At 44.0% G+C, this 132,079-nt stretch overlaps 3 protein-coding genes across 12 annotated transcripts; 1 reads left to right on the plus strand and 2 right to left on the minus strand.

Annotated features, from left to right (window-relative positions):
* Positions 1-523: 523 nt before the first annotated feature.
* ANKRD13A (ankyrin repeat domain 13A) lies at positions 524-39,702 on the minus strand. Its single transcript, XM_068563037.1, has 15 exons — positions 39,320-39,702; positions 21,692-21,824; positions 20,763-20,887; positions 18,559-18,604; positions 16,877-17,020; positions 16,021-16,210; positions 12,173-12,239; positions 10,732-10,813; positions 8,680-8,741; positions 7,799-7,929; positions 6,966-7,123; positions 6,148-6,261; positions 4,959-5,119; positions 3,338-3,405; positions 524-2,495 (listed from the first exon to the last, which is right to left on the minus strand). Exons 1-15 carry the CDS (start codon positions 39,413-39,415, stop codon positions 2,300-2,302), a joined length of 1,773 nt encoding a protein of 590 aa, XP_068419138.1. The 5' UTR covers positions 39,416-39,702; the 3' UTR covers positions 524-2,299.
* A 3,732-nt stretch (positions 39,703-43,434) lies between these two features.
* On the plus strand, positions 43,435-92,003 carry GIT2 (GIT ArfGAP 2). 9 transcript variants are annotated; one of them, XM_068563039.1, is made up of 20 exons: positions 43,435-43,618; positions 47,799-47,932; positions 49,374-49,486; positions 50,118-50,223; positions 51,737-51,823; positions 51,940-52,070; positions 54,079-54,173; positions 62,647-62,692; positions 63,813-63,864; positions 67,163-67,235; positions 67,487-67,584; positions 68,748-68,859; positions 71,863-72,005; positions 74,034-74,183; positions 77,887-78,135; positions 79,767-79,856; positions 83,806-83,888; positions 84,496-84,684; positions 87,930-87,993; positions 88,529-92,003. In XM_068563039.1, exons 1-20 carry the CDS (start codon positions 43,567-43,569, stop codon positions 88,739-88,741), a joined length of 2,280 nt encoding a protein of 759 aa, XP_068419140.1. In that variant the 5' UTR covers positions 43,435-43,566; the 3' UTR covers positions 88,742-92,003. The 9 variants fall into 9 exon arrangements, with proteins under 9 accessions (XP_068419140.1, XP_068419142.1, XP_068419141.1 ...); XM_068563041.1 differs by having other exon boundaries at positions 74,034-74,138; XM_068563040.1 differs by having other exon boundaries at positions 63,816-63,864.
* A 6,967-nt stretch (positions 92,004-98,970) lies between these two features.
* TCHP (trichoplein keratin filament binding) lies at positions 98,971-114,601 on the minus strand. Of its 2 annotated transcripts, XM_068563049.1 has the most exons (14): positions 114,471-114,601; positions 112,959-113,152; positions 111,958-112,168; positions 111,291-111,347; positions 109,848-109,916; positions 108,990-109,163; positions 108,041-108,153; positions 107,790-107,856; positions 106,518-106,690; positions 105,586-105,667; positions 104,018-104,203; positions 103,292-103,435; positions 102,181-102,244; positions 98,971-99,410 (listed from the first exon to the last, which is right to left on the minus strand). In XM_068563049.1, the coding sequence occupies exons 2-13, from the start codon at positions 113,150-113,152 to the stop codon at positions 102,212-102,214; spliced, it is 1,503 nt and encodes a 500-aa protein (XP_068419150.1). In that variant the 5' UTR covers positions 114,471-114,601; the 3' UTR covers positions 98,971-99,410; positions 102,181-102,211. The 2 variants fall into 2 exon arrangements, with proteins under 2 accessions (XP_068419150.1, XP_068419149.1); XM_068563048.1 differs by lacking the exon at positions 98,971-99,410 and having other exon boundaries at positions 100,887-102,244.
* Between the last annotated feature and the right edge of the window lie 17,478 nt (positions 114,602-132,079).

The following is a 132,079-nucleotide window of genomic DNA, read 5'->3' on the forward strand; positions in this document are numbered from 1 at the left end:
CCCGCCCACCCCCCCCCCCCCACCCCCCAAAAGCAAAGCAGATCCTTCACAACTTCTGGAAATACCAAGGCCTCATTTCCGGAACCCAAACATTTTTTACTGGTCACTGCCTTTTTTGTTTTAATACCAACATATTTAGGTGTACGGCAAGTCCAGGAGGCTGAATCATCACCTGAGCTTCCAAGAACAGCCTCACAAAGTACTTCGGCTTCAAAGGAGAGAGCAGATTTACTGAGATTAGATCTAATGTTGGCTTGGCTTCCAGCACTCCACAAGAGACAGTCCCTCTCCAGGGCTGCAGAGGTGCTCAGAGCGGCCGGATGCTGGCTGTGGAGTTTCCATTTGAAAGGAGTAGCGTGCGAGCGTGTGGACTGTGTGACTTGGGCAGGACGCCGAGAGGAGTGTGCCACCTTTGTCACGCACGAGCGAGGACTGGGAGGAATTCTAATGTTCCAGTAACATGCATAACAGGAAGGGACTAGAAAAATGTGAAGAGAAAAAAAGACTCAAAGGCTGTCTAGAATATTGTACGAGCACCCTCTAAGGAAGCAGTCTTTATTTGTATTTTAAGAGTGAACACATATCGAAAACTGCTGTGACGGTGACACAAAGTTCAGTCCCTTGTTAACTGACCTCCTGGGGAGAAAGTCAAAGACATGGGGAAGCAGAACAATGGAATGCAAACAGAGAGATTACCGTGGCCTAACTGCAGCCATTCCCAAGACGTATCTTCGCTCAAGGTAAATGCCAAGTAAACAAAATGCCAACTGTGTATCTGAAACAAACATGATGCTGCATATACTGGCCTCGTGTGCAGAGAAGGAATTTTGGTCAGACCGTGAAAAGAAAGGCAGATGGTCATATGGAATCAAAAGCACAATTCTTTGGGAACGTTTCACTGGCAACGCTAACTGTATATACAGCTGTTAAATGGAACAGTAGTTCCTGTTTCCCTTCCCGTCCCCAAAGCAGCGCAACAGACAGGAAATGGACGCAGGACAGAGGAGGAGGATGTTGTTACTAGGTGACTTCAGTGCAGCCTGTGGGGATGAATCCATGGGCTGGGCTGGAGTGAGGGTGCCCTCGGCCGCATTCCCCAGGTTCTCTAGGTTGTGCGGTGGTTATTTACAGAAGGGTTAGACAAAATAGTTAACTACTGAGGGTATCCAAAAAAGGCCTGAGAAAATCTGGTTAAAATGTATAACCTTGTATTGCTACTGATAGGAGTAGTCGTTTTTATATCTTTTAAAAATAATAAAAAGATTCTGTTAAAAAATATATTCATCCAGAAAGATGTTGATTTGAACTCTAAAAAGTAACATAGAATCATTTTCCCTTTTGAATACAGAGCCACTGAGTTCCGTTTGTAGCTCCCTTTCTAGTTTCAAGCCCACCCCTTCCTCTCAGGTGCGCCCAGGGCACGTAGTGAGGTCTTCCTAGGCCTCTGCGTGGAGACCCTTCACCAGAGAAGGCCTGGAACACACCCCTGGTTTGGTGATCCTTTGGTCAGCCTGCCCACTTCAGTAACAAGCCTCGGGCTCTCCTAGCTGCTCCTTCAGGGCCAGGATTAGCTGCCTTGGATTTAGCCTGGAGGATCCTGCTCTCAAAGGAACTGCCTTTACAAATTCAAATCAGATCCCTCAAAGTGGAGTGAGGTGGTTTGAAACCATTAGTAATTTTTAAGGCTAAGGCAACATCTGTTGTCATCTGTGTATCTTAATTTGATGCAAATAGTTAACCCTAATATAAAATGGATCCTGTACTTATCTCCTCTTTAGCTGGGTGTGGAAGGAATGGAATAAGGAGGGGATGGAATAGAACAGTGACAGTGCCCTAGAAACCCCGTAGAAAGGTAAAAATAGAAGAGCAGAACGGCACAAATGATCCATTTCTTTGGTGAACTGTACAGAAGTGTCTCCCAAGTTCTCTTACACCACACTCTGCAAAGGCTGCTTCTCTCGTATATAAAACACCCTGACTCCGCAAGAACTTGTTTTGTTATCACTCCTTGATAAAAATTCATCTACAAACCTGCGGGGTGGGGTTGGGGATTGGGTTTTTATCTAAAGCTGGTAGTAAAAATGTGACCTGCAAGCCAGTACAGCTATGGAAAGTGACGACGCTCTCCTCCCCTCAAGCCTGGAGATGGGGCCGCTGGCCCCCAGCCCCTTCACCGGGGAGCCCTGGCCCCGCACCTCTGTGGAAAGCAGGGGACGGCTGCCGTCCGCCGCTGCATCGTGTGAGGCGCAGCCCCTGGGCCCGCGTGCAGACAGAGCCTCCGGGCGGGAGGCAGGAAGGCCTACTTCTCGGTGAGCGACAGCTGTAAGACCTGCTGCAGCTCCGCCTCCTCCTCCCGCAGCCGCAGCTCGTGCTCCTCCAGCTCTTTGGCGGAGAGCTCCATGGCCAGCTGCAGGTCGCTGTCAAAACTGCTGGTCTCACGGGAGGCGCCGGGGCACAGGCCTTCAGAGCCGGTGGGGAGGCTCTCCTGGACAGCCCTGCGTGAGAACGACACGGGGCAGAGAAACAGTGTTTTAACATCGTCATCGTGGCAGCAGCAGCCATATTTCTTAACCGCGGACCCAGTGTGCGCCGAGCCCGGCGCTTCCTATACCCTCTTGTACACGATGCCATCAATCCCACGTAACTCTGGGGGTGTAGGTGCTGGGTGCAGGTACATACCTGCCCGAGATCACCCAGCCACTAAGTGATGGGGCTAGGAATTGAACCTGGATCTATTTTAAAGCAAAACCCAACTTCTTCAACAGGTTTTCATATGTGCCCAGGCTATAGGAAAATGCTTTGTAAAATGAATCTTTCCAGCTTAACCCCTTTTAAAACGGATAATCTGGGAATTCCCTGGCAGTCCAGTGGTTAGGACTCCAAGCTTTCATTGCTGAGGGCGCAGGTTCGATCCTTGGTCTGGGAAGTAAGATCCCACAAGCCACGTGGTCCAGCCAAAAAATAAACATCATCATCATCTAATCATCTCTGTAGCCCTTCCCCAAAGTGGCACCATCCTTAACACTGTATAAACTTCCCACTGACGGCACCTAGACCCTCTGTGATCATACGTTCTTCGCAGAAGATCAGACCGATCAGAAAACATTTACCGAGTGCCTTTCTGCCCACGGCAATGGTTAGTGAACTGGTCACCAATTCTATCACCAGTTCCTGGAAGCTCAGCCCCCAAGAGTTCAGAGCTCCTTTTATGAGGAATTGCCCCAAGAGGAAGCAGGAGAGCTGACACTGTATCAAGTCTCTCTTGCCAGGCCCGCTGCCGCATGTCCTAAGCGCCTGTGCCAACCTCGGGTCAATCATCAAGAGTCACATCAGTCACCTCTCGTCCTGGGCGTCACAGGTATGTGCCTGGCCAGTCCCTCCACTAGAAGCTGGTCCTGAAAGCTCCTAGGAAAGACATGTGACAGACACGAATACCCCTTAGAAGAAATAAACTGTTGTACTGATAACAAAAGGAAAGCAGCAAGAACAAGATTAAAAATATTTACAAGTCCGTTATCCACAAAGCTGTGTGAAAAATTAATAGACTGGGGTTATCTCTAAAATGACACCCAAATGTCAGATAGTATATGGTCCACTACCCTGCTTGATTTGATATCAAGTATGAGAAGGTGGTAGCTGTCAATCTATTAAAAACAACTCAACCTCAGGCAAAGTCTCAATGAACAAAGCAGATAATTCTTCTAGAGCAAGATTGGAATACATAACTCATTATTTGTCGTCTTTGATTTTGGCTACTCCTCTTCTCAAAATGTATGGCTGACAAGGTTTATGTAGCTATTGGGGGAAAAAATAAGCTCACTTATAACAGGGAAAGGAAACACATACTGGATTGACAGTGATGGCTAGGAAAGGGAAGCCTCTCAAGGGGAACATGCCAGCACTGGGGTCTGGCCCTTGGCCCAGCAGCCTCAGAAAACAGAATGGCTCTAAGAATGGGTCCATGGGAGGCGGGGCTCATGTTACCCAAGCTGAGACTCCAGAAAAAACCAGGATGCCAAGAACCTCAGCTGGGGGGACACTGGAGTGTGGGTACCATTCTCAAAGCTTAGCGGCCCCATGACGGCAGGCGCTGGGGCTGCTTCGTCAAAGCACCTGGTACAGAGTCTGGCACAAAGCAGGCACTGTGCAAACATCTGCCAAATGAACAATGGAAGGACAGAAGAAACCAATGAACAAACAAATGGACAACAGGAGCCCAGGACCACACCAAAGGGCAGTGGAGGGAGAAGCAGATCCCCCTCTAGTAGAGCAGGAAGCCACAGAGGGAGGGGACGGAGGAGTTATTGTCCTCAAGCCCTGGACGGTCCCAGGAAGGTGAGGCCTTGAGGAAGAACCACATAGGAAGACAAGAGGCAACTGTTCTCAGGCTGGTCTGTTCTATCCTTAGTACTCAAGAGTTTGGGATTATGCCCCTTACCACAGAATGAAACATCTGAGTAAAAAACAATTTTAACAATGAATCAACCATCCTTTTCATCACACACTTACTGAGCAACCACAACGCAAAGACCGGTCTTCATTGGGGAGGAAGTTGGGATTAAAATCCACATACCTTTGTATGAGACTACTGACACATAGATAACATTCTAGGGAAAAATACGATGGCGTAAACTAGCAAGAATTTACTGTTTCACCACTGGGAAGTTATACAGCACGCTCCGAAAGATACAAGATTATTAGCTACATCGGTGAGTATAAGGAAAAGACAAGTCTGTCAGGCTCTATCCTGTGAATGATGCTGACTGGGGCTATGCAGATGGTCTCATATAATAAGCTTTTATAAAAGACCAGGTGCATAAAATATAAAATAACCCATGTAAATACCATGAATATGCCAAAGTTGTCATTTAGAGTAAGTCTGTCAGGTTAGCCAAAGACTGAGGCCAAACTGGACGGTAAAAGTTTCCAAGCCCCGCCATTTATTCTGATAAATGCACCTGGCTTCTTCTGGACTCCAGTAAGCTCTGCTGGATGGCAAACTGCATTATCTCGTAATCTTCATCCTGCAAATACACGTTTCTGCCGTTGTCTTGAACGTGGTAAGATTCAGGAATTTCAAACACAGATTGATCAACCTCAAAGTTTGTGAGAGTGGAAGCTGAAACACAAAAGGTGACAGTACAGTGCCTGAGTTAGTAAAATAAATTTCCACTTCAACTTTTTATAAAAATTTTTTTAAATTAAAAAAAATGAACAAATTAAAATCAAGGTTGGCTACTATGTAAGAGAGATTTCAAGGAAGAATAATCTTGACAGAGAAAAGTACCAGAATACTGTTTTTTTCTTTTTGCCTTCACTTTTTTTTTTAGTAATAAAATGCATAGTCACACAAAAAATATACAGAAGACTGTAAAATGAAAAGTGAAGATCTCTCTCCCTACACCCTGTCTCTCCTATTTCCAAATTCCAGAGGTAACCAGTGTTTACCTGTGGGTCCTTTGAGGAATGTGATGTGTATGTGTATATATCACACAATCACACCAATGTGTTTTTTTTTCCTTTTTTATTATGAAATATAGTAAATATATGAAAGAAGATATAAGATATCTGTAAACTTAAAATAAAAATGATAATAATAAAACAAAGGCCTGTATATCCCTCAACTGGCCTAAGACACAGAACACTATTTTACCACAATTAAAAAAAAAAATTCAATTACGTTTCGATATACTAGCAATGAGTAACTGGAAGATAAAATTAAGAAATAAGTCCATTTACAGTAGCATCCAAAATCTGAATTGGATTGATGGCAAAGGAGCCTGAGGAAATTTTGGGGGGTGATGGAAATGTTCTGTATCTTGCCTGTGGTAGGGGTTACGTGGGTGTATACATTTGCCAAAAGGCATTGAACCGTCACATTTAAAATGGGAGTATTTTATTACATACACGTTACACCTCAATAAAGTTGTTTTTTAAGAATAGGCTGTCTTTTTAATTCAAGTGGGGTCATACATATTCTGCAAATTGTTTTTTTCACTTAATCGAAACTAAATCTAAAATTTTATTTCATTCAAGACAGAGATCTACTCATAAGATACTCTAATTTCAAACTGAATAATTACTATAATGACTAAATGTATGAGGTTTTTTTTAATCACATAATCCAACTTTTTTTTTTTTTTTTACCTGAATCAGACGGGGTCCCTTCCACATTTTGAGATACAGCTTCTTCAGCAGTGCTACAGCCATTAACATTTCCAAATGTAATCCGTGCATTTAAGACATGAAACAAGGGAATTTCTAATAAAATAAAAGCTTTTATAAATAAACTTTACTGAGAAGAATAACAGCCACCATTTACTGAGCGCTGACTATGCTGGTACCATGCCAAGTACTTTTTATAAGTATGATTTCATTTAATCATCATAACAACCCTTCCCAATATACAGATGGGAAAACTGAGATTCAGAGAGGTTAAGCGACTTCTCCTAGATCACAGTAAGTGATCGAGCCAGGATTCAAGTGGATACAGGATACAGGAGCCAGGATACAACTATCCAAAATGTAAATTCCTCACAAGTAATATGTATTATATGTGGTATCATGCACACTAATTCAAGCCCAGAAACATATTAACGTATCAAAGGATCTTAGTGTCAATTGTCTTCCTCAAATAATAAGTTTAATTTGAAGTTTCACTTAAGTAAGGTTTCATATTAAAACAATGAATGTGTCACATTTTTATGCCTTTTTCATCTGTCAGCACCATCTGTAAATAGAACTGATGGCTGGGGGGATCTCCTAATTTTAATATGCAAAATGAACTAAGAATCATGACACTTCTTTAAACCAAATTAAACTAGAGGATAACTCTGCCCTCCTCCGTTAAGTCTACTGTCTGCTTCTTTTGCTTCAGGTGCTCCAATTCCCTGAAGCACGCTCTGTCTCCCGCAAAAATGGGCAGAACCTATGGGCACTCCTGTCTGTGGTTTATTGAACGGTACCTATTTTGACAGGAAATCCAGGTGGGAATTCCAGTTTGATGAAGTCTCTCAGTCGGGCAAAATGAGCGCTAGTTCGGGCCATCAGGTCAATGATGGGGATGACCTGCTCCACGAGAGAGAGAGGAAACTCCTCACACATCCACAGCATTGCTTTAAACCTGCCGGATTGGATGAGAAAAGACTGAGGCCATCTCCCTCAGACAGGGAGACTGCGTTACTTCTATGCAGTAGGCTAGACAACGCCAGCTTCCTTACGCCCCACGCCCCAGCCTTCCCAGTCATCTTACCTCCTCTAAGTCTGAGCTGGGAAGGGATTAGAGCCACAAAGAGCTCGCATCACCCTGAAATCGGGCAAGCAGGGGAAATGACTTGCGCTACAAGCCTTTATCGATAGCAAGCAGGAAGAATTGGTAGCTGGTGGAAACCATTTCATTTGATCAGCTGAAGCTTGTTGGCAGTTAAAAAAAATAAATAAGGAATTCTTACATCCAATCTATATTCTATTTGGAGAAGGTCGAATAATAAGATGGGCAATCTACTGTTACCTTTCATCAGATAAAGTAATTTTTGTTTTTTGGTGTTTTGTTTTGTTTTTTTTTTTTTGCAGCATGTAGGACCTTAGTTCCCAGACCAGGGATCAAACCTGTGCCCCCTGCAGTGGAAGGGTCTTAACCACTGGACCGCCAGGGAAGTTCCAGTAATTTGAAATTATTTTTAAAGGAAGGACCGAATTATTTTTAGAGGAAGGACAGAACATGACACTGGAAAACAGCACGACTTATGAAACAAATGAGAATCCGTTAAGTTGACAACGGCTGCTGAGTCTCTCTTACTTTTGTGTTCTAATCGTCAGCTCTTTTGGCCTTCCGATGTCTCTGTCCTTCAGATCAAACTCTTCGTTGAAGTACTCGTCAGGCGTGATGGCTGTGGGGTTGTTGGCGGTGGCACACTCTGTGGTGAGGTCCTGCCGAGCCAGAACTCAGGGGAGTCAGAAATGCCAAATGATGCTGACAAGTGGAGGCCTAGGGCACCCAGCCTCTGAGGTGGACACGTTAACCAGCTACAGAGCAGGAAGTTCTAGTCATTAGCTTTTTTTTATTAAGTTAACTGCACAGAACAAGAAAATTGACAAACAGATTGCCAAACTACATGACCAAGTCTAATGGATTTCTCCATTTCAAATCATTTCTCCACTCTCCTTTTATCTCCTGATTATAGAAAGGAAAAAGAGAGACAGACAGAAATATCTGAAAGCACATGGGATCTGGAAGATTTGGAGTTCAAGTTCCAGCTCTGTCCTTCTCTAGCCTGTGACGTTGGAAAGGTAATTTCATTTTTCTGACCCGCAGTGACCTCCACGGCGACAATTTCATATGGTTATTGTGAGGACTGAGAAAGAAAATGTTTGTTCAGGTGCTCTATTAAAATATAAAGTCCTGAATCCTTTTTTCAGTTCCATTTTTATAGTGAGGGCCTAGTTTAAAACAGGAGAGAAAGCACCTGATTTCTATAATCACTACCTGCCTCTAAAATCTTTATTTTCAAAGACTCACTCATCTTATTCTCTTCCAAAAGAATATCTCAGATTTCAGCTGGGGAGTACTCTTTAGCCTTTTCAAATCGAGTGGTCTGCTCAGGATTCAGTAAATGCCCCCACAAGCAGAGAAAAGTCATCTCCTGTTAAACCGTGCTGGAAGCTCACGCTTCGACTTACCCCTTGAGCACCAAATTGGTGTTCCACAGTCCCCAGCAAAGACTCCAGTGGGTTCCTGTCCGCTACAGAGGAGGGAAAAGTTGAATGTCGAATATTATACCTTAATTATGATTATAGAAAAAGATTCTCATCCTACCTTCATGTTTCTCCATCACGCATTAGGAAATCCATCTATGGACAGGCCAATAAAATCATCCCCAATAGCCATCAGCTAACTTATCCTTTTTTTGTTTTGGTTTTGTAAAAATATATTTATTTAATTTATTTATTTATTTATGGCTGCGTTGAGTCTTTGTTGCTGCATGCGGGCTTTCTCTAGTTGTGGTGAGCGGGGGCTCCTCTTCATTGCAGTGCGCAGGCTTCTCATTGTGGTGGCTTCTCTTGTTGTGGAGCACGGGCTCTAGGTACACGAGCTTTAGTAGTTGTGGCACGCTGGCTCAGTAGTTGTGGCTCGCAGGCTTTAGAGCACAGGCTCAGTAGTTGTGGCGCACGGGATTAGTTCCTCCACGGCATGTGGGATCTTCCTGGACCAGGGATCGAACCCGTGTCCCCTGCATTGGCAGGCAGATTCTTAACCACTGCGCCACCAGGGAAGCCCCTAACTTACTCTTTCTAGCACACTTTTTATTAGGATCTCTAAGCTAGATGAACAATAGTTATAAGAATTCAAGGGCTTCCCTGGTGGCGCAGTGGTTGAGAATCTGCCTGCCAATGCAGGGGACACGGGTTCGAGCTCTGGTCTGGGAAGATCCCACATGCCGCAGAGCGACTAGGCCCGTGAGCCACAATTGCTGAGCCTGCGCATCTAGAGCCTGTGCTCCGCAACAAGAGAGGCCGCGATAGTGAGAGGCCCGCACACCGCGATGAAGAGTGGCCCCCACTTGCCGCAACTAGAGAAAGCCCTTGCACAGAAACAGACCCAACACAGCCAAAATAAATAAATAAATACATAAATAAAATTAAAAAAAAAAAAAAAGAATTCAATCAGCATAGTAGAAAAAGTTTGGATTTAGGAATGAGCCAGATCTGGATTCTAACTGCACCTTGGCTGGTCGGGGGCCTCAGCTTCCTCACCTGTCAAACTGGACTAATGGGAACGGTAGTGGAGGTGTGAGTTAACAATGGCCACATGCTCACCGCACACTGCAAGCCCCAGTCTCAAGGTTTATGTGTAATAACTCATCTAATCCTCCCAATGACTCTAAAGGCAGGTCTGGTAGCACTCATTTCACTGCTGAGGAGACCAAGGCACAGCAGGTAGGTAACTTCACAAGGCCCTGAACCGGCCTCGCGCCAGCTGGGATATGGCAGCCATGTATTGGCCATGTTTTGGCTCAGAGCCCAAGTTCTGTCCAAATCTCTCATCGTGATAGTTTGGACTAAATCACTCATTCCAGTGATAAATATTCTCCAATATCCTTATCTACAGATTTTTTCAACCGAATCCAACAATTGTTCTGCATAACACATAAACAAGCCCTGTGAATGGCTTTAATTACAACTGGAGCCAACCACAGGGGAGGACCTCCAAGAACGAGTCAGACTAAGGAAAATTTTATAAATAGGAAATTTGGATTGGCATGACCTGATCACATTAACCCCCAAATTTAACAGAGGCAACAAAGACTTCCTCTAGGCTAAAAAAAAAAAAAAAAAAAAAAGGGGAGAAGGGGGACTTCCCTGGTGGCGCAGTGGTTAAGAATCTGCCTGCCAATGCAGGGGACACGGGTTCGAGCCCTGGTCCGGGAAGATCTCACATGCCGCGGAGCAACTAAGCCCGTGCACAACTACTGAGCCTGCACTCTAGAGCCCGCGAGCCACAGCCACTGAGCCCACGTGCCACAACTACTGAAGCCCGCGCGCCTAGAGCCCGTGCTCCGCAACAAGAGAAGCCACCGCAATGAGAAGCCCGCGCGCAGCAATGAATAGTAGCCCCCGCTCGCCGCAACTAGAGAAAGCCTGCGCAAAGCAACAAAGACCCAACGCAGCCAAATAAATAAGTAAAATTAAAAATTTTATTTTTAAAAAAAAAGGGAGAAGGGAAGAGATTACCTTTATATCTCTTTTTTTCTTCCTCAGTCAGATGTTCTGTCCGTATTTTGGTTATCACACTCACATTGTTCACTGTATAAACCTTGAGAGATGTGTGCAAAAGGAAACAGTGACACGGGGAATCAAAACTCAACAAATAAGCATAGCAAGAGCAAGAATGCTGAAGCCAAAACAAAACAAAACCCAGCAAAATAAAAATGAGAAATGGTTAACATTCATTAGAACCCTTCAGAGAAAATGCACAGCTACCAACTTAGAAATGCATCAGCAGTTACTTTGCATCTCTGACATTTTAAATTACCCCTGAGTAGTTAACGGTGACAGGCTGCACCTTCCAACTTGCCCTTCTTGTTGCTAAACACTCTCAAAGAAGGTCCTGCAATTTAGGCCTCCCAGCTGGATTTCTACTAAGGGGCCCAAACCTGCATCGTGTACTTGGACTGATTTGTGGTAATCTTATACTCAGACCGACTTAGACAGCCATCTGCTGGACAGAAGGAAAAAGGAAGGAACACAAGGTTCTCTACACTGGTAAGATTTAGAGAAAACCAGCAAGCCACTATTTGAAAGGTATTCCGTATATTGACCTCAAATTATTTTAACTGCCAGGGTCAATGCCGTTTTCAAGGTTGATTGAAGAATACTGGGGTCTGGAAAATCACACATCACAGTTCACAGAGAATTAACTGTATATGCCAAAACGTGGATTCCCAACGTTTAAAGATTCAGGAAACACACCCAGCACTGGAAGGGCTATTTCTAAGTGCATCTCACTGAGCGTGACGTAAGCTTTCTTTGCTCACTCAGAGGTCACCAGAGGACCCTGCAGCTGCTGGCAGCACCGTTGTGAGCCATCAATCCCCGCTGCACTGCAGGGCTAATGAGAGGCCAGGAAACAGCTTTCCCGCTGACACAGTGCCAGATGACTCGAGCAACTCTCGTCTCCACTATGACAACTATCTTCTAAATTCACTGACATCATGTAAGCGGGCTGGAAGCCTACTGGTTACAATTAGGCTGACTAAAAATATTGGGAGACTCATGAAAGCTACTTTCCAATATATATTGTTTAAACCCACTCAGGTGATAAAAAAAGATGAACAAGCATGTTAAATCTAGTCCTTTCTTTTTCTATTCTTTCTTTCTTTTTTTTTTTTTAAAGAATTAAAGGAATTGTCACTCCCACCAGGACAACTGGTACCTGGACTCATTTCTCTACAACATAGTTTCTCTTTGCCATAACGAGAGACCTCCTTGGGACATGCTATTCCATTTTCTGAAAGTCAAATAAGATACAAATCCAAGGAAGAGACACACTAGACAGAACTTATTCCCCAGAGCACCTCCACGGCACAGATGCATGACAAAATCTGAACAGAATCCTCATTTGCATAGAAGCTAAATAGCTATATTAAATCTTATTTTAAGAGTTTCCTTTTACCTTTGCTTCGTAACCATTAACAACTTCTGCTTTATCTGTCCTCCAGCCCCAGAATCCGGATTTAGTTCTGATAAAAAGTGAACACCACAAATTTCCACATGTACAATATGCCATTCAGATTTATCCCTGCAGCCTTTATAGGTTTTTTCCCCCAGCTTAAGTTAGTGAAGGACACTTGGAAATTAGGGTCCTACTGTCCACAAAAGGATGTTATTAATGACAGATGGCTCAAGCATCCCCCACCCCCTCCCACAGTTATTAATCAATTTGCCTCATCCCCGGCAAGAGAAAGCCTCCATTCTTGGCTTCTTTACGAAAGCTGCCGGCAGAGGCAACAAAGGTGGTGACATTTATTGGACAGCTGTCCCCAAGAAGTGAGTGCAGATGACCAGCGTCCAAGGGCTCGCCACTAAGGTGGTATCTCGGCCAGAGCATTCATCTGGGTCATCCCAGCCGTGGGCACCGATAGAGTCAGTGGCTGTATCCCCATAAGCAGCAGTATCTCAATCGAGGAATTCTTAGAACAGTGAGGCACAGACCATCATGCTCCTGGGAGAACATGGGTGGGGCAGGAACTCATCACTGTGGAGAGCTGCTTGCAGAAACCATTAGTGCCTGCGAAAAGGCTTGGGAGTCGCGCGCGTTATCAGGTTTGGTGCAGCGGGGGAAAAGAATATCAAAAGCAGTTTTTCAGCCCAGCCGTTGAGTCCAGCTCTGTGGAACTGCTTGTAAAGCAGCCCAGCACTTCAGCAGCAGCTGTAGCATTGGTAAAGTGCCCAAACACCCAGTTACTCAACTCAATATACTCCTGGAAAAAAAATGCATTTAGGAGCCAAATGCGGCCAAGAGGCTCTGATTCTTTTTCAAAGCAGCTCACCCTGGGAAATGTTCCCACTCCCAGGGGAGCCCTGCCCAGACTGCCCCTTTGTCTAGGACATCACATCCCAGCTCCACTGTGACTGCTGCACTCGGGCCGGTGTCAGGCAACTGCCTGCCTCCTGCTCCGACCCCGGGGTGAAGCAGGACACCGCGCAGGAAGCTCCAGAACGGTGGCCGGGAGGTGGTTATCTACGTGTTGTGTTTCCAAACAGTTTGCTTTTCTTCTAATGAGATTTGGTAAATGCAATTAGTCCAGACAGGGTATGCGGAGTTTTATGTGTGTATTACAGTCCATCAGAGAAAGGAGGGACCAGAGCTTTAACTTTCCTATTCGTTACCCACAGTTAGCACAATGTGACCGATGGAGGGAAAGAGAGGACTCCTAAAGGGATGATACCACATGCTAGCTAACTCCAATTTACATTCCAGAAACAAACTTAGGGACCGCACCTGCCTCATTAACGAACCTGAGTTCCCTTTTAGTCAGCGATCAATGAAAATCAAGATATTCCTTTGGGTGGACAGTTCAATCCTCAGTTCCTGTCCTTCACTAAGAACTTGGTATCTTGGCACGGGAAATCATCGCTTTCTGGCACTCGGACTGAAGGATGACTAGGTCTGCTCCACTTCATCCTTCGTGGATGCTGAGAAATCAGAGCCGCACTTTCTCCCTGGGAACTGCCACGCTCCTCACTCACCCACATCTGCTCTACCTGCAATCCTGGCTGCTCCATTTCCTTCCCCACATCCACTCTCTGACAGCTTAGTTATTAAACTCAACATCTACATCCTATTTTAAAACCAAGATTCTAATAAATCCTTGGCTCCTTGATTAACTGTACATGCAGAGGCATCTGATAATGATAGGAGAAAACCCAGCTTCCTCTTTGGCATTTTCACCTCTGCCCGTCTCCACTGAGACCACCGTGCCAAAGGCCACTTAGCACACGCTGGGACTCGGAGGCTGCCACACAATGTGGAGAAAGGCTCTGAGGGTGGCAGGGAATGCTCTGTTTAAGGTGGGCAGAGCAGAACCTTTCAGAGGAGAGACAAATCCAAACTGCAACCAGAGGGTATATATCCACAGGCCCAAAATTCACTCAGGCAAAAGTATTACTTTGCAAGCATCAAGCTCAGAGTAAGATTAGGAGAAAGAACGGGATAAAGAAGACTATCATAATATAACAGGCCCACATCTTCCAAATTTAATCAGCTGAACACTAGCTCACACCTCGGGTAAGAACCAGGCAAGCACACTTTTTCTAGCAGCAAACCTCACCCTCAAGAGGGGCCCAAGCCCTTGCTTGAACCACGAGAAGCTCACTGAGCACCTATTTCATTCCAAGCACCAAAAACAGCAGGTGCCTTCTAGAAATTCTCTCTCAGCAACTCTCTGATGCTCGCAAAATGAGGGTTAGCCTGAACCATCTGAAAACCCCGGGACCACAGGAATACAAAATGCAACTCAGTACAAATGGAAGGGGGGCTGTCTACCCTCCGCTGGGTAACAGCCAGTAACCATCACATTCTCTGTAAATTACACTTCAGAGCGAACAATGACGCTACAATGACGCTCTGCTGCTGAACTAGGGGGAACAGTGGCTCCTCTCATGACATCTGAGATTTCATCTCAAGATTCACTCCTTTTTTCTTTTCAGCTGAGGAAAACAGGAACCTGAAGATGAAGCCGCTTGCTCGAAGCTACAGTTAGCAGCCCTGCCGATGGCGCCAGCTTCCTCCAGCCCTCGGCTCCCCTGTCTTCCAGCTTTACGAGCAGAGCCCTAAGCTGGCGTGCCCTCCCGGCCTGCAGAGGCGAATGCTGAAGCCTGGAGATGTCTTCCCAAGACCCTTTCAGGTAAAGCCACGGTCAGTCCCTAAACCTTGCTGTCCCTGGAAGACAGCGGCTGTCACCTGGTGAGGCCGGTGCAAGGAGGCTGGCGACAGGGGACTGACCCTGCCTCAGGGGGTGTCACTCCCAAAGCAGCAGCATACCTGGCATTTTCTCTTCTGCTACCAACAAATACCCTAATTCCACAGCTTGATCTAAATTAGGGGAAAGGGGCACTTAAACCTTATGTTTGATTAAACCGAAGACTCTCAGTTTTATTAATAAATTTTATACTGGAAACAAAGAAGAAAAGGAAACGAGAGAACAGTCAGTATATTCATTAAGAGAAAAGAAAGCCTAAATCCAGAAGAATAGTGTCCATGTCAGCTCAGGCTATGCTGCTTTGGTTTACAGAGAGCTGGATGTGACATCCTAGGCAAACACTCAGGGCTCTTACAGACTCCCTCAGTTCAGTGTGTTCTATGCTGGAAGCACTCAGGCCAACAGCTATGACAGCCTTCCCCCCCTTACAAAGGCCCTCCCTGCCTCGGCTCCGCCCACAGGCAGAGGCCCAGAGATGGTGTTCTCACCTGGGTTAACCGAGGCACAGACCTCCCCAGAGGTTTCTCCAGATAAAGTCTGGAATAAAACTGAAACCCCTCCAGACTCTTGCTCTAAACTATTAGGCCTCATGGGGAAGCAGGAGGCGGATGAGGGGGAGGACCACATTTAGTTGTATGCTAAGTGTGTATTTGACTGACTAATATCAGTATAACCACACTCAATACTGGACCGATTCTACCTCGGCAACTCCAAGCTCCATGATTTGGGACTAGGGAGTCTTGTGGATTGCCAAACACAGAAATAAAATGCAAGCAAACTCCATTAGAAAAGGGCCCATAAAAGAATATGAAGACATTTCTCCAAGACTTAACCAATGTGCCATAAAAATGATACATGGTGGAGGATGCCAGCTGTGGTTTGTTTGGTTAGAGCAGAGATCAACTTTAAAACACACTAGCGTTTCTTACACCATATTAGAAAAATCCCAACCCACCCATACTTTCCAGTTAATATATACATGGCACTAAAGATGGCAGTAAAGGGATTAGACATGAAAATGCAGAACCTAAATCCATACCTTTCAAAAGCAATGTTTTTAGTATCAAGGCTGGTGTTAATGACTGGGCTTGTGAGCCGCCTCTCAACCTCCCTGCCTTTTGGCTTCATCAGGTCCAGAGTGAGGCGCTCCATTTCCTGGGAAAGGTCAAAGTGTTCAGTGGTGACCACTTTGTCATCGTGGTTGACTTCCATCAACTCTGCCGAGTTGTCTGCTCATGGAAACAAGGGCGTAACTAAGCACAGTGCAAGGAAGATGCAAAACCAAAGAAGCTTTGTATGTTAAACTGCATCATCTTTCACACACACCCCATCCCCCCCCACCCCCTGGTGCTATCTGATAAAACCTAAAGACTATTGATTATCGATTACCTACTTGCCCAGGAATGATCTGGCCAACTTTCTGTAACTCAGAGGAGGCTCTGGGCCATCTTCCCCAAAGATGCAGACTTTTTAAATAATTTGTATTTTTTGTTAGCAACGCATTTCATCTGTGTACTTCTTTAAGTATATGATTACTTAATTAATATAAATTATTTATGCACAACACTGGGTTAGCCACACCATTTCTCACCCTCCATTAGGGGACCATGCCTGATTATGGAGGCAATATAAAGAGATACAAGACAGAGTCTTGCACTCAGAGGTTTAGGAACGTCATATGTCAAGAGGGTAACAGTGTTGGGTGGTAAATGATATGTGCAAGAGAACTATCCAGATAAGAAATAAGATATAGGAATTGAGAGCTGAATAACTAATAAGAATACCAGCAACAACAACAAAACATGCCCCAGAGACAGGCACGGAAAAGGCACATAAACGTGAGTACATTTTGATGGTTAAAAAAGAGCAGTGATTACTAAAACAGAACCACTCACCTTCTCCCTTAAAGATGAAACTCCGCCTCCCTCTTATCCAGCTCAAGTTCTCAAATCCCAGCAATGTGATATCCACACGCAGTTTGGCACCACTTTTCCAAATGCGACAGACATCATTCGGGCATATTCTGGAAACCAAGGGCACTGGAGAAGAGAAGTGTACTACTGAGAAAAGCCCGAGGGCCAAGCAGAACAGCCAGGCCCCAGAAATCAGGGTTCTGACTTCAATGAAAGGACAGGAGTGGCAAGATGGCGTCGGTCATACAGAACTGGGCTTGGCTCCCACACTTACAATATAAGGAGTCATTCTTAAAAAATAAAAATGGACTTTCTGTTCTACAGCTGTTTATAAAACTGCAGATCTCTGTCTTGTCCAGAGAAAACGCTAAATCAATTTCCCAAGAGTATCCTCAATCCCGAATGAACCCCTCTCATTGACTACCATCAGGGCTAGAGTGCATCCATCTGGCTGTCCTCATCCACATATGCTACTCTCGCCATCTGGCTGAGGCCCCCCTATACTGTCAGGCCCACCATTCAAGATATCAAATGTCTAAAATATGCTGCTTTTTAAACAAAAACTGAGATCAGAGTGGTTATTTGCATTAAAAAGAACTCAGTTTCATAGAAGAACCTGAAGTTCTGTTCTTTCATATACTTTTTACTTCATTTAAATGTTTTATTACAAATATGACTTCTTGCCTGAAAGGGAAGTCTGGAAGTGAAAATAGCTGAAAATCTGGGAGTTAGAAACTGTCATTAACTGATCTACAAGAAACAGAAGTAGAACATCTAGGAAAATTACTGTCAGTCAATTTGCCTTACATAAGATTTTGGAGAAATACATCCATTTTGTTAAAAACAAGCTATTCCAATATTCATCTCATCTTCTTCCTTAGAAAAACAAGTTTAGGACTTCCCTGGTGGCGCAGTGGTTAAGAATCCGCCTGCCAATGCAGAGGACACGGGTTCGAGCCCTGGTCCGGGAAGATCCCACGTGCCGCGGAGCAACTAAGCCTGTGCACCACAACTACTGAGCCTGTGCTCTAGAGCCCACGAGCCACCGAAGCCCGCGTGCCACTACTAGAGCCCACGAGCCACTACTGAAGCCCGCGTGCCTAGAGCCCGTGCTCCACAACAAGAGAAGCCACTGCAATGAGAAGCCTGTGCACTTCAACGAAGAGTAGCCCCTGTTCACCGCAACTAGAGAAAGCCCGTGCACAGCAACGAAGACCCAACGCAGCCAAAAATAAATAAATAATTAATTTTTCAAAAAAAGAAGAGAAAAACAAGTTTAAAAGGATCGCGTTGAACTCCACAAGGAAATGAGTAACTGATTTATGATAAATCTCACTAAGATTTTAGCCATTTAAAGTGAGATATTAAAAAACGAATAATTGGATAAATATCAGCGATAACTGATAAAAGGAAGAGACAAAATTGTCTATATATTCTACTGATGAATGCTTGGGAGAAAAAGTCTTATGCACGCAGGAAAAGATTGGAAGGAACACACCTAAAGCATTAACAACAGTTGTGCTTATGTGGGACTGTGGGTGACTGTCTTCCCTTATTCTCATCCATTCATTTTCTAGATTAAAAAAAAAATACATATAACTTTTATAAAAAGTTATATAAGCCTATATTCAAGCTAAATAAATTTCAAGCCCACAGCCACTCACCCCAGCTGGTGAATTCCCACTTCATCTGCACGTAGAAATCCGGAGCCTGAAGGACAAAGGTTTAAAATAAATTACCCCTTACAGCGGAAACTAACACAACATTGTAAATCAACTATACTCCAATTAAAATTAATTTTTAAAAAATAAAATAAAATAAATTACCCTTGGTACCATTAACTAAACACAAACACAGTAAGGTTTATTAGGGTTGTTTAAAAGGGAGAGGGAGAAAGAACAGAGAAGATAAGAAGAAACATAAATCGCAAACCCATCAAACTAAATCCTTATTTTATGTTCAGGCTGTTATTTTACCTCAATATAAAATATGTCTAGACAGTTAATAAAGTTAACTGCAAGTGACAAGGTTGGAGGGAGATAAAGTCAACGTTGATTTAGGGGCTCAACCGTGTTCCTAACAGTAATGGCCCATGAGCCAGGAGGATGGGCTCAAGCACCACCACACGATATGGGCCACAGGCTGGTCTAAGCAGAGAAAAGGGAGCATGGACCCCATCTGTTCTACGGGGAACTTGACTGTGAAAGGCTTTGTGTGCTGGGAAGTGCTTGGTGTTTATCGGACCACTCTGAAACCAAGAGGCTGCGAGACATCACTGCCCCCAGAAAGTTGAGTTTTCCCTCCGGTTAACAGAAGACTTTTGCCCCGCTTTCCTCTTAAAGTTTTAGGATTTGGCTTTTTGAGGTTTCACACCACCGCAGCAGGCCTGTTTAGGATGATTTTCTGACCTACCATGATTTCCTACAGAAGGTTCTTGGAGAGCTACTTAAGAAATCCAACAGTTAGCATGAAGGAAGAAAAATGCTAGAAATTCCAGGTGTTTTTCTGCTCAAGAAAAAACAGATTCCAATGATGGGTGAAGACACTCCGAGGGGCAATGGATAAGAAATGTGGACACGTAACAAGGAGATGCTGTTGAAAGACAAGCCGTCATGCACGGCCTCTGGTGCCACCAAGCACCATGTTATTTGTGGGCTGTCTATAACCTCCAGCAGAGAATACAACTCAGTGCAGTTCACTGCTATGGATCAATACAGGTAAAAAAAAGAAAGTCTTTTACACTGAATTTTTTAAGTGTGGGTGACTCCATGTTAAAGAAGTCACTTTCTGCTTTGTCAAATGGACAAATGATGTTTTTAGTTCCCCCTACAGTGAGTTAGATAAGAAAACAAATCTATGTGATCTTTGTGCACTCAAACACACATCTATTTTAAAAACAATGGATACAACAATTTCATACTTCATGGACGGTTTTTTTGTAGTATGTGTAAAATGAATGTCTTAGGCAGGATTTAGCTTGTGTCACAGAAATTTGTTTTAAGAAGAGTGCTCAGATAACAAGCAGTGATTGTCTCACTGCAAAGTTATTCCTTTTCTCAACAGAATTGTTAATTTTTCTCAAGAAATGTAGAAAGCCGATTTATCTAGCAAATATCTTTGGAAATACTTGGGGAGCTCACTTCTGTGTTTAAACTGAGAATAAACAACATGAAAATAGAACCGCTGGTACTTTCTTGTCTCCTGCTGCCTCAGGAATATTGCACATGGTTGACCAATAAGACGGTTATTGCAAGTGACAAAGGTTATCTGAACAATGGTAACCATCATCCAAAACAATCCAAGAGCCTAGAAGTAAAGTCTTTTAAGAAAATTCTCTAAGTGTCACAGAGCCCATACATCATTCACAAGAGAGAGAAACTGCCCCAAAGCCAATAACTATAAATAAATTAAGGGAGTGGATTAGAAGTCACATAATACGAATGGCTAGAAGTGACAGGGGTGTCAAGGAGAGCTGCACACAGACTTCTGAGCCTCAACAGGCCCTGAAAATCCCCATATAGTCACGACGTTCATTACAATTTCCCCAAGATGACCTGAGCTCGGGATGCTACTTGTAAGAAAACAGGCAGCTAGACAAATTAATTGCTTGATGTCCATTTGTCTTTAGTTCTAATTTTTAAATAACACTTAAAAGAGTAAGTCTTAATGACCCGGAAACGTAATTTGTGAAAGACTTCATACATTTAACAAGTTGGAAAAGCAAGGAATAATGCTATTTGGTATTCAATACATCTTATTCACGACTCATAAAACTCTTTAGGAAGGCACACAAGGATGTCAAACTGTGTCTGCGGCTGCTGTGTCAGCATTTAACTCCAATGATGGCACTGTCAATTTTTATGGCTACCTCGAGAATTTTCTGGAGCAGCTCGGGAACTCCCTCGAGGGCCATGGATGTGTTGTGGAAGTCCCGATGCTGAAGCACTGTGTACACCATCTCGGGATCACCGGTGCTCACAGCCTCGTGCAAAACTGGAAGGTAAAAAAGTGAAATTGGATCCCCCTGTATTCTCACACTTTCTGACAAATTCCAAAGCCACTATGAAAAGTATCTATCTGGATCAAAGGCCAATATTCTCTTCAAAGTGGGACACAGGCTGCAGCACCCCCTGATCTTTATGACCATGACTACTTACCTCTAGCCCTTACCTGACTGAGAAGAGAAGAGAACATAGCACTCTTAGCCTCTTGAGCAAACCCTGCCATCGTTCCCTTTCCCCCCTTTCTTACCACTGGCTCTGAAATACTGACAGTGTCTTCAGAGCTGGCTTTCATTGTGTGATCACATATCTGTGGAGATGGGCAGGTAGGGTTTGTGTTGTGTATATCCTTGCTCGGTCAACTCAAAATTACTCTGACCAGTAGTACAAGAGTGTGCAAAACAAGTGAAGTGCCAGGATTTCACTGGAAAATACTACTACTTTCAGCTATAATTTCTTTTTGATTTTGTCTATCCTGATGGATTCGCTGGAGTTACCACCACATTCCTCAGGGGAAATCCGGCCTTCACACTCATGTCTGATTCACGTAGAGCCGCTCTCCGGATGAGTCGTCACCCTCTACCCAGGGCTCTTGGCCCAGGACACAGTTCGGACCACTGTGCTGCAGACGAGCCAGCAGCATCCGAGGCTCTCAACTACTCGCCCAGCCCCAAGTTCCAAGAGAGAAACAGTCTTAAGATAAAGAAGACTTGGGACAATGAGGATTGAAACTGGCCTTTATTCAGAAAGAGAAAATGAAATGAAAGGCTTTAAATTACTTTACAAGTATACTTGCCTGTCCATCCCTCACGATTTTCTTTTGTAACGTCTGCTTTATGTCGGAGCAAGACTCTAGCAGATTCCAAATGTCCCAAAGAAACAGCAAGATGCAATAAGGTTCGACCTCGCGGATCCAGAGCCTCCACATTCTGTAAAGTAAACACTGGCATTTATATAATTGGATATATTACATAAAAACGTGGAAAGGAGTTTGAGAGATAATATTCAGTATAAAAATTAAAAATAGGAGGGTCTGGGAGAACCCTGTTGACATAGCATCACACAGAAGGGATTTGGCATGTTCACAGTGGTGGCAGAAGAATCTCTCTGACACATCTGGGCCAAAAAGCAACCTCAGGCTACTGAGACAGGACTCCCCATTCTCCTGCAAAGGTAAGCCCAGGAGGCTTGAGGCAGTACCCTCAATGTGCAATGGATGGTAAATGTCATTTAATCCTAAGACAGCTCAGAATTAAATATGAGAAAGATGAAATACACCAAATCCACAGTATTCATTTTTGTGTTAACTTTAGTAGTATTCTGTGTAATATGGCATTTTCAATGTTTGTAAGATTTAGATAATGTATTAGAGAATCTGACAAATTAGCCTGTGATTCTAATGTAAGATATACCATTGAATAATTGATTTTGGACTCATATTAGAGATTTTTACCAGTGTGCAAATAATATTGAAAGAGAGGAGGATTGGTTCAAGATAGCGGAGTAGAAGGACATGTGCTCACTCCCTCTTGCGAGAGCACCGGAATCACAACTAACTGCTGAACAATCATCGACAGGAAGACACTGGAACTCACAAAAAAAGATGCCCCACATCCAAAGACAAAGGAGAAGCCACAATGAGACGGTAGGAGGGGCACAATCACAATAAAATCAAATCCCATAACTGCTGGGTGGGTGACTCACAAACTGGAGAACACTTATACCACAGAAGTCCGCCCACTGGAGTGAAGGTTCTGAGCCCCATGTCAGGCTTCCCAACCTGGGGGTCCGGCAACGGGAGGAGGAATTCCTAGAGAATCAGACTTTGAAGGCTAGTGGGATTTGACTGCAGGACTTCAACAGGACTGGGGGAAACAGAGACTCCACTCTTGGAGGGCACACACAAAGTAGTGTGCGCATCAGGACCCAGGGGAAGGAGCAGTGACCCCAGGGGAGACTGAATCAGACCTACCTGCTAGTGTTGGAGGGTCTCCTGCAGAGGCGGGACAGAGGTGGCTGTGGCTCACCATGGGGACAAGGACACTGGCAGCAGAAGTTCTGGGAAGTACTCCTTGGCGTGAGCCCTCCCAGAGTCCACCATTAGCCCCAGCAAAGAGCCGGGTAGGCTCCAGTGCTGTAGGCTCCAGTGCTGTAGGCTCCAGTGCTGGGTTGCCTCAGGCCAAACAACCAACAGGGAGGGAACTCAGCCCCACCCATCAGCAAACAAGCAGATTAAAGTTTTACTGAACTCTGCCCACCAGAGCAACACCCACCTCCACCCACCACCAGTCCCTCTGATCAAGAAGCTTGCACAAGCCTCTTAGATAGCCTTATCCACCAGAGGGCAGACAGCAGAAGCAAGAAGAACTACAATTCTGCAGCCTGTGGAAGGAAAACCACATTCACAGAAAGATAGACAAAATGAAAAGGCAGAGGACTTTGTACCAGATGAAGGAACAAGATAAAACCCCAGAAAAACAACTAAATGAAGTGGAGATAGGCAACCTTCCAGAGAAATAATTCAGAATAATGATAGTGAAGATGATCCAGGACCTCAGAAAAAGAATGGAGGCAAAGATCGAGAAGATGCAAGAAATGTTTAACAAAGACCTAGAAGAGTTAAAGAACAAACACTAAAGAACAAACAAACAGAGATGAACAATCCAATAACTGAAATGAAAAATACACTAGAAGGAATCAATAGCAGAATAAATGAGGCAGAAGAACGGATAAGTGACCTGGAAGACAGAATGGTGGAATTCACTGCCACAGAACAGAATAAAGAAAAAAGATTGAAAAGAAGAGAAGACAGCCTAAGAGACCTCTGGGACAACATTAAACGCAACAACATTCACATTATAGGGGTCCCAGAAGGAAAAGTGAGAGAGAAAGGACCAGAGAAAATATTTGAAAAGATTATAGTCGAAAACTTCCCTAACATGGGAGAGGAAATAGCCACCCAAGTCCAGGAAGCGCAGAGAGTCCCATACAGGATAAACCCAAGGAGAAACACACTGAGACACATAGTAATCAAATTGACAAAAATTAAAGGCAAAGAAAATTATTGAAAGCAACAAGGGAAAAATGACAAATAACATACAAGGGAACTCCCATAAGGTTAACAGCTGATTTCTCAGCAAAAACGCTACAAGCCAGAAGGGAGTGGCATGATATATTTAAAGTGATGAAAGGGAAGAAACTACAACCAAGATTACTCTACCCGGCAAGGATCTCATTCAGATTCGACAGAGAAATCAAAAGCCTTACAGACAAGCAAAAGCTAAGAGAATTCAGCACCACCAAACCAGCTCTACAACAAATGCTAAAGGAACTTCTCTAAGTGGGAAACACAAGAAAGGCAAAGGACCTACAAAAACAAACCCATAACAATTAAGAAAATGGTAATAGGAATATACATATTGATAATTACCTTAAACGTGAATGGATTAAATGCTCCAACCAAAAGACACAGGCTTACTGAATGGATACAAAAACAAGACCCATATATATGCTGTCTACAAGAGACCCACTTCAGACCTAGGGACACATACAGACTGAAAGTGAGGGGATGGAAAAACATATTCCATGCAAATGGAAATTAAAAGAAAGCTGGAGTAGCAATACTCGTATCAGATAAAATAGACTTTAAAATAAAGAATGTTACAAGAGACAAGGAAGGACACTACATAATGATCAGGGATCAATCCAAGAAGAAGATATAACAATTATAAATATATATGCACCCAACACAGGAGCACCTCAATACATGAGGCAAATGCTAACAGCTATAAAAGAGGAAACTGACAGTAACACAGTAATAGTGGGGAACTTTAACACCTCACTTACACCAATGGACAGATCATACAGACAGAAAATTAATAAAGAAACACAAGCTTTAAATGACACAACAGACCAGATAAATTTAATTGATATTTCTAGGACATTCCACCCAAAAACAACAGATTACACTTTCTTCTCAAGTGCACACAGAACATTCTCCAGGACAGATCACATCTTGGGTCACAAATCAAGCCTCAGTAAATTTAAGAAAATCGAAATCATATCAAGCATCTTTTCCGACCACAATGCTATGAGATTAAAATCCATTACAGGGAAAAAAATGTAAAAAACACAAACACATGGAGGCACAATCCGTTACTAAATAACCCAGAGATCACTGAAGAAATCAAAGAGGAAATAAAAAAATACCTAGAGACAAATTACAATGAAAACACGATGATCCAAAACCTGTGGGATGCAACAAAAGCAGTTCTAAGAGGGAAGTTTATACCAATACAAGCCTACCTGAAGAAACAAGAAAAATCTCAAATAAACAATCTAAACTTACACCTAAAGGAACTAGAGAAAGAAGAACAAACAAAACCCAAAGTTAGCAGAAGGAATGAAATCATAAAGATCACAGCAGAAATAAATGAAATACAAACAAAGAAAACAATAGCAAATATCAATAAAACTAAAAGCTGGTTCTTTGAGAAGGTAAACAAAACTGATAAACCTTTAGCCAGACTCATCAAGAAAAAGAGGGAGAGAACTCATATCAATAAAATAAGAAGTGAAAAAGGAGAAGTTACAACAGACACTGCAGAAATACAAAGCATCATAAGGGACTACTACAAGCAACACTATGCCAATAAGATGGACAACCTGGAAGAAATGGACAAATTCTTAGAAAGGTATAACCTTCCAAGACTGAACCAGGAAGAAACGGAAAATATGAACAGACCAATCACAAGTAATGAAATTGAAACTGTGATTAAAAATCTTCCAACAAACAAAAGTCCAGGACCAGATGGCTTCACAGGTGAATTCTATCAAACATTTAGAGAAGAGCTAACACCCATCCTTCTCAAACTCTTCCAAAAAATTGCAGAGGAAGGAACACTCCCAAGCTCATTCTATGAGGCCACCATCAGCCTGATACCAAAACCAAAGATACTACAAAAAAAGAAAATTACAGACCAATATCACTGATGAATATAGATGCAAAAATCCTCAACAAAATACTAGCAAACAGAATCCAACAACACATTAAAAGGATCATACACCACGATCAAGTGGGATTTATCCCAGGGATGCAAGGGTTCTTCAATATATGCAAATCAATCAATGTGATACACCATATTAACAAATTGAAGAAGAAAAACCGTATGATCATCTCAATAGATGCAGAAAAAGCTTTTGACAAAACTCAACACCGATTTATGATAAAAACTCTCCAGAAAGTGGGCATAGAGGGAAACTACCTCAACATAATAACAACAAACCCACAGCAAACATCATTCTCAATGGTGAAAAACTGAAAACATTTCCTCTAAGATCAGGAACAAGACAAGGATGTCCATTCTCACCACTATTATTCAACATAGTTTGGGAAGTCCTAGCCACGGCAATCAGAGAAGAAAAGGAAATAAAAGGAATACAAATTGGAAAAGAAGAAGTAAAACTGTCACTCTTTGCAGATGACATGATACTATACATAGAGAATCCTAAAGATGCCACCAGAAAACTACTAGGCTAATCAATGAAATTGGTAAAGTTGCAGGATACAAAATTAATGCACAGAAATCTCTTTCATTCCTATATACTAACAATGAAAGATCAGAAAGAGAAATTAAGGAAACAATCCCATTCACCATTGCAACAAAAAGAATAAAATACTTAGGAATAAACCTACCTAAGGAGGTAAAAGACCTGTACTCAGGGCTTCCCTGGTGGCACAGTGGTTAAGAATCCACCTGCCAATGCAGGGGACACGGGTTTGAACCCTGGTCCGGGAAGATCCCACATGCTGTGGAGCAACTAAGCCCGTGCGCCACAACTACTGAGCCCGCGTGTCACAACTACTGAAGCCCGCACGCCTAGAGCCCATGCTCCGCAACGAGAAGCCGCCACAATGAGAAGCCTGCACACCACAACGAAGAGTAGCCCCTGCTCGACGCAACTAAAGAAAGCCCACATGCAGCAATGAAGACCCAACGCAGCCATAAATAAATAAATAAATAAGAAAACCTTTACTCAGAAAACTATAAAACACTGATGAAAGAAATCAAAGATGACACAAACAGATGGAGAGATATACCATGTTCTTGGATTGCAAGAATCAATATTGTGAAAATGACTATACTACCCAAAGCAATCTACAGATTCAATGCAATCCTTATCAAATTACCAATGGCATTTTCTACAGAACTAGAACAAAAAATCTTAAAATTTGTATGAAGACACAAAAGACCCCAAACAGCCAAAGCAGTCTTGATGGAAAAAAATGGAGCTGGAGGAATCAGACTCCCTGACCTCAGACTATACTACAAAGCTACAATAATCAAGACAATATGGTACTGGCACAAAAACAGAAATATAGATCAATGGAACAGGATAGAAAGCCCAGAGATAAACCCACGCACCTATGGTCAACTAATCTACGACAAAGGAGACAAGGATATACAATGGAGAAAAGACAGTCTCTTCAGTAAGTGGTGCTGGGAAAACTGGACAGCTACACGTAAAAGAATGAAATTAGAACACTCCCTAACACCATACACAAAAATAAACTCAAAATGGATTAGAGACCTAAATGTAAGACCGGACACTATAAAACTCTTAGAGGAAAACATAGGAAGAACACTCTTTGACATAAATCACAGCAGGATCTTTTTTGATCCACCTCCTAGAGTAATGGAAATAAAAACAAAAATAAACAAATGGGACCTAATGAAATTTAAAAGCTTTTGCAAAGCAAAGGAAACTACAAACAAGACAAAAAGACAACTCTCAGAATGGGAGAAAATATTTGCCAATGAATCAACGGACAAAGGATTAATCTCCAAAATATATAAACAGCTCATGCAGCTCAATATTAAAAAAACAAACAACCCAATCAAAAAATGGGCAGGGGAAGCTTCCTTGGTGGTGCAGTGGTTAAGAATCCGCCTGCCAATGCAGGTGACACAGGTTCGAGCCCTGGTCCAGGAAGATCCCACATGCCACGGAGCAACTAAGCCCATGCGCCACAACTACTGAGCCTGTGCTCCAAAGCCCGTGAGCCACGACTCCTGAAACCCGGGCACCCGGAGCCCGTGCTCTGCAACAAGAGAAGCCACTGTAATGAGAAGCCTGCGCACCACAACGAAGAGTAGCCCCCGTTCACCGCAACTAGAGAAAGTGCGCACGGCAACAAAGACCCAACACAGCCAAAAATAAATAAATAAAATAAATAATAATAAAATTAGAAAAAAAAATGGGCAGAAGACCTAAACAGACATTTCTCCAAAGAAGACATACAGATGGCCTAGAAGCACATGAAAAGCTGCTCAACATCACTAATGATTAGAGAAATGCAAATCAAAACTACAATGAGGTATCACCTCACACCAGTTAGAATGGGCTTCATCAGAACATCTATAAACAACAAATGCTGGAGAGGGTGTGGAGAAAAGGGAACCCTCTTGCATTGTTGGTGGAAATGTAAATTGATACAGCCACTATGGAGAACAGTATGGAGGTTCCTTAAAAAACTAAAAATAGAATTACCATATGACCCAGCAATCCCACTACAGGGCATATACCCAGAGAAAACCATAATTCAAAAAGACACATGCACCCCAATGTTCACTGAAGCACTATTTACAATAACCAGGTCATGGCAGCAACCTAAATGCCCATCGACAAAGGAATGGATAAAGAAGTTGTGGTACATATATACAATGGAATATTACTCAGCCATAAAAAGGAACAAAATTGGGTCATTTGTAGAGACGTGGATGGATCTAGAGACTGTCATAGAGAGTGAAGTAAGTCAGAAAGAGAAAAAATATCATATATTAACGCATATATGTGGAACCTAGAAGAATGGTACAGATGAACCGGTTTGCAGGGCAGAAATAGTGACACAGATGTAGAGAACAAACGTATGGACACCAAGGAGGGAAAATGGCAGGGGGATGGTGGTGGTGGTGGGATGAATTGGGAGATTGGGATTGACATATATACACTAATATGTATAAAATAGATAACTAATAAGAACCTGCTATATGAAAATATAAAAAAATTCAAAAAAACATTAAAAATAGTTTTAATGCACATCATGACAGCACTATATGGGAAAATGAACGCTTGCAAGTGGGCAAGACTGAAACATGACTCTGGGAGCTATACATAAAGATGACAGTTACTCAGTTCCTTTTTCTATAAAGTTAAGTGCCTCATAAACACTGGCTATAGGCCTCAGATCATTGAACACAACCTTAAGCACAAATGGCACTCAACACAACAGCACTTAAAATTAAGGCTAAATAAGGCTAAGGGCTTTCATGGAAATGCAACCGCCCTATGATGCGGAACATGGGGGATTTCTCCAGCACATCTCAGCATTCAAGTCAAGAACAGGAAGTGCAGGACTTTAATCAAAACCGAAAGTACAGAAGATAATTTGAGTTAGAATAAAATTACATTCTCTAGCTGGATTCCCACCAAAACACCACTCTCATTATTGTGTGTTGAGTTCCAAGTGTCCTGAAGCAGCAGCACCCACGGGTCCCACAGACAACCAGCATGATCCACCAGGCATGTGTGTGGACATATTTGCAGATAAATGTCCATTTGGCTTTGACTCTTCATTCCTATTTTGGCCCTCCTCCCGGCACCTGTGCTGGGTCTCCAGAGCTCAGTCTGAACAACTGGGTGCTGCCTTCCAAAGACGGCTCTGGATGTTCTTCCAAGGACACAAGAAACGGCCTTGGGGCTTTTGGAATATAAAAACTTTTACGTGCCATGATACTGCTTAGAAAATGTGCTTTATGTTGATTTGAGATGCTAGTTGTTGTGCAGCCTCCAGAGATATCCAGAACAAGCCACTATCGGCCACAGGAAAGGAAGGTAAGCGGGACTGTGGGTAAGCAGCTACTACCCAACAGCTACTGAGCTTCCCTGTTTTGCTAATTGTATTATGGCTATTGTGGAGTGAAGACAGGAACTGCTACGGAGGGAAAATAGAAGTGGTCGAAGACATTCTACTAAGTGAACACACGTCCTCCTGGACCAACCCCAGGCCTCAGCGTTCTCTCAGGTGCTGAAATGCCAACAAGTCTCCTGGAACGGGGCCCACACCACCTCCTGGGATTCCCTGACTTTTCCCAAGGGGACAGCCTGTCTATCTCACCAAAGCGTCCAAAGGGCAGGATCCGAGTCTCATATTTCTTAGCTTCTGCCACCGTAGACTCTGATTTGCATTAAATCATTGTTCTTTAAAAAAAGTAATATGGCTTTAAACTATTAACTAAGCTGAAGTTTATTAGGAAAGAATTAGCAAATTCATTATTTTCTTTCATGTCTCTTACAGATACTGTTTTCTTACTCAGCAAGTTCAATGTACTACATGAAAGGTGCTAGGGTTAGCATACTGCCCAACACAGGAGATGCTCAACAATATCTACCACACAAAAGGGGAAACTCTACTTACTTTAATTCATACCCCAGAACAAAACTAACATCTCGGACTAAGCTCCTGGGCAACCATTAAGATACGATGTATAAAGTCAAAGCCAAATATATTTTGTTGACTTTTTTCTGTTTTGGACCACAGGGAAAACTGTATGTTGGAGCCACATAGCTGCACACTTTGCCTAACTGTTCAGAGCCTCCTGTGCCTCTCCTCATTTGAAAGGAGAGAAGGAAGGAAGAATAATATAATATATTATGGTGACAGTGTGATTTAAAACAATGGATGAATAACAATTAGAGTGGAAATTAGTGGAAAAAAAGGATAGAAAATCAATAGAGAAAAATCAACAAAACCAAAAGTTGGCTCTTGGAAAATATCAACAAAATTGACAAAATTTCAGCTAGACTGACCAAGGAAAAAAAAAGAGAGAAGACTAAAGTTACCAAAATCAGGAATGAAAAAGGGGATATTACTAACAACACTACAGAAATAAGAAGTATTATAAATGAATGCTATGAACAACCGTATGCCAACAAATTAGAATTTAGATGAAACGCACATACTCCTAGACAGCCACAAACTAGCAAAACTGACTTAGGAAAAACAGAAAACCTGAAAAAAATTTATAACAAGGAAAGAGGTTGAATCAGTAATTTTAAAACTTCCCAGGAAAAAAACCTCAGGCCTAGATGGCTTCACTGGTGAATTCTACCAAACGTTCAATGAATGAATACCAATTCTTCACAAACCCAAAAAAACAGAAGAGGAAGGAAAACTTCCCAATTCATTTTATAAGCCCAGTATTATCCTGATGATGAACACGTCACAAAAAAAGAAAACCAGAGACCAGTATCTCTTATGAATATAGGTACAAAAATCCTCAACAATATTCTAGCAAAGTAAATTCAGCAACATATAAAAAGCGCTATTGTACACCATGACCAAGTGAGTTTATCCCACAAATGCCAAGGGTGGCTTAACATCTGACAATCAATTCATGTAACACAGCATATCAATAGAATAAAATAAAATAAAAAACACATGACCATCTCGATAAATGCATGCTGTGGTCTGAAGATGAAGTGTCCACCCAAACTTTGTATGTTGAAATCCTAACCTCTAAAGATGATGGTATTAGGAAGTGGGGCCTTTGGGAAGTGCTTAGATCATGAGAGTGAAGCCCTCATGAATGGAATTAGTGCCTTTATAAAAGAGGCTCCAGAGAGCTTGCTAACCCCCTTCTACCATGTTAGGACACAGTGAGAAGGCACCTGCTATGAACCAGGAGCAGAGCCCTCAGCAGCCACCACACCAAACCTGCTGGCACCATGATCTTGGACTTCAAGGCTCCAGAACTATAAGAAATAAATTTCTATTGTTTATAAACTATCCACTCTATCATATTTGTTACTGCAGCTCAAATGGACTAAAACAATGCAGAAAAAGCATTTCACAAAATCCCACACCCCTTCATGATAAAAAAAAAACACTCAACAAACTAGGAATGGAAGGGAACTTCCTCAAACAGCATCTGCCTGTGAAAACCCCATAGCTAACATCATATTTAATGGTGAAAGACTGGATGCTTTCCTCCTAAGATAGGAACAAGACAAGAATGTTCTCTTTCATCACTTCCATTCAGCATTGTACTAGAGGTTCTAACCAAGGCAATAAGGCAAGAAAAATAAATAAAAGGCATCCAGATTGGAAAGGAAGACATAAAACTATCTCTACTCACATACAACATGATCTCATATATAGAAAATCCTAAGAAATCTACTTAAAAACTATTAGAACTAATGAGTTCTGCAAGGCTGCAGGATACGAGAGCAATACAGAAAAATCAATTGTATATCTATACACTTGTAACAACTCAAAAATGAAACTTTAAAAATTCCTTTTACGGGGCTTCCCTGGTGGCACAGTGGTTAAGAATCCACCTGCCAATGCAGGAGACACGGGTTCGAGCCCTCGTCTGGGAAGATCCCACATGCCGCAGAGCAACTAACACTGTGGGCCACAACTACTGAGCCCGTGCGCTTAGAGCCCATGCTCTGCAACAGGAGAAGCCACCGCAATGAGAAGCCCGTGCACCGCAACGAAGAGTAGCCCCCGCTCGCTGCAACTAGAGAAAGCCTGCATGCAGCAACAAAGACCCAATGCAGCCAAAAATGAATGAATGAATGAATTAGTTTTTTAAAAATTCCTTTTACAACAGCATTGAAAAGAATAAAACATTTGGGAATAAGCAACAAAAGAAGTATAAACCTCATACTCTGAAAACCATAAAGCATTGTTGAAAGAAATTAAGATCTAAATAAATGGAAAAGCATCCCATGTTCATGGTTCAGAAGACTTAATATTTTAACATGTCAAAACTCCCTAAACTGAGCTACAGAGTCAATGCAATCTCTATCAAAATTCCAGCTGACTTTCTGCCGAAACGAACAAGTTTATACTAAGATTCATAGGAAATGCAAGGAACCCGGAATAGCCAAAACCATCTTGAAACAAAGAGTAAAATTTGAGGATTCACACTTCCCAATTTCAAAACTTACTACACAAAGCTACAGCAATCAAGACAGTGTGGTACTGGCAAAAGGACAGACATATAAATCAATGGAATACAATCTAGAGTCCAGAAATAAACTTATACATCTATGGTCAATTGATTTTCAACAAGGGCACCAAAATAACTCAATGAGGAAAGAATAATCTTTTCAACAAATGGTGCTTGAACAACTAGATAGATATCCACATGCAAAAAAATGAAGTACTGTATATACCATATGCAAAAATTAGCTCAAAGTTGATCAAAAACCTAAATGTAAGAGCTAAAACACTAAACCTCTTAGGAGAAAACATAGGATTATATCTTTGTGAACTTGCGTTAAGCAAAACCTTTTCAGATACAACACCAAAAGCATAAGAGACAAAAGAAAATAAAGATAAATTACACTCCATCTAAACTGAAAACTGCTGTACTTCAAATGACATAAAGAAAGTAAAAAGACAACCTAAAGAATGGAAGAAAATATTTGCAAGTCATATGCTTAATAAGGGGCTAGTATCCAGAATATATGAAGAACTCTAACTACTCAAGAATAAAAAGACAAATAATCCAGTTTTAAAATGGGCAAAGGACTTAAATAGACATTTCTTCAAAGAAGATATGCCAATGCCCAATAAGCACATGAAAGATGCTCAACATAACTAATCATTAGGGCAATGCAACACAAGACCACAAAGTGATAATACCTCACCCCCATTAGGATGGCTACAATCAAAAAGACAGACAATAACAAGTGTTGACAAGGATGTGGAGAAACTAGAACCCTCATACACTGATGGTGGGAATGTAAAATGGTGCAGTCAATTTGAAAAAGAGTTGGCAGTTCCTCCAAAAGTTAAACATAGAATTACTATAAGACCCAGCAATTCCACTTGCAGGTGTTTACCCAAGAAAAATAAAAATATACAACCACACAAAAACTTGCACACAGATATGCACAGCAGCATTATTCATAATGGCCCAAAGGTGGGAAAAAACAAATGTCCATCAACTGGCAAATGAATAAACAAAATGTACTCTATACATACAATGGAATATTACTCAGCCATTAAAAGGAATGAAGTACTAATACCTCCACAACATGGATGAACCTTGAAAATATCATGTTAGGTTAAAGAAGCCAAACACAAAAGGCCACATATTGTATGACTGCATTTACATGAAATTGTCCAGAATAAGCAAATCTGTACAGATAGCAAGCAGCTTAATGGTTGCCTGGGGCTGAAGGGGTTGGGGGGAAATAGGGAATGACAGCTAATGGGTGTGGGGTTTCTTTCTGGGGTGATGAAAATGTTCTGGAATGTGATAGTGGTGACAGTCACACAACTCTGAATATACTAAAAAACAGTGAATAATATACTTTAATGAGTGAATTGCATAAGTGAATTATATCTCAATAAAGATGTTTGAAAATCAACATATGTATGTGTTTTATGTAGGACATAAAACGAATCTACCGTCTATATGCTGTTTGACGAGTTGCTTAATTTCTCTTGAGCTTCAGTTTGCTCCCTTGTAAAACGGGATTAAAAAAAAAACCAAAAAACCCACCTACCTTACAAAGTTCTTACAAGGGCAAAGGCACAAGCCTAACCCCCATAGAAAGCACTTGGAAGAGCCAGCACTTATTATCATACACCTACATTACATAGTTTCATATAAGCCGTCACTTTCTCCCTAAAAGGGATTTGTTCAAATTTCCTTACAGTTAATAGTGGAGCTTAGGGTCTTCAACTAATGACGTTAGTTTAGTGAGCAAGAGCTTTCAGAATTTAACTGGAATTCACTGTCGAAGCTGACTATGTAAGTTTTTCCTTTAAGTTTCTTCAGTCATGAGCCGTACCAAATTAAAAATCCCCACCCTCTTAACTATCATCATGCCCCAAAAGAAGAAAAGGAATGAGATTTCTACACGTCTCCTTGTGTGATAATGTAAGCCCACCGACTTTTCTTGTCCAAGCCCTCTTTGCCAGTCCACTGTCCTCCAGCCGCAGTCAAGGCGCAGCTGAGTGCGGGCTGCAGAGCCAGACAACCGGGCCCGCTTCCGGACCCCTCACTAGCCTTGGGTGGATTACTCAACCCCTCTGAGCCTTGGTCCCTAGCGCACAGCCAGAGCTTCAGAAACTCTCACAGGGGCCTCCTGGGGAGGCCTCGGGCAAGAGGCTGCTAAGCAGCCCTCCATTCGCTTGAGAGAGTCAACCACCCTCATTCCTGTGCACCCTCAGACCGCCCTGGTCCTCTGCGGCTGTGGCCTGAGCTGGTTCTCCCACTCCGAGTCGGGGGTCGGGGGGAGGTAGCCATACAGGCCTGGTTCCTAACGTGAGCCTGAGCCCCTGAGGGCTGAGGAGGAGCAGCTGAGAGGAGGCTCCAGGCTCTTCCCCTTGGATGCAAGGCTCTGGTTCACAGCGGGCCTCTAGACGACAGGCACTGGCTTGAACGTGTGCCCGGTGGCCTCACCCAGCCTTGCCCCGGGCTGGGATGAGAACCCCAGGGTGGTTCCCTGTCAGGCTCCGGGCACTGCTGCTGCCTAGAACATCCTCTTCCTCTTGACCAGATTTTGTGCTTTGACTGCTGGCACCCTAACCGGGGGCTGGCCCTGGAGTCAGGCATCATCTGCCACCCTCCACCCAACTCGATCCCAGGGCTTTCTCTCCCCTGCTAAGGTGCACTGACTGACCTTTGCATTTGTCCCCTTAAATTTTCATTCATTCTCCCAGCATCAGCAGGAAGGCCAAAAGATGTTGAACAGACCTCTCTGGCTAAGTGACAAATGACATCACCATAACACAGATCATTTCAACTGCACCAACCAACTTCAAGGCCCCGCTGAATATTAAAGGCAGTAGAGCTGATGGGTTAAGAGGCACTTAATAAAGTGCCTCTGCTGAGTAAACGCTGAAAGCGTGAAACAATCTCATCACTGGCAAAGTTACACAAGCAGTGAACTCCAGCTATTAGCAAGACGGTGGCACTGGGGCTGACTCACTCACACTCAGAAACACGTGCTTATCCTCTTCATCTGGATAAACTTGATTCTTTCTGGGTCACTGTTCCTAGAACAAAATAAAATTCTTACAGCTACCAGTGCGCCTGCTTCACGTCTCACTCGTGGGATGGAAGGAATGAAGGAACGGACAGCAGAAAGTTACTGGCAAACAAAGCCTCAAGTGAAACAGCTGGTTTTATTGCTGGGGTGATAAGAATTTTTTTGTTTTTAATTATGCAACCAATACGTGTTCTTTGTAGAAAAATCGGAACATACATAAAAGAAGCTACATTCCCAGGATGATTATAATAACAGCAGCAGCAAGTATGGTAAATGTACTGCTCCCATTTACTAAGTGCCTTTGCTTTCTGATCTGTTCTCTGCTTCATTCTCCAGAATCCTGAAATGGAGGCACTTTCACTGAAAGAAGTAAAGGGGAAGGGTTAAGAATACAGGATTAAAGCAGACTGTGACTTTCTGGGTTGACATCCTGGTTCGACTACTGGGTCAGCAGGTGACTGAACCTCTCCACCTCTGTTTCCTCATCTGTGAAATGGGAATCACAATAGCACTCACCCCAGGGGACTGATGTGAGAATTAAATCTAAAACTTCACATAAAACATTTCAGCACGGTGCCTGGCAAAATAGCAAAATACCGCGTTTTGACAGGTGATGAACCAATTCGGCAAGGGTAAATTAAGCACCCAAGCTCACAACCTAACCTGCGATAGCACTGGCCATTAACCTAACTGCCTCCAAGGCACAGGTGTAGGCAGCTGTTTCGTAATTAACAGAGGCTCTCGATAAATATGAAAGGAGCAAAATATTCCCTGCCTTGTACTTTAATGACATCAATTATCAACTTCTTGACCCTGAAGCAGTTACATAATTTGTAGGACCCAGAGAAAAATCAAAATGCAAGGCCCCTTATTCAAAAAAAAAAAAAAAAATTAAGAATTTCAAGACATAACTGCAGAGCATTAAACCAAGCATGAGGGACTTCCCTGCCTGGTGGTCCACTGGTTAAGACTCCACGCTGCCACTGCAGGGGGCACGGGTTCGATCCCCGGTCGGAGAACTAAGATCCCGCATGCCACACAGCGCAGCCAAAACAAAACAAAACAAAACACCAAGCACCAGCCACTTCTGAGCACAAGGCCCTGTGCAACCGCCAGGTCGCACACCCTTGAAGCCAGCCCCATGTCCACCCCTTCAATGGCCAAGTTTCAGGATCAAAATTGGATTGCATGGTCATGACAGTCAAGCTTCCACGGTCAAGATGTTCTTCCTGAATACACTTCAACTATCCCTTCCCCAGAGAAAACAGGATCCTGTGGAATGACCTACAGTGATAACCAATAACAAAGTCAAAACCAAATAATTAGCACAGATGAATATTCTTTCCTGACCTCCTTGCCAGTCAAAGGCATTAAAGATCAATTTACTCCAGGACAACCTGCTGCAAAGTTATAATTCTCTAATCGCAAATGTCCTTAATGTTTTTCAAGGTAAGAGGCACAGCGAACTTTCGATGAACATGTCTATCACAGCTTGCAGGAAAAAGAAATAATGCAACCATGCCACATTGTAGATTATAAACCAAGACTTGGTCTTATCGAACAAGTTTTTCTATAAAGAAAGACTGCGCTTCATTTAAACTCTTTTCCTCACTCCAATGAACAGAAAGCCTGCTGCTTTCAGAAATCAGTATTGAACGTGTGTGTGGTTTAAGGACAATGATGAACCTCTCTATCAAATAGGATTTTAGTTTTGTGACTTTCCTTGTACTTTATCTCAATATTTCGTAAGAAGTTGGGTGGCCCCGATACCGAGGAAGTGCAGAAGCAAAACGTAGCAGACCTAAAAACAGGACTGTCTGGTCATTTCTAAAGTGTCCAAGGTGAGACTGAAAGCTGAGAGCAAAATCATGGAGGATTCTCTCTGAGCCACGTTTAGTAAGAGAAAGGGAATTAAATCATCAGGTATACTGCAATGTCTAATGGTGAATCATTTACTCTGGGGGCATGATCTAATTAAGAGCAATGACTCTTACAACGAAAGTTTATTCTGTCGGGATAGAGAATTTAAATGAAAAAAGAGCAACTTTTGACTTCCAGTGGGTGCTCAACAGACTTAAAAGGGAGACGTCAAGGTACAAGAACACACTTAGCAGTAACCGTTCATCAAATGGGGGGATGCTGACCTTGCTCAATTTTTGCCAACCATAAGAAAACCAATGCCCCTTTTCCTCTAAAATTTCTTGACAATTACAGCATCAAATTGGAGCCATTCAAAAACCAGAACTTTAGCACACTGGATAAAATGAAGTCAACCAGAACAATTATACCAAATAATTACAAATCCCCTTCCTAACTGCTAAGTCTGTTAGTTTGTAACTTGAGGATACCAATACCTCCCAGAATTGCTGGGATGCCTTTAAGGCAGGGTTTCTCAAGCAAAATGCTACTGACATTTTGGGACAGATAAATCTTAGGTGGGGAGGGGGGTGTCTTACGCATTTGTGCATTATAGGATATTGAGCAGCTTCCCTGGCCTCTACCCATTAGATTCCAGTAACACCCACTCCCCACTTGTAACTACCAAAAAAAAGTCTCCATTAATTACTAGATGTGTGGGATGAGGGATGAAATCACTCCCAACTGAGAACCACTGCTTATAAAGATGGGAATAAATAAAAGGTAAGGAATCAAAGCACTTTAGAACAGAAAGTGATTTTAAGGATGCTGTGCACCAGTGATTCTCAAACTTGACCTATTGATAATAGTCAAGTACAAGATTTGCCCACATGGGTATCAACACCCTCATTCTACAAATAAGTGGACGTGGGCCAGAGAAGGAAAATGCCTTGCCCAAGGTCACAGGGCAGGTTAGAACCTGGACTCCAAACCCAACCAAGCCCTTCCTTACAAAAAGGATGGGTGGGGTGACAGGTGTGTGTCGCTCATACATTTTGGGGAGAGTCAGGCCTAATTGGTTAAGACGGTGCACGCTGGAGCCAGCTGGCCAGAGTTAAAAATCCTGATTTGGTATTTACTAGGTGAGGGACCTTGTGTAAGGCACATAACCTCTGAGAGCCTCAGTTTCCTACTCTGTCAAATTTAACGATAGTACCTACCTCCTAGGGTTGTTGGAAAGGCTAAGAGAGATAATATATATAAAACCTCGACACAGGGCCTGGAACACATTAAACACTCAATACATGTTCTGTTGTTATTATTATTATTATTATTATTATTATTATTATTATTATTGTCCCACGACTGCAGAGTGGAAGGGGTCTGCGGGGCCCCGAGGGCAGAGGGCTGGAGATGGGCTCAGGGAGGCGATGCGACCCCCGACTCCCCCCTCCTCTCGCCGGGGGCGGACCCCCGCCTCGCCCCTCACCTGGCCCTGCAGCTCCTTCTCCAGCTGCCGGTAGTCGTTGTTCCAGACCAGGACGTGCAAAGGGAAGTGGCCGCTAGCGTCGCGGGCAGAGGACATGGCGAGGAGGCCGCAGCCGGGCCCTCACAGCCCGGTTGCCAAGCCTCAGCACCGGCAGGGTCTCCGGCGCCCGCCCGCCCGCCCGCCCGGCGGCCGGCGAGCGAGAGAACCAGGGGAGCGAGCGAGGGGCGCGGTACGAGGCAAGGGGGACTAGCTGGCCAGGTGAGGGGCACGCGCAGGAGGTCGGCGATCGCGGGCCGGGTCGGGGACGGGGTCGGACGCGCCCACCCCGCCCCGCCGCGCTCCCGCCCGCGGTGACAGCTCCCGAACCGACTTCTGCGAACAGAACTGCCCCAAACAGGGAAGTGCGGGGAGCGAACCACCGCGCGCCGTGGCGGGGGGGAGGAGAGGACAACCACCTGGTCCGGGGTCCGCCCAACCCCACACACCTGCAAGTCCACATCGGGAAACACAGTAATGCCCAAAACAGAGCTAAAACTCTCTTCTTTAGCCCAGAATCTCTACATGGAAAACTCGGTCTACCCTTCATCACCCCCTTTTCCCCTGCTCCAGCTTTCTCATATGGTTCGGTCCACAACTGGGCCTCTTCCACCGGCTCTGTGGTCACGGGGTGACAACAGGCGCCTGGACCAAACCATTCTAGTTACTGACTCCCTAGCCTTTTTGGACCTGGGCAGATGCTTCCACGATTGGTCAGGAGCCATTTTGGAAGTGGGCAACACCAAACAATTTTCAGGGGGGAATTATAAACTCTGGAGAAGTGGCATTAAATAGTTGCACAGTAAGAGGATAGTTCTATCTTAGGATTTCTCAACTTCAGCACATTTTGAAGCACATAATTTTTTTTTTTTTTGCTATTCTGGTAGCTCTGATTCTTTTTAATTTAATTTATTTATTTTTTACTTTTATTTATTTTTATTTTTTATACAATTTTAAAAAGTTGCTCTCCGGGGCTTCTCTGGTGGCACAGTCGTTAAGAATCCGCCTGCCAATGCAGGGCACACCGGTTCGATCCCTGGTCTGGGAAGATCCCACATGCCACGGAGCAACTAAGCCCGTGTGCTGCAACTACTGAGCCTGTGCTCTAGAGCCCGTGAGCCACAACTACTGAGCCCACGTGCCACAACTACTGAAGCCCGCACGCCTAGAGCCCGTGCTCCGCAATGAGAAGCCACCACAATGAGAAGCCCATGCACTGCAACGAAGAGTAGCCCCCACTCGCTGCAACTAGAGAAAGCCCGCACGCAGCAGCGAAGACCCAACACGGCCAAAAATAAATAAATAAATTTTTTAAAAAAAAGTTGCTTTCCATTTACATTTTTTACTGAATACTGGCTATATTCCCAGTGTTGTACAATACATCCTTGAGTCTAACACCCAATAGTTTGTGCCTCCTCCCCTACCCTTATATTACCCCTCTCCCCCTCTCCCCAGTGGTAACCAGTAGTTTGCTCTCTATATCTGTGAATCTGCTTCTTTTTTGTTATATTTACAACTTTGTTGTATTTTTTAGATTCCACGTATAAGTGATATCATACAGTATTTATCTTTCTCTGACTTATTTCACTTAGCATAATGACCTCCAAGTCCATCCATGTTGCTGCAAATGGCAAAATTTCATTTTTTTAATGGCTGAGTAGTATTCCATTGTTGAATACTACATAAAGGGAACATACCTCAACATAATAAAGGCCATATATGACAAACCCACAGCTAACATCATACTTAATGGTGAAAAGCTGAAAGCATTCCCTCTGAAATCAGGAACAAGACAAGGATGTCCACTCTCACCACTTTTATTCAACATAGTTTTGGAAGTCCTAGCCACAGCAATCAGAGAAGAAAAAGAAATAAAAGGAACCCAAATTGGAAAGGAAGATGTGAACCACATAATTCTTTCTGTGGGACTTGTCCTGTGCCTTGTAGGATGTTGAGCAGCATCCCTGGCCATTCTATCCACTGGATGCCAGTAACACTACCCCCAAAATGTCTCCAGACATTGCCAAATGTCCCCTGGAGGATGAAAATCCACCCCCCACCCCTCACTGAGAAGCACTGTTCTACCTGAACTCCAAACTGGGTTATGATTCAAAGTTACCTAAGGTGGTGGTTTATTCCACATATGAATGTCATCTATTTTTGAAGCTAACCATTTGAATTTGGGGTTATGGCCAAAAGGACTAACAGATAATACTTAGACTTGACCACAGTCAGCCACTATTAAGTTCATTCTTTGGGTTTCAACCTAAGACACTATAACTCCTTGATTCAATGAAGAACCAAGTCAACTTACAGCTACTCACCAGCCTGAGCTTTCTGCACAGCTGTCTACAACTAGACCACATAACTGGGCAAAGTTATTTAATGCATCCTGAAAGCATACCCTCTGCCTTCCCTGCTCGTGCACATCCAGCTTTTCAGATGCCTGAAACAACAGCTGTTCAAGAATCCTGGCCTAATCCATTCTCCACATGTGTTGAGTCCAGAAGATTTGTTAGTCTGCAAACCAAAACAGGATGCAGGAGCATCAGGATGGAACCCAGAGGCTCTAACTGTGGAATGTGTGGGAATTATGTGGTTATGCCCATACCACACATTTATAAAAATGGAGAGATGAACCAAAGACCAGTGCTTCTGAGACCTCTTCCAGGACTTCTATCTTTTCAGAAGCCTTGTGCAATTTAATTTTCTTTCTCTTCATCATCCTATGTTTACTGAACATTTCTCTTAATTCATTAGTCGGAAAACTCCATGATGACTGCTCACCAGAGTACCTAAAGTTAAAACAGTACCTGGCCCACAATAGGCATGGAATATTTGCTGAAGGGAGATCATGGTTCTGTTTACATATAATACATACAATATTCATTAGCATTAGGGTCACATCTCTGCTCTTCTTCACACTGCTTAAACTCATATCATTGTGTTTATCTCACACCATCCTGTGAGTTAGATTATCTATTCTTATCCTCAAGACAAAAAAAAAAAATAGTTGTGATTAGAAAATAATAGTGATATCAAATTCTAGGGCTTCCCTGGTGGCGCAGTGGTTAAGAATCCGCCTGCCAATGCAGGGGACACGGGTTTGAGCCCTGGTCTGGGAAGATCCCACATGCCGCGGAGCAACTAAGCCCGTGCGCCAACACTGCTGAGCCTGAGCTCTGGAGCCCGCTAGCCACAACTACTGAGTCTGCAAGCCACAACTACTGAAGCCCGTATGCCTAGAGCCCATGCTACACAATAAGAGAAGCCACCGCAATGAGAGGCCCGCGCACCGCAAGGAAGAGTAGCCCCCGCTCACCGCAACTGGACAAAGCCCGTGCGCAGCAACAAAGACCCAAGTCAGCCAAAAAAAAAAAAAAAGTTCCAATTATAATAGGAGCTACTATTATTGAGGGCTTATTATGGGGCAGGCACACCACACTCTTCTGTAAATTATCCCATTTGTCCTTAGCCAGACAGTAAATATTTAGCTTTGCACGTCATATATGTTTTGTTGAATATTCTTCATCCTATCCCTCCTCTCCTTTTTCTTCTTTACAACCCTTTAAAAATGTAAAAATCATTTTTAAGTAACAGGCTATACAAAAGCAAATCATGGGCTACGGGTAGATACACATTATCTCCATTTTGCAGATGAGATTAAAACTGCAGCATAAGGAAACATCTAACATATTCCTGTTTTACTTATTGTAGATCTAGTGCAGTTGAATGTAAGCTCCATAAAGACAGGAAATTTCGTCTTCTTGGCTCACTGCTCCTTCTCCAGTGCCTGGAGCAGTGTGTGGAACATAGTAGATGCTGAATAAATATTTGCTGAATAAAGGAATGCATAAATAAGTGAACTTGGCCAAAGTTATGCTAAATGACTTGACTACTGATTGCCTCAGGAAGGTCTCTTCCAGAGAGGGAGACACCAAATCAAGGAAATTTGGAAGTAGGACACAAGACACCTGCCCTCACTCAAGATGGCGACAAGGCAGCGTGCCCTTTCCGGTCACATGACCTGCCCGTCGCCGAAGGGCGCCTCCCCGCGCGTGCGTGCTGCGCCGCGGCTGAGAGGCGCTGAGGGGAGAGGCGCCGCAGCGAGCACCGCCGTGGGGACCCGTTAGAGCGGAAGCGCCGCCGCCGCCGCTGCCGCCTTCGCTGTCCCGGGCCACCAGGTTCCCGGCAGGTGGGAGGCGGGAGCCATGTCGAAGCGGCTCCGGAGCAGCGAGGTGTGCGCTGACTGCAGCGGGCCGGGTGAGTCGCACCAGCCGGGCCCGCTCCCTTCAGCTCTCCTGGCCGGGACCCCTGTCCCGGGGCCGCCCCCTCGGGCCGGGCGGGTCCCGGCTGTCGAGCTCTGCACCCTATGCCTGGGGTCGGGACGAGGAGGAACCTCGGCGGCCTTGGGGCGGGACCGTCCCGGGCCTGTCAGAGCCGGAGCGGGCAGGGGGTCGCCGCCCTCCCGTCCCTTCCTTCCCTCTCGTCCCCTCTGTTCCAGGCCGGGCGGGGAAACGGCGGGGTCGGGGCCGCTTTCCCAACAGGAAGGGGCTTGGGCAATCCGCAGGAAGGCCAGTTACAGAAGTGAAATGCGAGCGTCCTCCCGGCTGCGGCCCCCAGAGGCTGCAGGTGTCAGCCCCCTCCCCACAGCTACCCAGACTCCCGCCCCAAGGAGGGGGCCCTGGGGCCCTGCCCGGAGTGGGCGACACTCGCCGCTTCCCTCCACTGGGACTCGCCAGAGGACCCCCATGGATGAGTTCCCCGCTCCTGACATCCCTACTCCCACTCCACCGCGGGGAATCTCCAGGATGTCGGGGTCTTGCAAATGATCCCAGCACTTAGGAGGCAATGCTGGTTTCAAGTTCTGAGATCTGAACGAGCTGAGTTCAAACTAGATTTTGCCTCTGGGTGACCTTGGGCTAGTGACTTCATTTGGCCGAGTCTTGATTTCCTCATTTTTCCGATGAGGATAATTGGGAGTACAGTGCTCAGAGGTAGGGAGACTCAATGAGGATCATCTCATTTAAGGCGGTTTTTTTTCCTTTTTTTCTTTTTTGTACTGTGTACAGAACCTTTACAGTCCCTTAAAGCTATAGTTGAATTTCTAAATCATACATTAATCACAGCTTACAAAGCAAACACCAAATCACGGGCAAGTATACCCATTTGTGCATTCAGGCAGTAGAGGCATATGGGAGCATTGAAAGGCCAAAACCATTCCTCCCATGCATAGTTTTCAGATTTAGAGTTCAGATCCATCTTAGCGGTTGGAACTGGGTTGACAGGTCTCTATGCTGTTTTCAGTGTTTGGATTTATCTGCTTTGAATTTGAAGTAATTCAAAAGGTAAGATGGCTTCTTTGGCGCAATAGTGTCCAATAAACGATCTTAACGAAAGGAGCACCAGTGTTTTTGCAACTGTTCAGAACTTCATCTTGTCCTATGGAAGTGGAGACTGATTTTAAATAGCATTATGATAACTCAAACCTTATGTGGTTATTTCACGGCCTGTATACTGTAAGTGGGGTTACCAGTTTCCTTTGAAGATAGGGAGACGGGTGGAGGAGTTTAAAAAGAAGTGTTTCAGAAACCAAGTTAGTGTGTTATACGAACTCCATTGTATTCTCTAAAAATGTTATTTGTTCCACTTCCTTATTTTCTTGCCTGTTTTCAGTTGAACTTTCTGTGATGTTTGATTCACATGAATTTAGATTCAAACTTCCTGTTGAAATGCATTTTCTTTGCTTCTCAGTGGATGGTATGGGGCAAAGGAAAACTGCATCTCCATTGCCACACTAAATACTCAACTAAATAATAAATACTGTCTTGCACTTCTCCGGCGTTTTGTGCATTTCAGAACATTTTCTCTTCCATTGTATCTTTTTAGTTGTTGTCTCATATGCCTAATCTACAGAGACTTGAGTCACTTCCTTCCTGTTGTGAATATAATTAGGCTACCTTGCAATGTTCTGAACTTGAGCAGCTGGGAATTTGTGCTGCCTTTTCTGCAAAGCCCTAGTAAAAGAGTTACCTTTAGGGTTGGGGATCCCTTTGAGATTCTTTTTTTTTTTTTTTTTTTTAAATTTATTTATTTATTTTTGGCTGTGTTGGGTCTTCGTTGCTGTGCGCAGGCTTTCTCTAGTTGCAGTGAGCGGGGGCTACTCTTCATTGCGGTGCTCGGGCTTCTCGTTGCGGTGGCTTCTCGTTGCGGTGGCTTCTCTTGTGCGGAGCACGGGCCCTAGGGGCGCGGGCTTCAGTAGTTGCGGCACGTGGGCTCAGTAGTTGTGGTTCGCGGGCTCTTGAGTGCAGGCTCAGTAGTTGTGGTGCACAGGCTTAGTTGCTCCGTGGCATGTGGGATCTTCCCAGACCAGAGATCGAACCTGTGTCCCCTGCATTGGCAGGTGGATTCTTAACCACTGTGCCACCAGGGAAGTGACCCTTTTGAGATTCTGATGAATGCTCAGGCCTTTTTCCCAGAAAATGCACACATGCTTAACTCTTTCACACAGAATTTATGTTAAGATTTCTCAGAGGGGTTATAGACATTTCTGAAGCCCATTGGTTGTGTTCCTAGAACCCAGGTTAAGAAGCCCTGGAATAAAACGTTCAGATAAACTGGAAGGGCTTCACCCACCCTCAGTCATACAAACTCGATTTGGATTTTACTGTGTTGTTAACATTCTGATATTCTCTCCATGGGATTCTGATTCATGATGTTAAGGTGATTAATATAGAGCCTTGCTTAGTGTGTGTTAAATCCTTGTTGTCTTGTTCCTGTTTAATTTCCTCCAAGAAGATTGTGAATCCTCTGAATGATACGTGAAAAGCAAAGGTAATCTTCAAAACGAATAGTCTTTTTGTATGTGTGTCATTAGTCGTAGTACCATACTGCAAAAAGCAAAGTTGTTATGTATCTTTGCAGGGATCCTTCATCTTGGTGTTTCCAATCTTTGTTTTTTAGAATGGCTTAGTAGTACTGACATAGTTGTACTTCATTGAATAATTTTCTGTTTTATTTCATGGCAAACATTTGACTAACTATGATCAAATCTTAGTATTCAATAAATAGTTTACCTTTTTTTTTTTTAAAGTGAATCTAGTTCATATCCTACTCTGAGTTCAACTACCTGAAAACTCCACTGAGGTTTTTCACTGTAGTAAGACAGGGTTCATGTGAAACATTCAGTGTTTCATGTATTAGGAATCAAAAACTTTCTCTAGTGGCCATGATTTCAGTGGACTCTTGAAAATATTTGAATGGTACTTAACAAAATAATTTGGAAATATTACTATATGCAAGGAACTTCACTTACTCTTTATATCCTCACCACCCTGAGATGTGTTGTTCTTCCCATTTGATCCATGATGAGGACCCTCAGAGAAATAACTTGCCTGAGATCATTGTGCAAGAAGTGGCAGAGTTGGGGTTCAAACCCTGGACTGCTTGTCTCCAGAGCCAACCCTCTTAACCACTACAGTCTTTGACTCCCAGTTTGTCTTTGATTGAAATCCCATAACTTTTCATTATATGGTTGGAAGGGGTTTGAATAAACTGTTAGAAATGGTAAAGATGGTGTACATGCATTTTAGAGATTTTTGTGGACATTGAAGAATTTTTAAATATACCCCTTAAGCCAGGCAGCTTGAGCGGCACCTATTGTCACCCCATCATGAGTCTGATGAAATGTAGAAGGTCTGACTTTATTTTGAGTTTCTAAATATTCAGTTTACTTTCACAGTGTGAGTTATTCTTACTGCTTACCAAGTGTGAATTATTCCTTGTTTCAAAGGATGTCTAATGAACCTCTGTGGGACTTCACAGGAAAAAAATTATTGTGCACACACCAAAAATATTACTCACTTGTATTTTACATCTTTGCTTCTGTGAAACCGCTGTTTTTACAGCTCTGTCCTTTCAGATCAGTGGCGAGATCGGACTCAACAGTTTATTTAAAATACCTAATGGATATGGTAGCACATTTCCTAGTGCAGGAGGTCAGGTTTCCCAGTCTGTGTTCAGAACCATAGCAGCTGAGCAGTTGTATAGTTGTGTCACTTGCAGCTTTCTGCTAAGCCCAGTGGCATGTAGATGTGTAGCAGTTGTAGGGTGGCTGTCTTTTCACCATTCACTTCACATAATGCTGTGTGGATTGTTCATTGACACAGTTATGTTATCTTGCTACTTGTGGAGTTGGATTCGAAATGATTCAGGTGAATCCTCTCAATTTGCTTCTCTTACGTTGATTGAAGGAGCACACATCTGAGATGGTAGATCTCATTAGGGCATCAGACAAACTCGCCAGCTTGATATGTTGACTAGCATACTAAAACAACAGAAATGTCTTGTTTTTCTGAAAAACCAAACCTCAGTCATCTTTTGCCATCTTGGCGGAATAGCAACCACCTGGTATCCTTGCCACTGATTTCATTCTTCTTTCCAGATCCTTCCTGGGCATCAGTAAATAGGGGAACTTTTATATGTGACGAGTGCTGCAGTGTCCATCGGAGTCTAGGGCGCCATATCTCTCAAGTAAGGCATCTTAAACACACACCATGGCCTCCAACATTGCTTCAGGTAAAGAATAAGAATTCTGCTCATGGTTTGTAATTTAAGTTTTTAGGGTTCACTGTTTTAGCACTAAAATTATACTTCTTAAATCTTACAAAAATGTTTGACTCATAATTGAGCAGAGGTGCCATGCTTATTGATGCTATATATAATTATTGAATTCATCATTTAAGATTTTTTTCCCTCCTAATGTAAATCTTGTCCTAAAGTCTGAACTATAGGTAGACAGTCATTAGAATTTCTTGCTAATATTTCACTGCTGACTTTCTAGAATGTCACCAGAAATTGTTTTTAAACCGTCTGTCTTTTCCACATACCGTGATGAATGTTTCTGAAAGTGACTGCCTTAGAAACTTTTCATTAAGTTGTCCACTTTGATAGAAGCATGGACTGGGATTCCTCAGAAATTTCTGAAACATCTGATTTAAGTTCTCTTAAAGTTCTTGTAACCTGTTAGAGACAATTAAGTTCTGTTTTGATTGAATGCCTAACACCCTACTAAGTGTTCAGGGGGCCCTTTGTTTTATTTGGGGGTCCATTGTCATGTCACCGGTACTTCTATTTTGGGGTACACATTCTTCGAGTTCTGTTGGAACTCAGACTTACACATGTGTTTCGCCTTCATTTGTTTTGAGTACATATTTTACTAAATCTGTGCCAGCTGCACAACATGTCCTTAAAACTTGCCTATGTGTACCAAAGGATCAGAACAAGTGAGTGTGGATCTCTGATGTGACAATATCTTCACTAACGTAAGAAACAGATGGGGCCATGTCAGGAGTCATGCTTTGAAATGAAATTGGGAGACATGGTTTATTAATAACTTTTGCTGAGAAGTTTCTAACAGTTCATTCTCAATGTGAAAATGGATGTTTACTGCTGTCAGATTATACAGAGTACTCATTATATTATAGGATCTGAATAAAGTTCAGAGATGAGTAGTTTAAAATGCCAGATTTGACCCTAAAACAACAATTCCCGGAGTATGGCACGTGAATCACCAGTGGTACTCAAGGTAGATGTAGGTAATACTCAAATATTTATTTAAATGGTTGCCTAAAACTGTAACTAGCACATCAAATTATAATTGCTAGTGAAAGTTTTAGAAAGTAAGTGGAGTTAAAGAAAAATATTAAGAATCTTGAAAATAGTATTTGGATGCTCAGGCTTGGGAAATACTGTCCTAAAGTGTCAAAGTACTCTTTCTTCATCATCTATAAGAAAATGTAATCAAACCCATTTAAGTACTTAGCTATCCTGCTGGTCAAACCTGAATCCTGTGTACAGGTTCATCTTTCTCATTCTAAAACAGAAGATAGTGACGTGTGTGATTTCCCAGTCATGCTAGTGTTTGTAATAGGGCTTTGTTTTCCCAGTTCAGTCACTGGTTCCCACTGGATGTTTGCAGAAAGAAATTTAAATATGATTTTATACTGCTTGGTTTTAGATGGTTGAAACCTTGTATAATAATGGTGCTAATTCTATATGGGAGCATTCTTTGCTGGACCCTGCCTCTCTTATCAGTGGAAGACGCAAAGCTAATCCACAGGATAAAGTACAGTGAGTGAAATGTTTATAAATACTCTTATTTCTTCGTAACCCCTGGGGCCCGCTGAAAGGAGTGCAGCTGTTTTTGACCAGCCCCTACAGGGGCAGCACGGGAGGGTGTCACCCAGTTTTGCATTGACCTCTTTGCTATTAGGAATGCAGAACAAAGCCAGGCATGGGACCAGCTCTTTTGCATGGTTACCCAGCACAATTCAGTGGTTTCTCCGGTTTAAGACTAAGGCTTGGTGGCTTTTGATGTAATCAGATTTGAGCTTTGGCACTCAAACAGTAGGCAGTCAGACCAGAAATCTCGGTTCTGGCCTCCAGTCTGCCTGATGCCTCACTTATAAGATGGGATGAAGAGCTGCTTCCTCGCAAGGTTGCTAGGTCAATTAAGAAAATTACACAGAGCAGAAAGATGCTATAAAAAGCAGGTATTCTGCAGTCCTGGCCATTATAATGACTAATGTATGTTTTCAGACTTCAGGCCTGACAACACACTGCTGAAACTTACTTCAGTATTGTTCATTCTATTCTTGAGTGGGGGATGTGGGTCACTTCCTCTTCTTTTTACAGTCTGAAGAATGGGGAATGTCGTATCTGAACTGCAAGTGAACTGTTTTCTTTTTTGTTTTCGAACCAGCCCTAATAAAGCAGAATTCATCAGAGCAAAGTATCAGATGTTAGCATTTGTCCACCGCTTGCCCTGCCGGGATGACGATAGTGTGACTGCCAAAGATCTTAGTAAGGTGGGTCACACCTTTTAAAATCCCTAAAATTGCTGGATGAAGCAGCATATCGTCTCATTTGAAAAAAACTTAGAAGAAAAGAAAAACAAAAACTCCTTTCTGTACACTAAATAATTAGTAACAGCTTTTTTTGCAGTTGGTTTCTTCTTTCATCTTACTTCAAATGGCAACCATTCACGTTAGTGGAGGTATAAGGAGCAGAGGAACAAATAAGTATCCAGAAAACTATTTGCGTTTTTCAGATATGGTTCTAAAATTGTATTTCTGTAAGTTTTTGTTTGTTTAGCTTTGAAATAGGAGCCATCTCAGAGTTTGTTTCTAGGAGGGACTAGAAGGTTTGTGGGGCTTCTGCGGGCTTCTAGGTTGCCTGCTGAGTGGGATCTTCAGGAAGCAGGGTGTGACTCAAAGCTGTAGTACACGGGATGGTTTATTAAACTTGCAAAATGAGTAGGTGGTTTTCTTTATGTGGGCCTTTACATGTTTTTGAGAGATGCCATGAAAATACATATCCTTCTTTTCAAAGCACTGCTTTTGGCAAATGCTCACACAGATCATAGGCACTCATAATTCAGAATTTTAAACTTTACATGGAAATGTATATGATTGTTACTTCCATTTATTAATAAGACTTGGTATGTGTTTTTTACCACAATTTTAAAAAATAAAATTAATTAAAAAATAAGACTTGGATACAGATGTTAGTGTAGATTTCTCCATTGCTATGATAAGAGTTATTGCATTTTGGACAATTCTAGGTTAGACTTGAAGGAAGGCAGCTCATCTTCTGAATGTATAAGGGCATTTCTGTAGTGGTACAGAATTTGGTATAGCACAGGCCTATTTCCTACCCTGAAAGACTTCATTAAATCATTGTATACAAGCCCAAGAATACTGTTGTGGAGAGGGTGTGATATAAGGCAGAATCCTGTGATTTACACGGTATAGGATATGAAGCTCTAAAACCCTAGGTTCAATAATAACAACAAATAAAACATCAACAATAATAATAGCAGCTATATTCTTTGAGCATTTCCTGTGTACCAGGCTCCATGCTTTGTTATATCATTGAGTCCTTATAGTAACCTTGTGAATAGGTGACATTATTATCACCATTTTAGAGATAAGGAAACTGAGGTTCAGATTGCTTAAAGAACTTCCTCAAGGTCACACAGCTTGAGGGGTGTATGGTTTGAAATTCAGACTTCAGAGCCATGCTCAACCACCTCTTCACACTCCCTCTCACTCAAGGTCTGGTTGTGCCACTTAGATGATGCATTTGGGCAGGTCAGCCTTCCCAGCCCTAGTTTCCTGTCAGGAAAATGGGCCTGACCCTGCCTTAGAGCCCAGGGATGGTTGTGACCAGCAAGGGAGAGACTGCTTCATCCACCTTACTGAGCTAAATAAAGATGATGTAGTACTACTATAATGTGTATTAAAATAGTCTGCCAGCTGCTCTGCTACGTCATTCTTTACATTTTTAACAAATATTCTTTCTTGTGTGTGTATTTTTCAGCAACTCCATTCAAGCGTGAGAACAGGGAATCTTGAAACCTGTTTGAGGCTATTATCTTTAGGAGCACAAGCCAACTTTTTTCACCCTGTAAGAAAGCATGAATTGATTCAGATATTAAATTGAAACTAAATGGGTTGCATTCATGTAGCCTTTAGTTTATTTAATTTGCTTCTTTTTGTATACTTTTTATTAATGATTCTTAGGAGAAAGGAAACACCCCACTCCATGTTGCCTCCAAAGCAGGGCAGATTTTACAGGCGGAATTATTGGCAGTATATGGAGCAGACCCAGGCACACAAGATGCGAGTGGGAAAACTCCTGTTGATTATGCAAGGTAAGAGACTAGATTCTTGTCACGTCTCTCTGTTTGGGATTATTTCTGTTGTGTATGATTCATTGTTAAGTGGCTAAATTGTGTATGCTTAACATTTAACCCCTTCAGAGGTTTGCATGCTATTATTTTGCAGATGAAGGTGTTTCAAACGCATATGATCTTAGAGCCAGCTAAAGTCAGGGAGGGTAGAACCGTTAACCGTTGTGCTTAGCTTCCAGTCTTTCATTTCTTTTTATCCTTTAAACGCAGTGGTATTTGAGCCATAGTTGGAGTACAAATCAAGTATGAAGAATTGCAGAACCCACTCCTCAGTTTTTTAATAGTTTTAGTCATTGCTTGAACTTAGAAACAAATCTATATGGATAGATATGTGGTTAAACAAGTACAGTAAAATGTTAATTGCAGGATTTAGGTAGTGGACATCTGGGTGCTTGCTATAAAATTCTTTAACTTTTTCTTTGTTTCAAAATTTTGGCTGTGAAGTGCTGGAAAATAAATAAATACATCCATAGATTAGTCTTGAATATCATTTAAATGATAGAAGATGGATCATCTTTCCTTCTTTTTCCAAATTAACTTTATTAACTGCAAAGAATTATACTCTGAGGAGGATAAAATGACAAATGACAACTTGAAAATGGCAAGTGAAATGACAGAACTCTGCCCTCCTAGAATTTACTCTCTCAGGGAGGAGAGGGTTCCTAAATGCAGGTAAGAGTTAAATGAGGCACAATAATGTAGAACTCATTACCAAAATGGATACATATATAGGATTTCCTCACTGTGGCCCAGATCATTAAGAAATGTCTTTAGTTGGTCTTTGAAGAGTGGATTGGATTTGGGCGTGTGAAGAGGAGCTAAGGTGTTCCAGGTGAGAAGAAGGGCGTGGGTCAAGTTCAGGAGGGAGGGATGGACGGGGCATGTTCGGCACAGCAGGAGACCTAATTGGATAGAGCAGAGTGTGTCTGGGAATAAGAGCTAAGGTACTGAGGAATACAGTATTTCATCAGGTCTAACACTCCACTGTTTATGTGGGTCATCATTATTTCATATACCATTAAAAAGGAAAAGACTCAACCAATTAAATGATGATGTACTATCAACTGTAGGATACTTCCTGATTTCACAGATGTTAAAAAAGGAGAAAAAAAGATGCGCATCACAGAAATCAAAGATGTGTGGGTAGGTTGGAGAATATTTTTGTAGTGCCTTGTATGTGGGAAGAGAAACTGGCAGAAACTAGACTTCATCTTTTAAGGGGAACAGAGCCCTCAATAAATGATACTTATCACTTACCTTGGAATTTCCTCATGTACCTTGCACATAATAGTCTCTCAGGGTAATGATTTATTTATATGCCTTGTTACTAAAAGGATTTCAGGCAGCTTAAATATTTGTTTCAAAGGCAAAATTAATATTTTCTGTGATGGAAATTAAAGACAAGGAGGTGTGAGCTATGCATTAGGTTGGTCTGTCTCTCCCTGAATCAAAGACCTTGAAGTAGTTACTGAACTCTAATCCAGAGGTCAGGCTGGCTGCATGAGAAGCATCTAGGGGAAGGACCTTTTTCAAAATATTAATGTCCACACTGCTCCCGTTTTTATTGATTCAGAATTTCCAAGGGTGGGTCCTGGACATCTGTATATTTTTTTAAGCATGCTAGTTAATTTTTGAGAACCTCTACCCTTGACCATTTATTAATTTTATTTTCTACCTCATTAGATGAAGTTATTCTTTGTCCCTCTCATAAGTCCTTGAATTCCTTATTAAGTACTCTGTCTTATAAATTAATAAAGGAAAGGCAATAGTTGAGATTGTGAAAACAGTTTTTATAAAGGTGGGAATCGAAGTAGACCTTGACAGTTTACCTCACACAAAAAGGTTGATTATTCTAAAAAGTCACGTTTGATAAATCACTCAGGTATCTCAGGGGACGTCTCTGTACTTTTCTATTCTAGCTCCAGTGGCCAGCGAGCAATATAAATGGTACTTTGTTTTCTCTTGGTAGGCAAGGAGGGCACCATGAGCTGGCAGAACGCCTCGTAGAAATACAGTATGAGCTGACTGACAGACTAGCCTTCTATCTGTGTGGCAGGAAACCAGGTGAGTTGAAAGGACAGCAGCCTCTCCACACCTCCAGCCAGTCAGTCTCTGGAAAAACAAAGTGGGACACTATTATTTACGATCTCTGCTTTAACGTATCCTTGAGAAAATTGCAAATAAGGATTTCTATTTGCAATGATAGCTACAGCATTTTTTGTTATATGTGCAATATGTAACATCGGTCAAATCTTGAATTTTAGTTTTTAAAATTTTAGCTCTACAGTAGTGACTGTTTCAGGAATCAAAGAGCATAACTGAACCCAAACTGAACGTGCACCACGGTTCTTGTGATTAATGGGAGTAGGAATGGAAGAGCAAAGGATTAACTTTTGTAGTTATTTGCAGAATTCTGCTATCTAAGGAATGGGAAAAAGTAAAAAAGTGAACTTTACCATTAACCAGCTTTGCTCATGAGATAGAACTGGGGTCAGCAAACCATGGTCCATGGGCCAGATAAGCCTATCACCTGTTTTTTTTTAAATAAAGTTTTATTGCAAGATAGCCATGCCCATTCATTTACATATTATCTACAGCTGCTTTCACACTACAGCAGCAGAGTTGAGTAGGTTGAGTAGTTGCAACAGAGCCCATACGGCCACAAAGCCCAAAATATTTACAGTCTGGCCCTTTGCAGAAAAAGTTTGCCAACCCTTGATATAGAATATCCACATACATGTATACAGTGGTTCTCCACCCTGGTTGTACAACAGAGTTAAGAGCCCTTGGTGTGGTTCCAGTTCGCAGTGAGATGGAATAAGCACACCCCCACCCCGTCTCTCCTGCTGAACACAATTATAAACTCTGGACCAAGTGCATGGAGTAGCTATCTGAGGACTGTAGCAGGTGGATTAGGGAACTCAGAGTACCATCAAGCTGGTGGTGAGTGTCCCCTTTATTTTGCTTCTGATATGGCATCCAGGACAGCCTAAAACCTGGAACTGCATAGCAGGTGCAAAGAAGCCTTCTCTGTGTGGTCTGAGGAGCAGGAAATGGGATTCCTACGGGACAGAGAATAGGGGAATTCCCCTGGGTATTTTTTCTCTTCCTTTTTTCCCCACCCTAGTCCCTAGGCAATCCTACGGCTTCAGTAGTGGCAACAGCAGTGACAGCACAGGTGCCTAAATCTCTGACCAAGAGCCTGAAGGGAATCCTGATTGCTTCTGTTTTTCTCTTTATTCTCTCACCACTTGGCCCCAGAGACAGAACCTCACCTGGTCAGGTGCCTGCTAGAACAAAATATTAACATTCTCCATAGAGTTTAAGGAAGATTCAGAGTCTCCACAACGTAATATGCAAAATGTCAGGGATACCACCCATAATTACTCCACATATGAAGAACCAGGAAAATCCCAAAGACTTGCATGGGAAAAGGTAGTTAACAGATGCCAACCCTAGATGACTCAGATGTTGGAATTATCAGATAAAAGATTTTAAAACAGACAGTAACGTCATGCTCTGAGAAGTAAGTGTGAACATTCTCGAAACAAATCTAATATAGAAAGTCTCCGCAGAGAAGTAGAAGATATAGAAAAAAACAGAACAGAAATGTTAGAATTAAAAAATCCAATAACTAAAATTTTAAAACTCACTGGTTGGGCTTAATAGCAGATGGAGATGGCAAAGAAAAGAGTGCATTGAAAATAGATCACTAGAAATAATCCAGTTTGAGCAACAGAGAGAAAAAAGAGTGGGAGGAAAAGAAACTGAGCAGAGCCTTAGGGACCTATGGGACAAAATCAAAACATTTGTATCATCACACTCCCAGAAAGAGATCATAAAGAATGTGACGCAGAAAAAAATACTTGAAGAAATATTGGCTAAAAACTCTAAATTTGGCAAAAGACGTAAGCTTACAATTCAAGAGTCTCAGAGAACTCCAAACAGGATAAACTCAAAAGAAATCATCACTCAGGCACATCAAAATCAAACTGCTAAAAAACCGAAGAAAGAAAATGTCTTGAAAGCAGCCGAGGAAAAAAATGACATACCATACAAAGGAACAATTATTTGTATGATTGTGGATTTCTCATCAGAAACCATGGAGATGAAAAGGAAGTAGAACAATTTTTTTTTTTTTTTTGGCCGCACCACGGGGCATGCGGAACTTCCCCGACCAGGGATCAAACCTGCACCCCCTGCAGTGGAAGCAGGTGTCTTAAGCACTGGACCACCAGGGAAGCCCCAGCAGAACAATATTTTTTAAGTGCTGAAAGAAAAGAACTGTCAACCTAGAGCTCCATTTCCAGTGAAAATAACCTTCAAGAATGAAGGAAAAATAAAGACTTTTATTTTATAAATTTATTTTATTTATATTTTTTATTTTTGGCTGCATTGGGTCTTTGTTGCTGCACGCGGGCTTTTCTGTAGTTGCGGCGAGCAGGGGCTACTCTTTGTTGTGGTGTGCGGACTTCTCGTTGCAGTGGCTCCTCTTGTTGCAGAGCACAGGCTCTGGGTGCACGGGCTTCAGTAGTTGTGGCACGCGGGCTCAGTTGTTGTGGCTTGTGGGCTCTAGAGCATAGGCTCAGTAGTTGTGGCACACGGGCTTAGTTGTTCCACGGCATGTGGGATCTTCCCAGACCAGAGCGCGAACCTGTGTCCCCTGCATTGGCAGGCAGATTCTTAACCACTGTGCCACCAGGAAAGTCCCGAAAAAATAAAGTCATTTTAAGATGAAAGAAAATACGAGAATTAGTTGCTCTAACAGAAATACTAAAGAAAGTTCTTTGGGTGGAAGGGAATTGATACCAGAGGGAATCTTGGAACTTCAGAAATGAAAGAACAACAACAGAAATGATAAGTATCTGGATAAATACAATAGGCTGTGTTTTCTTCTTAAGTTTTCTAAAATATGTATGACAGTTTAAAGCAAAAGTTATAGTATTGTATGGTGGGGTTTTCAGCATATGTCAGTGTAATGCATTTGACAATTATAAAAGGGAGCGGGTAAAAGAAATATGGAGGTAAATATTTGCGTTCTTCTTAAAATGGTAAAATACTGTTTCTAAGTAGATTGTAAAAAGTTATGTATATTTTAATCCCTAGCACTGAAAAAAGACTATACAGTGATATATGGTCAGAAACTCTAGAGATAAATTAAAATGGAATGTTAAAAATTACCCAAATAATCAAAAGGTGTTTTGATTCAAAATATTCAAAAAAAGAGAGGAAAGGGGAGAGAGAGGAACAAAAAACTGAGGTCCAAATAGAAACTAAATAATAAATCATAGACTTAAATCCAAATGTAACAATAATTACATTAAATGTTAATGATCTAAACACACCAATTAAAAGCAGAGATTGTCAGAATGGATTAAAAAAAAAACAAAACAAGCCCTAACTGTATGCTGTGTCCAAGAAACCCACTTTAAATATAATGGTATAGGTAAGTTAAAAAGCAAAAAGGGGTAAAAAGATATACCATGCCAACACTAAGTAAAAGAAAGCTAGAGTGGCTATATTAATATCAAACAAAGTAGACTTCAGAGCAAAGAAAATTAGCAGGGATAGAGAGGGACACAACATGATAAAAGGGTCAACTCACTAAAAAAACATAACAATTCTAAATGGGTACACACCCAGCAATAGAGCTGCAAAATATAGGAAGCAAACTTTGATAGAACTGAAAGGAGAAAAGGTCAAATCCACAATTATTGTTGGAGACTCAACAGTCTTCATTTAGTTAGTAGATAGAACTAGAGGTAGAAAATCAGCAAGGATATTGAACTGAAACCATCAACCAACTGCATCTGGTTGACATTTATAGCATCCTCTACCTAACAACATCAGAACGTATGTTCCTTTCAAGTACGCAGTCAGACATTCCAAGATAGACCATATTCTGGGTCATAAAACAAACCTTAGCAAATCTAAAAGAATTAAAATCCTACAGAGTATATTCTCTGACCATAATGGAATTAAGCTAGAAATAAATAATCAAAATATAACTGGAAAATACCCAAATGCTTGGAAATTAAACAGCATACTTCTAAATAATCCATGGGTCTAAGAAGAAGTCTTAAGGGAAATTAGAAAATATTTTCAGATGAACAAAAATGAAAATACAGCAAATCAAAATGTGTGGGATGCAGCTAAAGCAAGGCTTACAGGAAATTTTATAGCATTATTAAATTATTATGTTAGAAAAGAAGAAAGGTCTCAAATCCTAATCTAAGCTTCCCAACCCTCAAGAAACTAGAAAAAGATGAGCAAAATAAACCCAAAGCAAGCAGAAGTTAAGAAATAATAAAGAGTAGAAATCAATGAAATTGAGAAAGGAAAACAGTAGAGAGAAATCAATGAAACCAAAAGCTTATTCTTTGTAGAGATTAATGAAATTGGTAAATGTCTAGACATACTGACAAAGAAAAAAGGAAAGAATACACATAGGAAGATATCACTAAAAACCCCACAGACATTAAAGGGTAATGCAAAATATTGTAAATAAATGTACATATAAATTGGACAACTTAGATAAAATGAACCAATTCTTTGAAAGCCACAAACTACCAACACCTATCCAAGAAGAAAGAGATAATGTAAATATATAATCCTACATTTTAAAGAACTTGAATTTGTACTTAAAAACATTCCATTAAAGAAAACCCTAGCCCAGATGATGGCATTGGTAAATACTGTGAACCAGCTGAAGTGGTATTGCCATACAGCAATACAGTCAGTGTGGCTTATGACTCACATGGCTTGCTAGCTTTGCAGTTATAATTCTTAACAGATATTTTTAAGCGTTTGGAATTCACATTTCAAGTTTTGCACATAAAATGAGACTATCCTACCAAACATTCAAAGAAGAAATAACATCCGTTTTATGTGATATTTTTTAGAAAATAGGTACGGGGAACTTGAGGACATGGGGAGGGGGAAGGGTAAGCTGGGACGAAGTGAGAGAGAGAGAGGCATGGACATATATACACTACCAAATGTAAAATAGATAGCTACTGGGAAGCAGCCACATAGCACAGGGAGATCAGCTTGGTGCTCTGTGACCACCTAGAGGGGTGAGATAGGGAGGGTGGGAGGGAGACGCAAGAGGGAGATATGGGGATATATGTATATGTATAACTGATTCACTTTGTTATAAAGCAGAAACTAACACACTATTGTAAAGCAATTATACTCCAATAAAGATGTTAAAAAAAAGAAAACAGTTAAAAAAAAGGGGGGGGGGCGGAAATGCTTCTCAAGTCATTTTATGAGGCCAGCATTACCCCGATACCAAACCCAGCAAAGATGGCACAAAAAAATAGCCCTCACTAACAGGGACACCAAAATTCTCAACAAAGTATAAGCAGATTGAATCCAACAATATGTAAAAAGGAGAACGTAACATACCAAGGGGGGTTTCCAGATATATGACTGATACTTGAAAATATTTGAAAATCCGTTAATGTGATTCATCACATTAACAGACTAAAAAAAAGAAAACTATAATCTTACCTGTTGATGCAGAAAAAGCATTTAATAAAATTCAGCATCCCTTCACGATTAAAGAAAAAGAAAAACCTTAGCAAACTAGGAATAGAAGGGACTTCCTTAATCTGATAAAGAGTATCTATTGAAAAGCCACAGCTAACATCATCCATAATGATGAGAGATTGAATGCTTTTGCCTGAAAATCAGAAACAAGGCTAGGATGTCCACTGTCACCACTTCTATTCAACATTGCACTGGCAATCCTAACCAGTGCCATAAGGCAAGAAAAACAAACAAAAGGCACACTGATTAAAAAGGAAGAAATACAACTGCCTGTATTCATAATGAAATGATTTCCATATAGAAAATCCCAAGGAATCTATAATAAAGTTTCTAGAACTAATGAATGAGTTTAGCAAGGTTGCAGAATGCAAGATGAACAACCAAAAATCAATCATATTTCTGTAGACTAACAGTGGACAATTAGAACCTGAAACTAGAAAAATAATAACACTTATAATAGCTCCAAAGTAAATACTTAGGTATAAATCTAACAAAATATATGTGCACTCTATATGCTAAAAATTACAAAATGGTGATGAAGGAAATCAAGGAAAGCCTGAAAAAGGGTTTCTACTATGTTTATGGATTGAAATACTCAATACAGTTAACATGTCAATTCTCCACAAATTAATTTGTAAATTTAATGCAATTAAAGGATTTGCTTATTGACATGGACATCCTGGTTCTAAATTTTACATGGAAAAACAAAGGAACTAGAATAGCCAAGACAGTTTTGCAAAAGAACAGTAGTAACATGGGAGGAATCACACCACCCAATTTTAAGACTTGCTGTAAAGCTCTTCCGTACTCAAGACAGTGGTTATGGTGAAGAGGTGGACATACAGATCATTGAAACTGTATAGAGAATCCAGAAATAGACCCACACAAATACATTCAATTGACTTTTGACAAAAATTGCAAAGGCAATTCAGTGGAGGAAGGACAGTACAATATATGGTGTTGGAACAACTGAATATCCATGTGCAGAAAAATGAACTTCAACCTAAACCTCACACCTTGTATAAAAACTAACTGAGGGCTTCCCTGTTGGCACAGTGGTTGAGAGTCTGCCTGCCAATGCAGGGGACACGGGTTCGAGCCCTGGTCTGGGAGGATCCCACATGCCGCGCAGCAACTGGGCCCGTGAGCCACGATTACTGAGCCTGCGCATCTGGAGCTTGTGCTTCGCAACAAGAGAGGCCGCGATGGTGAGAGGCCCGCGCACCGCGATGAAGAGTGGCCCCCGCTTGCCACAACTAGAGAAAGCCCTGGCACAGAAACGAAGACCCAACGCAGCCATAAATAAATAAATAAATTTTAAAAAAAAACAAAACAAAAACTAAAACTAACTGAGGGGACTTCCTTGATGGTCCAGTGGTAAAGAATCCGCCTTCCAATGCAGGGGACGTGGGTTCAATCCCTGGTCAGGGAACTAGGTGCCTACATGCCACGGGCAGCTAAGCCCGCATGCCACAACTACTGAGCTCGCACGCCTCAACTAGAGAGCTCGCGTGCCTCAAACTACAGAGCCCACACGCTCTGGAACTCGCACGCCAGAACTACAGAGCCCACGTGCCCTGGAGCCTGTGCGCCACAACTGGAGAAGAGAAAACCCGCATGCCACAACTAGAGAGAAGCCCGCGTGCTGCAACAAAAGATCCCGCATGCCTTAACAAAGATCCTGCGTGCCGCAACTAAGACTCGATGCAGCCAATAAATAAATAAATCAATAAATAAATCAATAAATAAAATATTTTTTAAAAAACTAACTGAAAATGGATCATAGATCTAAATGTAAAACTTAAAACTTCTAGAAGAAAATATAGGAGAAAATCTTGGTGATCTTGGATTATATAAAGTACTTAAATGTAACACCAAAAGCACAATCCGTAGAAGAAAATATTGATAAGCTGGCCTTTGTCAAAATTTTAAGCTTTTGCTCTGCAAAAACTATAGTTAAGAAAATGAAAAGACAAGCCACAGACTGGGAGAAAATATTTGGAAATCACATATCCAACAAAGGACTTGGATCCAGAATATTTATACTTAAATACTTCAAACTTTACAGTAAGAAAAGAAACAACCCAATAAAATCTGGGCAAATATAATATACAAATGGCAGGCACATGAAGAGAGAAGTTCTTTAGCCATTAGGGAAATACAAATTAAAACCCAGTGAGATACCACTAAGTACCTATTAGAATGACTGAAATAAAACAAAACTCAAAAAACCAACACAAGTGCTGGGGAAGGTGTGGAACAATGGTAACTCTCATACGTTGCAGTTAGAAAACAAAATGATAGAGCTACCCTGGAAAAAAGTCTAGCAGTTTCTTACCAAGTTAAACATGCATTTACCTATAACCCAGAAGTCCTAGGTATTTACGCAAGAGAAGTAAAGACTTACGTTTATACAAAAACCTGTATGTGAATGCTCATAGTGGCTTTACTCACTGGCACATGATCAGTGCCCTCCACAAGCTTGATTAGGACTCAGTCAGCATTGTAGGAGACAGAGCCCGTGCCTGGACCTGCCCAGACCACCTGGGCCAGCCCTGACTGTTTTATGCTAATTGATTAATTTGAAGGTAAGCCACTGAAGCTCAAGGAAGCCCCACCATCCCACATGGGAGAGCAGATGGAAGCCTGCTCCAAGCTACCTCAGCTCCCTAAATGTCCTTTCCATGGCTGAAGATCATTGGTTATACTGGGGACAAACAGCGTAAGGATTAGGGTGAGCATAGGCTTTCTGCTTAATGACGTTGGGCCCTTTGTACCAGAAGAAAATGAGGAAATGATCCTTGCTACTGGCCAGATTTTGGGAAGTTGTAGTCAATCTGGCAACTTCTGTTTCTCCCACATAGTTCGTAATTATGGGAAGATACTAATTGCAAAACATAAATTGAGAAAATAATGATGGTATTCCTTTACAGATCTTATCAATATTTATATGAACAAAACTTTGACTTGGTTTCTGTTTCAGATCACAAAAATGGACAGCACTTTATAATACCTCAAATGGCAGACAGGTAAGGCCATTGAAATAACAATCAATATTATCTGTCACTAGTATTTCCTTGGTTGTATAGTGTTTAAGTGTATTATATTTTGTGTTTAACAAAGCCCATACATTTTTCTCTTTTATGGCTATGCAATTTGGAAATAAGATGGCTGTAAGTAAACCACCATATAAAACTTAAGTTTGAAAAAGCACAAGTAAGAAATTTGCTAATAAAATTGGAGTTAGAGATACTGTCACAGTTTTAGCTAGTTGTGACAGTATATTGTGTCTCTGGATATATCACAGAATATTTCTGTGTTATAAGAGAGTGTAGCCTTTGTCTATGACAGGGATCAGCAAATTTTGTTGTTGTTAAGGGCTAGATAGTAAATATTTTAGGCTTTTTGGGCCATACAGCCTTTGCCACAACTACTCAACTCTACCAGTTGTAAATGAAAGCATCCATGGACAGTATGTAAATGAAGGGCATGTCTGTTCCAATAAAATTTTATTTCTGGATACTAAAATTCAAATTTCATATAATTTTCACATATTATGAAGTATCATTTGTTGGGGTTTTTTTTCCATCCACTTAAAAATGTAAAAACTATGCTTAGCTCATAGGCCAAACAAAAAGTGGGTTATAATCTGTTGCCCCTGGTCTATAAGGTCAGATGAGTTCATGGCTGCAGAAATGAACTTTAAACCCTTATTTAGCCAATAAACTTTGCATAAATACTGTCAAGAGTTTATGAAATGGTTAATTGCTATCCCATATGTAATCTTGCCATTCTGTTTTTTAACATTCTGCCCTTTTTGTATTTTCCTCTGCATGCTTTTTTTAATACTTTAAAAATTATGACTTCTCACATAAAGGGCCTGGGGACTAACCTGGCAATAATTTTGCCTTTTGGTTAGTAGGTGATTATTTTTCTGTTTACCACTTTGCATGATTATGGTATTTCTAGGAGATACTTTCACTAAGTTCTGTTCAGTTTCCTCACTGACGATTGGGCTGTAGAATTTTGGCCTCTGACCTTGTCCATGAACTGTAATTAATATCTTAATCCCTTGGCTATCTTAATCTTCTACAGAGCTCATGAAAATGGTTTTATTTATTTGCTTATTAGTTTTGTACACTTTCTTAGCAGCCTGGATTTGTCTGAATTGGCAAAAGCTGCTAAGAAGAAACTTCAGTCTGTGAGTATCTCTCTTTCCTAGTGAACTCCAGTATGGAAAACCATGTGTCCTGCTAATACCTGTTCTTAGCCCATTACCTAGTACATCAAATGACTTTGTTTCGTGCTCTCAGATGTTAAATCAGAAGCACCATCGAGTATGTAGTAAGGAAGAATGAAAGTACTAGTAAGTTTAGTATATCCAATTTATTGGCTTGGCTTCAAAAAATGGCATTTTTCTCTGTCATTTTAAAAGCGAAGACTGTGCCTTTGACATTAGGAAGTTGTTTCTCCCCGTAAGAGTTCCCTAGTTTCTCTCAATGTACATGAATAAGTGGGACACCCTTCTTGGGATTACTTCCTGTAGCCTCATAGGATGCTGGAGAATGATAAGAGCTGAAGCTGGAATGGTGAGTACTGCAGATTGACTCGCTGCTATTTGGGATCCAGCCACCCCTAACTGTCATGCGTGTCCCACGCCATTCATCAGAGTTTTGTAAATGTAGGCTTTTAACTGCTGGTTCTGCCTCAGCTATGTGCTCAGAGTTTGCCCAGTTCTGCAGGTCACAAGCTCACTTTAGTATCTGTGTTTCTCTTCAGCCTGGCCATTTCAGCCTTAGTCAGGACCCCGAGAAATCTACTCCTCTGGAAACAATTTCTCTCTGTTTAGTCCCCACAAATGAAGCCTCGCCCGGTGCTTCCCCAGCCATTCTAACCACCAGATTACCCGCCTCAGCTGTTCTCATTGCTCTCAAGATCAGAACCAAGGTTCTTAACTTCTTTTCGTAGCCTTTATGGGAGTCATCCCACTCTCACCCTTCAGTTCTTGCCCTGCTTCCCATCTGGTTCCCACTGTGTGGGTGTGGGTGTGGGTTTGGGTAGGTGCGTGCGTTTAAATATTTCTTTAAGGGTTAGCACCGTCGGAGGCCACCTTCAAGTCCTCTGTCAGGAATCCTCTTTTGCCTGCTGTGCTTTCCCAGCTACCCTCCCTTTCATCATTCGAGTAGCTGAAATCTGACCCCCTTCACAGTGTAGGTAGGAGTTTTCCCAAAGCCTAACTCTGAACTTGCAACTCCCCTAATTTATGTCTTACTCTTCATTCCCCTTTTCATAGAAGACTCTTTACTAGAATTTAATATAATATTAAGTACTAAATATTACATAAAATGAATTTCTCATTACTAGCATTTAACTGTAATATGAAATAAATGTATTTTATGCAATTTGGTGTCTCTGTGTTCTCTATCTGCAGTTTTGTGTGTATGTGTTTTTATTGACTTTCTTAAATTAAGGAGGTCATATAGTAAGATGATTAGGATGATAAGCTTTGGAGTCAGCATTGAATATTCTGTGATTTCCTTTTAATTACTTAACAGTATGTAAGCCAATTTTTATTGTAAATAATTCAAACATGGATAAAATCCAAGCTCCCGTTGACTATCCTATTCTACGTGTGCTAGGCTGAAAGCTGGGGTTATGTCTGTAATATCTCTAGCGTGTGGCAGGCGCTAGATAAACATCTGGGACAAAGTTGAGTATAGCTCTCAAGAACTTGGGCTCTGGGTCAGACTGGTCAGGTGTGGATCTCGGCTCTGACGAGCTCCCTCACCTCTCTGTACCTCGGTGTCCTCTCCTAGAAAGGGAGGTCGTGATCCAGCAGAGGCAGCAAGTCAGAGCTGCCCAGTGAGTGTGAGCTGCCCCCACCCTGTGGTCTCCGCCTCCTATCAGTGCCAATTCAGTGTTTATCCTACAATATCTCCCTCTCTCCCTCCCTCCCTCTTTCCTTCCCCCCTCCCTAGTGAAAAGCTGGGAGAAATATAAGACCACTAATGTATTCCTTGAATTAGTAAATAAATATTAACATTTTAAGAGAAACTTGCATCCCAGGTCCATCACTTCTTGGCTTTGTGACTTTAGGTAAGCTACTTCTGTGCCTTGGTATCCTTCTCTGTAAAGTGGTTTAATAGTAGTTCCTGTCTTCAGAGAGGTGTTGTATTTACAATGATGATGGTATTAGCAAGGTGCCTGGGATGTAAGCCCGCAACAGAGTTGCTGCTGTAGTTATTGTTAGTAATAATGACATTAGCTTGTAGCCCCTTAGAGGAAACAGATTGGGTGTTTATGGTACAAGTTCAGTTTCCCAGTCCTTCACCTTATCCAGCAAAAGGCTCTCAGAGTTTATTTTTAAATATAAATGTAATGTAACCACACTAGATAAAATTTGGAAAATAGAGAAGGGGAATCATCCTCGTTTACTATATTCTTAATGGGTTCACGCTCCATATTTTGGTATATTTTTTCTAATTCTTGTTTCAGATGCCTACCTTTTTTTTTTTTTAACTGAAGCGTAATTATAGAAGTTTATATCCTGCTTTTGTCACCTAACAATGTATTGTACCCATTTTAACGAGTTGAATGAGGTGTGTGCAGCCAGCTTTAAATTCTGCATGAAGTACCTTCTGGTCAGTGTGTGAATGGATATTTACTGGGTCCGATCTTGGTGCCAGGTATTGTGTGGGGATGTAGGGAACAGGAGAGAATGGAACAAAGTCAGCATCTTCCCTCACAGAGTGGGGAAGCAGTCAACTCAGAAGTAACAGCCACCGAGCGGCAGGGTTTCATGAGGCAAAAAGTGCAGAAAGAGCTGGAGCCAGCCTGCTAGGGGCTTAGCCTCCTCTGGGTTGAGGAAGAGCCGGTTGTTGCCGGGAGGGCACCCCAGTCTGTGGGGACTGTTTTGTTGGGACACTGCACAGTGTACTGATTAGACGGGCTGTCCTTGGTAGGGGACGCTCAGGTAGTTTTTTGGGGGTTTGGGGGACCCCTACTGAGGAAGACAGCAGAGAGACTTAACCGAGGTCTGGGTGGTATTTTCCTTCAGTGGCACGTTTTATCCTCTCGAAATGGTGTGTTTTGGCTTCTTTATCCTACCAAGGGTTTCAGATTCCCTATACTGGGGGCAGAGCGGGTACTGGCAAACATTCTCAAAAGAGCAGAAGAGACTTTAAAAAGGTGATGTCACACGAAGAGCGGAGAACTGGACCCTGCCTTTGAGATACGCACTTTAGATGCCTCTTGCTTCCCTTATGGCACAGCCCTATCTGCATATCAGGAGGGAGGCTGCTGTGGGTGGCAGGTGTTTCTAGAGGATCTGTACTATTTTGGAAATGTTACTGTCTGTTTAATAATGGTGGGCATTTACTAAGTAAGCACTGGCTTTGGATAAGACGTTGGAGGTAGAAGGGTGAATAAGTCGCAGTCCCCACTCATTCTGCTAGTGTTAATCCTTGTCCCTTGTGTTCCTGATATTTTTTTACTTTCAGCTAAGTAATCATTTGTTTGAAGAACTTGCCATGGATGTGTACGATGAAGTTGACAGGCGAGAGACTGATGCAGGTGACTTAACATGTGGCTTTATCTGCTAAGCTTCTGTTATCAGTAGGCAGCAACAAGCTGCCAGCCTCAGTGTTTTTACTTGCCCAATTTCTACTGTCCTGATAACACGTGTGTCAACATTGACTCTTGTGTATGCTGGCTTCAGAGTGTGCTGCCCCTAGTCTACCTAGTAACGCGAGAGCCGCGGCTCTTAGAGGAGCAGTGGCGCCCGTGGTGATGAGATTCTATCTCTGGCTCTTTCCTCTGGCTAGTCTGGCTTGCCACGCAAAATCACAGCACCCTGGTGACCGAGACAACCGTCGTCCCCTTCCTTCCGGTCAATCCCGAGTACTCATCGACACGGAACCAGGCAAGTGGCCGAGTCCAAAAACACACTAGTAGTGATATTTGGGGAATGGCTGATATCATGGTATTTTATTTTCCCAGGACAGGTATGTAAGATTTTTTGATTGATTAAAATGTTAATATCCTTTACACACACATACCCTCACAAGTTGATAAGAAAAGCAATAGAAGTTAATAGATGACTGGGAAAGAATATAAAACAATTCACAAAAGAAATACAAATGGCTGGAATTCCCTCACGGTCCAGTGGTTAGGACTCCGCACTTTCACTGCTGATGGCACGGGTTCTATCCCTGGTTGGGGAACTAAGACCCCACAAGTGCAAGGGCAAAAAAAAAAAAAGAAAGAATAAATGGCTTTCAAATGTGAAGAAATGTTTAATCTCATTAGTAATCAAAGAAAGCAACCTGAAGGCATTAATGAAAGTTTTATCAGTCAAATTAATAAAGTATCAATACATAATAAAGGATACTCCAGACTGGTAAGGATGTGGCAAGATGGGCTTTCTCATGCTACAGATAAGAGTTTAAATTGCTGCAGACCTCAGAAAAGCAATCTGTTAACCGCTTTCAGAGGCCTCAAAATTAACCGCATCCTTCCACACAGGAATTCCTCATTTGGGAATATGTTCTAATAAAATAAAAATACAAAGCTTTATGCACATTTTCATCGAAGCACTGTATGTAATAATAGAGCACTGAAAAAAGCCTAACCATCCATCAAGAGCAGTGAAGCTGAGTAAATTATGAAGCTCTTTTCATTTTTATTGATTATTGGTTATATATAATGATAGAGCCCCAGCCTCTAGACTATAACTTTATGTTGAAATTTTAAAATTTGTCCCTTCAAATTAATTTTTGATTAGTAGGCCTACTTCAAAACTGAATTGATATTAGAAAGAAAGCATTAAGAGAACCATTTTGTTTCGGTTCACAAAAATAGATATGCATTGTGAGAACTTAAATGTTATATTGTTCTATTATGTAAATGGTTTTAAACTGTTCACAAGGAAAATGTTAAATTTGATTCAGTTATGGCTGTGATTGATGATACTTTGAGCATGCTGGAAGGTCTTTGCCGAAGTCTAACAGTAGTCTGACTAGTTTTATGTGAATATGTGTGTATTTTTACATCTGGGAATATTTCCAATTATTTTCTCACCCTCAGGGCAGACAGAAACTAGCTCGGTTTAACGCCCATGAGTTTGCCACTCTGGTTATCGACATTCTCAGTGACGCCAAGAGGAGACAGCAAGGCAGTCCTCTCTCTAGTTCAAAAGGTAACTGTTTCAGACCTCTAAATGTTTGCTTCTTTGGCCTTAAAACTTCACACAAGTGTTAAAGTTATAAAAATAATTAAAGCAATCATTGACACCACAGCTTAGTTAAAGCCCTGTAAGTTTTATTGGTACTATGTTGTGACGACAAGTTTCTCTCTTTGAGTCCTGGTGAATTATAAATATTTCAGCGTTATTAACTGTGATTCAGATTTATCTTATATATGATTTTTTACCTCTTGGGACCTGTCTTCCCTAAAAAATTGCATTCTGAAATTAACTCAAAAGTCTGACTTAGATCTTGTTAAAGGACATGAGAAACTAAACCCTCTTGATTGAAATTCCAGCTCACCTGCTGTGGTTTACCTACAAGACTGAGTTCTCCATAATTAGAATTTGTCGCTATAAACTTTAGATGTCTACAGCAAGAATTATTGTGGTTTAAAATTGTGAAGAGAGCACCAAGCACCTATTTCCGAGGTGCCCTTTGAGTCTTGTTCAGTAGCTCAGGGTCCTGTCTCCATGCTTGGGAATATACTTCCTCCCCAGCCCTGATGCTGTATTTTTGTTGTTTTTTTCTAATTGTAGAAATAATACATTTTTAAATTGCAAAACATGTAAACAGGAGAAATACATACCATAAAGATCCAGTTTTCAGTCAGCATCGCCTTCCCCAGAGATAGTAATCGTTAACTGACAGCGATTTGGTCTTCTTGATTTTACTTATTCAACCAGACATAAACAAGTTCTAAGAAACGTTATTAAATTTTGGTGAGGGTGCAGTGATAAGGGTCCTTTAAAGTCTCAAAATGTACAAATTCTTTGATTTGGTGGTTCCATTTCTAGGTGTTAATTGAGAGGAAATAGAGATGTTACGTGTATGTTATATATAGCACTGGAAACATTAGAAACAAATAAGCAATAATAGAGCAATTATTACTTACATATTTGAATAGTGCACACTTTTTTTCAGAGACTATGTAATGACATAAAGTAATAAATTAATTTTTTTTAAAGCTTTAGTGTAATCCAAATTTTGTAAGGAAAACATTTATATATATACATATTACAAGTGAATATATCACATGTAAATATAAACATACCACTAATCCCCATTACTCACGGATCTCATATTTGCCAATTCACCTATTCATTAAAATTTGTTACCTCAAAATCATACTGACAGCACATTGATGGTAATTTGTGGATGTATGCAACATGCTGAAAAATTTGAGTCACCCAAAATGCACATTCCCAGCTGAGATTGAACAAGGCCATGCTCTGCCTTATTTCAACTCTTATACTCGAAACAGGCGTCCTTTTTGAGATTTATTTAGTGCCACAGTTTTCACATTTTTATGCTTTTTGTTGGTGATTTCACTATTTGAAGTGGTCCCCAAGTAGAGTGCTGAAGAGCTGTGTAGGATTCCTAAACGCAAGAAGGTCGTGTTGTGCCTTGTGGAGAAAATGCATGTGTTAGACTAGCTTCGTTCAGGCGTGAGTTATAGTGCTGTTGGCCATGAGTTCAATGTTAATGGATCAACAACGTATATTAAAGATGTCTTTAAACAGAACCGCATGTAAAACGAGGTTATATATTTATCAGTTGACAAAAATGTGATCAGAGGTTTGCAGGAACCTAACCCTGTGTTTCCAGTCAGAACAATGGTTTAATATTTGCTAATTTGTCTTCACAGCAACTTTATAGACTGTAACTGCTACAAATAATGAAATTGACTGTATATATGTGTATATGCTTAGGAAAAAGACTGGAAGGAAATAGAACAACATGTATGAATAGCTATGAATGATTACTCTATCATTAGTTTCAATTTTTCTATATTGAATCTTTATCACTTCTATAATCTGATGGCATGTATATGTATATATTTTTTAAAATTTATTTTATTTATTTATTTTTGGCTGTGCTGGGTCTTCGTTGCTGCGCACAGTCTTTCTCTGGTTGCAGCAAGCGGGGGCCGCTCTTCGTTGCAGTGCGCGTCTTCTCATTGCGGTGGCTTCTCTTGTTGTGGAGCACGGGCTCTAGGCGCGCGGGCTCAGTAGTTGTGGCACGTGGGCTTCAGTAGTTGTGGCTCACGGGATCTAGAGCACAGGCTCAGTAGTCGTGGTGCACGGGCTTAGTTGCTCCGAGGCTTGGGGGATCTTCCTGGACCAGGGCTCAAACCCGTGTCCCCTGCATTGGCAGGCGGATTCTTAACCACTGTGCCACCAGGGAAGCCCCGGCATGTATATTTTAAATATTAATTTAAAAAATTAAAATTCCTTTTAAGTAAACATAATTTATCACCAAGATATTATCCATCAAAATATCCAGAAACAATATTGGAAATTAGAGGTTTGCTTGAGTTGCCTGAAAGAAAGTGGAGGGACTTGGATAATTTGTGAAATCTTTCATTCAAAATGTGTTGGAGCCCATGGAGTCATCCCTGCTTCCCTATAGACCATACCTTCCTGGTGTGCACGTGTGTGTCCAATGGGTCATTCTCCTCTTTCTCTCTCTCTCACTGGCATTCAGCTAATGAAAGGCCGATGTGCCTACTCTTTGATCACCTAGTTTCTAGGCTCCACTTTAACAATTTCCTTTCTGTTTTGACTTGACATTACCTTGTAAACAAGGTACAGTTATAACTGAATTGCAGTTAATCTTACATTAGTTACAGCTTTATTTTCATGATTTCGAGCTACACCCTGTTTCCTTGAATGATTACAAATTTGGGAACCTGTCCCCTTATCTGAGCAGCTTTTTCCTAAACCGTCTAATTAATTTGCCCACATTTGGCAGGTCGCTCAGAGGGATGCTTACATCTGTCTCTGCGGTTTTTAGTAGACTCTCTGTCCAGTTGATAACTTGCTCTGTTATCCCTTTTTGGTGTGAATATAACCTTGCTATTTCTGTCATTTTCTTCCAGTCTTTTAAGTGGCTAGTTTTTTAGGAAAAAAAGTTTTTTGCAAGCCTGAAGTAAAGTTTTTTGCTTCTATTGATAGACAATGTGGAGCTCATACTGAAAACAATCAATAACCAGCACAGTGGTGAGAGTCAGGACAATGACCAGCCGGACTATGACAGTGTGGCGTCAGATGAAGACACGGATCTGGAAGCCACTGCGAGCAAGGCGCACAGGCAGAAGGTGAGGTGGCACACCGCACACAGAAAGAGACTGTGTTTTCTTTTCAGATCTTTCCCCCTGAAAATTTGCCTGCTTTGTAAATCACTTGAGGGCTAGGCTTGTGAAAAGTGCTCTGGAAGTAGAGTCGGGTTTTCTGCTAGCTTGGGCCAAGCAAAGGTCAATGAGGTAAATAGTTTTAAAATAGGGGGTCTGTGGTCCCTGAGTCAGTTGTTGACTCACAGCCCTTCTGCAGTTTTGACTTTATAAAACCTGTGAGGAAGGACTGGTGGGTTTTATTCTTTCAACAAATGTTTACTTTTGTTGGATAGTTATCCAGACTTCCCTGGATAATATTCTCCTGAGTGAGGCCTAGTCCCTTTCCTCTACAAGGCCGTCACCGCCCAGGAGGAGAGAGGACTGCAGTACAAGGGTCATAAACACAGACACAAGCAGGGGGTGGGGTGGTCAACGGAGACACAACTTGTCACTGAGGAGGAGTATCAGGGGAGGCTTTAACGTGTGTCTTGAAGAATGCCTGGGATGTGGGCGTGTGGAGAGGCTGGGGAGGGTGGGCTAGACAGAGAAGAAGTGAGACAGCGGCGTCGGGGGGGGGAAATCTGGTCACGTGTAGAGTCAGCCTGAAAGGAGTGGGAGTCAGAGCTGCAGCAGAGGGCAGGGGTCACACCATATGCAGGAGCGTGACGCCAGACCAAAGAGCCTGGACCTTGGCCAACAGTGCAGAGCCCAGGCAGCTTTTAGGCAGGGCAGGAGGGCGATGTCATCCATGTTGGGTCCTCTGTTTTGGGAGGAATGTTCCGGTGGACCAGGGAATGGAGGAAGGGACCCCAAGTAGGAGGTGCTGACGAGGTCCAAACAAGAGGTGACACAGGTTCACCTCAGGGCCTCGGCTGGGAGGGTCTGGGTGGAAGAACAGTTACTGTAGCAAAGTGTGAGCCCAAGGACAGGGCAGCAGGGGCCTGGCTGGTCCACCCACTGCTGAGTCTCCCAGACCTGGCCCACAGAGGAGCCCAGCAAACATTTGAGAATGGATGAACAGGAGGAAGATAAAAAAGGCAGGGCTTGGCAATAAGTTGGATGTTTGAAGTGGGAAGGTAGACTTACTGGAGTTGTGTCCAGAGTTTTCCAGCTTACACAGCTGTGAGAATCAGTGGTGCCACTGGCAGATGCAGGGAATGTGGAGGGGATGGCAGGAGTCACCTGTTGCATCTGAAACATCTCTGCCCGGTCTCCACAGAAGCGCTGGGTTCACTCGAGTGAAAGCCGGGTCATGACAGGACCCTACACGGGGTCCCTAGACTGGCCGGCCTCCTCCTCCTCTCCGCCTTGCACACCCATTCCCTCCAGCTGAGCCCTGCCGCTGGCTGTAACACCCTTCCTCCAGACAGCCATCTGACTAATGACCTCCCCTCCTGCAGGCTGTTGCTCATGTCCCACCTACCCACCTGTCAGGTTAAAATGCACCCACCTTCACCCCAACTTCAGCTCCCCAGCCCCTCACTCTGATCCATTCTATTTATTTTCCATAGCACTTATCACCTTTCACCGTACTATATAGTTATTTATTTTTATTTTTTCCTTCTCTCACTCTGTTGGGATGTAAACACCATGGAAGCAGGAATCTTTGTCTATTTTCTTTTCTTATGTATCCCAAGCCCCTAGAACACTGCCTGATGCTTAGTAAAAAAGCATCAGAAAAGTTGGAATGAGTGAATTAATGAAATAATGAATAAAAAAAGAAAAATGAACGAGCAAGAGAAAGGCAGACAAGACAGATGTGCATAGTCATTGTCAGAATAGATTTGTAGCCCCACTGTCTGATCTATTAGAAAATACTGACTTAAAATTTTTTCAAATACTTCAGTAGCCCTACCTTTATGTTTTATTTTTGCATTACGCTTAGAAGCCTTGATTTGGTTTGATTAACTTTGCAATCCAGCTGGCGTGTTCAGAATTTGAAATTCTTTAGCAGTTAGTTTTGAATGTTATCATCGTCTCAGATTGTGAACATTTTCCCCAATTTATTTTTAGAGCCTAGATTCAGATTTATCAGATGGACCAGTCACTGTGCAGGAATTTATGGAGGTCAAAAACGCTCTAGTGGCTTCTGAGGCCAAGATACAACAGCTAATGAAGGTGAATAACAACTTGAGTGACGAGCTGAGAATTATGCAGAAAAAGGTAACATGTCAATAAATGCCAGGATGGTTGCTCTTTAACCCCATAGTATAAGGAAGAAACCCAGGCATGATGCTTGTGGTCAGAGGGAAGAAACACAGATCTAAAAATCTTTGGGCCAAGCTGTCTTTTTGGAAGCAGTATGTATTTTGGATATTTTAAATGAAGTAACTTAGATTAGAAATAAATCCAGTGTAAGTTTCCCAGGTAGGAAAACATTACAGCCTATTAAATGTTTGTGTCAGTTGTAGAAACCCTTGCACTATCCTGTGCTTCCTGGGAAGCTAGACACCACTCCATGGATGTGATTCTTCCTATTTATTGCTTGTTCTAAAGAATAATCACACCATGAAGACAGGGCAGACGGAAGCCCAGGACAGGTGTATGTGTTTATCCACATTTCAAACCCCACACCACACAAGGGGTACTGTCCCTGTTCACTCTAGTCTAAGATATTACCCACCCCTGCCCTGGCAGCCCAGTCCCACAGCCCCGCTTTTTTTTCACCAGTAATTACCACTAATTTATGATGTCCTCAGAGCCACAGAATAGGTACTTAATAAATGTAAGAAAACATTGCGTTTGCACCAGCGAGAACTGTACGCTGGTAAGAAACAATCCCATTTGCTCGGCATTTCCTTGTTTGCCTCCTTTTGAGAGAGTTAGAAATATATATATTAATCTCTATCTCTAAGAAAAGTATGGCTAATAGTAGCAAGGAATATGCTTCAGAGGGGATTACGTATATAACTTTTTATAAGAATGCTAAGAAAAAGAAGTGGAAAGATTCTAAATTCTGCCCAAGACTTTGTGGGTACTGCTCCCATCATTCAGTGCTCTACAAAATGAGATTCTGTACACTTCCTTAAACAGAAACAAAACAAAGTATATATCTGTGTCTTCCTACTATCATTTGAAGAGTGATGCTTCAGAATCATTATCAAGAACAGAGGACATGGTGCACCTCATTTGTGGCTGGGCCCTTTTCAGTGGTGCTTCCTAAGGGAAGGCTGAAGATCTAAGAAGAGGTCCGTGCCCCTCTGCTTGTCAGGGAAGAACACTGCAGTGCACCCGCGCCTGCGGCTTGGTCCAGAATTCTTTTGAGTTCTAGATCATTTTTGGAGACGTTTTGAGATAGATGGCCTCAATACCTATAATAGAAGGGGACAAGAATGCCTGAAGATCAATCAGATTTTAATCAAACACTGGTTCTGTGCCACCCTGGCCCTATCACCGGCTGGTGTGCAGCCATGAACAAGACAGACAAAGTGCCCTTTTGCCATAGCATACAGGGCTTGCACTTCTTCTGTCTTTTCTGAAATATCTTTTGTTTAATGAATTACAGTTTGTCTCATTAATTGAACTAATGCATTTTTTTGAGGCGACTTTTTCTGAAACATGCTGACTTTGCCACTGCAAATCAGTCTGCTAAGCATCACCATTTTTGTTCTTATTATTCTCCTGTTAGTATTTGTAGAAATCACCAGAGATAACCTCGAATCTCTGAAAGCAAATGTCTCGAGCTTCTTTAAGAAATGCAGAGTGGAATTATTTGCCATCGTTCATGGATTATCTCCTCAATTCTTAGAAATGCTTTTTGATTTCTGAACCTATTATCTGTAACTTTTCATGTCCTGTTATACTCCTTCCGGACAAAAAAAGTGTAGTCTGGTTCTTATTAAGATAAGCACCATCCAGATTTATCTGAGGACATCTCGCTAAGTACAGAGTACTAAAATTTAAAAAAATTGAGACCAGGAACTAGTGGTCATCAAAGCACATTCAAGCAAAATCCAGGCTGGATGTTTTAGCATGAAAAGTGTGAAGATAAAGTTTAAGATTTCAAGACCTTGTCTAAAATACTCTAAGAGGTTTTCACATAGACACACAAGCATGTGACCAGGTCCCCCAGCCCTACACTGAGGACCGTGTGTCAGTTATGCTCCTCACTGGTTGGACCTTGACCATTTCATCGTAGAATATGAGTTCCCTAATAAGTAGTTTTGACAGGCACTTTATGCCTGTCTGTTTCCTGGAATGTAGGAATTTTCAGTAGCTGCTTGTCATTTTGCAGCTGTTCTTTCTTTGGAAAGGGAGTTGCAGATATAAGTTATGCCCTGAAAGCCTTTCTGGTGTAGAAGCAATCTACCCTTTCTTAGGGATCACGCTTTGAGAAAACTGAGAATGAGAGTATTTCTGTTGCAAAGACAGTAAATCAGACTTTCACAAAAGTTTGGCAGTACTAATATAAAGTATGTGGAATTTGTTTATTTAGCCAAGATGCATTGATTTTATTTCAAAGTTAGGTAAAGTTTTTTAATATATATAGTTGACAAAGTAGCATGATTTGTGTCTGATCTTTCACATTTAACAGTTGCTTGGAAAAGATGCTAATTAATGAAGAGGAGCAGCCACTATTGGTGTATTTTTCACAGATCGGTGCTTTCTAAAATAGAAATTGAAAGTAACTCCTAACACTGAATGGGGCTTGCTATTGAAAAAGTAATGATCTCCTGGTGCAGACACAGTTGCTTGTGGACTTAAGCCTTGGCCCTGGTGGGGAATTTGGTCACATTTTACAATCTGTGTCAAAGAGTAGACAGCTGAACTCACACCACACCCAGCTTATAAAATGTCCTGGAAGATGGAGGAGCACCAGAGGGGAAGGACGTTGTGCAGCCTGGACTCAGTTAATTGTGTTTAAAATGCCAGATGCTAAAGAGTAACTCGGTTCCTTGCTGATCCCTTAACTCTAATTCATCCAGCACCATGAAGCAGCCTGCATGTAAGGAATGGAAAGAGCGTTCAGGGTCTCCAAGTGACAGCCTCTAACTAAAACGGGGTGGTGCCAGGCAGATTAGAGTGTTTAAAGCTGACACCACCACGGTCGCATTTTTGGGCGGCAGAGCCAAAGGAGAGAGAGGCCAGGTATGCCGGCCCTGGCTGAAAGATGACTGATCACCAGAGGGCAGCGCGTGCTACGTGGAGCATTCAGATGAAGATGTTGATAGTTCAATAGGTCTCCGGTTTTCTTCGTGATATGTTAATGTAGCAAACTTAACCAAGATCTGGTTCCCTCTCTTTTTAAAAAAGTGCTAAATTGTTTGGAATTTTAAAGAGTATTATGTAATAAAAACTTGTTGATCTTATTTTTTCTTGTTGGCTTTTTGGGAAGCAGTAGCTCATCTGATTTTTCGTAAGCTGAATTTCACTGTCTTTCTTGCTTTGCAAAGCAACTCTAGTTATCTTTGTGCTGCTTCCATGGTGTCTGCTGACATTTTTGGCATTTGCAAATTGCTCAGGGCTCATTTGAAAAGCAAGTTACCTAAGTGATGTCTTAATGATCTCAAGCTCTTGCTTGAAACAGCCTTAGAATAATCCAGAGTGCAGCTTGCCTGCAAACATTTCCCAGGCCCACCATGACCAATTTTTACGTGGTTAGACAGTTCGCTTTTAAAAAGTCCAAACTACAACGGTTTCACATTCAGAAATTAGCTATTTAATTTGCTTAAGTGACAAAGTGAGTTGATTGCGTTTCACTCATTCTAGAGGAAAGAGTTTTGGTTTGTAGTTGCCTTTGACTTTCAACCCAGCGCGCTGTTACTGTTCTTATTGTTAGAGCTGGTAGTTGTATGCGTTTACTTGGTGTTTGCTTTTTCTGCTTGCTGTAGAAAAACACAGTCCCACTGCCAAACATGTCTTTCAGCTTCAAACACTCCAGAGTGAAAATTCGAACCTCAGGAAACAGGCCACAACCAATATATATCAGGTGCAAACTGATTCTGAGTACACAGACACTTCCAACCACTCTTCCTTAAAGAGACGTCCATCTGCCCGGGGCAGTAGGCCCATGTCCATGTACGAGACGGGATCAGGTCAGAAACCCTATCTCCCAATGGGAGAAGTGAACCACCCCGAAGAGAGCAGGACGAGACTCCAGCCTTTCCCTGCGCACGTAAGTAACACCACTGGCGCTTCTGCTTTTCACTCTGTGTCCAGCCTGACTCCTGCCTTCCCTCTTCTGAACCTGCAGATCCCCAGTCTCTGCTTTGCCAAATTGGGCTACAAGAGTCGTCCTTGTGTTTGCTGTATTAACATGTCGACAGGTGCTTGCGGTGTTCCCACAAGCACTCAGGGCCGCTGGCCGAAAGTTTTCCTACTACCCTGGAGATTCTGGCTCTTGCTCAGCCCCTCTCCCCTTTTTCTCCCCCGTATCCATAATATCTTTCCCGGCCAGCCACTATTGGAACTTTTTTGGTAACAAGCTTCCTTCCCTATTTCCAAAAACAAAAGCAAATTATAAAGTTTACCGGCGGAAGTAAGTACCGTCTTCTTCGAGGTAGACGGGCGTGTGCCCCCTTACGCACAGGAGCCCTGAGAATTCAAGGCGCCCCCTCTGCTCCTCCCAGTGGAGCGGGTGGTGTCTGTGGCCTGGGCATGCAGGCCAGGTCTGGAAGCCTCTGGGCCTCCGCAGCCCCTGCACCTGTGGTCAGTGTGCCTGCTTAGCTGCATCCTCTTCCCTGCGTGGAGAAAGTGTTGCTTTTTCACTTCATAAGAATGAGATGTAAGAATTCTATATCGACCTTACAAGCGTTACATTCCAAAGATCGTATTGTGTAACAGGCTACTAATGCTTCTATTTTACAGTGGAATAACTATTGTGTTGTGAGGGTTTCAAATATTATATTTCTTGGGGATTAATTTGTTTTAAAAAACCTATGTTTTGACAAAATGTTGCAGGCATTTTGAACCTATGTGATGTTTTCTCAAAGAGTAATATTTATCTTTTTGAATGTCAGAGTTATTCTTCAGTCCACTCTTATAGGAGTTTCCAAAAAAATTCTCAGAGTAAATAGAAAGTAAAGGATATGGTCTAGGAAATTAAGCCCTAGTTTAATTTTGTCAAGCTTTAATGTGATAAAATTACAGTGTTGTTATATTGTAATTGGGAGTCTACTACTTCAACTTTTTAAGTTGTTTGGGCTGAACATTCTAAAGCAATTGATTTGATACATTTGGTGTAATGGGAATGCCATTGAACTAAGTTAAGAATCTTATTTTTGTATAACTGAAAACAAAATTTAGGAAAAGCCACTTTGTTAGTTTTCACAGTGTACTTTTTTATTTTAGAACCATTTAAAATGTAAGAACATCTTATTATTGTGAAAGTTCTATATCTGTACTAAGGAGCAGATTGATAGCGTATACCAACTTTAAATCATTTGTATAGTTTTTCATTTCATATCATCTGTCCTGGTTAAAAAACAAATATTTGTTTAAGGCTGTCTATTAAAAAAAAAAAAAACATTGGCAAATTTGACAAATTATGCTAGGTATTGTCTTTCCCTCATAGAAAAGTAACCTTATAAATTCCGAGTAATTTCCGAGAGGCATTTCACTAAGGGATAAAACATCTCTGGGGATCTGTCATTGGCTAGCGTGGAAGTTTCAGCACTGATCTCACGTGTGTAGTGAGTTGCTTTTTAGGATTCTTTTACTGGGAAACCTGGGCCGAAGCCAGGGTAGGTGGTGGGGTTTTTTGTTTGTTTTGTGTTTTCCCGAGTGTGTTTCTTTTTCCCCTTCCAGATTGGGAGGAGTGCGCTTGTGACCTCCTCTTCGTCTCTGCCTTCCTTCCCCTCCACACTTTCCTGGTCGAGGGACGAGAGCGCCCGAAGGGTTAAGTACACTCTGAATGCTCTGCTCTCTGGAGGAGGGGCAGCGCTCCTGGCGCTCTGTGCTTCTCCCAGCCCTCCCTCCCTCCGCTAAGTGCTCTCTGTCCTGCATGAGGCAGCGCTTCCCTCCTGGTGTCTCAGCTCTCAGCACTCACACACGCATGCATGTCTGCAGGAGGCGGCCTCCGTCTCCTCGAACTCCACATTGCTCAGTCTCACGTGACATTTAACAAAGTCTGCAGTTCACCCTGTAACACTGATTCTGAGCATTCTGTCTTTTTAAACAATCAGAAAATTCGCTGGCTGCTGGTTAAATATTATAATAGGGCAAATCTGTCCAAATTTGTTCAGAGAACTAGTGTATTTGGACTAACAGAAACACTAAGACATCGTGCTCTTTATTTTTTATTTTTTTTTTTACCTCTTGACATATTTTACCTCAGCACCTTACTTGACAAACCAAGGTTTTGCAGTCCCTGCGTTCTGCACCCGGATTGCAACACATGGCAGCACTGGAGGTGTAGGCACCTGTTAGTACGAAGCTGTTCACTTTGTTCTTTGGTCAAGTCCAGCTTGCCGACGTATAATTTACATTCCCAGTAACAGCACTTGATACAGGTAAGCTCCTTTTAGAGTAGCCAGGCAGCAAGTATTTATCAAGCACCTTGTCCACACCCAGCCTTTTGGAAAGTCAGTTAAAGGGTCCTGGGGACTTAGGTGACCTCCCTGCTCCCAAAGGCACTGTCAGTTTAAAAAACAGTTTCATGCGTGAAGAGTACATGGCAGCAAGCTGGGAAAGTCGTGACAGAGCACAAGCTTTGCAGGCCTGCGTTCAGGTCCTGGCTCTTTTGTTTTTTACTGGAAGGACAGTGTGGCTAAAGTGAGAGGAGGGAGGGTGGGTGTGGGTGAGGGACCACCTTTACAGACCAGGGGGATTTGCACTGCCCTTTGTCCGTTCCCTCCACGTTGGCAGGAACGATGGAGAGTCTTGCCCACTGCCAGTGCCTTATGGCTCGTGGAGGCCCTTTGGGGGTTCCTTTCTGCACTTTTGAGGTAATCTATTAAAAAAAAACCTCTTGACATATGCTACTATCTTCTGAGCAGTTCTGAAATTGAACTGCACTGTTTATATTACAGTATTTCAGTTAAAGTAAGGGGCAGTTAAATAGAAATGAATATCTTATTTGAAATGTTGTTGCTAAGAGTCAAGTAAACCTCTTTTTGTCCACTGTGAAAGTTTTTAAAAATTTGTTGGTAGTTTTGAGAATTATTGCAGAGACTGCTTACTGAGACAGTGTTTTGTGCCGGTCATTTAAACTGATGATCCTGATTGCTCCTGACAGCTTCATCGTGAGTTTAGGTTTTTATGGCATGTCTGTATGCAGAGAAAACTACAAATCTATTAAATAAACTGAACCAGCACCAGCTATAAGGTAACTTTTCTATTAACAGCTTTGAGAGAGCAGCACTTCTAACTAGTAGACCTTAGTTCTGCATGTTTACAATAATTTTCATGAAATTAATGCTGACTAATTTGAAATCCTGAAATATGCTTTTGTTGATAACGATGAAGGATTTAATGTAAGTAATGGATTTCCTGGGTGGTTATTGTTGTACGTTGTTTTCTGTATTTGAGAAACATTTCCTGAGTACTTTTATTAGATATATGAGTCATTACTCTTCTAAAATGTTTCAATGAAACTTGGTACTTTTGATCATTGTGGAGGTAATGCATTTGATTTGTAATTATCAAATTTACATCAAGGAAGGCAAAAAGATCCATTATAAAAAGGTGGGATTTTTCTGGGTTTAATTCCGTTTTCTAGCTTTTTCCACCGGAGCAGCTCTGGACAAATGTCCCAGGATAATTATTTAAATGCAGGTTTTTAATATTCCATTTTATGCTGTGTATGTGCATGTACACACACAAACATACACTCATCTGTGTGTGTGTACGTATATATAAAAACTAAAGGAAAAGAAATTTATTAGACATTCACTGTGAAAGGTAAGAAGAGATTTTTTTGTTTTTTTTTTGTTTTTTGTTTTGTTTTGTTTTTTGAGATCGTCTCTGCAAGAGCCTGGTTTCACTGTTCCGTGCCTGCCTTTGGTCTTCCATGTAGATAGCCAGTAGCCAGTAACTCACTGATTGATCCATGAAGCCAAACCAAAAGCCGCAAGTGAAGCAGAACTGCTTGCTGGTAGGAGATATAAACAAAGGGATCTTAAATGTTGTAGTAGTTTTTACAGAACTTAGCTTTACAGACTCTTTATAGCTGCAGGCCAACATTTTCAGTCATTTGCCAGATGTATTTGAGTGGTTTCAGTACAAACTCGTATTGAACTTTAGGAGCCCAGTGCAAGTGTCTTACGTTAAGTGACTGGGACCAAATAGAGCATTTGGGGGAAACATGAAAGACCTCAGCAGACAGAGAAAGAGTGTTCTCCCTGGGAGAGGACAGAGAGGGGTCACGGGGATAGTAAGCAGCACGTGGTGTGAATAAGGAGCCTTTCCCCATCTCAGGGCTGGCTGGCTGCCTGTCTGCCTGCCTGCCTGCCCGCCTGCCTGCCCGCCCGCATAGGGCCTTCAGAGGGCCAAGCAGCATTATCAGTAAGGAGCAAACAATTAAACTTTATGGAGACTTACTTAACTGACTCACTCTAAGGGAGCCATTCATTTGAGTGAAGCTACAGGGTCTCCGTATGTTTAAACAGGGCTCTGAATTTACAGGCTCTATATCTTTAGCCACATTTTATTGCAGCAACAATAAAATTCCTTAGGCACATGTTTTGATTAACTTGGATTAAATTCAAGTTACAGAGCTAGAAATAGCTCATATTTGTCTTTTGCAATTGGTAATCAATTTAGGTTTTAAATCAGCTTCCACTGATTTCTGTTCAAATGAAGAAATTCCCAAGCACTATGGGTAAAATAAATACTGAGGGGAAATCCTTTGTATTAAATACTCCAGAACTAACATAGTCCCTTTCAAAGGAATGTTGTCACCCCAGAATGCCCTGTACTTAGCAGTGCTGCCATTTGCTCAAAACAGTTGTAGGGTTCCTGTGTCCCATTTTTGTTGCACCATATCTTTATGTTTTAAGGGATAGATGTTTTGGGAGACAGATGAAAGGGGTTGGAAACCAAGTGTCACACCGGGTTAATCCATTTTGGTTCACAAACAACGTGTGGCAATGAATGAATGGTTTCTGGTTTCCTTGTGTGGCTCACACAAGCCGTCTCTGAGGATAGTTCTTGGAGAGCTGTGTTGTGAGCAGTGGAGGTCCTCAGGGCCCCAGGTGTGGGGTATTGGAGGTAGCAGGAGACAGGAAGCCCAGGTTCTTAGTCCAGGTTTTCTGCTGACTCTTTGACCTTGGGGGTGACCCCCAGCTCTTTTGGCCCTTCCTTTTCCCATCTGGTGTTAGACTAGCTAACCTGCAGGCGACTCCCAGTGCTGACGATCTGTGGATATATGTGCGGACCCATTTGCTTCTTAAATGGGCCCCATTATATTGTAGTTAAACTCCATACTCCTCAGCTAAACGTGAGCGTTGCCTTGCATGTCTGTTAGTTTGTACCGGGGATCTGTGTATGGAGCAGCTAAGAAGCAAAGAAGGAAATGGGGCAGAGAAGGAAAGAAACCGTTTCTGGATCCACTATTCATCTGTTACTAAATTTAAAAAAAAATTTTTGTTTTATTTTCTGGCCGCGCCACGTGGCTTGCAGGATCATAGTTCCCTGACCAGAGATCAAACCCGGGCCCCGGACCGTGTCCTAACCACTGGACCACCAGGGAATTCCCTGTTCCTAAATTTTTAATAAAGCATCGGCCCCCGTCCCAGATGAGATCTGGGGCATGAAGGCCACGTAGCCTGACAGGTAACAATTCCTGAGAAGGCACCCAAGAAGTGTCTGGTGCTCTCAACTAATGGGGTCGCCTTTTCTCTTGTAGGCATCCAGGCTGGAGAAGCAGAACAGCACACCTGAAAGTGACTATGACAACACTCCCAATGACAGGGACCCGGATGACTTGGGGTACATGTGCAGGAAGAATGCCCTGGGGCTGGGCTCTTCAACCAGAGACCGAGCAGCGTGGTCAGGAGGCACACTTCACCACCTGCACCCGCTTCTCTGTTTTCAGACCCATAAGGTCCTCAGATATTAAGGCATAAGTTCATAGTTCACACCTCTTCCCATCTCACATTATTGCCACAGGGGCCTTTTTTCCTTTTACCAGCAGACTAGACTCATCTCTGAGTCTCCGTAATGCGCTTAAAGTCAGTTCTCCATTTCATTTTCGAGGCAACGTTAGGTTACATCCTGCATTTGCATCCCAAGGAATTGGCTCGGTTAGGGTGGCTTCATAACCACACACCCTCCCTGTTCCGGTTGTTCCCTCCCTTTGCCCGTCTTCAGCCTTCCTACGAGGGTCATCACGTCCACCCCCGTGGTAGAATGAAGCAGCCTCCCTATGAGCTGTGGCTGCCTCCTGATGAACCAGCCTCACCCTGAGTCTCCTGCCAGACAGGATAAAGGAAACCGCAAAAGCAGCCTTCGGCACATGCACGTGCTGTGGCTCCTAGAAGCAGAGAGGCAGCTGATCAGTACCTGTCACGTTTAACCACTTCTTCAATGCTCACAGGCCAAGCAGGAAGGGAAGGCAAAGAAGTACAGTGTGGCAAGGTGATGGCTCAGGCCCAGATGCAGCAGAGCCCCACGCGGCCCCGAGCCCCGTCTTCCCCAGCACCGAAGACGTCATCCGGAAGACTGAACAGATCACTAAAAACATACAGGAGCTCTTAAGAGCAGCCCAAGAAAATAAACACGACAGGTAAGGGGGCTTGACTGTCCGGCCTGGCAGGACGTGTGCACGTGCTCTGGAAGAGATTCTGCTGCTCCCTTAGAGGCGGGGAGTTTGTGTTTAATACGCTCACTTCAAAAGTTGTTGAAAATTTCAGGTGTATGTGACAGGCTTGAAAACAAACTTGTAAATTTGCCTTTTGTCTTTATGTACTATTTGTAATCTTTCATCTTCTTATGAAGTGCTCTGCATATAGCTGCCTCTAGAGAGAGAATTGCAGCGTATTTGGGGTCAGTGACATTCCGAGTTCTCGAGGTGAAAGAAGCCACCTCAAAGCCGGCAACACATTCTCCCGGCCACACTGCTGTCTGGGGTCTCCTTAGCTGGGGAGCAGTCTGCTGCCATAGAAGGTATCCTGAAATGAACTTGATTTCTTACTTTTTTCCCTCATGCGTGTGCACGTCTAAGAAGCAAGTGGTGTTTAGAAAAGTGTACCTAATTGTCACCCAAATCGTTCTGTGCTCCTGAGTGAAGAGTCTGCTCGCTCTGGGCAGAACCATGTCTTGCAGAGTTATTTCTTACTGCAGAGAAGGGCCCGGCTCTCGTTCTAACTCACCCCTCTGTTCTCTGGTAAGTTGTTAGCTGTTGCAGGTGGTATCCTAGTCTCACGCGGCCGGCCTGCTCCAGGCACAATCACGACACGTTTAACGTCATCCCACTGAGTTTATGAAAGCGGCTGAATTTGATCAAAACCCCAGAACAATCTCATTATTTTCATTAGGTCAGCAAAGTTTAGGGCTTCGGTGAAGAGCTCCTCTCCATGCCTTTGCACGAACAAAAGTTGTTCAAGGAACACAGTGCTGCTTCTTCTTTTTCCTGTTCTCTTCCATGAAAGGATGCACCAGTGTCTTTTGCATTCTCCGTGTCCCTCGCACCGCCATGCTCACCTCCCCATTTTCTGCCCTTTTCCGCTTTGCTGTACAGCTCAGACTTCTCCCCGTGTCGTCATTTCCCACTCAGTAGGAGAGGAATGCTCAGTGTTTATTGAAGGAGCAGAGCTAGTCTTCATGGCTGGACTGCTGGAGGCTCCTCAGAGAAAAGGAGGAACCTGCATAATTTCTCAGCCTCCTTCCACGAAAATTATATAGCTGTTTATCTCCCCCCTGCCCCGGACTTCCTCTTTATCACACGCCCTTCCTGCCGCACACGCTACAGGTGTGGAGTTCCTCTGCTCAGCACCACAGCCTTGGCAACAGACAACTTCATTACCACATTACATAAAGCAAAACGTTTCACACCTCAAACGTATCAAGGCACCGTGATAACAGGGTGAACTCCTTCCCTGGGGCTCTCCCACCATTGAACAACATGCTTCACTTCTCATTTCCCCTGGCTCAGAAGTGCCTTGCTCGTATTTCAAACAGCAACCAAGAACTATGCTTACATTAAGTTTCTCTCTTTGATGGTTGTCAAAAATACAAATATCTGCCCTGGAGCCGTTTCTGGCTTCAAAGATCACAATATGTGGAGCTTGGTACAATTTGGGAGGTTTCTTTTTTTTTTTTTTAAGATGTACAAATCCGTTCAATATATGTCATGATCTGTTTTCTGTAAGAACCATGAGAGAATGATGCAGAGATTTTTAATCATCAACTCACTCTTTTGGTTTAAACTAGAATTGGTCTAGAGAATTTATATTTTATAAATTGTTCAGTGTTCTCTTAAAATCTCTGGTTCCTTGCATATCTGAGACACTTTCTCTTTTTTTTGGCTGCATTGGGTCTTTGTTGCTGCGCGTGGGCTTTCTCTAGTTGCGGTGAGCGGGGGCTACTCTTCGTTGAGGTGCGCGGGCCTCTCATTGCAGTGGTTTCTCCTGTTGCAGAGCACGGGCTCTAGGTGCGCGGGCTTCTGTAGTTGTAGCACGTGGGCTCAGTAGTTGCAGCACGCAGGTCCTAGAGTGCACGGGCTTCAGTAGTTGTGGCGCACGGGCTCTAGAGCACAGGCTCAGTAGTTGTGGCACACGGGCTTAGTTGGTCTACGGCATGTGGGATCTTCCCGGACCAGGGCTCGAACCTGTGTCCCCTGCGTTGGCAGACGGATTCTTAACCACTGTGCCACGAGGGAAGTCCCGACACTTTCATTTATAACCTTACATTATACGAATTAAACCCATGCCTTTTTCTCTTGTTTTCTCCTCTCGATGACCCATTGCTTGTGCTCGTCCTAAGTGGACCAGTAGCCCATGCAGGCACGGTCAGGCTTAGTCCTGGTCCCCTGGGCTGAGCAAGCTCCCCACAGCCCCTGACCTTCCCTCAGCCTGGTCCCATCCCCTCAGCCTCCAGCCTCACTCCCTGCCTGTCTCTGTTTCTGTCTCTCTCTCTTACACACAATTACATAGTCCAGGGATCACTACATATTATGCGCAAAAGCCTTTTCAAGGAAAGATAACAAGTTGTGAACGTGGACCCCCTCTGGTAGAGAAGGAGGAGGACTTTGTCATTAATCTGCATGTGCTTGCTTTCGTGGCTTATTGAGGACCTCCTAAAATATGTCGTGATGAGTGAGTTTTTGAGAGATGTCCTTAGGAAAAATGCCTCCTCTGTGTAGCAGGAGGAAAGGGTGAATTATATTTCTGGGTCAAAATGAAAACCATAACCAGCAAAACATAAAACTCTTAGGTGTGGCTCTCAGTTGATGCTGAAGAAACATTTGTGGCTGATACAGTGGTTGCTGTGGACATTGCCGTTTTTTGAGGGTCTTTGTCACCAGATGGGTTGTTGCCCCTTCACATTTGCAAGTTAAATAACTCCTGTGCGTTGGTGTTTTTGTTATTTCATGGTGTATGGTTCTAACTGCTCGTAAAGGTAAAAGTCGGGGATTCCCAATTGGAAGGCATTTTGGTATAATTCAAACCAGTTTCTTGAGATGCAGTGATTTAATTAAAACGTAGGCAGTCTTAATTTGAATGACCACCTTGAGGAGGTGTAGATATCTTTACAGACTAACTGTTCTGTGGCTCCACCTGGCTGGTAGTGGACGTTGCCTACATTCATACCTGGAGACTGTTTTTGTCTGACTGAATGAACTTTCAAGAAAGGATGGGGCCCCTGCTTTATCACAGAGCACCTCCTGTTGATGTGGGATCCACAGCAGGTTGGGCCATGGCCTCAACCCCTTTGTTACGGGAATGTAAATGGGACCTATTCTTAGCTGAGTATTCTCTGTCTCTGAATTATTTTCACTGTCTTTGAATAACCTCTTCAATATTCTTGCAGTTATATTCCCTGCTCAGAGAGGATACACGTAGCTGTTACAGAAATGGCAGCATTATTCCCCAAAGTAAGTCACTCCCTACTAACTTGGTTCAGATCCCTTTAATGAACCGTAAGAAATTTCTTTATGACCTTTACATTATATTAATCTTTTTGTAGCACAGAAAGTTTTAAATATGCAAATAGCCATATAGGGCTTTGAAATATTTTTTGTGCTACATGAGCATTGATTTGGGTTTAATAAGACAAGAATGTACAAGCCAAATGCTGGAAGGTAAAGCATTAATAGAATGAAATTTTATCTGGAATATTTCACCCAAGTGGATTAATGTTTTTCAAAAACCACTTCAGTATAGCACTACTAAACGCATACTACTAAATACACTGCATGCACTTTGACCTTTGAGACAGAGCCCTTCAGCATCCGCCACGCTGTGGGTTGCCAAGCTTGCAATGTTCCGAGCACCCTCAGTGAAAAAGTGCTGGACAGAACTGCTGTTCACTGTGGAATAGCTTGAGTTGTTTTCTGAGGAATGCTTGTCCCTGCTCTCGGATACATCCACCCTGCAATTCATGGCGAATGCCTGTGTTTTTCTGTTTAGAAACCCAGGTCCGACATGGTGAGGACTTCCCTCCGCTTACTGACATCCAGTGCCTACCGACTCCAGTCGGAGTGCAAGAAGACCCTCCCAGGCGACCCGGGCCCGCCCACGGACATCCAGCTGGTCACGCAGCAGGTCATCCAGTGTGCGTACGACATCGCCAAGGCCGCCAAACAGCTGGTCACCATCACCACCAAAGAGAACAACAACTGAATGGCAGGGCTGGCCCGGCCCTTCTGTTTTCGAGGCTTTTCTAAGTCTGGTTTCCAATTTAGACATGGAACTCTTCCGATTTTTACAGAAACAAACGTTTAATGAAAATTTAAAACTTTTTAAAAGAAAACTCAGTATTATTTTTGCATGTTTTCTAACAAATTTTCAACTGTTAATTTAACCCACTTGCCTTATTTGTGCCTGTTTGCCAGTTTACCTTCTGACGTGCTGTTGTGCTGTCCGTGACCGTCGAGTTAATGATCATAGATATCCAAAAGCAGATCTTCATTGTTTAAAGTATTTTAGAACTTTTCCATCCCTTCAGACTCCTTGCCTATGGCTAAAGCTATAAGTGAGAGTTTTACTGAAACATTCTCCGGAGAGAGTTGGGTTTAAAAAAAAAAAAAAAAATCAACATTGTCTGTTCCCTATCAAGCATTGTGCAATAAGCAGATTTTCCAGCCTCTACTGCAGAATCTCTAAGTTTGGGGTATCTCCAAGCAGGCATGTTAGAGAAAGGACTTTGCCACTTTCTAAAAATAGTGTAACGATCTCTCTTGGAAGGCAACAAGGAAGTGTTCAGTTTCTTTTAACTGTTCTATCATATTAGATGTTCTCTCATCTAATTCTTCAATCCTATCTCTGTCTATTTCTATTTTACTATCATCCTGAAGTCTCCATGGCATCCGATAAGCACTCATGCTCCCTGTAGTGTGTCCCTTGGCCGTGTTATCACGCACACTCTGGGGAGCCTCAGTCCCACAAGCCGTAACTAATTTCGTCCCTCCCCATTCAGATAGCACTGCCGTAAACGGTGACAAGAGCAATGATCTGCTCCCCTTACTCCTCTAGCCGCCTAAAGCCTTCCCACACGACCTGCTTCGCATATCTCGCCACCTTTAAGGACTTCTTATGAGGTAAGATGTGTACGATCACCCGAGTTCGCTTCTCTTCCATTATCTCACTGGTACTTCACAGTTAGACATCACCTTTCAAGGGACTTCCAATGCAGGGGGTGTGGGTTCGATCCCTGGTTGGGGAGCTGAGATTCTGTATGCCTCATGGCCAAAAAAAACAAAACATAAAACAGAAGTGATACTGTAACAAATTCAGTAAAGACTTGAAAAAAAATGGTCCACATCAAAAAAAAAAAATTCTTTAGACATCACCTTTCAAGAATTCCCTGGAGTGCTCTCGCTGACTACCCACTATTCCAAAACTACGAAAGCATGCAGGTGTAAATTCTGGAACGTACCGAGATTAAGTTAATCTCAACTGAGCCTTTTAAGTTACTAAGAAGAGCTTTGTTGTTCTAAAAGCTAAAGCATATTCCTTCCTGCTTGTCGCCGCAGTTTTGTGTGGGTGGGTGTGGCCCAGACCCTGACCTAGACCAGGGGGACCAGAGGGTACTGACATTGGTGAGTGAAGCGAGCCAGGTGCCCAGGGCAGGGGACATTGGGGGAGCCCGTGGCACATCAGTGGGCACAGCAGCTCCCTGGCTCCACTCAGGCTGCCACGTGGAAAAGTGGGCCTGGGGTTGCTGGAGCTTTGATTTGTCAGGAGACGCCAGATACATTTTGTGCCGTCTCCCCATTTGTAAACGTTCGCGACTCATCTAAAAGTGTTCACGGCACACGTGTGGGTGAGCTTCGGCCTGTAGGCTGCCAGCTCACAGCTCTGCTGTGTAGTGTGAGGGCCTGGCTTCCCTGGTCTCCCCCGGTTTAGCCTCTGGGCCTTACCTGGAGCGTGGCCACCGTGCCCTGTGATCAGTTGCTGTTAGTCCTTGTTTCACCCATCTTTTCTGTCCCATAGCGCTCGTTCACACACGTGAAAAAGTCAAACTAATCAAAGTTGCCTAAAAACATCCTCAATAAGCCTGTATTTTCACAGAACTGTTTGATTCACAAACACCTTTGTAGTGTGACCGAATGCTGTCGGAGAGGAGCACCGCAATGGTGTTTGGTTTACTAAGTCACTGTGAGTGGGTGCTTTCGCCGGCTTTTGCTGCACTGAGTAGTGTGGGGAAAGGGTCCACATCTCCAAGACTTGTCTGCACAAACCTAAGTGCCATGCTCTTATTGGATGCTGAGGGGACGCCTTCTCAAAGGATGTCTTCTACCTTAAGTTCAAGCAGTGTCTGAGGACCTTTTCTGCATGCTGCATGTACCGGGCTGTCCCTCCTCTTCCTTGCAAACACGTGCCCTCCTGCCAGGCCTACATGGGCTCCTCGGGAAAGACCCAGCGGCAGTCCAGAGTCAGTGCCCTTGGCCTCCCGGGGAGGACGGGCTTCTGGATAATGAGTTGCCTGCGGTGGGTGAAGTGGTGTCTTCACTCCAACACTCAGGACCTGCAGTGATGGACGCTGTTTCATGCCGCTGGAGAAAGTCAAGGAACATGGGGACCACCAAAGCATTTCCAGTTGTGAGAACACCGCAGGAGGTTGCTCTGTTAACCCACAGTGCCAAAGCCCGGGAAGGAAGTTCCCAGGTGGAGTGACAGGAGGGCCACAGCTCGTCCTTCTCATCAAAGTGCCCTGCCCGTTTCCTCGGCCCTGAGAGGCCGGGGTTAGAGGTCCCCGGGGCCTGCAGACAACTCGCACCGTGTCTGAACGGTCGTTCACCGTCTTTTGCACATGGGTTCCACAGCCTTGCACTAGTGTCTGAGTTCTGTAATGTCATTCTCTTACCCTTGATTCTCAAATCCCTGCCCCCTCAAATGCCCCTCGGAGCTGAGAGGTCGGAGGTAGGAAACCGGCATTTGCCACTTGCTGGGGGGAGACAGCTCCACCCCTGGGCTCCTTCAGCTGAAGTCATCTTCTGCCTCGGAATGCAAATAGTTCGTACTTGCCAAAGAACAATGAATCGGGCCCAAAGACCAAATACAGCATCTCATCAATTGGAACTACAAACGCACAACTCAGGAGCTGTCCTCCGATCCCTCCAGCAGTTTAAGCTGCAGAACCAGAGTGAGACCGGCATGAGTGTCCTCCGCAGCCACCCTGAGCTCCCCAAGCAGAGAGTTTTCCTTCTTTCCTTGTCCCGGTTGAAGGTCACCTTGATTTTACAAAAGAAAATGCTGCATAGGAAAAATGAAATGCCTTTTATTCCAATGTATTTTATCCATGTCACCCATTATTCTGTACTTATTTTTCCTGTTTGTTGTACATTCTATTCCTGTAATTATTGTTCAACCCTTTAAGCGTTGTAAAATCGTTTTGGAATTTGTGCCTGCTACTTATGCAATAAACAGGCTCTGTAAGTGTCCTTGTGGTAATTCTGTGCTTCCCATCAATAAGTTGATGTTTCCAGATACTAGGTCAAAGTTCCGAGAAAGTTCTTCCCACAGAACCCCATCTTTGATGAGAGACGGTATCAAATGTGCCTCCACCCTGGGGGGGGGGGGGGCTCTGTCTGTTTTCGGAAAGGATGACCTTTTCCTCCTCTGTGCTCAGCAGATAGCTTTCTTACAAGAAGTCCTGCATCAAGGAATCAGTTCCATGTATCTTATCATGATGCATTTACTCCTCACGTTAAATTTTGTAAATTCAGCGAAAGCCAGCCGAGCGCAGGCGCCCTCACTTCTCCTGGGCAGGTGATCGGGTGGCGAAGTCAGTTCGGTCTCTCGAGGCCCCCAGTCTTCTACTTTCAGAGCCAGGCTGTTGTGCGGGTTCACGTGGGGGAGCTGTGGGATAGATTTACACCGGGTTCGACAAGGATACCCACAGTCCCCGACAACTGTCCTCCCGACGGGTGACTTGGGGCACTTCTCCCAAACGGAAGAAGGGGTGGGGCAGCACGGGTGCCTTTCTAAGCGAGAAGCCCGGGGAAGACGGGGCATCCTCTCTGTGTGATCCAGCTCGTCCGAGGACCTCGCAGTTCAGACCCATCATCAGCTCACTCCCAGAGACAGCTCCTAGGGCAGGGGTTCTCCAGTGAGCCAGCATCAGAGCCCCTGGAGGGCTTGGGAAAGAGTCTCCTGTTCACCTCTGCTTCAGCAGCTCTGGGGCAGGGGCCCAAGGATCTGCGCTTCTCACGGGGTCCCAGGGCTGCTGCTGCTGCTGGTCCAGGGACCACACTCTGAGAAGCACCGCTGTAGACCATTTTCAGGCCCCGCCACCAACGCCGCACAGCTCCTTGCCTTCTGCTTTCGAGACACGCCTGGGACCCGGGACCCTTTACTGCAGTGTTGCAAAGCTTGCACCTGGACCCACCTCGCCTCAAGCTACAAAATACAGAGAAACTGTATTCGACTAAAAATAACTGTGTGCATGGGCAGTTGGGGCAAATTCTGGACCCAAAAGATACAAAAAGAAAGACAAAAAAAAAAAAAACAAAAAAAAAAACCAACTGCCATTTCTGAAGAGCCAGGAGCAAAAACAGCGTGTTGGGAGCAAAAGCAGGGTACTGAGCATGCCCCCTGCACTCAACACCACCTAAGGGGGAGGTGGAATACCTAAGCCACCCCTCCAGCCAGACCTCTGGACACAACCCTACCCTCACCCCATATAAGGAACAGGCTTGCCCCACCCGTCAGCTAGCGAGCAAGCCAGGGAAACTGTTGTTTGTTCTTGCTCCCCCCTGCTGCAGCAGGGGCCCCAATAAAGCCTTGCCTGAATTTCATGTCTGGCCTCTAGTCAATTTCTCTTGATTGGGGAAGGCCAAGAACCCTGGTCGGTATCACTTTTAGCCGTGTTTTTATAATAATTATAATTAAAGCTCACATTTATCAACTATTTACTCTGTGCCAGGCACCGTGCTGGGTTCCTTATGTATATTAACTTGTTGAATCCTATCTGCAGCCCTGTGAAGCAGGAGGAGTTGTTCCCATTTTACAGATGAGGAAGTTACACTTGAGGAGGTTACGTCCCGCATCCAGGGATGAGGGAGAGCGTGTGAGTTATTGTCAGTCCGGTGTGTCTTCCTCGTAATCAGCCAAGGTGGGTTTTCATGACCCTAGAGGGGTCTGTGACTAAGGAGCTCAGAGAACGTGGCCTCTGTGCAGAGGTGAAGCCCGGGGAGGCTGCATCCCTGAAGGTCTGCGTAAGAGGTGATGTGAGATGATGTGAATAAAGGGCATTAGTAAGTAACCGGGGCACAGTCTTCTTGTGCCCATAAGACGTGTCTCACCCTTGAGCCCCAGGCACCAGGACCCCTCCAGCGTTTGTTGAGTGACCGACTGGCAGGACTGTCCACTGGCTCCCAAGCATGGGCATTGCTTTCCCAACCGTGGGGCTGCACAGAGGCGGCCTCACCACAGGGACAGCTCGGGGGCCATCTGAGGTTGACACTCTGCGAGGCTGTCCAGGAGCCGGTCCCCGTGGCCCACGGACACCGGGCAGAGGTGGCCACCAAACCGGAAGCCAGAGCCACACCAGGTGGGACGGATTCCTTCATAGCTTTACGGGGGCATGTGGCAGCTCACCACAGAGTAGGTCCCCGGGGAGGGGCCTCTGGGGACAAGGAAAGGCACAGTGAAGCCCTGCTTCATCCTGCCCCCCCAAACATACCATCCTCCCTCCCCCACACCCAGGTCCTTGTTCACAAGCACAGCTTCCCTGGCCACGCTCCCCAAACTTCCCAGCCCATTTCTCGCCCCAGTGCCTCTTCTCCCCCAAATCCCTTTTCACCCCTCACCCCTTCCCAACACCTTCCCCTCTCTTCCCCCTCAGGCCCCTCACTCCTCTCCCTTCCTCTCCAGCCCTTGTAGCACCACCCTCTGTGTCCTGCCCCTGCCCTCAGCCTTCTCTTCACCTCCTTTCCCTTTCAGATCCCCAGGTAATTACCTCTCACCCAGCCTTGGCCTCTTCTCTTGCCTTAGTCCTGTAAGCTCCGTCTTTCTCCCAGGTCCTACTTTCCTCAGGAGCCCAGGACACATTACAGACAGGAAGTCTGGTCTTACAATTTGCGCACACATCCCCACCCACACGATGGCCTAAGAGTGGCTCTTAGCCCCCCTCGCCCCACACCTTGCTATCTGCTTCCCTCTCCCAGCCCTCCCCTCTCAGGACCTCTCCCTCTTTCAATACTTCCCCACCCTACCCCACCCCGTTCCTTTCAGACCAGAGGGGCTGAGTTCATACTGGCACTCATTGTGTGCAGTCACTGGGCTAAGTGCAATTTTCTACGGTAGCAACTGAAACAACCCCCCATTTTGCAGATGAGGAAACTGAGGCCCAGTTAGTGGCGGTGGAGCAAGTCAGAGCACGGGGCCTGTGCTCAACCATGGGGCACTTCCTGGCACAGTGGACCCTCCAGGATGAGGGCTGCAGGAATGTGGCAGACAGCAGACCTTCTGGAAGCAGAAGAGGGTGAGGAATGGCCACGACCTGGATAGAGGTAAGGTGGGAGGGAGGTGTGGGGCAGACTCAGAGGCAATCCTCTTGCCTGGGAGCATCAGAGAGGAAGGCCGGGATGCTGGTCTCTGTGTGGTCTTCTGCCCACCCTGGGTGCCGGGGGAGTTTAAAGGAATGTTGAACACTGAGTTTTTGTTTTGTCTTCCAATTCCGTGTTTGCCACAGTATTTCTTGTCTTTTCTGTCTGTTTCAAACTGAGACATTTGGTAACCGCTACTCAAAGTCAGACTCGGACCTATGAGTGGAGGATGTTGCCCAATTCAGCTGTTTCAACAGTTCAGGGCCTCACAGATCCCACAGGGCACGTAGAGGCACCCAGGTCGGCCATTCTGGAAGGAGCAGCCCTGTGCCTGCTGCTGGAAGCCAGGGGGGCTCCCTCCAGGGGACTGGATGGGACTCCCCGCACTCAGGGAGGGAGGGAGGAAGCTGGCTCAGTGGAGGAGCGCAGCCTATCCGGCCTGCTGCTTCCTATTCAAGCAAGGTGGAAATCCTGCCGGAGTCCAGCAGCAGAGATGAGGGTGCTTCCACCACTGGCAGGTTGTTTACTGGGCAGGGGAGGAGGCGGGGATCCTCTTGACAGGAAAAATAGGTCCATTTGAGCTTGGTGGTTTCGGTATCTATCTTACCCATCCTCACATCCCCATTCTCCACTTTTCATGGATGAAGAACTGGCCCAAAGAGGGGTCACCTGGCCCCTAAGTGGTGGGGCATCAGGACAGGAACCCAGGCCAGCCTGGGCCACAGCCTCTGCCCTTCCCCCTCCATTCTGTTCACCCCACCTCCCCCAACTTGGACTCTTACGTACAGAAACGTGTCTAACGCATCCATGCAGAATTACAAAGTGGCCCCCTGTGTCTCTGCCACCAGGTCAAGAAACAGAGCATGGCCTTTGCATTAGAAGGCACCATGGGTCCTTCCTTCCCCAGACTTTAGTGCTAATTGCTTCCTTGCTTTTGGTTGAACACCTGTGTGTACCCCTTTTTAAGTAAGAGCTTTCTTTTGCCTGTTTTCAGACTTGTAACCGGAGCCACTGATGTATGCTTTTCTTCCTTCACATTGAGATTCAACGTGCGTGTGTAGTAGCTCTATTTAGTACATTCCCCATGTTGTGCAGTCTTCACTGAACGTATACACCATGATTTATCTATCTAGTATTTTATGGATGGACGTTTGAGTTTAGTTTTTGGCTCTTATGAAAAAAACTGCTTTGAAAAATATATCTTCTGGTACACGTGTTGTATGTTTCTGTAGGGTATATGTATACCTAGGTGTGGGACCCCTGGGTCATAAAGACGTGCATCTCCAAACTGTAACACTGTTTCCATGCTGTCTTCCAAAGGGTTGTACCAGCAGAAGATGAGATTTCCCCTTGTTCTACATCTTCATCAGCAGTGGTGTAATAAGCAGTTTTAATGTTGCCAATCCAGTGGGCTTGTATCTAGTAGTTTTAATTCGCATTTCCTGATCTATAATTCAGCTGAGTGCTTTTCCATGTTTATCATAGCCATTTAGATTTCCTGTTTGGTGAAGTGCCTGTTTGAGTGTTTACCTATTTTTCATTAGGTGCTGTTTTTTTTTCTTTTTTAATTATTCATAGGAGGGTTTTTTTTTTTTTTTTTTTTAATGTTCTGACCATTTTGTTGCTATCTGTGTTGCAAACATCCTTGCCCATTCTGTGGGCATGCCTCCCTCTCAGGTGTCTTTTGAAGCTTTTTTAATGTAGTCAGATTTATCAATCCTTTCCTTATGGTTAGTGTTCCTTGGGTCTTAAGAAACCTCCCCTACACTAGATTACTATTACGTTTTACTTTGATATAATCGTAGACCCACAAAATAATTGCAAAAACTGTCCCCCGTGCCCTTCACTCAGCTTCCCCCAGTGGTGACATCTTACATAACTATAGTACAATATCAAAATCAGGACACTGCTTTATGGTGCAATCACAGACCTCATTCAGATGTCATAGATTTTAGACACATTTGTGTGTGTGTAGTTCTTGCCATTTTACCACGCAAGTAGGTTCCTGTCACCACATGAAGATACAGACCTGCTGCATCACCAGACACCTCCCTCCTGCTGCCCCTTGAGTCATACCCGTCTCCTGGCAACCATGAATCTGTTCCCCCTCATTTTCTCCTTTCAAAAATGTTATATATGTGGAACCATATAGCATGTGACCTTTTGAGACTGGCTTTTTCACTCAGCGTAATACCCATCCAAGTTGTTCAGAGACCGAGATCATGGGGAGGGGGCCCAGAAACCACTGTAGGACTGTGTCCTGACCAGAAACCTTCCACACCCATATTTGGAAATGGGTCCTTAATTTTTCCTGCCAGTGGGTAGGAAATACCTCCTTAAGGAATAGAGGCTGGGTTATTTAGTTTTGGTTTATCTTGTAGTTTTGTTAATTATCTAGTATCTGCCTTTTTCTTTGTTTGTTTTTTTAATAACATTTTCCCTCATTTCAAAGGTTATAAATGTTCTCTGTGGAAAATATAGAAAAGCACCCAAAATGAGAAATACCCATTATCCCAACTTTGAGAAATACCCACAAATATTACGTGTCCTTAAAAATGATGTTACGTAGCTATTGCTTTTGAACAACTTTTTAACACAGCATGAACATTTCTCCAGAATTTTCAGAAAATTTTAAGCATTCCATTTCATTTTAATTCACTGTATAATACCCCAAACTCAAACAGCCTCCTGGTGTTGGACATATAGGTTATCAGTTTTTGCTACTCTAACTAATGCTGTGAGGAACATCTTTGTTCCAGTCTGATTATTACTTATGTTCCTGGGCCAGGAGGCAGCTTGGTGCATTTAGGGAGGGCTCCTGGAGGGCTAGCCACTATGGGGCCTGGTAGGCCAGGGGAGGATTTGGGTCTTGGTCCTAAATGCAGAGGGACACCATTGAAGACAGTGGAAGATTTTCATTTCAGGTGTGTGTTTGTAAAAGATCTGCAGGATGGAGAGAAAAGTGAGGTGGATGGGTGACTTCAGGCAGAAGTCAGTGGTAGGGATGAAAGATAGATAGATGGTGGTGAGAGGGAGCAGAGCGGATGGACTCAGAGATTTCAGGTCAAAGTAGCAGGACTCAGTGCCCTGGGGTATGGCTCCTGCAGCGGGCAGGTGGATGGTGGTGCCATTCACTTATCTGAGAACGCTGCAGGAGGGCCAGATGGCTGTTGCTGTTGTTTCGTTTAATGATGGGAGTTTAGGAGAGATCTTTTGATTATTCTCGTTGTGCTGAGTTTGAGGCATCTTTGGGGCATACAGTGGAGATGTCAGAGCGCTAGCAGATATAGGAGTCAGGACCAGAGATACAGATCCAGGAGTTATCGATGTGTACACGGCACTGGATGCGAGGGACCTGGCTCACATCATGTAGGAATGGCCTGTGTGGTGCCTGGGCCTGAAAGGCTGGCAGAGGCCAAAGTAACTCTGCATAGGTGCCCAAAGAACCCCGCTTGTATCGTCAAGAATGTGTATGGTAACTGTAAGCCAGGCTGTTCAGTTTGTCTCAGGGGTGACAAGTCAGCAGCATGAATGACAGTGCCACACGGCTTGGTTAATCTCACACATGGGGAACTCTCAACACGGCAGTGTTCTCTACCATAAATGGTTCTGCATAGAAATGGAGGATTGGGTGTTTAGGGGGAAAAAAATGAGCAAAAGGGAAGTCTTTTAGGTCAGCTAATAACCAAAATGAGAAAAAGAGTGCCAAAGCACTACAAGGACAGTGTCACAACATAAAACAAGGCTTTCCCATCATCATCACTGTAAGGCTGAAATAGTCCTTCTAGCTATCTAGCCAGAGATCATCTTGAATGTGTGCAACAGAAGTTATGTGTCAAGATGTTTATAGAAACACTATTTTTATTTTTATTTATTTATTTACTTTTTGGCCTCGCTACACGGCACGTGGGATCTTAGTTCCCCGACCAGGGAGTGAACCCGTGCCCCCTGCATTGGAAGCACGGAGTCTTAACCACTGGACTGCCAGGGAAGCCCAAGAAAAACCGTTTTTTAAAAATAATTAATTAATTAATTAATTAATTAATTATTTTTTGGGGCTGTGTTGGGTCTTCGTTTCTGTGCGAGGGCTTTCTCTAGCTGCGGCAAGCGGGGGCCACTCTTCATCGCGGTGCGCGGGCCTCTCACTATCGCGGCCTCTCTTGTTGCGGAGCACAGGCTCCAGACGCGCAGGCTCAGTAGTTGTGGCTCACGGGCCCAGTTGCTCCGCGGCATGTGGGATCTTCCCAGACCAGGGCTCGAACCCGTGTCCCCTGCATGGGCAGGCAGATTCTCAACCACTGCGCCACCAGGGAAGCCCGAAACACCATTTTTAAAAGAAAAAAATTAGAAGCCAAATGAGAATGAATAAATAATAATACCATCATTAATACCATTCATATTAGCACCCCAAAAATGAAATACTTATGTATAAAGTCAATAAAAAATTAACTTAAAAAAATCACATGCCTATACCCTTTGAGGTAGATTTTTTTTTCTACCTTTTAGAACTTCTGAGTGATCATAACATTAAGTCAGAAAGTAAATAACCCTCTAAAATGAAGACATGACAATGTCAAACTCCCTAAAATAAAATTCCATGTGGCTTCACGGCTGAAGTTCGGCAAGGTCAGCAGGCACTGCTAACGTTAATGCTTTTGAAGGCATTATAATGATGCTTTATATTTTATGAAGACTGAAAACTACCTAAAAACCCAGATTGTGAAAAAATATTCATTATATTCATAAGGAAATATGGATATACTGAATATGTTTATGGCACACATGGTTTCTTCAGTCCCACGAGTTACAACTGGCTCTGTGCCCGCCAGTGACTCCTGCTTATCCATGCACTTGTTTGATTCCTGTGCCTGTTCTTGTTCAGCTTTTTAACTTCCCCAGGCCTCACAGAGCATCCACCCTAAACAGGATATGTGCTGAGGGAGCAAAAAAGGTGAGAATCGTTTACACACAGAACATGTTAGTAATGGCTTCAACACCATCTGTTCTAAAGGAATTGAACCTTGTAGAAGAATCTGCTATAGAATGATCTATAAATCATTAATTTTACAGTTAGAAAAAGGTGCTTAAAACAATAAAACCAGTATATGTGTATATATATAGCTACAACACAATCAATAGATAAGAGCTAAGAAGAGTATGTGCTATGCCAGAAACAGTGGAATCTCTAAATCTGGAAACAAAGATTGAGGCCCAGTTTAGAGAGGAAACATTTAAATATATTAGGGTGTAGAACCAGTATAATGTAATTTTTAATGCTAATAAGATTCCTGCCAGGCTTCAAAAACAAAAAACTCAAAGAAATAAAAAATATTCAGTAAACCTGCAAGCCATGCAGCGTGGCCAAAAAAACAAAAAACAGATAATCTGGGGGAATTCCCTGGTGGTCCAGTGGTTAGGATTCTGCGCTTTCACTGCTGAGGGCCCGGGCTCAATCCCTGGTCGGGGAACTAAGATCCCACAAGCCGCGTGGAGTGGCGGAAAAAAAAAAATTCTGTCCACATCGATTCTGTCCTGGAGCTTGGACAATGTATGACTGCTAATAATTCCCTGTAGTCTACTTAGAAGAGGCTCCAATGGAAATGAGAGACAATACCACTTTCACAAGAAAAATGAATATAACCTAGAAAACGTGACCATAGAAAATATTCAAACCTGTAAGAGATGTGGACTAAATCAGTAAAAACCTATCATTCTTTACAACCCACTTTGCAGCAATTAATAAAAGCAACAATGACAAAGCTTGGAAGCAGTGCTCTCGAACCAGAACTTTATTTCACAATTAATGAACATCTGAAAGAAGGGAAGTAAATATGAGCACACATAATGAAAGTGGCGCTCAGGGGATCATAGCCAGAGAAATGTAAGACAAGAAAATGAAAAACAGGTTAAGGATGCAGTTCGCAGCTCAATTTGTTTTTACAGCACAATGGAAGTGAAAGGCAATGCAGCCCTTAGACTTGGGATTTTTTAATAAACTCTGTTTTAATAACCTGGAACCCAGCCCTGTAATTAGCTGTAATTTACTGAGATATGGAATCTTGAACACAATATAATGAAAACTGAAACCTCAGAGGAGGAACATGAAAAAAATACAAGTCATAAAAATACGATTATTGCTGCAAGGAACTTAACAGCTATTTATAGAGATAAATCTAGGACTATGTCACATTGATAGAACAGTGGGAAGACAGACTTTTGGCCGATCTGTGGTTGAGTCTGATTTTGTTTGTTCAGGTTCAGTGCCCCTTCCTCTGGGCACGTAAATCCCAGAAGCCTGCATATAGCTGAGCCCTTCCCAAGACACTAGAGGTCCAAGGTGTCATGCCAAGAGGTTAGCCAACCAGGTGACCTTCTGAGGTCCCCTTTTGAGGCTCAGTTACATACACGTTGGGATCATCGCCCCCTGCCCCCACGCAATGCTCTATGGAAATTCTACCAAAATGCTTCTTCAAGGAGGAAAGACTCATTTATCACCACCATTTTAGAAAGCATCCATGGACGACATCAGACTGTCTCAGGGTTCATAGTTCTTTTCTTCCATAAAACAAGACGTGATCATTTTGGGACAACTAAATTAATAAATCCTGAAATTAATAAACTGTACCAAGACCCACAAATTTGTTTTCAGTAGAATAGTTAAATTTAAATGGCAATTTTAAAAACTGAAAAACTTCTCTGTCTCTAGCTGGAGTCCTCACTGGAGGTTGACAATTAGGGGTGAGACAACAGGAAACCATGTATCCTGTCGTGGAACACAATGTGTAACTCCTAGCATTGATTTAGAATCTACATTATTTATCAACATATTACAAGACTGTGACAGCACTGACAACGTGTTAACTATGAAGCCCCTTTCTAGGATAAGAAAGGCAGGAAAGGGCCTCCTGCTGCATGCTGCAAATCCATCAGAGCTTAAAGTCTGGCCAGACCCTCTCTCTGTTTAATTGTGGGACTGAACAGGCTCGCTTAACTATTTTACAGTGGCCCGAACGCTGGAACAGAACACGTAAAACGGTCTGGCGGCGGCACGTCAGAGGCCTCACCAACCTTGCTCTCTGTGTTTACAGTACCAACAGAGTCAGTTCCAAGCGATTCTGGGATGTCCATAAGGCTGAGAAGAGAAAGAAAACATAAGACTGATTAGGTCAGCAGTCTCTGGAGCACTGGAAATTAATCTCATTTTAAGGAAGAGCTACAAGCACAGTATAAATGGCTATTTTCATTTACAGCTGAAAAGTCTTTGACCCTAGGCCCTAAATGAGGCCCTCTTTTTTTTTTAAGTACCAGCCCTAAGTAACATTTCACGTGGCTCTTTGAGACCTTGATCTGAGACGCTCACTGATCCATGATGGAGTAAGTTTAGAAAATGCTGTCCCCTGCGCCTTGAGATCCCCGGCCAGTTAAGGCACTGACGTTCTGCAGCAGGTGTGGTACCTGCTCTGTTTCATCAGCTTCCCAGAGTTTCTGACCACAGAGGAGCCGGCCTCTCTGTTAGAGCGCCAGAGTGGCCCTGCTAAAGGAGGGACAAAGGCGACACGCCTGCTGAGCCCTCAGTCAGTTCCTGGGTGCTTTAGTCATCAGCTCCCTTGAAGCAGGGGTGACGGCCTCTGCTTCCCTGTGATCCCCCAATGCCCCGCATCGGGGGTCACTCAAGTAGTTCGTGAGGCAGGGAAAGAAGGAAGGAGAGGATCGGATGACAGGGAGGGGGCAACCGCAGGTGCCGAGGGCAGGAGAGGAAGGGAAACAAGCCTCTGGTCACCCCGGTCAGCTGGGCTCTGCTGTCTGGACAGTTAGGACCCAGCACCACTGCGCCTTCACCTCTCACCAGCCACGCCAAAGCTCTTCTTGGATTGTTCTCTATCCCGAACAGGGTGGCCAGGCATGCAGCTTAGCAGTCAGGACCTCAGTCCTTGGGCTGCAGCGGCAGGAGCCAGAGCAAAGTCGCCACAAGGGCTGTTTGAGGCCCAATGAAGGACCGAAACAGACGCTGTGTCAAGGTTCCCTACCAGTCGAGAAAGGAAGAAACACACAAGAGGAGGAGCAAGGAAGAACCTGAGCTGCTGGGAAGCAGCCCTGCGCCCTGGGCTGTGAGCGAGCCTGGGAGAGCAGGGCCAGGCTGAGCAGCACAGCAGTAGCGCCATCCCCTGCGGCTCCCTACCTTGGGCCGGTAGCCCTGCTCGGCCATCATCTTCGCCTCCTGCCGCAGCAGGGCGTCTGTGAGCTGCTCTGCCTGCCTCGCCTCTTCTTCCTCCTCCTCCTCCTGCTGGTCCGCTTCCCACGCCTGCAGCTGGCGCTCTGCAACCTGGGCACCGAGAGCAAAGTCACCTGGGACGGGCCACAGGGCAGAACCCTGCCTCTGATCCAGAGGGACAGGCTCAGGTCCCCCCGCTGGAGCATCAGTGCTCAGCACTAGTGGTGGCAGTGCCCTCGTGGGAAGGACATTCATGGTACTGAATGGTACCATGGTACTGGAGAGGTTATGTGTATGGTAAAATGCACCTTGTAAAAAGCTCTGGACGTAGCCACGTGTTGGGAAGGTCCTTTTGTGTTAACTATTAGGTACCGAATTGAATAAAAAGAGACTTGTGGCCAGTGAGCCAGGTGCTTGCAGATGCAGACAGGAAAGAGGCGAGGGACGGTAACAGCAGCCTTGTTCCCACAGGAGACGGAGGACCCGGAGCGGGGCTGGAGCTACAACCAGGAGGGTCAGGGTTCCAGCGGGAAATGAAAAGGGATGCTCCGAGCTCCCAAACATGGGCTTCCTGGACAAGGTCCAGGCCAGGCTGTGGAAATAAGTCAAGGGTCCCTGAACCCTGTGCCATGATGGCGCAGGAACCTCAGCAGGGCCTGCTGCCCACGCGCTCATCCCAGGGCTCAGCCCCACCTGGGCTTCCAGCTCCTGCTTCCTGGCCGATTTCAGTTCTTCGCTCTCCTCTTTCTCACGATGAGCGGACTCTCTTGCCTCCTCAAGATCTCGAATAAGTTGCTCTCTGTGCCTCAGGGATTCCTCTTGCTCCCGTCGGTTTTGTTCAATCTTTTCCTGTATTTGTTGTCGTCTCCCTGTCAGAACCTATCCTCAGCGGAAAGGAAGAGGGAAGATTTTGGTTAGACTTTAACAGATGCCTGTTCTATCAGCCGTGGACAGTCTGCAGCTGCAGCTACAGCTACACGGAGACCCAGCCTAATCCTCAGCCTCAGGCCCAAATAGACCAGACGAAGGCAAGCCCAGACTACGGGATCAGTCCAAACAATCGGCCACGTTTCCCACACGTCCCCATCGCACACAGAGTGCACGTGGACTGTGCATATGGAGACAGCCGAGCACCAAAGAGATCAAAGCAGGCAGGAATGGAGCTCCGTCTCCAGGGCACAGACACACAGCAACAAGGTGACTCTCACTCCCTATCAGTGAGCTCTAGAAAAAGTAAGAAACCACAAGCCACGTAGATGGCCAGAGGCAGAGTCTGGGTCATCCCACCAACCTTGTGGATTTAAATTTACTGCTCAAAGCAGCAGAAACCTGCTGTGTTTGATTCTTGGCCAGAGCAGGATTATGTCCAGATGATGGTCAGGACTTGGGAACGAGGAACAGCAGGAAGCCACCTGCCATACCCAACAGTCGTGCTCTCGGGGGGGGACATGTAAAGTGGCCACAATGAGGAGGAACATTTTAAATGGGGGAAAAAAAATAAAAAGATGCTGGAGAATATCTGGTATTCACAAAAGTGAAAAAGCACCAGTTGAGACCGGATTTCCCATGGGTTCTAAAATGTAGCATGCTGGCATGCACAGAATATAATTTCCATTTTAAACCACTTTAAGATAACTTCCAATACATGGATAATAAAGACTTTTTTTCGCCCAAAAGATTTCCTTTGAATTGGGGTGTGTCTTATAATGCACTACTTACATATGATAAATAAAACAGTTATGTTCTTTAGTCTACTTCTGGTTTTGCACCCCAAGAAAAAAATCCTAAATGTGGAAAAGGCTTCTGCACCAAGATGTTCACTGCAGTAACATATAACAGCTCAAAATCAGAAAAAAAAATGGATCCACAAAAGGAAATGGAAAAACAAACTACTGTATACCCACAAGATATATTACACAGCCATCAAAATGACATTTACAAAGAAGATATAATAGTATAATAAAATGATCAAAATCAAATAGCTCAGTATAATATGTAGAAAAAACATTACCCACAGAAACAGAAGTGTAGAAGGAAATAAACAGTGGCTGTGTAGATGATGTAGATGGTGACTGTTTTTTTACTTTTTACTTTTCTGTACTGAATTTTTTCCTAGTAAGCGTATATTACTTTAATAATGATATTGAAAGTCCACTGAAAATGCCCAGAGGGGACTCTGTTCCCAGAACATTTGGCAGGGTCAGCACATGGTCACCAACCCCCGACACCCACCCAGCCACCTGCGCCCGTTCCCGGATTACCTCGCTCATCAGCCGGTCTCGAGCACTCCTCTCGCGGGCCCACTCTGCCTCTCTCTTTTCCCACATTTCCTTAGCCTCCTCCCTAGGGAGACACAGAGAGGATGACAGCTGGATCCTTACCACCACCGGTGGTAGAAGAGAACCAAAGAACCAACAGGGCTCCAAGGCACCAGGTAGCACACACCTTCTGTGCGGCCGACCTACAAATAAACTTTCAGCAGATTACAGGGAAGGACAACTTCACAGAAAGTATTACTATCGTAAGTACTTTAAGTTCCCTTTTTTAACACTCCATCTCCTTACAAAAAGCACTGGTGAAGACATGCACCCAGGACATTTAAACACTGAAGTGAATGGAACCATCGGGGCTGCAGAAGAGGAGGGGCACGCCGGTGCCTGAGCTCTGTCACCACGTTCCTGCGGTCACTCTAGCTCGCCCTGTGGCCTGGGGCAAGTGAGTGACTGCCTCGACTCCCCGTGACCCAAGTACTCTGTGACCCCAGCACTGGGCTGGATGTCAGAATTAAACAGGAGGAGGACCGTAAAGCACTTAGCACAGCCTCTGGCAACACGGTAAGTGCTCAGTAAGTGTTACCTGTTATTCCATTACTTCCACCTACCAGATTAAGTTTTAGGATCCAGACCCATTCATATAGACCTAAGAAGCATTCAATGTCTCCATAATTTATAACAATTTCAAGTTTCTGCGATCTCAGATGAACAGATCCTTACTCTAAACCCTAACGGCTTCCACCTTAAATAACCCGAGGGAAACACCCCACAAGCCAGGTCCATTAGCAAAGATGTGCTCCTCACGAATGATGGACAGAGGAACAAGGATGGGAGTTTCATCAACAGCAGACAACCCTCACGGCGACCTGCTGACCTGCGGGGATTGAGGCACGAGTAGAGGCCAGGAAGCCACCTCTCACCTCAACAGCATCTGCAGCTCCGCCTCCCGCGCCCTCTCCAGTTGCAGCTGCTCCTCGATGACCCGCTTCATCCAGGCCACGTCGGCCTGGGCCTGCTCCCTCCGGGCCAGGTGCGCGCGCTGGTTCTCGTCCTCCTCCTCCAGCAGCGCCTGCAGGATGCGCCTGTCTGCCTCCTAGAGGAAGGACGAGGAAGCGCAGTGGGCGCGGTGCCCAGCCCTGCAGTAGCAACAGCCTCAGCTCCGCCAGCCCCTCGGCACTGAAAGCAGGCGTTCTGGGAAGACGCGGGCTGTTTCCAGAGCGGGCAGGGTGTGATCACTTAGGGATGCTTTAGACGCCAGAGGCCCAGGAGCTTTTCTCTGCCCACAGGGAGAGACCCTCTGCCACCACACGCACGTCTCTGCCCTCGGACACATCTGGTAGCACAGCTTTTTAGAACACAATTTGCCAGAGGATATAAGCTACAGAGACACGAATGCACAGAGATTTATGCACAAAGTGCTCACTGCAGCTGTTCCGTAAGAGGAAAGCCGACTGGGGTGGGAGAGCAACTCGCCTGTCCGGTCTCAGTGAGGGAGCCCATCAACATACTCGCCAGGAATACCGACAGCTAGTCAAAGAGAACAAGCTCAGTCTAAGAACACTGGTCTGGAAGCCTGAGGTGTACTCTTAGGTACTGTGCTGTGCAATGCCACTTCAAGTACATTTAAAAATGAAACTGAAAACCCCCCGAACTCACCACTTCCCTGTATGTGTGTGTATGTAAATACAGTTGATTCCTGATCAACATGGGTTTGAACTGTGTGAGTCCACTTACACACAGATTTTTTTCAATAAATATACTACTTGTATTTTTATTTTACAGATTTTTAAATTCACTAAGTGTGGGGAAAGTGTTTGACGAGAGAGTACAGTACGTAGACTGAAATGAACTAGGGTTTGAGTCCTGATTCTAACCAAACTTTTAGCTTCCTGCCCTTCAGTGGGTCATTTATCAATTCCTTTGTTTTTGAGGCAGAGAGAGCAGTACGCGGGTTATCAACTCCGTGGGGGTCAGCACCCCTAACCCCCACGTGGTTCAGGGGTCAACTGCGTATCTAGAAAGATGTACACCCAAACAGACACCTCTGGGAGGGGCAGGGATTGCGGGGGCTGCTGGTCAAGGGGGCGATCTCACTTGGTGTTCTCTTATGAGAACGCACCCATTACTAAGCAACGGAAAACATGCTTTTCAAAAAAAGTGAAGGAAACGCCAGGCTGTCCCTTCAGATTTACCAGTTCCTCTTGGATCTGCTGTGTACGTCTGTTGAGCTGCACGTTATACTGATGTCTCAAAAAGCGTCTAGAAATGAGAAAATACGGGTTGCCTTCAGTGTTTCCTAAAGAATTAAGCAGAGGTTAGACAGCTGCTTTCTGCAGATTGTATCCCGTTCGGTTTCAGGGTTACCAGTGCACGTCTGAGAAAGTGAGAGGCTCGCCCGCTTGGGGAAGGCAGGCGAGGGGTTGGGGGTCCTTCTCACACGCACCCCAGCTCCGCCTTCTGCCACAAGGCTGCCATCTGCTTCCTCTCTTCCTCCAGCCTCTCCAGCTCCCAGCGCTGCTTCAGCAGATTCTCCTGCTCCTTCTTTAGTTTGGTGGCCTATGGGTACAAGACGGTAAACCCAGGTAAGCGCATGAGAATCAGAGCTTCCTTCATCCCTCAGCAGACACGACGCAACAAGGGTGGCCTGGCCACCTGGTGCCAGGATCCCCTCCCACCTCTGGGGCTCTGAGCCCCTTGGCCCAGTTCACTCATTCATCTTGCTGGGCCTTCCCAACCCTGCCGACAAGGATGAACCCCTGCCTCGTGCTCCCCCAGGGCCCTGCACTGTCCAAGCTTACTGTAACTAAACATCTGTCTCCCTGACCTGACACAGCTCCCAGCTGTATCCCTAGCAGCCAGCTCAGTGCTCGGCACTTAGAATACGTAGTGGGCACAACGGATATAGTTCTTGAATCATCTGGCCTGGGGAAGGGGGGAGTGCTCCCCTCGCCTGAATGAGAAGATCCAGCCTCTCAGAGCAACTGTGCACAGTATTCTCAAAACAGCTTCCTGGACCAGAGATCCTCATGGTTTGTGCCTTGAGACCCCCAAACTGCTAGTCTCCCGCGAGAGCTGCGTGCTAGATCATCAGACTAAGTCAAGTCTACTAAGAGCACTTGAAATCCAAGTTCTCAGGAGGCTCTCAGACAGCAGGCCTCTCTACACACGTTTGAGAGGACAGGTGTTATCTCCTGATGGCTAACATTCTAGAATCTGGGCACAGAAAGAACCACAGATGGGAACACGTGTCAGAAGGAGAACCTAGCGTTGTTTCCCTTCTTAGAATCACCCCCCGGATATGATCTCTGTTTAGTGCAGCTTTTTAAACGCCCGTTTCCTAACAACAAGGAGCTGCGAGCGAGGAGGCCCTGGTGGCCGGGGCTCGCCCTCACCTCCATCTCCTTCACCTTCAGCTCCTCCATCTGCTGGCGCAGCGCGTCTGCCTGCAGTTTACCCTCCAGTTGCCTCCTCTCCTCTTCTGCTTTCATCCGTTCCAGCGCTTCCCGTCGGGCTGTTTCATATTCATTTTCGTACCGTTTTTCCTTTTCCTCTTCGGCGGCTTCTTGCTGCATGGAGCCAGAGGGACCCGGGGGTCAGTATCTGTAGCATGGAGCTGGCAAAGACCCAGCTCCCCACCACCGGTCAGCAGGCCTCAGGGCCCGTTCCTCATTCCAACACGTCTATACCCGAGGAGGCCACGCACTTATCAGCTGTGTGGCCCAGGCAAAGGTGCATCTTCCTGGGCTCGATTCTCACTGTGGGAACCATGGGAGGGGTGCTGCCCTCAGAGACGAAGCTGGGGAGGCTCTCAGCACAGTGCCTGGTACAGAGGAGGGGCTCAAGAACACCGGGGTTCCTTCCTTTCCACAAGTCAACAAAACACTTTCCAAAATGAACCCAGAGGTGAAGCAATGGGCCCACAGAGGTGTGGACTTTTATCCCCAGAGTTGCTGCTATAAACCAAGGTCGAGAGTTTATGACGTAAATTACATCAAAAGAGGGTGCTGCAACAGAAACAACCTTTAAGGATGCATGTTGCATCTACCATCAACCAGCCCTGGACGCCTTGTCTTATTCTGCCCCTGGGAGTGATCACGTAGGATTCTTGTCTGCATAAGAGCAACAAACATTCAGTTTTAACACGTGTTAAGTAAACCAAGAAAAAGTCTATTCCTGTATTGGAGTCATTAACATTGAAAACAAGAAACAAATTCAAAGACATGGAGACAGTCTCCCAACACATACCACACCTGTTTTTTTTCCTCTTTCTGTGTTTCCCAAGAGTTTATCACATGTTTCTTGTGAAGTTCCAATTCAATCTGAGGACGAGAAGGCAGAGAATAAACTTCCTCACTGATTCATTGGACACATATTCACTGCCGAGTACAGTGTCATGGCCTGGAATGTGGCCAGGTGTCTTATAAGGAAGTGCATGGTGACCCCAACATATACAGTCTGATTGCAAGTCAATTAGAAAACCAAAGGACCAGTCAATTCTAAACCATGTCAAGAATTGGAACAAAGTAACAAACTTTTCTTCCACTACCCTTGGGGCTGAGCGGGAACAGGTCAGCAGACACTGAAATGGAAATCTAACCTCAAAGGCCACCCTGGTAGGTCTAAAGCCTGCCAGGCCACAGGGCAGAAGCTGGATGAGGAACAGACGCAACCTTTGGCCTGGCTCCCCAGTACCCCCTCTGCAAAAGAGCAGCTGTAAAAACAGGCACTACCTGTATCAATAGATGCAACAAATTTGGGGTAATTAATAAGAGATTTGGGTTTAAACAATCTTTTGGATCAGAAAATGAATTGTACCACTGTCCAAAAGCTTTTGTTTGGGAAATTGTTTATAAAAGTTTTTAATTTCTTCCTCAACTCACACATGTAAACATTTGCAACTAACTTGAATGTTCTGAGTGAACATCTGAGTACATGACTTTGGAGGAGCCACTGAAATCTACAAATGGCCGGGGAAAGGAGTCCTCCCAGGTTTAGAGCTAAGCGCACAACACCCCAGAGCAGCCAGATGCTCTATTACTTGTGACTGGCAATTTCTACACGAAGTTATGAGTACATAAATTAACACCACCAAGTGTATACACAAACTATAAACTGAAATTAATTAATTACATCCTTCATGGGATTCTCTCCCTCTAGCCCAATCTCTGCTGAATGATGTCACCCCAGCCAAGACGCCCCGCTCTCTCCTTGCCCCGAAGCCTGTGGATTTGTCCCTCTTTCTCCTACCACCACAGTTCTGACCTTCACCATCACTTGCCTGGGCTGCGGCAGCAACCCCTCAATTGACATCACCCCTTCCCGCCCACCTCGACATTGCTGCCAAAGCTGCAGCTCCCCAAAATGCACCTGGGACCCTGTTGCACCCCTGCTTAAAATCACGCAGGCGCTCCCCAGCACTTCCAGGGGAAGGCCGTATGAGGCCGTCCAAGGTGGCCCCTTCTGCCTACCCAGCCTCTGCCCTTGGGGTCCCCCCTCCCTATCAGACGTCCCAACCTCACAGTCACTTGTAGCTGTTAACCGAATGAACCAGATCTTCTGTGTGGGGCTCCTTTTCAAGGTGCCTGGAGTGATCTCTGTTTCACCCCAGCACAAGATGCAAGCTTAAAAACAAGACGGGAAACATGACTTCATCTACTTAGACAAATCAACAGAAGGATCTCCTTGGTTTTCACCTCTCGAAGTTTGGGGTTGTTCTTTTTCCAGTGTTCATACAAAAGCTGTTCAGCAATCTGTCAAGAAAACACAAAGAGGGAAGCCTGATGTCACTTTTCCAATCTGTCCACATTTTGGATAACCCACAATAGAAGTCAGCTCAGGCTAAGAGCTCCTCCACTGGCACGCCGGCACCGTGCCTGCCCTTCAGACCTCCCACATGCCTCACACCCACGGCGCTGGGAGCCAGACACCTGACTGGAAGCACACAGTGCTGACAAATGACTCTTATAATGGTGACAAAACGGGGCCAAAATCTGATGCCACAGATGGGTCCTAGATACTAAAGATCTGTTTCAAAATATACAACAGGCTTAAAAACAGAGTTTGGGGCTCACCATTGCACACGACTACTTTGGAAGATAAAATATACCAGTCCCAGCCCTTTGTGGGACCAGAGAACCAGAATAAAGAAAAAGGACTCAGATGTAATGATTAAGGGGCCAAAGAGAATAGAGATGACTCATGGAAAACACACATAAAGAACAACTCAAGAGGAAGCACTTTACCCGACTGGCTCTGGAGTGAACTGCCGTCTCAACAGGTCAGAGCCCCCGAGGGGACCCCACGTGGCATCACTGACAGGCTGGGGACTCCCGCTCTGCAGCCTCCTAAAAAGCTACTTACCAGTTTCCTTTGCTCCTCTCGGGCTGACTTCAGATTCCCATGCTGCTCCCGGATTCTTCTTTCCCTCGAGTTCATGCTCAGCCTCAGCTCCTCCAGTTCTCTGGCCAGCAGGTCCTGCTCCTCCGCCAGAAGCTGCCTGAGTCTCTGCCGTCGGGCCTCCAGACGCTTCCTCCCCTCCTCCTTCATCTTCTCCCGCTGGTAGGCGTGCATGCTGGGTAAGAAGGAGCCACCATCAACCAGATGTGCTACAGCCGCACAGGGAACACGTGGCTGGTTGTGTGGGTGACAGAGGCTGAGGCAGACAGAATGTGGTGACCCGGGAAGGTTTCTTCCAGCCAAAGTGAACAGAGGTGACAGAACCACTACGCATAATAGAATCTTGTTTTTGCAAGAAGAAAATGTATAATGGGCTTATATATGCGCGTGCTAACAGTACCAGCTAATATTATTTGAGCAGTTACCATGTACCAGGTACTACATACCTGGACGGTTTTATATTAATCATCACATAAATCCTATAAAGTAGGTTCTGTTTTAGCCCCACTTCACTGATGAGGAAACTGAGCTCACTCATACAGCAAGTGACACAGTCAGGGTTTCTATCTAGGTCTGTCTGACTCCAAAACCTATGCTTTTAACTTCAATGTTTTTACATGTATTTCTACAGAAAATGGGTGTATGTGTGTATATATATTTACACACAAACACAAATGGAGAAGAGTATGGGAGGATATGCACCAGACAGTTCACTGTGGTTCTCTCCTGGGGGTATGGGATTACAAAGGAGACTTCCACATTCTACACACATTTCTCATCATTTTATCTTTTTCAGTGCGAATGTGTTACTTCACTGATGATCTTTTTTTCAATTTCCAGTTGGAAAGACATCACTGTGCAGGTAATCCATGCTGTCCAGCCACACTCCCCCAGGTCCTTAAGGTCACATCTCCTGACAGCAAGTGGCCCTCAACCCTAACCGATGGCAGTCACCACACAATTACCTCCTCTGGTAGGAGGCCTTGGAGCTCCATTCTGCCTGTTTGGAGCTGCAGACGTCAGACACCTTGAAGTAGCGGCTGTTCTGATCCCACTGCTGCCGAAGCTGGGCCTCCTGCTCCCGGCGTCGCTGTCGTGCAGCCTGCTGATCCGGGAGCCTCCGGCTGCACCAGGAGGAGGGCAGCGTGGGGAGTGCCATCTGAGGAGAACAGCAGTGGTAAGAAAATGAGCCTGCTGCAACCCCTCATCCCTTTAATGCGTGATCCTCACCCCTTGGCTGAACACTGGAATCGCCTGGTAGAGCCTGGGTCCCACTCCAGACCAGTTAAAAAAGTCTTAGTGTAGGCCCCCAGGCACCAGCATTTTAAAAATGACTTGTCATCAGGGCTGCAAATCATCTACTTAAATAAGCGTGGACTGCACCGGGCTGTGAGCCAGACATCATGAAGGGCACTGCAGACAGAGACGGAGAACCAGTCCTGGCAATGCTGGACAAGCACACTGGGGACTTCTATGCTCTGCCTAAGGTAACATAGATAATAATTTAAGGAATTCGTGTGTGTGCCAAGCCCTTGACATATACGATCTTTTTCATTGTTACTATCGCCCCATTTTTTGGCAGGTGAGAAAACTTAAGTTCAAAGAGGTAAAATGACTTGCTCAAGATCACAAAACCAGGAAGTGGAGGAAATTTATAAAAGAGCTGGGATCCTAATTCATGTTAGTCTGAGATGAGGGCCCGGGCTCTGTAGACTGCAAGAGGCTGCCTGTTGGGACCAACATGCCCTGGCTTTGGCAACCCGCAGAGAGTGGCCCAATCCAGGTGTCACATCTGGAAGTGTCCTGGATTAGCATGGAGGGAGATCCCTCATCTTACGGATGGAGAAACCACCACCCAGAGAGAGGAATCAATTTGCATGGGTCAAGGAGCAATCTGGGGACACAGCTGGAGACTTGAAAGCAGAACCAGTCTCACTCCGGACACCTTTTCCCCTGGTCCAAAAGCTGCCCCATGTGCAGGGTCTACACAGTGCTTGGCTGTGACAATGCTTAAGGAGCTTCTGTTGAATAAGCAAACTCAGAGTCCTCCGATCCCGAAGGAAAACGATCTGCGTGTATGGGCCGAGTTTAGCCTGAGGCTGCCAGTTTATGATCTGTCTTCAGACTGTGGCAGGCTTGCCAAACTTTTTTCCTTGCCCTGTGAGCCGCCCGCGGATAAATCTTTGCACCAGGAGTCGGAAAACTTAAGATTCCGGTCCCGGATCTGCCACCAACAAGCTGGGCTGCTCCCTGAAAAAGTCGCATCCCTCTGTAACAAACGCGGTTACAGAGGAAAGTGTCGGACCCAGAGCGCGCGCGGAGCAGAGTGAGAACGGGAAGCCGAACCCCCGGGCGCTCTGCGATCGCGTCCCGCGACGGCGGGCGCGCTTCCCTCCAGAGCGGGGCCGACTGCAGCGGGGCTCTGAGGGTTCCGGCCCCAAAGCCGGCCCCCGGCCGAGCCCAAACCCCCGACTTACGTTTCTCTGCGCCCCGGAATTTTCGAAGGTTGTCCCAGCCCGAGCTGCAGCATGCCCCAACCGAGCCCAGCCCGGCCCACGGCGACCCTCCCGGATAGAGCTACACCTACGCTGGCCGTTTCCCCGCTCGTTGCCGGGGCAACGGGTCGGCGACGGGGCGCCGCGAGGGCCAAGCCTCCTGCAGCGCGATTACTAGACGCGCAGAGAGGAAAAAGAAGGCTGTGTTTTTCTCTGGTGCCCCCGCGTGGTGGGCGGGAGCTCAATCGCAAACGTCGCTAGTCCTGGAAACAGGCAAGGAAAGAGGAAAAGAATCCATTCACTACACCAAATTCAGGATGAAGGTGAGGATGGGGGGAAATCAGAGGGATATGATAGGGGAGGTGATTATAAGCCAGTGGTTCTCAAACCTGGCTGCACGTGAGAATCATCTCGGGAGCTCTTAAAAATCCAGATGTCCAAACCAAACTCCAGACAAATCCCATCAAGCTCCCTGAGGGTATCAGTGGTTGTCTAAGCCCCCCAGGTGCTTTCGACGTGCAGCCAGCTCGCAGAACCGCTGGCGTCAGTCGGGACGAGTTATTGGTAACTTTCTATTGTCTTAGGATAGTGGTGGGGTCAAGTCTGTTCATTCTCTTAGTGTGTTTTATAACTCGCATGTGTTACGTGTATTATCTTATGTATCAACTATTCCGTTAAAAAAATAAAAACATCCGCTCTTTGATTCATGCTCTTTTCATATTCCCATTCTTGTCTTCATTTACTCTCTCCTTCATTCCTTCCTCCCTTTATTCCATTCTGTTTTCCCGGATGCAGCATAATGTCCAGTTGAACAGTGTGGCCTCTGTTGCAACCTCCACCATGCTAGTCATGTGGTCTTGGACAGGTCACTTCATCACTCTGTGCCTCAGTGTCCTCGTCTGTGAAATGAGAATGTTAAAGTAATTGGAAAAGGAGGCCGTGAGACTGGGGAGGCTCTGATGCCTCCGTAGCCTATGCAAGCCAACCTAAACTGAGGCCAGAGCCAATGCACTCGAATCCGAGAAAATGAAACTTACCAATCACCAACAGCCAGCTAGGCATTCCCAAACAAGGCAACCCCTTAAGCGATAGCCAATCAAATGATTTCCTTGCTTTCACATCTTCTTTCTAAAAACCTCTCTCCTAGATTCTGCCGGTAGGGCGCTCCTGACCTTTTCTTTGGTGCTGCCTGATTCAAATCAGTAAGTCTTGAAAATTTTACTGTGCTTCAGTTTAGCTTTTAAAAAGAATACCATCAGGGCTGCTTTCTAGGGTTGTCCTTGTGAGAGGAAATGAAGGTTTAAATGGAGAGGGCCCAGCAGCAGAGCACCTGGTGCATCTCAGGTGAGCACTGTCTCTCACATCCCCCTTTACTTGACACATGTTTACTCAGCATCGCCCTGCCTCGTGCATGAGATTCCCCAGGGTTAGCCTCCGATTGGTCCCAACCCCTTTGGCCAAGGTCACGGCCACTCTTCCATATTGTGTCCCCAGTGGAGAAAGGAAGCAGCCACCCACTCTGATCAACCCAGCCAGAGCTGCCCACACAACAAAAGAGCCCAATAAATAAATACTTGTTGATGGGCCTCCTTGAGTGTGGTAGGAACTTTAGAAACATGTGAATTGTATTGTGGGAGGCTTGCCTTCAGGTCCTGATTTTGTGCCTCTTGGGCAAGGGCCTTCCACTCTCTGGGCCTCAGTTGCCTCATCTGTATAATGGCCTTAAAGGACCAAACAAGCTCCACTACTGGGATCAAGGGCCTAGGGCTTGACTGGCCTGGTCCTGGAAGCTTGAGGCCCCAGGCCATAGCCTCTGGGCCTCTTCTTCTGGGATGGCACTTGCCCAAGGAACCACAGCTTGTAGGTGGTAGAGCCAGGACTTGAACCCAGCTCTGTCTGATTCCAGGGCCTGAACACTCTCTGAAGCACCGAGAGGGTAGGGATCATTACCTTCCCTGCTGTGGCTCCAGTGCCTGGCACAATGTAGGCACTTAATAAATATCCGTCGAGAATGAATGAGTAGATTCCCCCTAACTTGAGTCCCTTCTTTTTCTCCAAAAGAAAAAGGGAAAGATGGTATTGAAAGACAACAAAAAGAAAGACATAAAGGGACTAACATTGTTTGAATACCCACCATGTGTCAGATGCTTTTAGATGTAGTTTCTTGTTTAAGCTTCCCTCCAACATGTGAGGTTCCTGCCTGCATTTTGCAGATGAGGAAACTGAGACTCTGCGATCTCAAGCAACTCTCTTGAGGTCACACGGCAAGGACGACAAGAGCCAGGATTTACACCCAAACTCCAGAGCTTGTAAATCTCTTTTCAGTCTGCTTTTCCAGCAGCTTGTGACTTGCAGATGTAGCTCTTAGAAGAGGCCACCAGATGTGGGCCAGCTGGGCCATATAAAAAGTTCAGCATTATTAAATATTTAGTGACAGTTTGATGACTACGGCCCACAGGGGACTAGGAGGGAAAGCCTTGGCAGGCAACTATCGAGGTGGACGCTGCACGCACTGGGCCCTGGGCCAGCGCACCATTCCTTGGGGCTGTTCTTGGACTTGCCTTTGGGTGTCCTGGCATGGGAGGAGAAAACAGGATTGGGGAGGTGGCATGAAGACACGGGAGCAGCTCCCTATTAGCTGAAACGTGACAGACTCGCTTGATGCAGGGTTGCCACAAACCTTCAATTTGTAAAGAACACAGTATCTGTGAAGCGCAGTAGAGCGAGATCTGCCTGTACTAATTTGCTCACCACCAGTTGATAAACACGTAGCCATTCTCCCAGTTTCCCTGCTTGAGCTGCACACTGATTGGGGTGGGGTGTCTACTCCTCTCTGCGTGTGGTTCAGGAGTAAATCCTGATTTGTCTAAGTCAGCTATGATGGAGCCATGCCCTTGACTGGGCTGGCGGTGGGCTTGGGGCCCAGTCCTGCCCAATGACATTTAAGGGCACATCTCCTGGGGGTAAGGGGTGGTGGTTTTGCTGGGTCTGTGGGAGACCTGTGGTACTGCTGCGGCCCTCCTCTCCGGGAGGAAGCCCCTGACACAGCTGACAGTGACCTTCGCAGGGCAGGAACAGAAGAATCTGGTCCTTGATGGTGATGTCAAATACGGAATTAACCCGCCAAGTGGGCCCCCACCCCATAGCTTGGGATTCCTTTTTTTTTCTTTTAAGATTTTTCTTTTTACTATTTTTTATGGTAAAACAGCATACAACCTGAGATCTACCCTCTTAAAAAATCTTTACGTGTACAGTACAGAGTTGTTAATGGATACAGAAAACGTGATCTATACATACAATGGGATTCCTTTTTAGAAGGTAAAATAAAGAGTCTTGTTGCTTAAATAATTTTTCAGTCAGCAGGAAGTACTCCCATACACAGACTTTTCTAGAGCAGCATTGCTCAAAGTACAATTCTTTTTTTTTTTTTTTTTTTAAAGAAATTCACGTTCTTTTATTTATTTATTTATTTATTTATGACTGTGTTGAGTCTTCGTTTCTGTGCGAGGGCTTTCTCCAGTTGCGGCAAGCGGGGACCACTCTTCATTGCGGTGCGCGGGCCTCTCACCATCGCGGCCTCTCTTGTTGCGGAGCACAGGCTCCAGACGCGCAGGCTCAGTAATTGTGGCTCACGGGCCCAGTTGCTCCGTGGCATGTGGGATCTTCCCAGACCAGGGCTCAAACACGTGTCCCCTGCATTGGCAGGCAGATTCTCAACCACTGCGCCACCAGGGAAGCCCTCTTTTTGTTTTAATACATGACTTTTTTGGGGGTAAAATACACGTAAAAATCAACATTTTAACCATTTTTAAGTGTACAATTCAGTGGCATTAAGTATATTCATAATATTGTACAACCATCTCAAAGTGTGATTTTTTTTTCTGTTTCAACTTTTTAATGTAAAAAAATCAGGTCATGGAAATATAAATCATCATCATCATCATTCTGCAGCACACATCACACTGTGGGTATGGATATTTCCATGTATTATTGGCAAGAGAAACCACAAGAAAACAAAATAGCTATTCAAACACTCCTTTCCCCAGGCAGATTGGCAGTCAGCTGTGGCCCACATACACAAGAGAATTCCAGAAGAATGCTGTTCCCGGCGGTACGGCAGGGGCATGGATTAGCGTGGCTGTTCTAACTCTGATCTTTCAGCGCTCGGGCTGGTTTCCTTTCCCACGGCTGAACTTCTGAAGACAGGCCTCACCGCGTGCAAATGGCACACTTTCTAGAAAACAGGTGGTGTATGAGACCCTCGCTTTTAGAATCAAAGTGTAATTCTTGGGCCATGACAACATCTGGGGAAGGGATGTCAGAGGTTCTTCCCTAGCTCCCTCTGGGGGGTGAGGCCCCCAAACACATCTCTGTGACAAGTTCCCCCTGCTGGATCTGATGTCGCCACAGCTGGAAAACCACCTGGGCCAGTGTGGTGCAGCTCACCCCATCCAAATTCCTCCGTTTATACAGGGGGCTGAGGCCCAGAAATGGAGAGGTCATGCCCAAATGAGGTAAGTGGCAGAGCCAGTGTGTCTAGTGAGAGCAGCTGGTGGACTCAGCATGTGGAGGTGGAAACAGAAGCTGCAAAGAAGAGAAGACTTGGCCAGCACCTGCTTCGCACTTACTGCACATCTACTGTCCTGTGTGACTTCCCCTTGTCCTCGGTGTCTCTAGGAATTATGGGTTATCACAACCCCACTTTTCAGATGGGGAAACTGAGGCTTAGCGTGGTTGGCCTGTATGGTGTAAGTCAGATCTCACCACCCCAGAGCCCATGCCGGTTCCATCCTGCTGGGCTGTCAGATCTGGGCACAGTCCACCGAGATGGGGCCTCAAGCCAGTACTGTGTTTTCCATGCCTTTCCCAAACATGGGCACCCACTGGCCACGCCTGGATGGCAGAGAGCCTCCACTTCCTAAGTTCCTAAGCTCAAGGTGACTGGTGGATGGTGTTGGGGCAGCTCCCCTCTCTGCTTAACCTTGAGCCTTCCTCGGCTCCCCATGTCCTTCCACGTGAAGCCACACCGTGAACAAGCCACGGGACCTGGCACGGTCTGGGCCCTGGCCAATTCCACCAACCACACTAGCATTTTCTTTAAGTCTCACGGCCAATGTTTCTGCTGTGCTGTTCCCTCTGCCTAGAAGGCTGTTTTCCCTTCTAACTCTTCCTCATCCTTCAGGTCTTGGTGTAAATGCCCCTTCCTCTGAGAAACCCTCCCCCAGCCCCTCTGACTGGGTCAGGTCGCCTGGCCTCAGAACACACTGGATTTTTCCTCCATAGTGTTCACTGCAGTGTTAAAGAAATAATTTTAAAAATTAACATCCTGAGAAGCAAGAAAAACTACAATCCTGCAGCCTGTGGACCAAAAACCACAGTTACAGAAAGATAGAGAAGATGAAAAGGCAGAGGGCTATGTACCAGATGAAGGAACAAGAAAAAACCCCAGAAAAACAACTAAATGAAGTGGAGATAGGCAACCTTCCAGAAAAAGAATTCAGAATAATGATAGTGAAGATGATCCAGGACCTCGGAATAAGAATGGAGGCAAAGATTGAGAAGATGCAAGAAATGTTTAACAAAGACCTAGAAGAATTAAAGAACAAACAAACAGAGATGACCAATACAATAACTGAAATGAAAACTACACTAGAAGGAATCAACAGCAGAATAACTGAGGCAGAAGAACGGATAAGTGACCTGGAAGACAGAATGGTGGAATTCACTGCTGCGGAACAGACTAAAGAAAAAAGAATGAAAAGAAATGAAGACAGCCTAAGAGGCCTCTGGGACAACATTAAACGCAACAACATTCGCATTATAGGGGTCCCAGAAGGAGAAGAGAGAGAGAAAGGACCAGAGAAAATATTTGAAGAGATTATAGTCGAAAACTTCCCTAACATGGGAAAGGAAATAGCCACCCAAGTCCAGGAAGCGCAGAGAGTCCCATACAGAATAAACCCAAGGAGAAACACGCCGAGACACATAGTAATCAAAGTGGCAAAAATTAAAGACAAAGAAAAATTATTGAAAGCAGCAAGGGAAAAACGACAAATAACATACAAGGGAACTCCCATAAGGTTAACAGCTGATTTCTCAGCAGAAACTCTGCAAGCCAGAAGGGAGTGGCATGATATACTTAAAGTGATGAAAGGGAAGAACCTACAACCAAGATTACTCTACCCGGCAAGGATCTCATTCAGATTCGACAGAGAAATCAAAAGCCTTACAGACAAGCAAAAGCTAAGAGAATTCAGCACCACCAAACCAGCTCTACAACAAATGCTAAAGGAACTTCTCTAAGTGGGAAACACAAGAAAGGCAAAGGACCTACAAAAACAAACCCATAACAATTAAGAAAATGGTAATAGGAATATACATATTGATAATTACCTTAAACGTGAATGGATTAAATGCTCCAACCAAAAGACACAGGCTTACTGAATGGATACAAAAACAAGACCCATATATATGCTGTCTACAAGAGACCCACTTTAGACCTAGGGACACATACAGATTGAAAGTGAGGGGATGGAAAAAGATATTCCATGCAAATGGAAATCAAAAGAAAGCTGGAGTAGCTATACTCGTATCAGATAAAATAGACTTTAAAATAAAGAATGTTACAAGAGACAAGGAAGGACACTACATAATGATCCAGGGATCAATCCAAGAAGAAGATATAACAATTATAAATATATATGCACCCAACATAGGAGCACCTCAATACATAAGGCAACTGCTAACAGCTATAAAAGAGGAAATCGACAGTAACACAATAATAGTGGGGGACTTTAACACTTCACTTACACCAATGGACAGATCATCCAAAATGAAAATAAATAAGGAAACAGAAGCTTTAAATGACACAATAGACCAGATAGATTTAATTGATATATATAGGACATTCCATCCAAAAACAGCAGATTACACGTTCTTCTCAAGTGCGCACGGAACATTCTCCAGGATAGATCACATCTTGGGTCACAAATCAAGCCTCAGTAAATTTAAGAAAATTGAAATCATATCAAGCATCTTTTCTGACCACAACGCGATGAGATTAGAAATGAATTACAGGGAAAAAAACGTAAAAAAGACAAACACATGGAGGCTAAACAATACGTTACTAAATAACCAAGAGATCACTGAAGAAATCAAAGAGGAAATTAAAAAATACCTAGAGACAAATGACAATGAAAACACGACGACCCAAAACCTATGGGATGCAGCAAAAGCGGTTCTAAGAGGGAAGTTTATAGCTATACAAGCCTACCTAAAGAAACAAGAAAAATCTCAAGTAAACAATCTAACCTTACACCTAAAGAAGCTAGAGAAAGAAGAACAAACAAAACCCAGAGTTAGCAGAAGGAAAGAAATCATAAAGATCAGAGCAGAAATAAATGAAATAGAAACAAAGAAAACAATAGCAAAGATCAATAAAACTAAAAGTTGGTTCTTTGAGAAGATAAACAAAATTGATAAGCCATTAGCCAGACTCATCAAGAAAAAGAGGGAGAGGACTCAAATCAATAAAATCAGAAATGAAAAAGGAGAAGTTACAACAGACACCGCAGAAATACAAAGCATCCTAAGAGACTACTACAAGCAACTTTATGCCAATAAAATGGACAACCTGGAAGAAATGGACAAATTCTTAGAAAGGTATAACCTTCCAAGACTGAATCAGGAAGAAACAGAAAATATGAACAGACCAATCACAAGTAATGAAATTGAAACTGTGATTAAAAATCTTCCAACAAACAAAAGTCCAGGACCAGATGGCTTCACAGGTGAATTCTATCAAACATTTAGAGAAGAGCTAACACCCATCCTTCTCAAACTCTTCCAAAAAATTGCAGAGGAAGGAACACTCCCAGACTCATTCTATGAGGCCACCATCACCCTGATACCAAAACCAGACAAAGACACTACAAAAAAAGAAAATTACAGACCAATATCACTGATGAATATAGATGCAAAAATCCTCAACAAAATACTAGCAAACAGAATCCAACAACACATTAAAAGGATCATACACCACGATCAAGTGGGATTTATCCCAGGGATGCAAGGATTCTTCAATATACGCAAATCAATCAATGTGATACACCATATTAACAAATTGAAGAATAAAAACCATATGATCATCTCAATAGATGCAGAAAAAGCTTTTGACAAAATTCAACACCCATTTCTGATAAAAACTCTCCAGAAAGTGGGCATAGAGGGAACCTACCTCAACATAATAAAGGCCATATATGACAAACCCACAGCAAACATCATTCTCAATGGTGAAAAACTGAAAGCATTTCCTCTAAGATCAGGAACGAGACAAGGATGTCCACTCTCACCACTATTATTCAACATAGTTCTGGAAGTCCTAGCCACGGCAATCAGAGAAGAAAAAGAAATAAAAGGAATACAAATTGGAAAAGAAGAAGTAAAACTGTCACTGTTTGCGGATGACATGATACTATACATAGAGAATCCTAAAACTGCCACCAGAAAACTGCTAGAGCTAATTAATGAATATGGTAAAGTTGCAGGATACAAAATGAATGCACAGAAATCTCTTGCATTCCTATACACTAATGATGAAAAATCTGAAAGAGAAATTATGGAAACACTCCCATTTACCATTGCAACAAAAAGAATAAAATACCTAGGAATAAACCTACCTAGGGAGACAAAAGACCTGTATGCAGAAAACTATAAGACACTGATGAAAGAAATTAAAGATGATACCAACAGATGGAGAGATATACCATGTTCTTGGCTTGGAAGAATCAACATTGTGAAAATGAGTATACTACCCAAAGCAATCTACAGATTCAATGCAATCCCTATCAAATTACCAATGGCATTTTTTACGGAGCTAGAACAAATCATCTTAAAATTTGTATGGAGACACAAAAGACCCCGAATAGCCAAAGCAGTCTTGAGGCAAAAAAATGGAGCTGGAGGAATCAGACTCCCTGACTTCAGACTATACTACAAAGCTACAGTCATCAAGACAATATGGTACTGGCACAAAAACAGAAACATAGATCAATGGAACCAGATAGAAAGCCCAGAGATTAACCCACGCACCTATGGTCAACTAATCTATGACAAAGGAGGCAAAGATATACAATGGAGAAAAGACAGTCTCTTCAATAAGTGGTGCTGGGAAAACTGGACAGCTACATGTAAAAGAATGAAATTAGAATACTCCCTAACACCATACACAAAAATAAACTCAAAATGGATTAGAGACCTAAATATAAGACTGGGCACTATAAAACTCTTAGAGGAAAACATAGGAAGAACACTCTTTGACATAAATCACAGCAAGATCTTTTTTGATCCACCTCCTAGAGTAATGGAAATAAAAACAAAAATAAACAAGTGGGACCTAATGAAACTTCAAAGCTTTTGCACAGCAAAGGAAACCATAAACAAGACGAAAAGACAACCCTCAGAATGGGAGAAAATATTTGCAAACGAATCAACGGACAAAGGATTAATCTCCAAAATATATAAACAGCTCATTCAGCTCAATATCAAAGAAACAAACACCCCAATCCAAAAATGGGCAGAAGACCTAAATAGACATTTCTCCAAAGAAGACATACAGACGGCCACGAAGCACATGAAAAGATGCTCAACATCACTAATTATTAGAGAAATGCAAATCAAAACTACAATGAGGTATCACCTCACTCCTGTTAGAATGGGCATCATCAGAAAATCTACAAACAACAAATGCTGGAGAGGGTGTGGAGAAAAGGGAACCCTCTTGCACTGTTGGTGGGAATGTAAATTGATACAGCCACTATGGAGAACAATATGGAGGTTCCTTAAAAAACTAAAAATAGAATTACCATATGACCCAGCAATCCCACTACTGGGCATATACCCAGAGAAAACCGTAATTCAAAAAGACACATGCACCCGAATGTTCATTGCAGCACTATTTACAATAGCCAGGTCATGGAAGCAACCTAAATGCCCATCAGCAGACGAATGGATAAAGAAGTTGTGGTACATATATACAATGGAATATTACTCAGCCATAAAAAGGAACGAAAGTGAGTCATTTGTTGAGACGTGGATGGATCTAGAGACTGTCATACAGAGTGAAGTAAGTCAGAAAGAGAAAAACAAATATCGTATATTAATGCATGTATGCGGAACCTAGAAAAATGGTACAGATGAGCCAGTTTGCAGGGCAGAAGTTGAGACACAGATGTAGAGAATGGACATATGGACACCAAGGGGGGAAAACTGCGGTGAGGTGGGGATGGTGGTGTGCTGAATTGGGCGATTGGGATTGACATGTATACACTGATGTGTATAAAATTGATGCCTAATAAGAACCTGCAGTATAAAAAAACAAAAAAACAAAACAAACAAACAAACAAAATTAACATCCTGCCCACACTAGACCGTGAACTTCATGAAAGCCAGGAAACTGGCTGTCTGGTTCCTGCTGTGTGTCCCAGCCTCTGCTCTACTGCTTGGTACACAGTGGGTGCTTAATAAATACCTAGAGAGTGGGTGAATGAAACTATGGCAAGTGGGGCACTATGTCCTCATAGTCGGTGGGGGAGCGGGGACGTGGGCTAGAGGGCCACACCTCTGCTGGAGAGGTTTGCCGCAGAACCTGGACAGTGTGCAGGAGTGGGTCCTAAAAATTCAGTGCGACCTCTGTTGAGCAGGCACCTGGGACGTTCCCAGACTCCTCTATTGAGTTTCAGGAGCCTTTGTCCCCGAGAAAAGCTTTGCCACTCGTCCTGTCCACTGAGGTGTGCCTCCACTCCACACTCACTGGGACAGTAAAGTTACTGGGCTGGGTCCTGCAGCAAAGCCAGCTGCCAGGGGGCAGTAGGAGTGAGGGACATATCCCGAGAGCCACTAGTGGAATTAGAAGGTAGAAGGGACTTTTTTTTTTATGGCCTCAGCTTAGCTTATTTATTTTATTTTTTAAAAATTTTTATTGGAGTATAGTTGATTTACAATGTTGTGTTAGTTTCAGGTGTACAGCAAAGTGAATCAGTTATACATATAGATATATCCACTCTTTTTTAGATTCTATTCCCATATAGGCCATTACAGAGTACTGAGTAGAGTTCCCTGTGCTATACAGCAGTTTCTTATAGTTATCTATTTTATATATAGCAGTGTGTATATGTCAATCCCAGTCTTCCAATTTATCCCTCCCCCCCTGCAGAGGGGGCTTTTGAAATCATCATGCTGGACCCATTCACTCATGGGGAAATTGAGGCTCACAAAGGGAAGTAGAGTCTGGAAACCAGTCAACAAGAGTCAGGACCAGATCCTGGGTACCCTGAGAGGTGGGCCTGGGTGCTTTCACTCTACTTCCACCCAGAATTACTGAGAGCTGGGGAGGGCATTTCTAGAACCATCAACATCCTCACCTTCAGCATCCCCATGTGACATATGCCGAGTGCCAACCTGTGTCCCAGGTGGATCCTTAAATTCTTAGGTGCCGTCTCCTTGAATATTCTCAGTACTTTGAAGGAGGGGCTATTAGGATACCCATTTTACAGATGCGGAAACCGAGGCTCAGAGAGATTATGTTCTTTGCCCAAGGTCACACAGCTGGAAGTGGTAGAGCTACTAATAGCAATGGTACTTTGTTGTGACACTGTCTTCGGTCAGTGACATGGTTGGGTTTCCTTATAGCATTTTTTCCCCTGAGGCTGCCCCTATAGGTAGAAGATGAGGTGGCATTTCTCCCTTTACTCTGTGCTGTTTACATGCCCAAAATACTATGTTCATGCAGCAACTGAAAAAAAAGTTCAAATATTTAGCTGTAGTATGCGGTGCTGTTTTCCTGGGATGGCAGGGAGTGGGCCTGCTGGTGTGTGTCGCCTTTGCGTTAATTAGGGAGAAGCGGCAGACGGGCCCCGCGAAACAGCAAGGCGGGTTGGCATGGCAGCTCTTCACACCCAGGGGAGTTGGCTCAACAAAGCCAATTTGGCACATTTAATCCTGCTGAAAACCTGGCAGTTGGGGAGGTGACATCACTGGAATCAATTACCCCCACAATTGCCAGTCCTGGGTAGAAATAACTCAAGAAATCGATTCGTAATAACCACGCCATTCATCGAGGGCTGCCTGCCTGCCAAGTCACCAACTGCCTGATTTACATTAACCCGTTAAACCCCACATCAGCCCTGAGAGGCAGTTACCATTATTACTATCCTCGTTTTACAGGTGGGATAACTGAGGGTCAGAGAGGGGAAGTGTGGTAGGCTCAGTAATGGCCCTCAAAGAGATCAGGCGCTAATCCCTGGAGGCCCTCAGTGTGACCTGATTTGGAAGAGGGGTCTTTGCAGATGTGATTAAGGACCTTGAGATGGAGAGATCATCCTGGATTATCTGAGTGGGCCCTAAATGCCATCACAGGTGACATAAGAGAGAGATGGGGGACTTCCCTGGCGGTCCAGTGGTTAAGACTCCGCACTTCCACTGCAGGGGGCATGGGTTCAATCCCTGGTCAGGGAACTAAGATCCCGCAAGCCTTGTGGCGCGGCCAAAAGAAAAAAAAAGAAAGAAAAGGAAAAAAAGAGAGAGAGACAAAGAGAGACTTCACACAGAGGAGAAGGCCATGTGAAGACAGAGGCAGAGACTGGAGTGATGCAGCCACAAGCCAAGGGGACCTGGAGGCACCAGAAGCTGGAAGAGGCCAGAGACAGATTCTCCTCTAGAGCCCTCCTAGGGGGTGCAGTGATGCTCACACCTTGATTTTGCTCCAGTGATACAGGTTTCAGCCTCCAGACTGTGGGAGTATAAATTTCGGTTGTTTTAAACCACAAGGTTTGTGATCATTTGTTACAGCAGCCACAGGAAACTCATACAGAAAATGACTTGTCCACGCCCAAATAGCTATAAAGTGGAGGTGTGGGGCTTGAAACATAGTAAGTGCTCAATAAATGTTACCTGTTATTATTATTATGACCAGGTGCACGTGGGGAGGCTGATTTATAGGATGAAATGTCCGAAAGACCATGAACATGGTCTACTTTATCCATCCCAACAGTCTGAGTAACCTGGATTTGATGATTCAGTTTGGGAAGAAGCTATTGACACGGGGTGGAGCGGGTTCAGGAAAATGATGCAACTTTGTAGCATGAACACCTCACTCCCACTGAGTCAATGCCAAGCACTAGGATTAACTCCACTGGCCAAGCTGGTCCCACAAATCGATTTGAGAGCAGGTGTGCAGCCAATGGAGCAAGTGTTATGGCCCAACAATTCAAAAAGATGAGGTGGCTCCTCTGTGTCTGGCACTATTTCCCCCAGGACACTTTATTTGTTGTTGATTACAACCTCTGTCCTCTTTGGTTCAGAGTAAACACTCAACACATATGTATTGAGTGTGTGAAGTCTGCCCCATTACAGTAAGCTAAAGGCAGGGATTGATGGCTTATAGCTAAAGCCAGCTGGCTAAAGGTCTATGTGGTTCCTCCCCTTTTCCTCCCCTCCCCTCCCCTCCCCTCCCCTTCCCTTTCCTTCCCTTCCCTTCCCGTCCCTTCTATTCTTTAACAATTTGATCCATTAGGTGGGTCCCAGCAAGGTAAACATCAGCAATGGGGGGAGGGGGAGAGGGTACATGCCGGTCCACAGAGGGGTGTCATAGCCCAAAAGGGATAAGAAGCGTGTCTGCATGGGGTGAGGGTGGCCCAGCACAGGGGGCCAGAGCTTGCGTGAGTAAGAAGGTCACCCTCGTGGAAAGGCAGCTTGGTATGTGGTGTCAGAACTTGAGTGGGGTGTAGAGGGTATCCTTGTTGCGGGGAGGGCAGCATCAACAATAAGAAATTGTTACATATGGGGAGTTGGTCAAATAAGTGAACACACTGAAAACAATAAGAATACTAGGTTTCTCACTGTCCGAGCAGTGAGTTACCAGTATGGAAAGACTAGAATTAACCCTTTGGAGTTAGGCTGGAACTGGATCTATTAGGGAGAACTCATGGTTTTCAATATCGATAAAAGACTATAGAAATAAATATAGATATAAATGTGTGTGCGCATGTGTGTGTATAACTCAGTCCACTGATAGAATCTAGGGGCAGTGAAACCCCCCAAACCATAAGCACATCTAGATCTTGGTTTCTAAATACCATTCTCTACTAAAAGGAACCTGGGTTCTACGGAGAAACGGCTGATTTCAGAGCTAGGGCAGAGAAAGTACAAGATGAGCCTGGAATATCTTGTGTCAAACAGTAAGGAAGTGTTTAAAGAATGATGGAGACATGTCAAAAGGACACAGAAGCCAGATTAAAGGGGCTATCATGGACCAAATCTAGGATACACTGGGCACCCAAATAAATAATAACAGTAATGGATTGTAACCCATGGAATCGAGAGTCTGTACTGATGGAAATAAATAAATGGAAAGTTTGATGAGAGGTGGAATATTTACCTAGTCTCAGAGTACCTCCCTATGAAATATTTATTAATTTCAAAGAGGAAAAGAAGAAATTCAGAGTGAGAAGCCTGGAAGACACCATCTTATTCAAGTGATCACAATTAACATCATCCATAATCGGACAAATTGAAGTCACCTATCATCTGTTACGATGCAATAAGGACACAGCATCACTTCTGTGATATTTCATGATATACAGAATCCACAACTTGCATCTAATCTATGATGCATGGTCTGAACCTAATTGAGAGGAAACATCAGACAAACGTAAACTGAGGGACATTCCCCAAAGCAACTGCCCTGCCTCTTCAAAAGAGTCCAGGTCACGAGAGCCAAAGACTGGGGAATGTTACAGACTGAAGGGGACTCAAGAGACAGGACCATTACATGCAACATGAGATCCTGAACTGGACCCTTTTGCCACAAAGGACATCCTTTGGACAAATGGCAAAAGTTGATGAGCTCTGAGTATTAGATACATTAAAAATGTATCAGTGTTGGGGGGCTTCCCTGGTGGTGCAGTGGTTGAGAATCTGCCTGCTAATGCAGGGGACACGGGTTCGAGCCTTGGTCTGGGAAGATCCCACATGCCGCGGAGCAACTAGGCCCGTGAGCCACAACTACTGAGCCTGCGCGTCTGGAACCTGTGCTCCGCAGCAAGAGAGGCCGCGATAGTGAGAGGCCCGCGCACCGCGATGAAGAGTGGCCCCCGCTTGCCACAACTAGAGAAAGTCCTCGCACAGAAACAAAGACCCAACACAGCCAAAAATAAATAAATAAAATTTTAAAAAAATGTATCAGTGTTAATTTTCTGCATTGATGGATGTATTGCGATTCTGTAGGAGAGCATCCTTGTTTGGAAGAAATACACGTTAAAGTATTAGGGTGATGGGGCACTGTGTCAGCAACTTAGGCTCAAATGATTCAGGAACAAAAAGCTATTTGAATTGTACACCTAACTTCTATGTAAGTTTGAGATCGTGTCAAAAGAAAAAAGAAAAAAAATGTTTTGTGTTGCTCACATAGCGTTAAAAAAGTTTTTTAAAACTAGTTGCCAACATCTAAAAATCAAGAGATTTTGCCCTCAACTCTAGGTTTCTGACTTCCCTTGAGAAATCTGAAAAGCTAGCAACTCCGGGAATGAGTTGGGCCACGGTGCCCTTTAGATGGTCTTTGTGATCCCCAGTTCTCCACAGTCCCCTCCACTCCTTACTGTGTAACCCTCAGCCCACAGCATCTATTTATGCTTCCAGCCTGGCCCCTGGGACCAGCCCAACCCCTGTCATAAGCTATGGGAATCCATAGAGCAGGCACTTAAAACATTTGTTGGATGGATGGAAGAACTTTCAAGACGTCGCATTAACCCAGAGCAACAACCTATCGCAGCACCTCAAACCCATGTTCCATGGCAAGACAATTCTTCCAGACTTGAATTTTTTATATCAGCCATAATCTCTGGTGGTTTGGCTGCGATGGAGCAAGTTGAGAAATCAGGGCATTGTCTGAGGCGGGAGGTCCCCATGTGGGTTGTGATCTTTCTGTGGAATTAATGGCAGTGTCTGAAATGTAGGTGGGGTTCTGGCACTGGGTCAAAGTGCTGGGAGGGCTGGTGAGGGAGGCTTCAAGGAGATGGTATCTTAGGATGCCTGAGGGGGTGAGGTTGGGTGGGGTGGGAACAAGCCAAAGTTGATGGCTTGGGCTTCCTATTAGTGGGTGAACTGACTTTGTGGGACATGTCAGGGTTTGGGTCATGGGTGAAAAGTGATGATAGCCTTGTCTCCCCCACACCCTCTCATTTCCTGACTGTATGTGGGTCGTGTCCTTGGCTTGGAACAGCCTCTTCTCCCATTTGCCCCTTGAAAGATTAAATTGAAAATATTGAATAAGGTCTGGCAATTATTTTTCTGACACCGGTGATTTCTCATTGCCCTTAGGATAAAATCCAAACTATACCACCCTCTACCTAACCCAACAAGCCCCTGCTCACCTCCCTGAGCTCAATTCCTATCCCTCCACTCCTCTGCCTCTTCCTCTCACTTGCTCCACTCCCATTCCCTCCCCCGTTCCCCCTGGCTGCTTGCACACGCCAAGCTCTTTGCCACCTTAAGGCTTTTGCACATGTCCCAGCCACTCTGGCTGTCTCCTACTTCTCCCTCAGGCCTTGGATCAAATGTCACCACTTCATAGGTACTTACTGCCCCTAACTCCCTACATCCTATCCCAGTCATGTCCTCAGTCATCCCCTGGCACTCCACCTTGTTTTATTTTCTTCATTTACACTTAGTATTTGAAGTTGTCTTATTTGTGTATTGTGTTATAATGTATTGTACTGTGTTGGGTTGTATTGTCTCCCCAACTAGAATGTCAGCCTCACAGGAGCAGGGATTTTGCTATACTTTTCATCACTTTATCCTCAATGCTTAGCACAGTGCATGGCACATAGTAGGGGCACAGTTAATTATTTATTCTGGAATGAATGAGGAGCTCTCAACAACTGTGTGCTAGATTTTAGGACACAAGCATCTAGGTGGGTTGTGGCTGAGGTGAAGTGTGCTCCAGGTTGTGACAGGCATGTGCTCTGATCTATTGGGCTGAGGTCAGGTTTGAGGAAACAAGCACCTGTCAGGTGCTGATTGAGTTGGATTGTAAACTGGGCTGAATCCATCAGGTAATATCAGACTGTTGAAGTCAGACTCGACCCCAGATTTCAGGTAACAGGAGTCCTAGTTAGGCATGGCTGAGTTAACTTGTGACTTGAGCAGTGTCCAACAAGCATAGGATCACTCACGGAGAAGAATTATGCGTCCCCAGTGGTTGTAGGCAAAGAGAACTGTGACCACAGCAGTGTCCAAAAAGTCACTGGGGGCTGTTGGAGGACAGGCTCTGTTTGCGGGGAAACAGATGTCCTTAGGGACGATGGCTGGATTGGGCTGTAACCTGGGCTGGTGGATGGGTTGTGAGTTGTGACCTCGCCCATCAGGCGAGGACCCGGCCCGAGCCAGCCCGCCTGGTTGGGGGTGCCACGCCGGGGGCAGCAGGTAACACACCTGGGGACGGGTCACCTGGGAGCGGCTCACCTGGGAGCGGCTCACCTGGGAGCGGCTCACCTGGGAGCGGCTCACCTGGGAGCGGCTCACCTGGGCGTACCTGG

The sequence above is a fragment of the Eschrichtius robustus genome, chromosome 14, assembly GCF_028021215.1.
Source record: "Eschrichtius robustus isolate mEscRob2 chromosome 14, mEscRob2.pri, whole genome shotgun sequence".
Classification (NCBI taxonomy): Eukaryota; Metazoa; Chordata; class Mammalia; order Artiodactyla; family Eschrichtiidae; genus Eschrichtius; species Eschrichtius robustus.

Excerpts from the sequence above, each read along its gene's own strand:
- ANKRD13A (XM_068563037.1), bottom strand. The coding sequence starts at position 39,415 with ATGTCCTCTGCCCGCGACGCTAGCGGCCACTTCCCTTTGCACGTCCTG. Across the intron at positions 18,605-20,762 it reads TGCTCCAGAAAATTCTCGAG|GCTCCGGATTTCTACGTGCA; the intron begins GTAGCCATAAAA and ends TTTGTCCTTCAG. Across the intron at positions 10,814-12,172 it reads TTAATGGTTACGAAGCAAAG|GTTTATACAGTGAACAATGT; the intron begins GTAAAAGGAAAC and ends ACATCTCTCAAG.
- GIT2 (XM_068563039.1), top strand. The coding sequence starts at position 43,567 with ATGTCGAAGCGGCTCCGGAGCAGCGAGGTGTGCGCTGACTGCAGCGGG. Across the intron at positions 50,224-51,736 it reads CTGCCAAAGATCTTAGTAAG|CAACTCCATTCAAGCGTGAG; the intron begins GTGGGTCACACC and ends TGTATTTTTCAG. Across the intron at positions 54,174-62,646 it reads TCTGTGTGGCAGGAAACCAG|ATCACAAAAATGGACAGCAC; the intron begins GTGAGTTGAAAG and ends TTTCTGTTTCAG.
- TCHP (XM_068563049.1), bottom strand. The coding sequence starts at position 113,152 with ATGGCACTCCCCACGCTGCCCTCCTCCTGGTGCAGCCGGAGGCTCCCG. Across the intron at positions 106,691-107,789 it reads AGCAGATCCAAGAGGAACTG|GAGGCAGACAGGCGCATCCT; the intron begins GTAAATCTGAAG and ends TCCTTCCTCTAG. Across the intron at positions 104,204-105,585 it reads GAGACCGGCTGATGAGCGAG|GTTCTGACAGGGAGACGACA; the intron begins GTAATCCGGGAA and ends CGCTGAGGATAG.